This window comes from Jaculus jaculus, chromosome 3 (genome assembly GCF_020740685.1).
Source record: "Jaculus jaculus isolate mJacJac1 chromosome 3, mJacJac1.mat.Y.cur, whole genome shotgun sequence".
Lineage (NCBI taxonomy): Eukaryota > Metazoa > Chordata > Mammalia > Rodentia > Dipodidae > Jaculus > Jaculus jaculus.
This window is the reverse complement of record NC_059104.1, coordinates 85,850,986-85,988,705: the sequence shown is the minus strand read 5'-3', so window position 1 is coordinate 85,988,705 and position 137,720 is coordinate 85,850,986. Positions and strand designations below refer to the sequence as shown.

Here is a 137,720-nt window from a genome sequence, read left to right as displayed (position 1 = left end):
CAGATGTACACGCCCCCTTGTGCATCTGGCTTATGTGGGTCCTGGAGAGTCAAACCTGGATCCTTTGGCTTTGCAGGCAAATGCCTTAACCACTAAGCCATCCCTCCAGCCCTTCTTTTCTTTCTTTAATTAATTTTATTTATTTTTATTGAAGACTGAGAGAGGGGAGGAAGAGAGAGAGAGAGAGGGAGAGAGAGAGAATGGGTGTGCCAAGGACTCTAGCCACTGCCAATGAACTCCAGACACATGTGCCTCCTTGTGCATCTAGCTTATGTAGGACCTGGAGAATTGAACCTGGATCCGTAGGCTTTGCAGGCAAGTGCCTTAACCCCTAAGCCATCTCTTCAACTCTCTTTCTTGCTTAAAAAGTGATGGGAGGGCTGGAGAGATGGCTCTATGGTTAAAGGCACTTGCTTGCAAAGCCTGCAGGCCAGGGTTCAGTTTCTTTGTACCCATGTAGAGCCAGATGCACAAAGTAGCATGTAGACTGGAGTTTATTTACAGTGGCCTAGGCCTTGGTGTGGCCATCCTCACTCTGCTTTTTTTTCTCTGTCTCAAATAAGTAAATAAAAGTAACTGGATCTTGGAAGGGCTATTAACCATTTTCCTCTTTATTGGCAACTTGGTTAAAGTTGGAAGAGATTCAGCTGCGGCCTGGGAAGCTGGCTCAGAAGAGGAAGTACTTGTCCCACAAACACAATTGTGAGAACAGGAGCTTGTAAATGGCTGTGGCAGTCTATCTGTAATCCCTGTATGTGGGAGGTAGAGTCAGGGGGAAGGCTAGCCAGCTAGACTAGCAGCTAAATTGGAGAGCTCTGGGCTCAAGTGAGAGAGTCTGCCTCAATAAATACTGCGAAGAGCAAGTGAGGAAGACAAGTCAACCTCTGGCCTCCCATGCACGTATGCGCGCATGCACCCACACACATATACACATGCATACCACACACGTGCATACTCAAAACAAACATACTTATTTGGGTCTCACAATGCTTATTTATCAAAGATCAAAGTTTTGAGCCTTTTTTTTTTTTTTAAATTTTTATTAACATTTTCCATGATTATAAAATATATCCCATGGTAATTCCCTCCCTCCCCACCCCCACACTTTCCCGTTTGAAATTCCATTCTCAATCATATTACCTCCCCATTACAATCATTGTAATTACATATATACAATATCAACCTATTAAGTATCCTCCTCCCTTCCTTTCTCCACCCTTTATGTCTCCTTTTCAGCTTACTGGCCTCTGCTACTAAGTATTTTCATTCTCACACAGAAGCCCAGTCATCTGTAGCTAGGATCCCCATATGAGGGAGAACATGTGGCGCTTGGCTTTCTGGGCCTGGGTTACCTGACTTAGTATAATACTTTCCAGGTCCATCCATTTTTCTGCAAATTTCATAACTTCATTTTTCTTTACCGCTGAGTAGAACTCCATTGTATAAATGTACCACATCTTCATTATCCACTCATCTGTTGAGGGACATCTAGGCTGGTTCCATTTCCCAGCTATTATAAATTGAGCAGCAATAAACATGGTTGAGCATGTACTTCTAAGGAAATGAGATGAATCCTTTGGATATATGCCTAGGAGTGCTATAGCTGGGTCATATGGTAGATCAATCTCTAGCTGCTTTAGGAACCTCCACACTGTTTTCCACAATGGCTGGACCAGATTGCATTCCCACCAGCAGTGCAGAAGGGTTCCTTTTTTTCCACATCCCCCCCAACATTTATGATCATTTGTTTTCATGATGGTGGCCAATCTGACAGGAGTGAGATGGAATCTCAATGTAGTTTTAATCTGCATTTCCCTGATGACTAGTGAGGTAGAACATTTTTTTAGGTGCTTATATGCCATTCGTATTTCTTCCTTTGAGAACTCTCTATTTAGCTCCTTAGCCCATTTTTTGATTGGCCTGTTTGATTCCTTATTAGTTAACTTTTTGAGTTCTTTGTATATCCTAGATATTAATCCTTTATCCGATATATAGCTGGCGAAGATTTTTTCCCATTCTGTAGGTTGCCTCTTTGCTTTTTTCACTGTGTCCTTTGCGGTGCAAAATCTTTGTAATTTCATTAGGTCCCAGTGGTTAATCTGTGGTTTTATTGCCTGAGCAATTGGGGTTGTATTTAGAAAGTCTTTGCCAAGACCAATATGTTGGAGGGTTTCCCCTACTTTTTCCTCTAGCAGTTTCAAAGTTTCCGGTCTGATGTTAAGGTCTTTAATCCATTTGGACTTAATTCTTGTGCATGGCGAGAGAGAAGAATCTATTTTCATCCTTCTGCAGATATTTATCCAGTTTTCAAAACACCATTTGCTGAAGAGGCTGTCTCTTCTCCAATGAGTATTTTTGGCATTTTTATCGAATATCAGGTGGCTATAGCTACTTGGGCTTACATCTGGGTCCTCTATTCTGTTCCACTGATCTACATGTCTGTTTTTGTGCCAGTACCATGCTGTTTTTGTTACTATGGCTCTGTAGTATAGGTTAAAATCAGGTATGGTGATACCACCAGCCTCTTTTTTGTTGCTCAGTATTATTTTAGATATTCGAGGTTTTTTATGATTCCAAATGAATTTTTGGATTGTTTTTTCTATTTCCATGAAGAAAGCCTTTGGAATTTTGATAGGGATTGCATTAAATGTGTAGATTGCTTTAGGTAAGATTGCCATTTTCACGATATTGATTCTTCCAAGCCAGGAACAAGGGATGTTTCTCCACTTTCTAGTGTCTTCTGCAATTTCTCGCTTGAGTGTCTTAAAGTTCTCATTGTATAGATTCTTTACTTCCTTAGTTAGGTTTATTCCAAGGTATTTTATTTTTTTTGATGCAATTGTGAATGGGAGTGATTCTCTGATTTCATCCTCTGTGTGTTTGTTGTTAGCATATATGAAGGCTACTGATTTCTGTGTATTTATTTTGTATCCTGCTACATTGCTGTAGGTTTTGATTAGCTCTAACAGCTTGCTAGTAGAGTCTTTAGGGTCCTTTATGTATAGAATCATGTCATCTGCAAATAATGATAACTTGATTTCTTCCTTTCCAATTTGTATCCCTTTTATGTGTGTCTCTTGCCTTATTGCTATGGCTAAGACTTCCAAAACTATATTAAATAGAAGTGGAGACAGTGGACACCCTTGTCTTGTTCCTGATTTTAGTGGAAAAGCTTCCAGTTTTTCCCCATTTAGTAATATGTTGGCTGTAGGCTTGTCATAAATAGCCTTTATTATATTGAGATATGTTCCTTCTATTCCCAGTCTCTGTAGGACTTTTATCATGAAGGGATGTTGGATTTTGTCAAATGCTTTCTCTGCATCTAATGAGATGATCATGTGATTTTTGTCCTTCAACCCATTTATGTAATGTATTACATTTATAGATTTGCGTATGTTGAACCATCCCTGCATCTCTGGGATAAAGCCTTCTTGGTCAGGGTGAATGATCTTTTTGATATACTCTTGTATTCTGTTTGCCAATATTTTGTTGAGAATTTTTGCATCTATGTTCATGAGGGAGATAGGTCTGTAATTTTCTTTTTTTGTTCTATCTTTGCCTGGTTTTGGTATCAGGGTGATGCTGGCCTCATAGAAGGAGTTTGGTAGGATTCCTTCTTTTTCTATTTCCTGGAAAAGCTTAAGAAGCAATGGTGTTAGCTCTTCCTTAAAAGTCTGGTAAAATTCAGCAGTGAATCCATCCGGGCCTGGGCTTTTTTTAGTTGGGAGATTATTGATAACTGCTCGGATCTCCATGTTTGTTATAGGTCTATTTAAGTGATTAATCTCATTTTGATTTAATTTAGGTAGGTCATATACATCAAGGAAATCATCCATTTCTTTCAGATTTTCATACTTTGTGGAGTATATGCTTTTATAGTGTGTCCCTATAATTTTTTGAATTTCTCTGGAATCTGTTGTGATGTTACCTTGTTCATCTCTGATTTTATTAATTTGTGTCTCTTCTCTCTTTCTTTTGGTCAGATTTGCTAAGGGTTTATCAATCTTGTTTATCCTTTCAAAGAACCAACTCTTTGTTTCATTAATTCTTTGGATTGTTCTTTTTGTTTCTATTTCATTAATTTCTGCCCTAATCTTTATTATTTCTTCCCGTCTACTACTTTTTGGTTTGCCTTGTTCTTCTTTTTCCAAGGCTTTAAGGCGAAGCATTAGGTCGTTTACTTGCGACCTTTCTAATTTCTTAATATAGGCACTTAAGGCTATAAATTTACCTCTTAGAACTGCCTTCATTGTGTCCCAGAGATTTTGGTATGTTGTGTTCTCATTATCATTTGACTCTATAAATTTTTTGATTTCCTTTTTGATTTCTTCATTGACCCACTCATCATTTAGTAGTGTATTGTTTAGCTTCCATGATTTTGTGTATGCTCTATAGCCTTTCTTGCTACTGATTTGTAGTTTAATTCCATTGTGGTCAGATAGAATGCAAGGAATTATTTCAATTTTCCTGAATTTGTTAAGATTTGCTTTGTGTCCTAATATATGGTCTATTTTAGAGAATGTTCCATGTGCTGCTGAAAAGAATGTATATTCTGCAGCCTTTGGATGAAATGTCCTGTATATATCTGTTAGGTCCATATCTTCTATGACCTCATTTAGTCCAGATGCCTCTCTGTTTATTCTTTCCCTGGATGACCTGTCAATTGATGAGAGTGGGGTGTTAAAGTCACCCACCACCACCGTGTTTGGTGTTATCTGTGACCTTAGTTCTAATAGTGTTTGTTTGACGAATTTGGGAGCCCCCATGTTAGGTGCATATATGTTTAGGATTGTAATGTCCTCCTGTTGGAGTGTGCCCTTAATCAATATAAAGTGACCTTCCTTATCTTTTTTGACTAACTTCGGACTAAAGTCCACCCTGTCTGATATTAGGATAGCAACCCCTGCTTGTTTTCTAGGCCCATTTGCTTGAAACACCGTCTTCCAACCTTTCACCCTAAGATAATGTCTATCCTTTGTAGAAAGGTGAGTTTCTTGAAGACAACAAATTGTAGGATCCTGCTTTTTAACCCAGTCTGCAAATCTATGTCTTTTCGTTGGGGCATTGAGACTGTTGATATTAAGAGATATTATTGAAAGGTGTGTATTTATGTTTGCCATTTTTGTGTGTGTGTGTGTGTGTTACTGGTTCTACCTGTGCTCTCTTCTGTTAACTGGTATTTGAGTATGGCTGGTTTTTTCTAGGTTCCTTATATGTGTGCTTTTCCTTTTGTTCAGCATGGAGGATTCTATCAAGTATTTTCTGTAGAGCTGGTTTTGTCTTCAGATATTCCTTTAACCTGCTTTTGTCATGGAATGTCTTTATTTCTCCATCTATTTGGATGGATAACTTTGCAGGATAAAGTAACCTTGGTTGACAGTTGTTATCTTTCAGAACTTGGAATATATCACTCCAGGCCCTTCTGGCTTTAAAAGTTTGTGTTGAATAATCTGCTGTAATCCTGATGGGCTTGCTTTTGTAGGTAACTTGATTTTTCTCTCTAACTGCTTTCAATATTTTTTCTTTGGTTTGTGTGTTTGGAAGTTTGAGTATAATGTGGCGAGGAGAGTTTCTTTCTGGGTTTTGTCTGGCTGGGGTTCTAAAGGCTTCCTGTATCTGTATTGGCACCTCTTTCCCAATTTGGGGAAAATTTTCCTCTATGATTTTGTTGAAGATGCCTACTATGCCTCTGGAGTAGAATTCTTCTCCTTCTACTATGCCCTGAATTCTTATATTGGATCTTTTCATAGTGTCCCGAATATCTTGAAATTCCCACTCATACTTTTCTATAAGTTTGTCTTTCTCTTTGTTGGACTGCATTAGGTCTGCCACCTGATCTTCTAGCTTAGATATTCTGTCCTCTCCCTCATCCATCCTACTGGTGAGATTTTCTACAGAGTTTTTTATTTCATTAACTGTGTTCTTCATTGCTAGTAATTCTGACTGGTTTTTCTTTATTATTTCTATTTCTCTATTTATGTCTTGTATTGCCTTCTTTATTTCATTAAATTGGTGTCCTGCCTCTTCTTTGATTCCTTTGATTTCCTCTTTGATTTCCTCTTTGATTTCTTCTTTGGTTGTTTTCATGTGTTCTTTGACCTCTTTGAACATATTTATAATTATTCTTTTGAACTCTTTCTCAGGCATTTCCTCTAACTCTTTCTCACTGGAGGACATTTCTGATGCATTAATACTTTTAGGTGGATTTATATCGTCTTGCTTTTTAGTGTTTCTTGTGTTATAATGTATATATTTTTGCATCTTGGATTAAGTTAATGCTTGGATTTTCTAGCTAGCTGTGTATTCTTAGCTGTATCAATTGATTTGGTGTAAAATATTTTCAGGGTAGGACCTTAAGGTATTAGGTGTGGCTCTTAAGACTCTCAGAGTATCTACAAAGATGTTCTTAGGGGTTGAGTTTCCCTGCTATAGGAGTATTCAAGCAGGCTGAGTGGAATAATATACTGATAGATTCTAAAATTTAGCTAAACACTGTACCCATTCCATCAAAAACAGCCCCGAGTATGTATGCAAGAGTAGTTATTATAATGACCAGATCCTCTATCAACAAAGAGGTTTAGATTTCTGGTCTGTTGAGGTATCCAAGTCAGCTTGTGACCAGGTGAGACCCTTCCCTGGTGCAATCCCAGTTATCTTGGGTGATTGTGGTCTCAGTCAAGTTGCTGCCTGGGTCGTCGGGCTGCTGTTCTGATTTCTGGAGCTGGGCACTTGCTTTTCCTATGGGGCAAACTGAGCCTCTGCAGCTGTTGTAGGTGCCACCGCCGGAGCCCCCACCACTGCTGAAGCTGCCGTTGTCGTGTCCACCGCTGCTGCTCACCCCGAAGCCGCTGCTCTCCTGGGTCCGCTGCTGCTGGGGCCACTGGTACCGGTGCTGGAGCCGCTGAAGTTGCTGCCAAATTCTGCTCCTGCTTGGGTCCCGCCGTCAGCCCAAGTTGGCGTGGCCGGGTCCCGGGCTGCTGCTGTGTTCGCTGGAGCTGGGTTCAGGCGGCAGGGGAGGGGAGGGAGCCGCGGCTGTTCTGGTTGTATCGTGTGCTTTTACCTCGCGGTCTGCTCCTCCCTCCGCTGCTCGCTGCCGCTCTCCCCTCACGTTTCCCGAGTTGCGGAGAGCGCGGTGTGAGGGGAAAATCCCGCACCTGGCTTGTCCTGCGGCTCGAGCCGAGAGTCCGGCGGTTTTCTGCCGCTCCGCGGTTGCGGCGGGTAGCTGAGTCGCCCTGGAGCCGCTGTTCCCGCCTGTGCAGGCTCTGGATGCTCTATAACTCTTCCACTTCTCTGCTGCCGCCTCAACTTCCTATACACCTCACTTTTTAGTAAAAGTGTGTATTTTGCTGAGTTTTTTTTTGGTCTTCCCCCCCCAGGCTGTTTTGGCGTGGTACCTACGCCGCCATCTTAACCGGAAGTCTTGAGCCTTTTTAAAAACTATTTTATTTATTTATTTGAGAGTGAGAGAGAAGGGATGTGCCAAGGCCTCCAGCCACTTCAAGCTCCAGATACATGTGTCATCTTGTGCATCTGACTTTACATTGGTCCTGAGGAATTGAACCTGGGTCCTTTGGTTTTGCTGGCAAGCGCCTTAGCTTGCCCTTGAGTAACTTTGAAAATTTTACACAGGGTCTGGAGAGATGGCTTAGCAGTTAAGCTCTTGCCTGTAAAGCCTAAGGACCCCAGTTCTAGGCTCGATTCCCCAGGACCCATGTTAGCCAGATGCACAAGGGGGCGAATTAACCACCGTGGTCTTTCAATTTTCTTTTTTTCTTTTTTCTTTTCTGGAGTTCATTTGCAGTGGCTGGAGGCCTCTGGCGCGCCCATTCTCTTTCTCTCTCTGTCTCTTTCTCTCTCTGTCTGTCGCTGTCAAATAAATAAAACAAAAAAAATTTAAAAAAAACATTGCCTTTTCAAAAAGAATTTTTTTTTAACACAGTTGAGCATAGTGGCATAGTGGCTCATACCCAAAATCTGTTAAAACTGATACTATGGGTGGGGAGATGGGTCAGTGGTTAAAGGTGCTTGCTTGCACAGCCCATTGGCCTGGGTTCAATTCTCCAGTACTCACATAAGCCAGATGCAAAAAATGGTCCATGTATCCGGAGCTAATGTGCAGGTGCTCAATCTCTTTCTCTCAAACAAGTAAATGAAAATAAAATGTTAAAAAGCTATGTTAATAACATACTAATATTTTTTAAATAATATACTAATATTAGCAAATGTTAACAATGATACTAATGTTAACAACTTATTTTAAGCATTCTTCCTAATGCTTGTTTTCCACTAAATAAGCAAAATATTGGGAGATGGGGCAATTTGACCCCCTAATTGAGGGCTACTGGACTCTTCCTTGCTGCCTTGAGCAAAAGAACAGTAAGTCAAACAGCAGCCAGCCAGGTTTCCACGCTAGCACTGAGCACTGTGAATGCTCCAGGGCCACAGTGAAGCAACTACATGACTGCAGCCACTTATCCTGGCAGCTGGAGGCACAGTCACCACCTCAGCTGTTTCTAAGTTTCCAGACTTGGCTATCACAGCCTCAGTGACCTGTACATGACTTGGCTAGAGGAACAATGCTTCTCTTAGTGGACTAGTAGGGGGGCTGCTGTGACTGATGGGGACACAAACCTTCATTTGCATGAGAGGTTTGCTGTGGCTGTTATAGATACCCTTTCTCAGACAAAGCAGGCTGCTTCGGTGACGCCCTCCTGTGCTGCCTCTCCTGGTACAGCAACATTAGGCCTAATAAACAGCTTCTCTCATTTTCATCTATTTACTTGTTCATGTGCATGTGTATGTACAGGTATGCCAGGATCTCTTGCTACTTCAAAAGAACACCAGGGGCAGAGAGATGGCTCAGTGGTTAAGATGCTTGCCTGCAAAGCCTAAGGATCCAGGTTCAGTTCCCCTGTGCCCACATAAAGCCAGATACACAAGGTAGTACATGCATTTGGAGTTCATTTGCAGTGGCTAGAGGCCCTGGTGTGCCCACCCTCTTTCTCTCTCATAAAAATAAATAAAATTAAGACCAGATGCATGTACCCCCCCCCTTTCTTTAAGGTAGGGTCTCACTCTAGCACAGGCTGACCTGGAATTCACTATGTAGTCTCAGGGTGGCCTCGAACTCACAGTGATCCTCCTACCTCTGCCTCCCAAGTGCTGGGATTAAAGGCGTGTATCACTTTTTGTGTCCAGCTTTATGTGGGTGTCTGAGGAATTGAACCTGGGCTGGCCAGGCTTTGCAATCAAGCATCTTTAACCACTGAGGACATCTCCCCAGTCCCAAGGCTTCTTCTGAGTGGTCTTTTCTTGCCTATTTTAGTCAAGCACAAAAGTACTAGTAATGCAGTGGCATCAGAGGGATAGTGACAGTAACAGCAAAGACAGAGCAGTGGTGGCATCAACAGTGGAGCTGTAGGAACAGTGGAACTGTGGAAACCTCACAGCCTGGGGTGGGGGTCGGAGCCCTAGGAATCAGCAGCCTCAGTGGTCAGTCAGTAGACTGGTCTTCAAAAGCAGGAAAGCAGTTTCCTGTATTCATAGATGTCCGAGGCAGAGCTGCAGGACTCCTAAGAGGTGGTAACTGTGACAGTAGCCACAGCAACAAGTGGCAGCTGAACAGCTGGAATGAGCAACCAGCACAGACAGGATCCAGAGGGGCGGCAGTAGAGAAGGCAAGAGCTGAAGGAGGATGGAGGGCTGTAAAAAGACAGAGAAAAGAAGTTGCAGGCACTGGTCTCTGAAGTTTCAGGTAGCTGTCTTTAGGGCCAAGGGTCTCACTCATCTACACTCAGCAGTATTAACACTGGCTGCTGTCAAGTGCTGAGCCATAACACTAGTTGGGGCCGGAATCCCAACATCGTAGGCCTACACAAGAGCTGAAATACATGTAGAACGAAGGCTCTCCCCTGACCCCTACCCCCTCAGTCTGTATGCAAGCTCTGGAACACAAGAGGGCGTGGTGGCTGCTACTCCCAGCTTGCTGCTATCAAACACCTGGTTACAAAAGTTACCGAACTGTTTAGGGTTGCTGGAGGAAGAGTGTGGTGGTTTGATTCAGGTGTCCCCCATAAACTTAGGTTATCTGAATGCTAGGATCTGAGCTGATGGCAATTTCAGAATTAATACCGCCTGGAGGCGATGTATTGTTCAGGGCGGGCTTATGGGTGTTAACAGCCAGCTTCCTCTTGCCAGTGTTTGGTACTCTCCTGTTGGTGTTGGCCATCTGATGTTGGCCAGGAGGTGATGTCCACCCTCTGCTCATGCCATCGTTTTCCCCTGCCATCATGGAGCTTTCTCTTGAGTCTGTAAGCCAAAATAACCCCCCCTTTTCTTTTCCCTACAATCTACTCTTGGTCAGGCGTTTTCTGTCAGCAACGTGAACCTGACTGCAACAAGGAGGCATTTTCTTTAGTGGTGCAGCCATTGGTGAGTAGCCCTGCCCCTCTGCAGTAAATAATCCTCAATCCATGCTCATGAAAGAAACCATTCAGTGGGTCACAGAAAAAGCGGGGAAGGCTGGAGAGATTGCTTAGCAGTTAGGGCACTTGCCTGCAAAGCCAAAGAATGGAGGTTCAATTCCTCAGTACCCACGTAAGCCAGATATTCAAAGTGACACATGCATCTGTGGTTTGGTTGCTGAGGCTAGAGGCCCTGGTGCGCTCATTCCCTCTCTCTCTCTTTCTGCTTCTCTCAAATAAGTAATTAAAACAAATTTTTCTTAAAAGACATGAAGCTCGGGCTGGAGAGATGGCTTAGCGGTTAAGCGCTTGCCTGTGAAGCCTAAGGACCCAGGTTTGAGGCTCGGTTCCCCAGGTCCCACGTTAGCCAGATGCACAAGGGGGCGCACGCATCTGGAGTTTCTTTGCAGAGGCTCGAAGCCCTGGTGCGCCCATTCTCTCTCTCTCTCTCTCCCTTTATCTGTCTTTCTCTCTGTGTCTGTTGCTCTCAAATAAATAAATAAAAAAATTTAAAAAAAAAAAGACATGAAGCTTGGCATGGTGGCACACACCTTTAATCCCAGCACTTGAGAGGCAGGGGTCAGAGGTTCACCATGAGTTTGAGGCCATCCTGAGACTGTAAGTAGATTCCAGGTCAGCCTGGGTTAGAGGGAGACCTTACCTCGAAAAAAAAAGTGGGGGATAAAACTAGCTGGTAAGAAGGGGTTTAACAGGAATGGGAGGGGGATGAGAGGGTAACTGCAGCGAGTAAATATAATTAAAATACATTATATATTGCTGAGCATGGTGGTTCACACTTATAATCTCAATACTCAGGAGGCATTGGTAGGAGGATTGCTGTCAGATCCAGTCAGCCTGGACTAGAATTGAGACTCTGTGTCAAAAACAACCACCACCACAATAAAACCCCAAACAAAATTATATGCATGCTTGAAGTTGTCAAAAACAAAATAAGGGCTGGAGAGATGGTTTAGCAATTAAGATGTTTGCCTGAAAAGCCAAAGGATCCCAGTTCAATACTCCAGGACCCATGTATGCCAGATGCTCAAGGGGGCACATGCATCTGGAGTTCGTTTGCAGTGGCTGAAGGCCCTGCCATGCCCATTTTTTTTCTCTCTCTCAAATAAACAAATAAGATATATTTTTTAAAAAAGAAAATAAAATGATGTAGCTTAAGATAATCTTCAATTTAGTTGCAAAGTCCTTGTCCTTACATCTGTGATAAATACATTAAGTACTACCTATTTAACTGTAGTCCCTTATAAACTACCTAATTCCATTTCTCTTTTTACTCATTCTCCAGAGCTTATATGTACCATTCTGCAAATGTATCCATAAGCAATGAGCTTTTTTGTTGTTGTTGTTTGTTTGTGTTTTTTTTTTTTTTTTTTGGTTTTTAGAGGTAGGGTCTCAGTCTAGCCCAGGCTGACCTGGAATTCAATATGGAGTCTCAGGGTGGCCTTGAACTCATGGCAATCCTCCTACCTCTGCCTCCCGAGTGCTGGAATCAAAGGCATGCACCACCACGCCCGGTCTGTTTTTCATTTTTGCAAACTCTAAGGAAATGCTTCTCTAAATGCTAAAAAAAAAAAAAAAAGAGAGAGAGAGAGACAGAGAGAGAGAGCTGGAGAGATGGCTTAGAAGTTAAGGCACTTGCCTGCAAAGCCAAAAGACCCAGGTTCAATTCCCTAGGGCACACATAAGCCAGATGCACAAGGTCGCACATGTATCTGGAATTTGCTTGTAGAGGCTGGAAGCCCTGGTATGCCCATTCTTATTCTCCCTCTTTCAAATAAATAAATAAAAATAAATTAAATTTTTTTGTTTTATCTTCAAAAATAAAATATTTTTTTAAAAAGAGCTGGGCATAGTAGCACACACCTTTGATCCCAGCACTCAAGAGGTTGAGGTAGAAGGAGCACCTTGCGTTTGAGGCCAGTGTAGGATAGAAAAAAAGAAAAGAAAAATAAAGGGCTGGAGAGATGGCTCAGCAGTTAAGGCACTCCTCTGCCAAGCCTAATGACACAGGTTTGATATCCCAGTACCCATGCAAAGCCAGATACACAAGGTGGCTCATGCATTTGAAGTAGCTAGAGGCCCTGGTGCACCCATTCTCTCTGTGTGTCTCTCTGCCTGCAAATCAACAAATAGCTACAAGTATTTTAAAAGAAACATAAAAAATAAATTAATATTTTATTTATTTATTTATTTTTGCAAGCAAGAGAAAGGTTGAGAAAGGAAAGGCAGACTGACAGAATGGGCATGCCAGGGCCTCTAGCCATTGCAAATGAACTCCAGATGTATGTGCCCCTCTGTGCATCTGGTTTTACATGGGTCCTGTGGAATCAACCACGGGTTGGTAGGTTTTGCAGGTAAGTGCCTTAACTGCTTAACTTAACTCTCCAACCCTAAGAAAAATAAAATTTAACGGCTGGAGAGATGGCTTAGCAGTTAGGTGCTGCCTGTGAAGCCTAAGGACCCTGGTTTGAGATTCGATTCCCCAGGACCCACATAAGCCAGATATACAAGGTGGTGCATGCATCTGGAGTTCGTTTGCAGTGGCTGGAGGTCCTGGCGTGCCCATTCTTTCTCTCTCTCTCTCTCAAATAAATTTTTAAAAAAGGAAAGAAAAGAAAAATAAAATTTAAAAAGATAAAAATAGGGCTGGGCTAGGCATGGTGGCACAGAAGTAGGAGGATTCCCAAGAGTTTGAGGCCACCCTGAGACTACATAGTGAATTTCAGGTCAGCCTGAGACCCTACCTCAAAAAAAAAAAAATAGGGTGGGGAAGATGGCTCAGTGCTTGCAAAGCCTACTGGCCTGGGTTTGATTCCCCAGTGCCTATGTAAAGCCAGATACAGAGGCAAGCAGCTGTGCCAAGATGAAACTGATTATCTCCTTCCCAGCCACTGGCTGTCAGAAACCCATTGAAGTCAGTGAAGTCAGATCTGTTTGGGCTGGAGAGATGGCACTCCCGACTTTCCATGAGAAGTGGATGGCCACCAAGTTGCTGCAGGTAGGTGCTCCAGGTCAAGAGTGGAAGGGTTATGTGTTTTGCATCAGTGGTGGGAATGACAAACAAGGTTTCTCATGAAGCAAGGGGTCTGGGCACATGGCAGAGTGTGTCTGCTGTTGAGTAAGGGCATTCCTGTCACAGATCAAGAACTGGAGAGAGCAAGCCCAAATCTGTTCAGTGTGTGTGTGTGTGTGGGGGGGGGGGGAGATGCATTGTGGACGCCAGTCTGAGTATGCTCTACTTGGTTATTGTAAAGTAAGGAGAGAAGGACATTCCTGGACTAACACATCCTACTGTGCCTCGTCACATGGGACTCAACAGAGCTAGTAGAATCCTCCAACTTTCAATCTTTCTAAAGTTGATGATGTCTGCCAATATGTTATCAGAAAGCCCTTAATAAGGTAAGAAACCCAGGACCAAAGTACCCAAGATTCACAGTCTTGTTACCTCATGTGTTCTGCAACACAAACACTGACCAAGTTATAGCTCTTTAGAAACAGAGCATGAAGAAGAATAAGGAGGAGGCTGCAGAATATGTAAAACTTCAGGCCAAGAGGCTAAAGGAAGCCAAAGAAAAATGCCAGGAACAGACTGGCAAGAGACTCAGGCTGTTCTTGTTAAAAGCTTCCACTTCCAAGTCTGAGTCTAGTCAAAAGTAAGAATCTTGAACAGTAACAAATAAATGATCAGATTTTGAATCTTTTTTTCCTCTTATTTGTTTGTTTATTTTTATTTATTTATTTGAGAGCAACAGACAGAGAGAAAGAGGCAGAGAGGGGCAGAGAGAGAATGGGTGTGCCAGGGCCTCCAGCTACTGCTAACGAACTCCAGACGCATGCGCCCCCTTGTGCATCTGGCTAACGTGGAACTGAGCCTTGAACCAGGGTCCTTAGGCTCCACAGGCAAGCACTTAAACGCTAAGCCATCTCTCCAGTCCAGATTTCGAATCTTTAAAAAAAAAAAAAAAGCTGGGCGTGTCCCAGCACTAGGGAGGCAGAAATAGGAGGATCAGGGGTTCGAGGACACCCTGAGACTACATAGTGAATTCTAGGTCAGCCTGAGCTAGAGTGAGACCCTACCTCGAAAAAACAACAACAAGGGCTGGAGAGATGGCTTAGTGGTTAAGGCGTTTGCCTGCAAAGCCAAAGGACCCAGGTTCAATTCCCAGGACCCACGTAAGCCAGATGCACAAGGGGGCACATGCATCTGGAGTTTGTTTGCAGTGGCTGAAGGCCCTGGCATGCTCATTCTCTCTTACTGTCTTTCTCCGTCTTCTCTCTCTTAAATAAACAAAATAAAATTTAAAAAAAAAAAAAAAAGAAAAAACAACAACAAAAAAGCCAGATACACAAAATGGCACATGCATCTGGAGTTTGTGTGCAGAGGCAAGAGGTCCTGGTGGGCCCATTCTCATTCTCTTTCTGCTTGCAAATACATAAATAAAAATTAAAATAGTAAGAATAAAGAATACCACTTTTTCTCTTCTACATGCCACTAGGCCTTAGAAAGTGGAAATCAATAAATATTTTTTCTGTTAAACACACAAAAACCACATTTGGTGGTAAAACTGCCATATCAATTTTTTTAAAAAATCATTGTTATTTATTTATTTGACAGAGAAAGAGGGAAGGAGGGAGGGAGGGAGGGAGAGACAGAGAGCGAATGAGTGAGCCAGGGCCTCCAACCACTGCAAAGGAACTCCAGATACGTGCGCCCCCTTGTGCATCTGGCTAACGTGGATCTTGGGGAATCGAACCTGGGTCCTTTGGCTTTGCAGGCAAACGTCTTAACTGCTAAGCCATCCCTCCAACCCTGCCGAATCAATTCTTGACAAAATTTAGATCTGTCTGGGCTGGAGAGATGGCACAGTGGATAAGACACTTGCCTGCAAAGACTAAAGACCTGAATTCAGTACCCAGTAAAGCCAGATGCACATGGTGGTGCATGTGTCTGGAGTTCGTTTGCAGATGTCCCTCTTTTCCGCTCTCATGCGCTCAAATAATAAATTAATTAATTAAATTTAAAAAAAATACTAGATCTGTCAACACCAAGGAAAAATGGGCTAGTCAGAAGTACTGGTCACAGAAGAAACAAAACTCAGAAGCTACAAGTTTTATATCCTCCACTTCCCACCCCAAACTTTTATATAATAACACAAATCACATCCCATGGTAGGTACCGCACAAACAAAGGCAAACTGAATCTACAGGAGGAAAGTTCCAGCTGTGGGGTGGGTGGGCGTGATGTGTGTGTGTGTGTGTGTGTGTGTGTGTGTGTGTGTGTGTGTGGTGCGTGTAGCCATCGGCCTTTAAACCGCTCAGCCACGTGTTGTCCAAAGTGGTCTTGGGATGATGGTACTCCCACTTCTAGCCCGCCTCTTTGGGGACTGGTTGCTTTCCTTTCCCTTTCTAGCAGCACTAGTTGCAAAGACCAGAAACAGGAACTAAAAATACCCAAGTGTGTAGGAACCACTCCTCCAGAGGAACGCAAGACTAGGGGAAAGCTTACGACGCGGAGCACGCCGGGAAACGGAGGACCAATCACGCCCGCGCGGAGCACGATGGGAATTGGAGTCCGACCAGCCCCGCGGGCGACCGCCATGGATAGGGGTGGAGGCTCGTGTGCGCAGGCGCACGACTCTTCCCAGGCAGCATGGCGGATGTAGCGCCTCAACCAAAAAGAAAGCGAGAACTGGAGGCAGAGGGGGCAGAAGCCCTCAGTACAAAGGAAAAAGAACCGGGCATTGGAAATGGCACATCTGCCTTTGTTAGCCTACCGTTCTCCGGCTTTAAAGTACAAAAAGTGCTGAGGGAGTCTGCGCGGGACAAAATCATTTTCCTGCATGGGAAGGTACCATTAAGCAGCTCAGGGTGGAGTCCTGGGAGCGGAGTTTTCCCGCTTCCCGGTGGGGAAATACCAGTCACTTCATTCGGGGAAGGTGGAGTGTGCCACTAAGATGCATGGGGCAACCAGCTTACTCTGGAATAATTTTGCCTTTCCAAGTATCTGTCAGATCAAAAACCACTTGTTAAATTCCCCAAGCCATGTGATTGGGTCCTTGTTTTACCCGACTCGGTCCTAAACTGTTAGCCTAGCTCCACATGCCTTGCACGCTCCTGCATGCCAGAGGCTGAGGGCAGGCTGGAGGGGATCCTTACCATTCCTGGTCTTCACGACTGCCGTGTTTGTGGAGCCAGATAAGCTGTCTGTCTGGTTGAAGCGAGTCAAGCCAATCTAAACTAGCCCAGAGGCTTAGCCAAGGGTAGAAATGTGGTTTCTTTAGGGCGAGGTTTCTTAAACTTTTTCCTCTTGTGATCCTTTTCATCTGACAAAAAATTTTTTCGAGGTAGGGTCTCACTCTAGCCCAGACTAACCCTCAGTTCACTGTATAGTCTCAAGCTGGACTTGGACTCACAGCGATTTTCCTACGTCTGCCTCCCTAGTGCTGGGATTAAAGGCGTGTGCTACCATGCCCAGCATGTCTGAAAATTTTTTTATATAGCACTGGGTATATAAATATATAAGATATGTATACATATCAAACATTTACTGGTAATGAGTCATAGAGAAATTTATTTTAAAACAATTCTTTGGTATCCTTATAATTTTACCACTTATTAAAGATGAAAACAAATTTGCATACTGTGAGATGAATGTGCTTATTTATGTTTAAAGAATTAAATTTTAGGGCCTGGAGGGATGGCTTAGTGGTTAAGGCACTTGCCTGCAAAGCCAAAGGACTCATGTTCGATTCCCCAGGACCTAGGTAACCAGATGCACAAGGTGGCACATGCATCTGGAGTTCATTTGTAGCTGTTGGAGATACTGGCACGCCCATATTCTCACTCCTCCGCCCCTGTCCCATCTGCCGCCCCCCCCATTGTCTCTCAAATAAAAAAAAACACACAAAACATTAAATTTTAGCCAGGTGTGGTGACTCATGCCTTTAGTCCTCATACTTGGGAGGCAGAGGTAGGAGGATCACTGTGAGTTCCAGGGCAGGCTGGGACTACGGGCTGAAGGCCAGTCAGCCTGGGCTAGAGTGAGACTCTACCTCAGGAAAAAAAAAAAAAAGGAATTAAATCTTGGCTGCATATTTGATACTTCAGGATGTTGAACATTTTCAGTGTTCCTCAGAGGTGACTGATAGTTTTTATGAAAGTTAGTGTCGAGAATGCTGCTTTGCATGAACAGTACAAAATGGCAAAAGTATGTTTAGGACTATTTTAGAAATGGAAAATTCTGCCCTAATCCCAAACCAAAATTCATTAAATGATTTAAAAAAAAAAAGTTGTAAGTAAGTAGTAACTCAAACAGCATTTATTTATTTATTTTGGTGTTTTGGTCTCCCTCTAGCCCAGGTTGACCTGGAATTTACTATGTAGTTTCAGGCTAGCCTTGAACTCATAGTGATCCTCCTACCTTGACTTCCTGAGTTCTGGGATTAAAGGCATGCAGCATCATTTCTGGCTATTTATTTATTTATATATTTGTGTATGTGGGGAGGGGGAACTTGTGGAGCAGAAGACAACTTCAAGGTGTCAGTGCTCCATCTTGGAGATCTCTTGCCCCTGCAAATGAACTGATAGGCTGCATGTTAACCTCAACTAGCTGGCTCATGAGTTTCAGATTTTTTTTGGATCTGCCTCCATTGTCACAGGTGCTTTGGAATCACAATTGTGTGTGCCACTTTGCATACTGCTTTATGTGGGTGTTGGGGAATTGAACCTGGACTGGTAGGCTCTGCAGGCATGTACTTTTAACTGCTGAGCCATCTATCTCAGCCTCTCAAAAAGCAATTTCTTTTTATATTTTATTATTTATATATTTATTTATTAAAGAGAGAGAAAGGGGCAGATATATATAGAGAAGGAATAGGTGCACCAGGGTCTCCAGCCACTGTAAACAAACTCCAGGTGCATGTGCCACCTTGTCCATCTGGTTTACATGGCTCCTGGGGAATTGAACCTGGATCCTTTGGCTTTGCTGACAAGTGCCTTAACCACTGAGCAATCTTTCCAGCCCTTAAACAGCAACATAATTTGAGGATATACTAATTGAGTACTTATTTACTGAAGAATGGCAGAAATAACATTAAAAGTCCCTGTTGTCTGTAATTGAGCCATTATATCTCTTTATGAGCAGAAAGCTTTGTATGTGCAGTAAAACCACCATGATTCATAACATACAGTAGTCTCAGATAGGGGCCAAGGTGTTTCAGGCAGCATTTGTTGGTATGATAGCATGTGCACTGCAAAGTGTACATATTTTGTGTTGTATCAAAGTCACAGTGAAATTGTATGATGCAACATAGGTGAGCACTGCCAGAAACACCTTGATTCATTATGCATTTGATTTTATTAAGTTACATTATCTAAATTCAGATATCTTCCTATCCCTTTGCATTTGATTTCTTTAAAAAGATATTTTTAAAGCTGGACATGGTGGCACACACCTTTAATCCCAGCACTCAGGAGGCAGAGGTAGGAGGACCACCATGAGTTTGAGGCCATCCTGAGACTACATAGTGAATTCCAGGTCAGCCTGGGCTAGAGTGAGACCCTACCTCAAAAAAACAAAAACAAACTAACAAACTGTGTGTGTGTGTGTGTGTGTGTGTGTATTTATTTGAGAGAGATTGGGAAAGATACAGACAGAAAGTGAGTATGGGCACTCCAGGGCATCTTGCCACTTCAAATGAACTCTAGATGTATGGTTCACTTTGTGCATCTGGCTTTTCTTTTTGTTGATTTTTTTGAGGCCTGAATATAATAACCACTTTATGTCTGAGAGACAACATTCCAAAGCATTCCTCCCTGTCCTTTGGCTTTTATATCCCTTCTGCAGCCTCTTCTGCTATAGTCCCTGAGCCATTAAAGGATGTGATAAAGATGTCTCATTAAGCCGGGAGTGATGGCGCATGCTTTAATCCCAGCACTCCGGAGGCAGAGATGGAGGGATTGCCATGAGTTTGAGGCCACCCTGAGACTACAGAGTGAGTGAATTCTAGGTCAGCCTGGGTTAGAATGAGACCCTACCTCAAAAAAAAAAAAAAAAAAAAAAAAGATGTCTCATTAAGTACTGAACACTCAGCAGCCTTTTCTCACACTCTGATGAGTTTTGGATCTCCCCAGCAGCCACCATCCTTTGAAAAGAGAGACTTCTGTAACCAAAAGTGAAAGCAGCACTAAGATATGTGTGTAAACATAAGTATTTAGAAGGTGATTTGTTGGGCACAATATATCTATGTAGCCAAACAACAGTAGTAATTTCCTCCATAGGGCTTGTGACCCTTCCAGCCATAGGCTTTTTTTTTTTTTTCTCGAGGTAGGGTCTCACTGTAGCCCAGGCTGACCTAGAATTCACTATGTAGTCTCAGGGTGGCCTCAAACTCACTGTGATCCTCCTACTCTGCCTCCCAAATGCTATGATTAAAGGCGTGTGCCACCATGCCCAGCCAGCCATAGGCTTTGACTATGTTTCCAGTCTCAGGCATGAATTCCTTCCCATGGAGCAGGTTTCAAATTGAAATAGAGAGCAATTGGTTACCCCCATAACAGACATGCCACTATTGCACTAGTGGGTGCATCTTGCCTGGGTGGCCAGTTGTATAGCTTGCAGGGACCACTGCTGGTTAAGACCACTGCATAAACCTATTACTGATTCTAAAATTTTCAGTATCCCCACACTAATTATGAAACCTTATATAAGGTTGCAAGCCACAGTTTAAGAAGCTGTACCCTAAGCCGGGTATGGTGGCACACGCCTTTAATCCCAGCACCTGGGGAGGAAGAGGTAGGATCACTGTGAGTTGAAGGCTAGCCTGAAACTACAGAGTAAGTTCCAGGTCAGCCTAGAGTAAGTCCCTGTCTTGAAAACAAAACAAAACAAAAGAAAAAGGTTGTATCCTAGAACTACTAGCAGGAGCTCACATCTTTGGGAAGGTCAGGATACCCACTCTTCCATGCCTCTTTGTGTCTCTTGTCTTTTACCAAGTTCTGGCTGATTTGTTTTGTTTGCTTTTCAAAGTAGGGTCTTGTTCTAGCCCAGGCTGACCTGGCACTTACCCCGTAGTCCCAGGCTGGCCTTGAACTCAGGATGATCCTCCTACCTCTGCCTCCCAAGCTCTGGGATTAAAACCACACCTAGCTGTGGTTGATTTTTAATACACTGTGTCATCAGTGTGCATCAGCTGCTGCTGATGTTATGCATGAGATCCTTCAAGCTAGGAGTCAGTGGGGAGACCCAGATTCTAGTTTCTGTTTAAACACTGACTATTCATCTAGACCTTGGTTTCTTCATCTTTTCTTCTAAACTGGGGAGAGTTTAGCAAGGAGGGGTCTTGTAAGCCTAAAGGAGAAAACAGCTGAGAAGCTTTGCATCTCTTGGAAGAAAGATATGAGAACTTTAACAAGAATTTGGGTTAAGATTTTTTTTTTTCCTGGGAGAGGAAACATGAACACTTTCTCAGAAGGAAGTCTACCAGGTGCTGGGATTTCAGAGGCTTTAGGAGCTTCTGTTTCTGCTCTCCTGGCTTCATCAGTGGCAGTGCTCCTGAACTTACTGATGGTGTCTCTCCCTGCAGGTGAATGAGGACTCTGGGGATGGGCATGGAGAAGATGCCGTTGTCATCTTAGAGAAGACACCATTTCAGTTGGAGCAGGTGGCAGAGCTCCTGACAGGAAGTCCTGAGCTTAAGTTGCAGTTCTCCAATGATGTCTACAGCACCTATCACCTGTTCCCTCCAAGACAACTGAGTGGTAAGCATGTGGTGGCTGAGGTGGTTGTATGTGGGTAGAATAAGTGAGAACCTGAGGACTGTGGTGAACAGGCTCTGTATCAAATCTGCACATTCTCATCCAGTAGCCTTAAGTGAAAGGGAGTACTTTTTCACACAGAGAACAGAGAATGTTGAGCCATCTCTGAAGACAAGTTTGGCTAGCAGAGCTATGTGTGTGCTACTGAGATCTAGTGAGTTGAGGACTAGGTATACTGTGAGAGATTCTACAATGCAGAAGACTGGCAGCTATAATGAAGAGCTGTCAGTAGTGCTAAGGTGGAGAATCCCTCCCTGAGGAAGTACTCTAAATAAATAAACACATTTAAATATTTTACTTTAAAAAAATTATTTGGGCTGGAGAGATGGCTTAGTGGTTAAGCACTTGCCTGTGAAGCCTAAGGACCCCGGTTCGAGGCTTGGTTCCCCAGGTCCCACGTTAGCCAGATACACAAGGGGGCGCACGCGTCTGGAGTTCGTTTGCAGAGGCTGGAAGCCCTGGCGCGCCTATTCTCTCTCTCTCCCTCCATCTGTCTTTCTCTCTATGTCTGTCACTCTCAAATAAATAAATAAAAAATGAACAAAAAAATTATTTATTTGAGAGACAGAGGAAAAGGAAGATGATAAAAAGAGAGGAAGAATGAACATGCCAAGTACTCTAGCCACTGCAAACAAACTCCAGATGCATGGACCACCATATGCATGTGGCTTATGTAGGTACTGGGGAATTAAACATGGATCCTTAGCCTTTTCAAGCAAGTGTCTTAAGTGCTAAGCCTTCTCTCCAGCTCTATAAACACATTTAAAACAACACTGTTGCAAGAGAACTTTACAAGTGAGGAAGCTGAAACTTTCATTTAAACCAAAACTGCTTTTTTAGAAACAGCTTCATGTAGCCCAAGCTGTCCTTCAAATTTGCTATGTAGCTAAGGATGAGCTTGTACTTTTTTGTGTTTGTAAATTTTTTATTGACATTTGTCACACATGTACATAATGTATTTTGTTCATTATCCTCTCTATTACTTTCTTAGTGCCACTCCCCCATATTCCTTTGACTTAACCCCTTCTTTTTTTAAACTTTTTATTAGATTTTCCATGATTATAAAAAAAATCCCATGGTAATCCCCTCCCCCACTTTCCCCTTTGAAATTCCATTCTCCATCATATTACCTCCCCATCTCAATCATTGTACTTACATATATACAATATCAACCTATTAAGTACCCTCCTCCCTTCCTTTCTCTTCCCTTTATGTCTCCTTTTTAACTTACTGTCCTCTGCTACTAAGAACCCCTTCTTTTTAAAAAAAGATATTTTTATTTAATTATTTGAGAGAGAGAGAGAGAGGTTGGGAAATGAAGACAGAGAGTGAATGTAGGCATGCCAGGGCCTCTTGCCTCTGCAAACAAACTCCAGAAGTATGTGATACTTTGTGCATCTGGCTTTATGTCAGTACTGGGGAATTGAAGCAAGGCCATTACACTTTGTAAGCAAGCACCTTTAACCATGGACACATCTCTCCAGCCCTGAACCCTTTCATCTTCCCAGCTAGTCCCTCTTTTTTAAAAGATTAAAAAGCAGTTTTTAACATCTTTTATTGATTTATTTATTTGAGAGCAAGAGAGGAAGAGGGAGGGAGGGAAGGAGAAAGAGAAAGAGGGAGAAAGAGAGTTAGCATGCCAGGGCATCCAGGCACTGCAAATAAACTCCAGATGCATGTACCATCTTGTGCATCTGGCTTATGTGGGTTCTAGGGAATTGAACCAGGGTCCTCTGGTTTTGCAGGCAACTGCTAAGCCATCTCTCCAGCCCTCTTTTTTTTTTGCCTTCACCATCCAAGATGACATGTTGATGGACCCAGTATTGTGCAAATAACAGTAGTCACAGTGAGGTTGTAAATGCAGTGGCTGCTTAGTATCCAGAAGACAGCATTCCAAAGCACTCCTCCCAATCCTTTAGTTCTTACATTCTTTTTTTAAATAAATATTTTCTATTGACAACTTCCATAATTGTAAACAATATCCCATGTTAATTCCCTCTCCCCCCACTTTCCCCTTCACAACTCTACTCTCCATCATATCCCTTCCCTATCTCAATCAGTCTTTCTTTTATTTTGATATCATCATCTTTTCTTCTTATTATGATGGTCTTGTGTAGGTAGTGTCAGGCACAGGAGGTCATGGATATCCAGGCCATTTTGTGTCTAGAGGAGCATGTTGTAAGGAATCCTACCTTTCCTTTGGCTCTTACATTCTCTCTATCACCTGTTCTGCAATGGACCCTGAGCCATGGAAAGTGTGATTGAGCTATTTCAGTGTTGAGCACTCCTCTGTCACTTCTTCTCAGCACCATGGTGCCTTCTGAGTCACCCAAGGTCACTGCCATCTGAAAAGAGAAGGTTCTCTAGCCAAAAGTGAGAGTAGCATTAATATATGGGTATGAACATTAAGAGAAATGCTTACTGGGTAGTTTGGTGAATATAGTATATACTTTTAGCCAGACAGCAGCAGATGTTACACTCCTCGGGCTCATTACTACCCCTGTTGTAGGTTTTCAGTATCAAGGATATATTCCCTCCCATGGAGCAGGCCTCCAGTCAAATTAGAGGGAGGTTGGTTTCCCCCATAACAGATGTACCACTATTGCATCCATTGGCTCATTTGGCCTGGCTGGCCAAATATAAGGCTTGCAGTATCCACTGTTGGGTATCCTTACTAGTGATTTCTTTCTCTCCCATTGGCCCGCATGCAGCATGCCTTTTTCCAGCTTTCTGTCAGCTGGTCTACATGGAGGAGGTTCTCAGCTCAGCTCCAGCAGGGTTTCTCAGTGACCCTACAGCCCAAGTATGTGGAGTCTTCAGCAATAGGGTCTTACCATCTATTCCTGGTGAGAAACAAAGGGCATTGGCAATGGCCTGTAATGTTTTGGGGGCATCAGGGACCTCCCTGGCCAACAACTTCATTATCTACTCATCATTTGAGGGACATCTAGGCTGGTTCCATTTCCTAGCTATTGTGAATAGAGCAGCAATAAACATGGTTGAGCAAGTACCTCTAAGGTAGTGAGATGAGTCCTTAGGATATATGTCTGTGAGTGCTATAGCTGGGTCATATGGTAGATCTATTTTTAGCTGTCTCAGGAACCTCCACACTGATTTTCACAATTGATGAGAGTAGGGTGTTGAAGTCACCCACTACAACTGTGTTTGGTGTTATCTGTGACCTTAGTTCTAATAGCATTTGTTTGATGAAGTTGGGAGCCCCTGTGTTTGGTGCATATATGTTTAGGATTGTAATGTTCTCCTGTTGGAGGGTGCCTTTAATCAATATAAAATGAACTTCCTTATCTTTCCTAACTAATGTTGGACTGAAGTCTACCTTGTCTGGTATTAGGATAGCTACCCCTGCTTGTTTTCTAGGCCCATTTGCTTGAAACACTGTTTTCCAACCTTTCACCCTAAGATAGTGTCCATCCTTTGTAGAAAGGTGAGTTTCTTGAAGGCAGCAAATTGAAGGATCTTACTTTTTAATTCAGTCTACAATCCTATGTCTTTTAGTTGGGGCATTGAGGCTGTTGATGTTAAGAGTTATTATTGAAAAGTGTGTATTTATTTTTGCCGTTTTTCTTGTTTTGTAGTTCTTCTGGTTTTACCTTTGCTTTCTTTTATTAACTAGTATTTGAGTATGGTTTGTTTTTTCCAGGTTCCTCATATGTGTGCTTTTGTTTCTCTTCAGCATGGAGGATTCTTTCAAGTATTTTCCGTAGAACTGGTTTTGTCTTCAAATACTCCTTTAGTCTGCTTTTGTTGTGGAATGTCCATATTTCTCCATCTATTTGAATGGATAGCTTTGCAGGATAAAGTAACCTTGGTTGACAGTTGTTATCTTTCAGAACTTGGAATTCAACATTCCAAGCCCTTCTGTCTTTGAAAGTTGTGTAATCTGCTGTGATCTTGATAGACTTGCCTTTGTATGTGACTTGATTTTTCTGTCTAACTGCTTTCAATATATTTTCTTTGGTTTGTATGTTTGGTAGCTTACTTATAATACGGCAAGGAGAGGTTCTTTCCAGGTTTTGTCTTTTTGGTGTCCTAAAAGCTTCCTGTATATGCACTGGCATCTCTTTCCCAATTTGGGGGAAGTTTTCTTCTGTGATTTTGTTGAAAATGCCTACTATGCCTTTGGAGTGAAATTCTTCTCCTTCTGCTAAACCCTGAATTTTTATGTTGGATCTTTTCATAGTGTCTCAAATGTCTTGAAATTCCCAATCATACTTTCCTATTAGTTTGTCTTTCTCTCTGATGGACTGTATTAGATATGCCACCTGGTCTTCTGATTTAGATATTCTATCCTTTTCTTCATCCATTTTACTGGTCAGATTTTCTACAGAGTTTTATATTTCATTAACTGTGTTCTTCATTGCTAGACATTCTGACCGGTTTTTCTCTATTATTTCATTTTCCTTATTTATGTCTTTTATTGACCTCCTCATTAAATTGGTTTCCTGTGTCATCTTTGATTCCTTTGCTTTCCGCTTTCATTCCTTTGGTATCCTCCCTGATTTTTTGTTTGTTTGTTTGTTTTTTGAGGTAGGGTCTCACTCTAGTCCAGGTTGACCTGAAATCACTCTGCATTCTCAGGGTGGCCTCAAAATCATGGCGATCCTCCTATCTCTGCCTCCCAAGTGCTGGGATTAAAGGCGTGCACCACCACGTCCGGCTCCTACCTGATTTTTTTGAATATATTTATAATCATTCTTTTGAAATCTTTCTAAGGCATTTTCTCTAACTCAGTCTCACTGGAGGTCATTTATGATGCATTAATACTTTTTGTGGGTTTGTATTGTCTTGATTTTTTGTGTTTCTTGTGTTATAGTACATATTTTTGCATCTTGGATTAATTTAATGCTTGCATTTTCCAATTAGCTGTAGTATTATTAGATGTATCAATCAATGTTATATATCTTCTGGGTAGGAGCTTAAGGTGCTAGGTGTGTCTCTTAAGACTCAGAGTAACTACAAAAGTACACCTAGATGTTAGGTGTGCCTGCTATGAAAGTATTCAAGAAGGCTGAGTGGAGCAAAATACAGGCACATTCTAAAATTTACCTAAACATTGTACACATTCAATGAAAACAGCACAGAGTATTTATGCAAAAGTAGGTATTATGACTACCATATCCTCAAACAAAGTCACAGTCCCTTAGGGTGTGTGTTGCACCACACCCTTTATCCTGTCAACTAGGGGGCTAAGATTTCTGGTCTATTGAGGGTTCCAGGTCAGCTTGTGACTATGTGAGACCCTTCCCTGGCGTAATCCCAGTTATGTTTTGGGATGATTTTGGTCTCAATTATGCTGTGCTCCTGCTTGAGTCCTCGCAGTCATCTTCTTCATGAGCTGCTCCTCCATTCTTCCCTGCCATCCTCCCTTTACATTTCTTGAGTTTGTGAGGAGCTCTGGTATGAGTGGAGAGTCTCTTCACCTGACTCCTGTGGCTCAGGCTGAGCCTTATGGCTGGAGCCATGCGGAACTGGTGCCACCGCTGCTGGAGCCGCTTCTGCCTGCTTCTCTGGGCTCTAGACGCTCTGGATCTCTTCTACTTCTCTGCTGCAGTTGGTAATTTCTTATATACCTCACTTTTTAGTAGAAGAGTGTATTTTGCTGGTTTGTTTTGTTTGTTTGTTTTTGGCTTTTCCCCTAGGCTGCTTTGGAGTGGTTCCTAAACCTCCATCTTACACGGAAGCCTCCTACCCTCTTAACATTCTTTCTGCCACCTCTTCTGCAGTGTTCCCTGAGTCTTGGCAGATGTGATAGACATATATCATTTGATGCTGAGCACATAACTCATTTCTTTTCAGTCCTTTGATGAGTCTTAACTCTCATCAGTAGTCACTACCATCTACAAAAAGAAGCTTCCCTGACCAAAAGTTAGAGCAGTTCAAATCTGTGGGCATAAGCATAAATATTTAGAGGGAGTTTAATGAGCACAACATACCTATTTAGCCCAGCAACAGTAGTAGCATCTCCACTAGGATTGTGATCTTTCCAGCCATAGGCTTATGGTTTGGTTTTCAGTCCTAGGTATGAATTCTCCCCTGTGAAGTGGGCCTCAAATCCAATCAGAGAACAGTTGATCACCCCCATAACAATCATACCATTGTTGTACCACTGCTCACATTTTGCTTGGCTAGTCACTTGTGTAACTCATAGAGTCCACTGCTGATTAAGACAGTTGATGACTTTTCTCCCCCAGCAGCCTGTATAGCACTTTCCGGCACTATGACAGCTAGCCAGCAGGGATGAGGCTTCTAGCTTAGTACCAACTAGATTTCTCAAGTGTCCTGAAACCAACCCATGTGCTGTCTTCAGCAATAATGACCTTGAAATTCTGATCCTCCTGCCTTCCCCTCCTAAGTGCTGGGCTTACAGGCATCACCCCTCCCAGCTTATGTGATTATGATAAAGATTGAATTCAGGACTTTGTGCATGCTAGGCAGGTTCTCTGCCAACTGAGCTGTACTTTCAGCCTAAACTGAGGTTTTAAAAGGCTAAATAGGGCTGGAGAGATGGCTTTGTGATTAAGGTGCTTGTCTATGAAACCTAAGGACCCAGGTTCAACTCCCCAGAGCCCACAGAAGCCAGATGCACGAGGTCACACATGCACACAAAGTGGCACACATGTCTGGAGTTCATTTGCAGTTGCTAGAGGCCCTGGTGTACCAATTCTCTCTCATAAAAAAATAAATAAAATATTTTACAAAAAGGCTAAATAACCAGTCCAAAATCAAATAGCAGTAGATAGAAAGAAAATGAAGTCTTTCAGTAGACTGAGATTTTATCCCATTCATACCATGGGTCATGCAGTGTATTGGTGATATTCAGGTAGTCACTTCCCTGAAGGAACAAACCTCCTTCCCTCCATCTCTCCCTCCCTCCCTCTCTCTCTCTCTCTCTCTCTTTCTTTCTTTTCTTCCCTCCCTCCCTCCCTCCTTCCTTCTGCTCCCCTCGCTTTCCCTTCCCTCTTTCTTTCTTTCTTTCTTTCTTTCTTTCTTTCTTTCTTTCTTTCTTTCTTTCTTTCTTTCTTGTGTTTGCTATTTGGCTTTACATTATAAAAATACATAACTTAAATACATATGACACTGTATACAAGACATAGACAACTGGTAGACTTAACATTTTCAGCTATTTCAACAGAAAACAAATATGTAAATACCATGTAAGAACACAGTGTTTGCTGATTAACTCTGCATTCACAGTCAGAGGGGAGAATGCCCAGGGAGCAATCAATGCTGAAAGCTAATCCACAGTGTCCAGCTTTCCAACAAGTCATCCTACTTACGGCCTCTGTTGTTCTGCTTAGTATTGCACTGCTTATTAGACACAGTCTCACTTATCTGCATCACAAGTGGGAGCCTTTGTCATCTCCAGAATGGTTAGTGGAAGAAAAAAAATCGATGTCCAAGGGGTACTGTGTCTTAAAATTGTGCTCAGTACCAAGAGAAGTATGAATTACTCTTTGTTCTGCAAAGCTTGCAATTAAAGTTCAGTTTGTAGCTCTGTCATACAGCTAAATTTATTTTCAAAAGTTAAAAAAAAAAATGCTGGTAGACTTACAGTGAGCTCCATGGGACGCAGGGTAAGTGGCCTCCCCCAGCCTACCAAGCTGAGCTGTAAGAGCAGTGTCACCATAATGGCAATAGGCATGTGCCTCCTCCTAACTAACTTGAGATGGAAATTCTTCCCTCTCCTTTGGTGACTATCACCATTCTGGGAAGAACAAGTCACTTCTTCCTTGATGCTCTGGTGAGCTTTTGGCCATCTAGCTGCCTTACTTATGGATCATTTCCCCAGCCTTTATTTTAATACTTTATTGACAACTTCCAATTATAAACAATAAACCATGGTAATTCCCCAATCCCACTTTCCCCTTTGCAACTCCACTCTCCATCATAGCCCTCCCCCCTCTCAGTCTCTTTTATTTTTATGTCATCAACTTTTCCTCCTATTATGACAGTCTTGTGCAGGTAGTGCCAGGCACTGCGAGGTCATGGATATCCAGGCCATTTTGTGTCTGGAAGAGTACATTATAAGGAGTCCTGCCCTTCTTTTGGCTCTTCCATTCTTTCTGCCACCTCTTCCCCAATGGACCCTGAGCCTTGGAAGATGTGATAAGGGAGGCCAGGTGTGATGGCACACACCTTTAATCCCAGCACTCGGGAGGCAGTGGTAGGGGGATCACCATGAGTTTGAGGCCACTCTGAGACTACATAGTGTATCCCAGGTCAGCCTGGGCTAGAGCAAGACCCTACCTCAAAAAAATTAAAAAACTAAAAAGAAAAAAAAAAAAAAAGAAGGCATAATACAGATGTTTCAGTACTGAGCAATCCTCTGTCACGTCTTCTTAGCACTATGGTGCCTTCTGAGTCATCCCAAAGTCACCACCATCTGAAAAACAAGCTTCTCTAACCAAAAGTGAGAGTAGCATTAATATATAGGTGTGAACATTAAGAGGAGTGCTTACCAGGCAGTTTGGTGAGCATAGTATATACATTTAGCCAAACACCAGCAGATGTAACATCCCTAGGGCTCATGATTTCCCCTGTCATAGGTTTTCAGTATCAGGCATGTATTCCCTCCTGTGAAGTGGGCCTCCAATCCATTTACAGAGCCATTGGTTTCCCCTATAACAGATGTGCCACTATTGCACCTTTTGGCTCATTTGTCCTGGACGACCAAATTTAAGGCTTGCAGTGTCCACTGACGAGTATCTTCACTGGTGGTTCTTCTCTCTTCCATAGAATTGCATGCAGTGTAGCTTTTCCTAGATTTCTGTCAGCTAGTTTACACAGCTAGTTTTCAGCTAAGCTCCAGCAGGATTTCTAGTGACCTTGCAGCCCAAGTATGTTCAGCAATAGGGTCTTACCATCTATTCCTGGTAGGAAACCAAGAGCTTTGGCAATGGCCTGTAATGTTTTGGGTGTATCAGGACCCTCCCTGGCCAAGAACTCACTGGAAGATATCCCATCCCTGACACTGAAAATTTTCTAGTAACAATGTATGGCTTCTGGGTGTGCCATTGTCCAGAAAAGTAGGTTTCCATATGACTTATTCATACCCTCTTAGATTTTGATTAGCCCTTCCTCCACCTTTAACTTACTCAATCTCTTCCCCTGACCTCACTTAGGCCTATCCATCCCAATAATCTGTTCTTCTACAATACCATCCTCTTAAGTCCCCTCTCCTCCTTTCTGTTCCCTTTGTATCTCCTTTCTAGCTTACTGGCCTCTGCTACTGAGTTTTATTCCAACTCACATACAAGTCCAAATATTTGTAGGTAGGATACACATATGAGAGAGATCATGTGGCACTTGGCTTTCTGGGCCTGGTTACCTCACTAAGTATAATCCTGTCCAGATCCGTCCATTTCCCGGCAAATTTCATAATTTCATTTTTCTTTACCACTGAATATAGAACTCCATTGTATAAATGTACCACGTCTTCCTTATCCACTCATCAGTTGAGGGACATCTAGGCTGGTTCCATTTCCTAGCTATTGTGAATACAGCAGCAATAAACATGGTTGAGCAAATATTTCTAAGGTAGTAAGACGAGGATATATGTCTAGGAGTGGTATAGCTGGGTCATATTGTAAATCTGGTTTTAGCTGTTTAAGGAATCTCCACACTGATTTCCACAATGGCTATACCAGATTGCATTCCCAACAATAGTTTAGAAGGAGGAACCCCCTTTCTGGTTGGAGAGAAAAGGCATGATCAAGCAGGATGGGCTTGAAGAAGGCAGAATCTCATGTTTACCATCAGAGATTTGTTTTTGATTGAAAGGAGTTCTTTAGTTATCAAAAGAAGACAACTCCATGCCCAAATTGAAGCATCCATTTTTTTTTTTTTTTTCCAGATGGCAAGATTTTATAGGCAGCTTTGCTGGAAGCATGAGGGTGATGAATTGACCTTAATGATTTCCAACCAGGAAATTCTGGGATCTGTTTTGGAGCACATGACAGTTTTGTCACGTTCTTGTGTGTTCCTATTTGCCCTTCAACATTTAAGAACAGTTTGACTGCTGACATCCTGTCTTTTTGATAGTGTTTTCCATAGCCCATTAAAAAAGGGGGCTATTGTTCTTTGAAACTATATGTGAGCATTTGATGTGAGACAAGCAAATCTTTCAGAACAGAGACAAGAGCCAGTTTCTTTGGTTCAAGTCAACGGAAATGGAAAGCTTTGTTTATTTTCTTAGGCCCTGCTGACATTTAAGCAAATGCATTCCTTGACACAGGGTGTCAGGAGCGTAATAGAAGGCATTGTAGCCAAACAGCTTGGAATGACCCCTAAACTATAGGCTATAGGCCCATTATTTTGCTGCATACCCTTTCTCTCACCCTCCTCAATCCTTCCATTACCTACCCTCAGTGATCTACTGTAGGGATCAACCCTGTGGAATTCTATCAAGTGCTTTTTAACCACTAATTCAACCCTGTGGAATTCATAAAGTTTCCTAATGATTTTATTTTTGTTGTACTTCCATGGTACTGACTACACACAAGTGGTAGAGGTCGTTGTTGCGCTTGCTCTCTCGCTCTCTCTCTCTCTCTCTCTCTTTCTCTCATTTTAGTTTTTCAGGGTAGGGTCTCACCCTGGCCCAGGCTGTCTATATATAGTACATAGTTTCAGGCTGGCCTTGAACTCAGGGCAATCCGTCTACTTCTGCCTCCCAAGTGCCACCATGCCTGTCTGTCTGTCTTCCTTTTTTTTTTTTTTTTGAGTAAGTATCTGGCTGTAGCCCAGGCTGGCCTTGAACTCAGCCTCTGGAGTACTGAGATTACAGGCATTACGGATATGAGCCACCACACCCAGCTGAATGGCCTCTTTCTGTTTATTTTTCTTCTAAGATGAGCACTGGAAGAGGTAGTTGGTCATTGGCTCTTCTCCAGCTAGCTACACATGTCTGTATAACCCTTTCCCAAGACCGCCTGCATCCATCTTGGAGTTTCTGGTGGGAGCTCTTTCTCTGCCTTCTTAGCACACATGCCATGTTTTGTGTGCTTGCCTTCCCTATCCAGATGAGGCCTGTTGATTTGGAAGTCATAACAGTTGGCTTCAGGATATGGTCTGAGTTTCTCCTCTGCTTAGTGATATACCGTGATCCTGGGTGAGTTTGTAGATCAGGGTTGGCAGACTTCTTTATGAAGAACTAGACTTTATGAGGCACAAATGGTCAGGTTTCTTGTCCTTTCTCCTCTTCCTCTAACCCTGTCAACATAAATAGACCCCTCCTAGTTTGCTGGTTGTTCCTCAGGCAGCAGGTCAGGTATGGCCTGCTGATCATGCTTTGTCAGCCTGTAGTCCGGATGTTTGCCTCTGAGAATGTGATCTGTGAGCAGAAGTGTGCATACCACCTAGGAACTTCTCAGAAACAGAATCTCATGTCCACTCCAGAATGCAGAATAAGAGCCTGCATTTTAGCCCAGATTCCCCTGTAAGTCATGTACACATTACACTTCGAAAGACATTGTCCTTTAGAAGACCATATGGAGGTGGCAGGATCACCATGAGTTTGGAGCCAGCCTGGAGCTACAGGGTGAGTTCTAGGTCAGTCTGAGCTAGAGTGAGACCCTGCCTTGAAAAAAAAATAAGCAAACAAATGAACAACAACAAAAAAAGACAATATGTTACTGGTGATGCTTACTTTTCTTTTTAAGTCTCCTTATCCTTTCCAGGAACTGTCAGCTTATATTAAACACTTACTCTACAGTTTCATAGTTCTCACAGGTAAAATCTATAAATCCAGTGTAAAGTGTATTCAGAAATACCGAGCACATACTAAATTAGTAGTAGCTGCTATTATTGTCTGGGGTGCTAGGCCTTGTGCTTAGTACCATAGCTTTAGAGATGGCTAAGATGCTATGTCTGCCTTCAGGCTTGTTTGAAGAGGGCCAGAGATATTTATAAAGAAACAGATATATAGATATATGAGTACTACCCATCAACTGTCTGGAGTCTTTATTTTTTTAATTTTAATTTAATTTATTATTTTTTTTTTTTTGGTTTTTTGAGGTAGGGTCTCACTCTAGCTCAGGCTGACCTGGCATTCACTATGTAGTCTCAGGGTGACCTTGAACACATGGCATTTCTCCTACCTCTGTCTCCCGAGTACTAGGATTAAAGATATGTACCATCATGCTTGGCATGGAGTCCTTTCTACCTAGACAGAAATTATGGTTAGTGTTGCAGTCAGGTTCATGTTGCTGGCAGAAAACACCTGTGCAAGAGCAGCTTGTGGGGGAAAAAAAGTTTTATTTGAAAGCTGGGCGTGGTGGCACACACCTTTAATTCCAGCACTCGGGTGGCAGAGCTAGGAGGATTGACATGAGTTTGAGGTCACCCTGAGACTACATAGTGAATTCCAGGTCAGCCTGAGCTAGAGTGAGACTCTACCCCAAAAAAACAAACAAAAAAAAAATTTAAAAAAATTTGGGCTTATAGACTCAAAGGGAAGTTCCATGATGGCAGGGGAAATGATGACATGAGCAGAGGGTGGACATTACCTCCTGGGCAACACTAGATGGAAAACAGCAACAGGAGAGAGTGCCAAACACTGGTAAGAGGAAGCTGGCTATAACACCCATAAGCCTGTCCCCAATAATACACTGCCTCTAAGAGGTATTAATTCCCAAATCTCCCATCAGCTGGGAACCCAACATTCAGAACACCTAAATTTATGGTGGTCAAGTGCTTGTGTAAGCACAAGGCCCTAGGTTCAATCCCTACTACTACAAAAAGAAAAAGAAATCAAATTGTGGGTGGGCAAGAAGAAACTTTCCAAGTGCTGGTCTCTATATCCCTCAGTATTGAGAGTGGTAGCAGTGGTAGCAGGCATGTAGGTGTATTGTCATCTCTCACACGCTAGCGTTACAGCACTTACGCCGGCCTCAGGTATAGCGTTTAGCTCTTGTGTTGACCCAGGAAGTTGGGATGCCTTGGTTCTGTACAGCAGCCAGTGTTTCAGCTCTTCCATAGACCTAGGAAGTCAGCTCTTAACATCAGCCAGTGTTGCAGCTTTTGGGCTACACTGTGAGATGTTGGTTCTAATGACTTGACAACTCCCTGGAGCTGTTCCAGTGTCCAAGGCTTGCAATTTCTCCTCTCTGGCTCCTTACAGTTTCTTCTTCTCCCCGTCGTCTCTACTTGCACCACCCATCTTCCTGCTCTGGCTGCTCTGAGGTTTTCAGCTGCATCTTCAGCTGTCAGGAGCCAGCTGCCTTGTTGCTTTTGCAGCTTTGCCTGCAGCCTGCTCAGCTGTTGTTCGGCCTCTGCTGCTTTGTTCTGTGTATTGATTGCCAGTTTAGTCCACACTAACGTAGGCAAGTTCAGTGAGTTCGAGGCTATCCTGGGCTACAGAGTGCGGTCCAGGTCAGCCAAGGCTAGAGTGAGACCCAGCCTTAAAAGGCAAAACAAAAAGAAATTGTTATCACTAGCAGCAATTTTAACAGATTTCAACACTTAACATTAATAACTGATCCATCTGTTGATTTTCTTTTTCCCGTGGTCAAGGCCCTCCATAGCCACAAGGTGGCAGCATTACCAAAGTAGTACTGCTGCTGGCTCCTTGCCCTCCAGGGCCTTCTAGGGCCTCTGTTTCCCCATTCCACTTTCAGAGTCACAGCTCAATGCTGCCACCAGAGGTTCCTTAAAGTGCAGTTCTTACAACCTTTGGCCTCTGTGTCCATGCAATTTCCCTTTAGAATTTTTCTGCTTGTCTGGCTCCTTCTCCAGCCTTCTTTTCCAGAATTTTACTTGGCATGGGGAGGGGAATATGGAAGGGAGAGCTATTGCCCCTTATTTCTGGGCTGGCCACTCTCCTGGACTCAGCACAAGTCCTGTGCTTGATTGATTTCTTTTGGTATTTCTCCAGTCACTGGTCAATTTCTTCTCCAAGTCTGAACGATGTTCAGTCTCTTTTATCATTTATTCCCTCCAGATTCTTGGCCAAGCACACAGGCTGCTCCTATGAGCCATTCATGGCTCACCAGCCCCATGGCACAGTGGAGGAATCATGGGCTTTGGGAATTAGACATGTCTAGGTTCTGCCCAAGCTCTAACACTATCCTAATGGTGTTCATTTGACAGCAACCTGCTATTTCCGAGTTTCAGTATAGTGCAGGGTAGAGAGTAAGCCTGGTGGGAGGGGCTAGGGAGATAAAGCTCTTGCCAACATAAGCATGAATACATGAGTTCAGTCTCCCAGCACCCACGTAAATGCCAGATGGGCATGGCAGCCTGCCTATAATCCAAGCATTCAGTAAGTGGAGAAGGTGAGAAGGAGTAAGGGGACCCTGGGGGCAAGTTGGCCAGCTAGAGGAGCTGAAATGGCAAGCCCTGAGTTTACCTGAGATCCCAGGTTTCAGTAAATTAAGTAGAGAGTGATCAAGGATGGTACCTGAAGTCAGCCCTTGGCCTCCACATGTATGTGCATGCACACCTCCACACATGTGCAGCCACATACATACACACATGAATACATACCACACACACACATGCAAAAAAGAGAGTAACCCTCCAGTCATACAGACCTGGCTTAGAGTTCTGGCTCAACCATTTGTCAAAGAGAAGACTTGGGGCATTTCTTTATTCACTTAACAGTGGTGAAGTGCCTGCTCTCCGCCATCAGCTCTAGTGGCTGCTGGCTATATATTTGTGAGTGGAGCAGATACTAGCTCTGTCTTTGGAGTTTTGGAGGGAAGGCAGGTAGCAAAAGAAACAGTCTCAGTGGACATGAGCAAGCAAGGAGTTGCCACACTGGGTGTGCAGTGGGCTGTGCTGCAGAGGTGATGCCCAGGAGAAACTTGAAGGCTGAGAAGGAACAGCTCTGGGGAGGTGTGGAAAAACGTTCTAGGCTGAGAGAATGGCATGTGGACTGGAGAGGAGAGAAGAGCAGAAAGAGTGTCGTCGTGTGCGGAACATTAGTGAGTTCAGTGGCTGAGATGCGGGCTGTAGATGAAGTTGGAGAAGCGACTTTAGTTATGTTCTCTGCTAAGCTGGGTTAGTGACCCACTACATCTCAATATATCTCAGTTACAAAATAGATGAGGAAGTATTTTGCAGCAATTTTTAGTCTCTAGCCTCAGTGAGAAGTACATTTTATGTTGTAATCCAGTGTACATAAATAAATACACAGGAATATAAGTGAAGCTGAAGTTTCACAAAGCAAAATGACTTTATGGTATACTATCCAGGATTTTCTAGTTTTGCTTCCTTTTGGAAATGCTGGTGTTAACCTCCTAAGTTGGTGTCATGAGTTATAACCCACTGAGGTAAAGCTCCTAAAGTGCTTATCACTGGAGCTCGCCTGTGGGACACAGCATAGAGAGGATTGCTGTGTTATCTCTTACTATGCCCGGCCTGGCCATGGTAGGTGTGGTTTCTTCCTTCTGTTGCCAGGTGGCTAATGTGAGGTGCCACTGGCCAGCCTGACAGCATCCGTTGTGTTCAGGGATGTCATCCTGTGTCTTCCAGGCCTAGCAAGCCTGTGCTGGCTTCTGCTGCCCTGGCTTTCAGGCCTGTGGTCTGTTAATGGAGCCCTTTCACTGAGAGCTCTCTGTTCCATCTCACCTGGAGAAGGGGGAGGTAGTTGGGGAGAGGTGTGGCTCTGAAATCCAGACTACCTTCTTAGAAAGGCCAATTGTTTTGCCTGCCTTTAAGCACTGGGTGGAATCTCAAGTTTAAAGGAGACAGAGATCTGTAAGAAAGGCCAACAAGGCAGGGGCAGAGGGATCCTGGACTTGCCTTGTCTTTGTCTTTCTGTGGTCAAGAGCACCTAGTACTTTGGCCACACAGGTTTAGGCTCTGTGCTCTTTACAGAGGCAAAATCCAAAACTCTGGAGGGAGTGGGGAGAACTTGTTTGGGAAAAACATTTTGAAAGACGAATTATTTTCAGAAGAGTTTCCCTGGCAGCTCTGTTCATGATAGGAAAAAAGCAGAAGCAATCAAATAAAGGTAGAAATGATAGTAAGCTGAGGTATACTGCTACAATAGGCTACCTCCCTTGACAGTGAGTATGAACCACAGCTGCATGCATCAGCCGAGAACAAATCTTACCAGGTAAGGCAAGAAAGCAGGACAGGAATGCACACAGTGTGATTCCAGTAATTCAAATGAGCATCTCTAGACACTGTGCTGCTTAGGCATATGTGTGTAGTAAGGCTACAAGGACACAAAGCACATGATTAACCCCCAAGCAGAAATGTGACTTTCCTTGATGGAGTAGGACAGTGAAGTTTTGGTAATGTTGTTTCTTGGAACTGCATTCAGAGTGTGGGTATTAATTTTTTTTTTTTAAGTTTTATGTGCTACATACTATATATGTGTGAGTGTATACATATATGTGTATACACACATGCCCTTGTTTTATATGCATGGTATACTTCCCAACTCATAGTTAAGAAAAACTGTCCAATCCTTAGCTGAATTAAAAAAAATTGCCCACAAATTTGAAGAGTTTTGTCTTCATTCTCAAGTTTGGTTTTTAGCCACTGTTGTTGAAAGTGAAAGTGTTTGGTTTTAGCCTCTTCCTGCATTTTGGGCATTAGCAGATGTCTGTTTTTGTATGACTCCTCCTCTGTGGGACAAGATAATAGCTAGGCCAGACTCTCTTATCCCAAATAGATAAGGGAGACCCATGCTGTGCTGAAAGGTACCCCAAGCTGAAGCTGGCCCTAACAGAGAAGAACAGTGTGGTAGGTCCTGCAGCTGTGTGGAACATAACTGTGTGCACCTCTCTAGCACAGACTGGCACAGGCCTCCCAACCCACCCCCTGTGTTCTTTTCAGCGGCCCTCTCGGTGCATCTGAGCCAAGGGACAAGAGTTTTCTGAACAGTGGCCAGCAGGGAATGTATTGGCAGACAGGTCTCAGCCAGAACATGAAGAGTGCTCTGATCATCTATCTAATGGGAGAGATACTGAAACCTTACTAGTATTGCAGGTAATTCCAGAGAAAGCCTGGGAATTGCCACCCCTCAGTTTGTCAGAATCAGGTAGCTAACTAATTCACCTAAGGAGATTTCTTTTTCATATGAGATCATAAAATGGATGGAGATATAAGAAAATGTCAGGTTTTATAAGTAAATAGCTCTTAACTAAGATTTTTTACATCAGAATTGCTTAATAAGCTTTGTCAAGTACTGGATCTGGTTCTAGTGAATTATAGTCTCTGGGGGACTCTGTCAGGGAATCTGTCAGAGTTCTATCAGCAATTACCTGGTCACATAATCAAACAGCACCAGCTTATAACGGGCAGGAGCAGACTCTCATACTATTCTGCCCCACCCTGGCACTGCTTCCCAGAAGTGGACACCGTTTAAGAATGTTACCGGGTGTGGTGACGCACACTGTTAATCCCAACATTCAGGAGGCAGAGATAGGAGGATTGCTGTGAGTTTGAGACTAGTCTGGGACTACAGAGTGAGTTCCAGGTCAGTTTGGGCTACAGTGAGGCCCTACCTGCAAAAAAAAATTACAAAGTAAGGGGCTTAGAGAGATGGCTTAGCGATTAAGGTGCTTGCCTGCAAAGCATAAGGACCCAGATCCCACATAAACCGTATGCGCAAGGTGGCACATATGTCTGGACTTTGTTTGCCGTGGCTAAAGGCCCTGGCACGCCCATTCTCTCTGTCTAACAAATAATTTTTTAAAAAGAATGTTACTGGGAAGCCAGGTATGGTAGTTCACACCTACACTCCCAGCACTTGGGAGGCAGGAGTATTGCCATGAGGCAGAGGCAGTCTGTGCTACTTAGTGACATAACGAGTTCCAAGCCAGTCAGGGTTAGAGCTGGACCTGCTAAAGAAAAAAACATGATTGAAAGGGGGAAGGGGCATGATGGAGAGTAGAGTTACAAAGGGGAAAGTGTGAGAGGGGGCGAGAGAAGGAATTACCATGGGTTATTGTCTACAATTATGGAAGTTGTCAATAAAAAAAATTTAAAAAAAAAAGAAAACAATCTGCTGGGCGTGGTGGTACATGCCTTTAATCCCCACTCAGGAGACAGAGGTAGAAGGATTCTTGTGAGTTTGAGGCTAGCCAGAAGCTACATAGTGAATTCCAGGTCAGCCTGAGCCAGAGCTAGACCCTACCTCTAAAAACAAAAAGAAAGAAAGAAAACAAAACCGAACAAACATGCTCCTGGTGGTTTCCTCCAAATATTAACTCTAGAATATACTTATACAATTATTTTTATTTTATTTTATTTTTTATTGACAATTTCCATAGTTTTAGACAGTATCACATGGTAATTCCATCCCTCCCCCTACTTGCCCCTTTGAAACTCCACTCTCAATCATATCCCCTCCCCAATTTCAATCAGTCTGTCTTTTATTTTGATGTCATGATCTTTTCCTCCTATTATGATAGTCTTGTGTAGGTAGTGACAGATGCTGTGAGGTCATGAATATCCAGGCCATTTTGTGCCTGGAGGAGCACTTTGTAAGGAGTCCTACCCTTCCTTTGGCTCTTACATTCTTTCTGCCACTTCTTCCACAATGGACCCTGAGTCTTGGAAGATGTGATAGAAGTATTTCAGTGCTGAGCACTCCTCTGTCACTTCTCAGTATTATGGTGCCTTTCCATGGTCATCCCAAGGTCAACCACATTTGAAAAGAGAATCTTCTGTAACCAAAAGTGAGAGTAGCATTAATATATGGGTGTGAACATTAAGAGAAGTGCTTACTGGGCAGTTTGGTGAGCATAGTATATACATTTAGCCAGACAGCGGCAGACGCTACACCTCTAGGGCTCATGACTACCCCTGTTGTAGGTTTTCAGTATAAAGGATGTATTCCCTCTCATGGAGCAGGCCTCCAGTCCAATTAGAGAGTGGTTGGTTTCCCCCATAACAGACATGCATGCCACTTACTTAAGAAAGTATTCTTCCCTTTTCATTATCTCTCCCTTCCCTGCCAAGTGAAAATATGTGTTCCAGCTTTTCTACCACCTCTTCTGTCCTTCATTATCTCCTTACTCCATCACTCCTTTTTTGACACTCACATTCTCCCTTCTCGCTGCAGGCAATGTGGTATTACAGACATCTACTACAGTATCCAGCTTTAATGCTGGTCCCAGGAATCTGAACTCATGCTTGTGTGGCAAGTGCTTTATCCACTGAGCAATATCCCTACCATTTTTGTTGTTGTTGTTATGGCGTTAGGGAATTGAACCAGGCCTGGCAGGCTTTGTAAGCAAGTGCCTATAACTGCTGAGCCATCTCCCTAGCCCTCTACTTTTACTTTCTGCCCTTGAAGTGATTGATTTAGTCACTTTTTTTTTTGATAATTTAGTATGTGATATCTCCTCAAATCTGGACAGCTGATGATGTTAGCACACTATCGAGCTCTCAACCAGAGATTTCATTTCATAGCTATTCTGGTTCAGAAAATGTTTTTCTTTTAGATGCTGTCTTTTTCTTTCTTGTTTTACTCTTTTGATTAACTAATGCTCATTATTATATAGTTTCCTGAAAAGAATATGTGGGAGATAAGTTCTGAATTCTTTATGTTGTTGCCACTTTTGATTGGCAGTTTAACTCAATACTGAATTTTAATTTACCTTCCCTTAGAACATTAAAAGCATTGATTTACTGACTTTAAGCTATCTGTGTCATTGATAAGGCATCTGATGTCTGCTCCGTTCTCATTTCTTTATAGGTAACTTCAGGTGGGTTGTTATTTTTGCTTAGCTTTCTTATTTGGAAGTTCATGATAATTATATTGATCTTTGATTCTGAAATATTTTGTCTGTATCCTGATTGAGGTTTCTTCCTCATCCACTGCACTCAGTAATCTTATACTGTTCAATTTAAAGTCTTAGGGCATTCTGCTCTCTAATTTTTTTTGTTTATTTAATATTATTTTTCCTCCTTCATTTCTTTATGTCTTTTTGCTTGAATTGGTTTTTTCTTTTTTTTTTTTTTTTTCAATACTAGGGATCAAACCCAGGTCTTTGTATATACTAGGAAAGGGTTCTACCACTGAGCCTCCCATTCAGCCTTGAAAGCCTCATTAATTAATAGCCTTCCTAGACTGAGCCTATGTGCATCTCTGCTGTCCCACAGTCTCTGTCTTTTCTTTCTTTTTAACCTGGCTTTTTAAAATTTGGCTTACGGGCTGGAGAGATGGCTTAGCAGTTAAGCGCTTGCCTGTGAAGACTAAGGACCCCGGTTCCAGGCTTGGTTCCCCAGGTCCCACGTTAGCCAGATGCACAAGGGGGTGCACGCGTCTGCAGTTCATTTGCAGAGGCTGGAAGCCCTGGCGCACCCATGCTCTCTCTCTCCCTCTATCTGTCTTTCTCTCTGTGTCTGTCACTCTCAAATAAATAAATAAATAAATAATTTAAAAAAATTATTAAAATTTGGCTTACATGGGACCTGGAGAATGGAACTTGGGTCCTTTGGCTTCACAGGCAGGTGCTTTAATTGCTAAGCCATCTCTTTAGCCCTCTACCACTGTTATCTTTGCCCTTCCAGCCCTTGCCCAGCACCCACAAATCTTACTTTCAAACAGCATTATTAGCCTTGCCAACACAAGGCCTCAAAAAATTAGGTTACATCTCAAAACTGTTTCTCTCCACAGAAACCTTTAGTAAAAGGTGAAAGATTTATTCGATCTGAAGAGAAACCAGGGTATCTCTCTGTCTTTTCTAACTATAGTCAAATTGTCCTCAGATATTCTAGTATCGGCAAATGTGTGTTTTCATATATATATATATATATATATATATATATATATATATGTATATATATATAATATATGTGTGTATGTATTTGCTGTTATTGTTTGTTTTTGAGGTTGGGTCTCACTGTAGCCTAGGCTAACCTGAATTTCATTATGTAGTCTCAAGGTCGCCTCAAACTCATGGTGATCCGCCTACCTCTGCCTCCCAAGTGTGGGGAGTAACGGCGTGTGCCACCACACCTGGCTTTGTTTTTTGTTCTTTGAGGTAGGGGCTCACTGACCTGGAATTTACTATGTGGTCTTAGGGTAGCCTTGAATTTATGGTGATCCTCCTACCTTTGCCTCGCAAGTGCTGGGATTAAAGGTGTGCACCACCATGCCAGGCTGGCAATGATATTTTTAATTGGTTCTCTGATTATTTCATTCTCATAGCATCTTGCTCTTGCTTTTCAGAGACTAAATTAGGTTGGATTTCTCTGACACATTCATTAGAATTAAAAAAAAAAAAATCATCTGCTGCCCTCAAGTTATTTCGTTCACTCTGGAGTCTGGTTCTGGTTGTTTATATTGGTCATTCTCTCAGTCTGCTGGTGTTCCCTCAGTGATTCACAGCAGTTCATTCATGCTTAAAAGGGAAGCGTCAGGCTGATATTCTCCAGAGCTGATGTTTCGCCTGCTAGCACAGTGGTAGATCTCTTTCCACAGAAGGCTTCTGTCCTGAATGGGAAGCTACTGTGGTGCTGTGAGGTTGGCCTCTGGGGCAGGCTTTGCTTGAGGAGTGCTTTGATGGGCATTCTACCTGCCCCACCCCCGAATAAAGACCATGAGCTGGAGACCCTGTATGTCCTTAAAGCCTGAAGCTTTTGCTATCTGGCTCTTTACAGGTGTTTGCCAACTTCTGCTCTAATCCATTGGTTTAGTAATGTTGGAGGCCAGTACTTCTGTTTCCACCGAGCATTAACTGCCTGCCCCTAGGATATGACAGTGGATGGCGCCAATTAGTGTACTTGTTCTTGATCAGATTTCAGCTTTGTTTACCTTCTTGTCCACTGTAGCTGTAATTCAGGTCCTGCTTCCCAACTGGGCTGTCTGGGTAAGGTCCGGCCAACATCTCTGTGTAGCCCACTGATGACCTGGGTAGTGGCTTTCTTCTGTGTAGTCTGCCCATGTATACTCTGTTTTGCTTCTGTGTGGTGAGACATAGGAGGAGAAAGATCCATGTGGACTCTCAAGTGATCCACAGAAGATCCCATTTGTACTTAAAAAGACACCTGTATGTGTGTATGGTCACATATATGTAAACTCATTAAAGGACAGGCTGGGAAGACTAACACCCAATAATTATCAACATTATCTTAATGAAAAGAACTGGGGCTAGATTTGTGAATTCTTGGAGAATATATTCATGTGATGCTTGAATAATTTTTTTTTAAATTTTTTATTTATTTATTTGAGAGCGACAGACACAGAGAGAAAGACAGAGGGAGAGAGAGAATGGGCGCACCAGGGTTTCCAGCCTCTGCAAATGAACTCTAGACACATGCGCTCCCCCTTGTGCATCTGGCTGACATGGGACCTGAGGAACCGAGCCTCGAACCGGGGTCCTTAGGCTTCACAGGCAAGCGCTTAACCACTAAGCCATCTCTCCAGCCCTTGAATAATTTTTAGGATGCTAACTCCTCACCATACGAGAAAAACAAGTGAATTTTAAAAAAGTCTATCTTGGTTCTCCTGTTGCTTCTGTGTAGCATGGCCGAGTGAGTTTAGTCAGATGGAGCCAGTCAGTTCATCACCAAGAACAGCATAGCCCTAAACCACATGGTTCCCAGCCCGGTGATTCACACTGTTCTCTGGGATATCTGTCTTTGAAGTGCTAATTAAGTATGGCAGCTGAACAGCAGGAGCAGGTGAGTTGGAGTATACCGAGGAGACCCGTTCTTTAAAGCAGGTGTGTGGCTTCCAGATGGGTGTCATCAATTGGAGCCTCCTAAAGATGGTAGCATTCCTGGCCCCAGTGAGTCAGGACTCCCTTTGGGCTTGGAGGGACAGTGGAATATAGTAAGTAAAATGATGTCAAGGGGAAAAAGTCCCTGGTACCTGGTACAAATTCTTGATCCCAAATCTTTGTCCTTTTCTTTGGGATGTCTGATTGGCCCATGCCCCTTGCCTACCACCTTGGCTCTGTCAGAGCACCCTTGCCTCAGGTTTCTCCTTCACCAGCCTCTAACAGTAGAGGCCTCTTTTTAGTACTCCCTTCAGACCTTTTAACCATGAGGCCAGGAGGAGCCTTGCATTCAGAGAGCCATTTTAGAAATGAATAGATCTGGGCTACTGTGGTAAAGCTGTCACCACAAGATCCACATTTTTCTCTGTTTTTCTCAGATTAGGCAAGGTCCCAAGGCCGTGACAGTTTTAAAACTTGAGGCTGCAAGAAAGTGAACTTACTTAGAACCATCAGGTAAAAGCTGGTTCCACCATGCCACTTGGCACTGCCTGTGATGGCAGCTTGGTTTTGTTGTCAACTCCTGGACCCTACCACTCAGTGGGTAACAACCTGGAATTCCGAGCTCCCCTCATAGGGATGTATCATCTGCCTTTGGCCTTCTATCCTACCACTCATTGTACAGCAGTGTCCAAGTATGCTGGGTTGAGATTTGGAGGGTCCATATTTTGGAGTATTCAGCTCTTGAGGTCTGGTGGTCTTAAGCCCCACAGTTGTTTCTTCCTGCATATGAGGAAGCAGGATGCTCAGAGCCTGTCATTTATGAGAGAAAACAGGAGGCTCCCAGGCTGTCATTCAGTTCCATCATCTCATTATGGATCTGCTCTCAACTGGTCTTTCCATTCAAGTGGAACTTTGCAGAGAGCTATAAACCCACTGCCACTCTGTTCTCATTCCCAGGGGACCACCATCCTGGGTCCTCAATCACAGCTGCTGCCCAATTTGCTTGGGGCCAGGAAACCCTGGGATTTTGTCATCAGATCCTGTCACCTGTTCGCTGCTCCCTTCTGGGTTTGAGAGGACCGGAAGGGAAGGGAAGATGCTGAGGACTTGTATGGGAGCCGGTGAGCTCTAGGATCTTGCTAAAGTCAGCGTCTGCCTCTCTTCTGTCTCCACTAGCACCCCTGCACTTTCCTACAGACAGGTCATTAGTGGTTCAAACTTTCAGCCGGATCCAGACCCACCCTCAGCCAAGTTGATCTCAGTGGAGGTCTCTTCAGGCCTCTGCGGAGTACTTCCAGCAGCCCAAAGGGCAGGACAGTAATACCCCACCCAAGCCTGTGACCAGAGGACGTCTTAAGGTCCCAGAATCCAACCTCCTTTCCACCTTCTGGCCTGTGGCCCAGCCAGGGGAGATCTGCAGAGGAGGAAAGCACATGCAGACTGGCGGAGGCTCTCTCAGCAGACTTTCCTGCAGGCGTTCTCTCTAGTAGCCCTTTGACCCAGTGCCTTCCCTCACTTGTCCAGGTCCTCACCTAGCTGGCTCTGCGTGGCTCTTGGGGAGGGTGTTGCTCTCAGAGTATATTTTGCTCTCGCTTCTTCCTGACTCTCTCAGGGCCTGCACATCTGGGTCAAATAAGTGGAAACTGGCTCATCATAGTGAAGGGAGAGCAAAAGCCACAGACAGAGCCATTGAAATGACCTCATCCTGTCGACGTCCTGGGCTCTAGCTGGAAAGCAGTCCTGTTTGCACATGTGTTTGGGAAGGAGAACAGACTGTCTGTGGTTTGCATTTACATGTTCATGTACTGCAGCATTTTCCTGAGGATTTGGCTAAGCTAGCTTGGCAGTGGATAGCCAGGCAGCTGCTCTTAACTTTCTTCTGGGTAGCCTGTGGGTTCTGTGACCAGCTCGAGAATGATAGGTGACTTTATTTATTTGGTGAAGGTCTCACAGGAGATCTTAGGGTCTTGGTAGTCAAGACAGCCATTTTATTTATTTATTTATTTATTTTGGTTTTTCGAGGTAGGGTCTCACTCTGGTCCAGGCTGACCTGGAATTCACTATGTAGTCTCAGGGTGGCCTTGAACTCATGGAGATCCTCCTACCTCTGCCTCCCGAGTGCTGGGATTAAAGGTGTGCGCCACCATGCCCGGCAAGACAGCCATTTTAACCAGAGCCTCACCAGCCTGTTCATTGGAACTTGAGAGAGAAGGAATATGTGTGCAGGGCAGCTCTTCAGCTGGGGTGCATCAGTATAACAATTCCCACTGCTAGGGCATTCTTGTGTATATAAAGCTGCCATACAAGCTCTGCAGGGCCTGGAAACACCACCCCTAGTCTTCTCTTTGAACTTCTCCCCTTTGCCTCTATCCTCATGGTCTCATACTATTGGACATCGTGGGGGTAGGGGAGGGGTTGGTATGACAAATAAGTCCCTGGTGTGAGCAGTCAGCTGGGAACAGGAGTTCCACCATGCATACCCTAGGGCCTGTTCTCCTGCTATAGCTGGTTACAGTCAGTGTACCCCAGCAAGGTGTCCTCACACAGCCTTGCAGAGCCGAGGAGTTGGGTTCAGATACTCTGCACTTCCCAGAAGGCAATGTAGAGAGACAGGCATATGGCTGTTCTCTCTGCATACTCTGACCTACTTCCACAAACCCCATCTGGCAGCCCCAGTAGCTCTGGTACCTCGTTATCCCCTCTGGTTTTATGATAGCTGTTTATGTGTCTGGAAGAGGGTTAGAACTGTCCATGCTTCTCCTATCTGATGGGGCTGTTTATGGGAAACATGGCCACAGTACAGAAGGGCATGGCTCCATGGGATAGGGAAGAGAGTATTACATAAAGGAGTCAGATAGTTTGGGTTTTGATCCAGCTCCACTACTTGTGACCCTGGGAAAATTCGTTAACTTCCCTGGCACCATTCTAGGCTGGCTTTGAACTTACAATTATAGGGCTCTTTTAAGGGATAGGTTATTTTATTTCTTTAAAGTTTTTTTTATTTTTATTTGAGAGACAGAGAGAAAGAGAGAATGGGTGCATTAGGGCCTTCAGCCATTGTAAACAAACTCCAGATGCTTGTGCCACCATGTGCATCTGGCTTATATGGGTCCTGGGGAATTGAACCTAGGCCCTTTGGCTTCACAGGCAAACACCTTAATGCTAAGCCATCTCTCCAGCCTGGGATAGGTTATTTTCATCATGGCAGGGAGAGCATACAGACCCATGCCAGTTAACTTTCTCCTTAAAATTTAAAAAAAAAAAAAAACTTATTTGAGAAAGTTAGAGAGATAGAGACAGCACAAGCAAGAAAGAAAATGGGCTCACCAGGGCCTCTAGCCATTGCAAACTCCAGATGCATGCACCACCTTGTGCATCTGGCTTACATGGGTCTTGGGGAATCAATCCTGGGTCCTTTGGCTTTGCAGGCAGGCACCTTAACTGCTAAGCCATCTCTCCAGCCCGCTCTCTCCTTTTTATACACCCCAGGAACCCAGCCTGTAGAATGGTGCCACCCATAGCTAGCATGGGTCCTTCCATCTTAATTCATCTAATACAGAAAACCCCTAATGGTCTGGGGAAATGGCTCAGCATTTGGGTTGCTTCCTTGCAAAATAGCTGCCTTTGGTTGTCCCAGGTTCAGTTCTCCAGGACCCACATGGAGTCAGGTGCACAAAGAGGTACATGTATCTTGAGTTTGTTTGCAGCTATGAGAGGCCCTGGTGTGCCTATTCATTCTCTCTTCTCTCTCTCTCTCTCTTTCTCTGTTTGCAAATAAATAAATATAAGGAACGGAAAGAGATTTCTTTCCTAACAACTAGAGATGTCATCACACCTTGAGTGTGATTCCCTTTGTCCCACCTGTTGTGCCTCTTCATCTAGAATGCAGTGAGCTAGGCTTATACCTCTGGATACAAACTGGAAGAGATGTCTGTGGAATATGACTGGCCTAAGAGAAGACCTAAGGTCTTGAGGATGCCGTCGTGTGAGGAGGTAACCTTGGGGTTCTAGGTAACCCTATCCGTGTCCACACACAGAGCTGCCAATCAGCTGTGGAGGGTTTTACTCTTAAATATGAGTAAATGTATAGGCAAGCATGACCAGATTTCTGAGTAATAGAGTATTAACTCTATAGGAAGAATAAAATCCCCAAAGCTATTAGTTATTGTAGAAATATGATATGTCAAGTATATAAGCACAATGCTCAGCACTTGGGAGGCAGAGATAGGAGAATCACCATGAGTTCGAGGCCACCCTGAGACTGCATAGTGAATTCCAGGTCAGCCTGAGCTACATTGAAACCCTACCTTGAAAAACAAAAACAAACAAACAAAAAAAAGAATGATGCTATCAATAAAGAATTTGGGGGGATCTTTATTTTCTGATTAAAATACACATATTAAAAGGGGGAAGGGATAAGGAAGGAAAAGAAATTACACTGTGCTTATACAAAGACCTGAAATTCTACTCAGAGTTAAGATCAATTTTAAAGGGTCAACTGATGCTTAAAGGAAGTAGCCACAGAAAGACTGATTGAGGCCTAGAAGAGTTGAATCACATTAGCCTCAAAAAATATATGAGAACAATTTTCAGCAAAATTGACATACACAGTTGTCAGGTGTGCTATCAGGCTGGGTGGATTAGTGTGGAGAGGTGGGTTCTCTCTATGCCAGATGTGATGGAGAGCAGCATCCATTGGCAAGTGGCATCTGTAGCTCTCAGCTGTATAGCTAGGTTTAGCCCTGGAATCGCAGGGAGAACTTAGGAGACATTGGCACAGTCAGAGGCAGTTTGCTTCCACTGCCTGGTATTTGCATATCTGATTTGCCCTCTGTACCAGTTCTTTGTGGAGCTTGGCCATCTCCTCCTTAACCTGTTCTCTTCCCATCACCGGACTTTCTTCAGATGCTGAATCTTCCAAGGTTTCCATTTTAGCCATTGTCCTTTCCAGCTGTTGGCGCTCCTTGGCTGTCTTTTCAGTGGTAAGCTGAAAAGGTTCCTGAACTAGAGAACCTGAAAGGCGTCTTGGCAGCTGATATTTTCTTTCCTTGAGAACAAAGGGCTCCTGGAAGACGACAGTGTTTGTATGAGTCTTGAAGCAGGTTGTTTCTTTCTGCTGTTTCAATTCTTCTTCCAGCTGGTGTTTCCACATCTCTGCCTTCTGAGCCCCTCTTTTGTCTGTCTCCAAGCACAAAGGCTCAGCCTGGTCACATTCTTCACCTTTTTCCTCTGGCAGGTTTATGTTGTCAAAATGAGGCACCTCCCCCTGCTGCATTTCTTTTCTTTCTTTTTTTTTTTCTGCCATTCCTTGTCTGGAGAGTCTAAGGAGAAAAGGCATATTCCACATTTCTTGCCTCAGGGATTTGGAGTTTACAAGTCATCACATAATGTGGCACAGGTTGAGCTTGTATCCCTGCTGGTTCTTCTTCCTCATCTCTCTGGCAGCTGCTTGGATTCTGTTCTTCAGTGCAAAAGCAGGTGACTTAGGGATGGTGGTGGGAAGTACCTTCTTTACAGGAATACCCACAGCATCTTCCAAGATGGGCAAGATCTGGAATGAAATCCAAAGTGTCCATCTCTGATTTCTTCTTTGAGTCTTATTAAAGCCAGTAGCCTGAGTAGGTGGTTTCTTGGGCAAGATGGGCCCACCTTCAAGGATTCTGGGGATGAGTACCTGCATTTAAAATTTGTGTTCTTGCACTTACTCAAGCCCCTCAGCCTCCAGCTCCACTGTGCCCTTGCAGGTCACAGGCCTTGGTCTGCAGCACAGGCATCTGTGGGGCTCTGGAGACCTTGGTGGCAGAAGATTTAGATAGTGATAGGCTAATATCTTCCTTCTTACTCCTCAGATAATGTCTACTAGGGGTTTGCTGGTGGAAGTCTTTGATCTGCTGTGCAAGAGATGCATATGTAGAAGCTTCTTCATTGAAGGTTCTTTTCTCTCTTTGAGGCAGGCTGAAAGGTTTGATAATGGTGCACCCCTTACTCATTCCAGCAGCAGGTGGAGGAGGATTTCGCAGTTCAGATGTGCAGTTCACTTCCTTCTACTCCTGTTTCTTAGGAAGTTGTTTGATTTGCTCATCTGTGTAGAAGTGAAAGTCAAGTGTTTTGGTGACCTGGCTGACTGATTTCATCACAGGTTGCCCTGCTTCTGTTTGAGCAAGTTTCTTGAATTCTTCATATTTTTTCCTCACCTCCACCACCTCCTTCTGCATCTTTATTCTCTTCTCCAACTCTTGCTCCCCAGTAACCTTTAGAACATTTTTCCTTGCAGATGTACATCAGGCACACCATGCCTGCCCTTGGCTTTCTCTAGGATTTTTCTAGAATTACTTTAGAAGTATCTTGAGCACTGACTTCTTCCTTTTCCTCTGGCTCCTTTTTGTTACAAGAAACTTTCATTTTCTTAGAGGGTAGGATTTCACTGATGATTACAGGAGTGGCACATCTCTTCGCTTTCATATGGACATGGTGTTTTTCTATCTGTGCCAAAGTCTTCTGAGAAGAAAGTCTAATAGACCTTCTCTAAGGCTGGACTACAAGAGAATTTTTCAATACTCCTCCCTCAGTGTCCAGGGAAGAACAAGCATTTAATGAAGTGGAATGCTCCTTCAGACTTTATAAATTTTTTTTTTTTAGTTTTTATTAAAATTTTCCATGATTATAAAATATATCCCATGGTAATTCCCTCCCTCCCCACCCCCACTCTTTCCCGTTTGAAATTCCATTCTCCATCATATTACCTCCCCATTACAATCATTGTAATTACATATATACAATATCAACCTATTAAGTATCCTCCTCCCTTCCTTTCTCCACCCTTTATGTCTCCTTTTCAACTTACTGGCCTCTGCTACTAAGTACTTTCATTCTCACGCAGAAGCCCAGTCATCTGTAGCTAGGATCCACATATGAGAGAGAACATGTGGCACTTGGCTTTCTGGGCCTGGGTTACCTGACTTAGTATAATACTTTCCAGGTCCATCCATTTTTCTGCAAATTTCATAACTTCATTTTTCTTTACCGCTGAGTAGAACTCCATTGTATAAATGTACCACATCTTGATTATCCACTCATCTGTTGAGGGACATCTAGGCTGGTTCCATTTCCCAGCTATTATAAATTGAGCAGCAATAAACATGGTTGAGCATGTACTTCTAAGGAAATGAGATGAGTCCTTTGGATATATGCCTAGGAGTGCTATAGCTGGGTCATATGGTGGATCAATCTCTAGCTGTTTTAGGAACCTCCACACTGTTTTCCACAATGGCTGGACCAGATTGCATTCCCACCAGCAGTGCAGAAGGGTTCCTTTTTTTTCCACATCCCCGCCAACATTTATGATCATTTGTTTTCATGATGGTGGCCAATCTGACAGGAGTGAGATGGAATCTCAATGTAGTTTTAATCTGCATTTCCCTGATGACTAGTGACGTAGAACATTTTTTGAGATGCTTATATGCCATTCGTATTTCTTCCTTTGAGAACTCTCTATTTAGCTCCATAGCCCATTTTTTTTTAATTTTTATTAACATTTTCCATGATTATAAAATATATCCCATGGTAATTCCCTCCCTCCCCACCCCCACACTTTCCCGTTTGAAATTCCATTCTCAATCATATTACCTCCCCATTACAAACATTGTAATTACATATATACAATATCAACCTATTAAGTATCCTCCTCCCTTCCTTTCTCCACCCTTTATGTCTCCTTTTCAACTTACTGGCCTCTGCTACTAAGTATTTTCATTCTCACGCAGAAGCCCAGTCATCTGTAGCTAGGATCCCCATATGAGAGAGAACATGTGGCGCTTGGCTTTCTGGGCCTGGGTTACCTGACTTAGTATAATACTTTCCAGGTCCATCCATTTTTCTGCAAATTTCATAACTTCATTTTTCTTTACCGCTGAGTAGAACTCCATTGTATAAATGTACCACATCTTGATTATCCACTCATCTGTTGAGGGACATCTAGGCTGGTTCCATTTCCCAGCTATTATAAATTGAGCAGCAATAAACATGGTTGAGCATGTACTTCTAAGGAAATGAGATGAGTCCTTTGGATATATGCCTAGGAGTGCTATAGCTGGGTCATATGGTAGATCAATCTCTAGCTGCTTTAGGAACCTCCACACTGTTTTCCACAATGGCTGGACCAGATTGCATTCCCACCAGCAGTGCAGAAGGGTTCCTTTTTTTCCACATCCCCGCCAACATTTATGATCATTTGTTTTCATGATGGTGGCCAATCTGACAGGAGTGAGATGGAATCTCAATGTAGTTTTAATCTGCATTTCCCTGATGACTAGTGACGTAGAACATTTTTTTAGGTGCTTATATGCCATTCGTATTTCTTCCTTTGAGAACTCTCTATTTAGCTCCTTAGCCCATTTTTTGATTGGCTTGTTTGATTCCTTATTAGTTAACTTTTTGAGTTCTTTGTATATCCTAGATATTAATCCTCTATCAGATATATAGCTGGCGAAGATTTTTTCCCATTCTGTAGGTTGCCTCTTTGCTTTTTTCACTGTGTCCTTTGTGGTGCAAAATCTTTATAATTTCATTAGGTCCCAGTGGTTAATCTGTGGTTTTATTGCCTGAGCAATTGGGGTTGTATTCAGAAAGTCTTTGCCAAGACCAATATGTTGAAGGGTTTCCCCTACTTTTTCCTCTAGCAGTTTCAAAGTTTCCGGTCTGATGTTAAGGTCTTTAATCCATTTGGACTTAATTCTTGTGCATGGCGAGAGAGAAGAATCTATTTTCATCCTTCTGCAGATATTTATCCAGTTTTCAAAACACCATTTGCTGAAGAGGCTGTCTCTTCTCCAATGAGTATTTTTGGCATTTTTATCGAATATCAGGTGGCTATAGCTACTTGGGCTTACATCTGGGTCCTCTATTCTGTTCCACTGATCTACATGTCTGTTTTTGTGCCAGTACCATGCTGTTTTTGTTACTATGGCTCTGTAGTATAGGTTAAAATCAGGTATGGTGATACCACCAGCCTCTTTTTTGTTGCTCAGTATTATTTTAGATATTCGAGGTTTTTTATGATTCCAAATGAATTTTTGGATTGTTTTTTCTATTTCCATGAAGAAAGCCTTTGGAATTTTGATAGGGATTGCATTAAATGTGTAGATTGCTTTAGGTAAGATTGCCATTTTCACGATATTGATTCTTCCAAGCCAGGAACAAGGGATGTTTCTCCACTTTCTAGTGTCTTCTGCAATTTCTCGCTTGAGTGTCTTAAAGTTCTCCTTGTATAGATTCTTTACTTCCTTAGTTAGGTTTATTCCAAGGTATTTTATTTTTTTTGATGCAATTGTGAATGGGAGTGATTCTCTGATTTCATCCTCTGTGTATTTGTTGTTAGCATATATGAAGGCTACTGATTTCTGTGTATTTATTTTGTATCCTGCTACATTGCTGTAGGTTTTGATCAGCTCTAACAGCTTGCTAGTAGAGTCTTTAGGGTCCTTTATGTATAGAATCATGTCATCTGCAAATAATGATAACTTGATTTCTTCCTTTCCAATTTGTATCCCTTTTATGTGTGTCTCTTGCCTTATTGCTATGGCTAAGACTTCCAAAACTATATTAAATAGAAGTGGAGACAGTGGACACCCTTGTCTTGTTCCTGATTTTAGTGGAAAAGCTTCCAGTTTTTCCCCATTTAGTAATTTGTTGGCTGTAGGCTTGTCATAAATAGCCTTTATTATATTGAGATATGTTCCTTCTATTCCCAGTCTCTGTAGGACTTTTATCATGAAGGGATGTTGGATTTTGTCAAATGCTTTCTCTGCATCTAATGAGATGATCATGTGATTTTTGTCCTTCAACCCATTTATGTAATGTATTACATTTATAGATTTGCGTATGTTGAACCATCCCTGCATCTCTGGGATAAAGCCTACTTGGTCAGGGTGAATGATCTTTTTGATATACTCTTGTATTCTGTTTGCCAATATTTTGTTGAGAATTTTTGCATCTATGTTCATGAGGGAGATAGGTCTGTAATTTTCTTTTTTTGTTCTATCTTTGCCTGGTTTTGGTATCAGGGTGATGCTGGCCTCATAGAAGGAGTTTGGTAGGATTCCTTCTTTTTCTATTTCCTGGAAAAGCTTAAGAAGCAATGGTGTTAGCTCTTCCTTAAAAGTCTGGTAAAATTCAGCAGTGAATCCATCCGGGCCTGGGCTTTTTTTAGTTGGGAGATTATTGATAACTGCTCGGATCTCCATGTTTGTTATAGGTCTATTTAAGTGATTAATCTCATTTTGATTTAATTTAGGTAGGTCATATAGATCAAGGAAATCATCCATTTCTTTCAGATTTTCATACTTTGTGGAGTATATGCTTTTATAGTATGTCCCTATAATTTTTTGAATTTCTCTGGAATCTGTTGTGATGTTACCTTGTTCATCTCTGATTTTATTAATTTGTGTCTCTTCTCTCTTTCTTTTGGTCAGATTTGCTAAGGGTTTATCAATCTTGTTTATCCTTTCAAAGAACAACTCTTTGTTTCATTAATTCTTTGGATTGTTCTTTTTGTTTCTATTTCATTAATTTCTGCCCTAATCTTTATTATTTCTTCCCGTCTACTACTTTTTGGTTTGCCTTGTTCTTCTTTTTCCAAGGCTTTAAGGCGAAGCATTAGGTCGTTTACTTGCGACCTTTCTAATTTCTTAATATAGGCACTTAAGGCTATAAATTTACCTCTTAGAACTGCCTTCATTGTGTCCCAGAGATTTTGGTATGTTGTGTTCTCATTATCATTTGACTCTATAAATTTTTTGATTTCCTTTTTGATTTCTTCATTTACCCACTCATCATTTAGTAGTGTATTGTTTAGTTTCCATGATTTTGTGTATGCTCTATAGCCTTTCTTGCTACTGATTTGTAGTTTAATTCCATTGTGGTCAGATAGAATGCAAGGAATTATTTCAATTTTCCTGAATTTGTTAAGATTTGCTTTGTGTCCTAATATATGGTCTATTTTAGAGAATGTTCCATGTGCTGCTGAAAAGAATGTATATTCTGCAGCCTTTGGATGAAATGTCCTGTATATATCTGTTAGGTCCATTCCTTCTATGACCTCATTTAGTCCAGATGCCTCTCTGTTTATTCTTTCCCTGGATGACCTGTCAATTGATGAGAGTGGGGTGTTAAAGTCCCCCACCACCACTGTGTTTGGTGTTATCTGTGACCTTAGTTCTAATAGTGTTTGTTTGACGAATTTGGGAGCCCTCATGTTAGGTGCATATATGTTTAGGATTGTAATGTCGTCCTGTTGGAGTGTGCCCTTAATCAATATAAAGTGACCTTCCTTATCCTTCTTGACTAATGTCGGACTAAAGTCTACCCTGTCTGATATTAGGATAGCAACCCCTGCTTGTTTTCTAGGCCCATTTGCTTGAAACACCGTCTTCCAACCTTTCACCCTAAGATAATGTCTATCCTTTGTAGAAAGGTGAGTTTCTTGGAGACAACAAATTGTAGGATCCTGCTTTTTAACCCAGTCTGCAAATCTATGTCTTTTCGTTGGGGCATTGAGACCGTTGATATTAAGAGATATTATTTAAGGTGTGTATTTATGTTTGCCATTTTTGTGTGTGTGTGTGTGTTACTGGTTCTACCTGTGCTCTCTTCTGTTAACTGGTATTTGAGTATAGCTTGTTTTTTCTAGGTTCCTTATATGTGTGCTTTTCCTTTTGTTCAGCATGGAGGATTCTATCAAGTATTTTCTGTAGAGGTGATTTTGTCTTCAAATATTCCTTTAACCTGCTTTTGTCATGGAATGTCTTTATTTCTCCATCTATTTGAATGGATAACTTTGCAGGATAAAGTAACCTTGGTTGACAGTTGTTATCTTTCAGAACTTGGAATATATCACTCCAAGCCCTTCTGGCTTTAAAAGTTTGTGTTGAATAATCTGCTGTAATCCTGATGGGCTTGCTTTTGTAGGTAACTTGATTTTTCTCTCTAACTGCTTTCAATATTTTTTCTTTGGTGTGTGTGTTTGGAAGTTTGATTACAATATGGCGCGGAGAGGTTCTTTCTGGGTTTTGTCTGGCTGGGGTTCTAAAGGCTTCCTGTATCTGTATTGGCACCTCTTTCCCAATTTGGGGGAAATTTTCCTCTATGATTTTGTTGAAGATGCCTACTATGCCTCTGTAGTGGAGTTCTTCTCCTTCTACTATGCCCTGAATTCTTATATTGGATCTTTTCATAGTGTCCCGAATATCTTGAAATTCCCACTCATACTTTTCTATAAGTTTGTCTTTTCTGTTGGACTGCATTAGGTCTGCCACCTGGTCTTCTAGCTTAGATATTCTGTCCTCTCCCTCATCCATCCTACTGGTGAGATTTTCTACAGAGTTTTTTATTTCATTAACTGTGTTCTTCATTGCTAGTAATTCTGACTGGTTTTTCTTTATTATTTCTATTTCCCTATTTATGTCTTGTATTGCCTTCTTTATTTCATTAAATTGGTGTCCTGCCTCTTCTTTGATTCCTTTGATTTCCTCTTTGATTTCTTCTTTGATTGTTTTCATGTGTTCTTTGACCTCTTTGAACATATTTATAATTATTCTTTTGAACTCTTTCTCAGGCATTTCCTCTAACTCTTTCTCACTGGAGGACATTTCTGATGCATTAATACTTTTAGGTGGATTTATATCGTCTTGCTTTTTAGTGTTTCTTGTGTTATAATGTATATATTTTTGCATCTTGGATTAAGTTAATGCTTGGATTTTCTAGCTAGCTGTGTATTCTTAGCTGTATCAATTGATTTGATGTAATATATTTTCAGGGTAGGACCTTAAGGTGTTAGGTGTGGCTCTTAAGACTCTCAGAGTATCTACAAAGATGTTCTTAGGGGTTGAGTTTCCCTGCTATAGGAGTATTCAAGCAGGCTGAGTGGAATAAAATACAGGTAGATTCTAAAATTTAACTAAACACTGTACACATTCAATCAAAAACAGCCCCGAGTATGTATGCAAGAGTAGTTATTATAATGACCAGATCCTCTATCAACAAAGAGGTTTAGATTTCTGGTCTGTTGAGGGATCCAAGTCAGCTTGTGACCAAGTGAGACCCTTCCCTGGTGCAATCCCAGTTACCTTGGGTGATTTTGGTCTCAGTCAAGTTGCTGCCTGGGTCGTTGGGCTGCTGTTCTGATTTCTGGAGCTGGACACTTGCTTTTCCTACGGGGCAAGCCGAGCCGCTGCTGCTGCCTCTGCTGCTGCCGTAGCTGCCACCGCTGGAGCCACCACCGCTGCTGAAGCTGCCGCTGCTGTGTCCACTGCCGCTGCTCCCCCCGGAAGCCGCTGCTGCGGGATCTGCCGCCGCTGCCGCTCCTGGGTCCGCTGCTGCTGGGGCCGCTGGTACCGGTGCTGGAGCCGCTGATGTTGCTGCCAAACTCTGCTCCTGCTTGGGTCCCGCTGTCAGCCCAAGTTGGCGTGGCCGGGTCCCGGGCCGCTGCTCTGTTCGCTGGAGCTGGGCTCAGGTGGTGGGGGAGGGGAGGGAGCTGCGGCTGCTCTGGTTGTCTCGCTGTTCCACGTGTTCTTGTACCTCGCGGTCTGCTCCTCCGTTGCTCGCTGCCGCTCTCCCCTCACGTTTCCCAAGTTGCGGAGAGCGCGGTGTGAGGGGAAAATCCCGCACCTGGCTTTTCCTGCGGCTCGAGCCGAGAGTCTGGCGGCTTTCTGCTGTGCCGCGGCTGCGGTGGTTGGCCGAGCTGCCGGAGCCGCTTTTCCCGCCTGTGCAGGCTCTGGATGCTCTATAACTCTTTACTTCTCCGCTGCCGCCTCAATTTCCTATACACCTCACTTTTTAGTAAAAGTGTGTATTTTGCTGAGTTTTTTTGGTCTTTTTCCCCCGTAGGCTGCTTTGGTGTGGTACCTATGCCGCCATCTTAACCGGAAGTCCCAGATTTTATAAATATTATTAACTGGTTTCAAAGGTATGGCACTGTCTTGCTGGAGTTTAGCTTTTTTCAAAGAAGATTTGCCCTGAAAAAGCTCTCTTGTCCCATTTTTTCCAGGAAACGTATTCTCCAAATTGCCCTTCTCATCAAACCATGCATCTACCTTTCCAATATCTTCCTCAGCATCCTAAGATGAAAAATTGTTGAAGTCAGTGGGGGCATCAAATGAATAAGGAGTTGTAACATGTGACATTGCCAACTTTTGTGCGGGGGAACAACTTTTCTTAGTTGTTATCACTTTTTTTCAGCAGGTCACCTGTGGTTTAATCAATCTATCCAGCCCACCTCCTATAGCCTGCACTCAAAACTGCAATATACTCTTTCAAATCTCTCCTGAAGTCTTCAGGTTTGGAATAGTTTTCATTAGACCTTGCCTCGTCTTGCCTGTGCTCTGACAACCCATGGCTGCAAGTCTGCTGTGGAACGCAATTGGTACATTTGAAAAATCAATAAGAACTTTTAAAAAGTTGTTAGAGGGCTGGAGAGATGGCTTAATGGCTAAGGTGCTTGCCTCCAAAGCCTAAGTATCCAGGTTCTATCCTCCAGGTCCTGTGTAAGCCAGATGTACAGTGACGCATATGTCTGGAGTTTGTTTGCGTTGGCTACAGGCCCTGGTGTGCCCATTCTCTCTCTCTCCCTGTCTCTTTCTTTCTCTCAAATAAAAATAAATAAATAAGCAAATACTTGTTGGGGGGGGGGCTGGGGAGATGGCTTAGTGGTTAAGGTGTTTGCCTGTGAAGCCTAAGGGCCCATGTTCTAATCTCTAGATCCCCTGTTAGCCAGATGCACATGTCCACAAGGTGGTGGAAGCATCTGGAGTTCAATTTCAGTGGCTGAGGCCCTGGTGTACCAACTCTCTCTCTCTCTCTCTCTCCTCTCTTTCTGTCTCTGTCTGTATTAGAGCTTTAGCAGACAACAGAGGGGCTGGGGAGAAGGCCCAGCATGAGGACCTGAGTTTGGATCCACTACACCCAGTACCCATGTGAAATGTTGGATGTGGGTTGTGTGCCCGTCATCCCAGCACTAGGGAGGCAGAGACAGGCAGATCTCCCAGGCTTGCTGGCTAGCTTATCTTGTGAGCTCTGGGTTCAGTGAGAGACCTTATCTCAAAAAGTAGATGACTGAGCTTAAGCCCGAATTAAAGCTCCTTTCACATTCCATTTTCTAATTCCCCCTCTGATATGACACTGACTAGTGAAGAACAGTGTCTAGGGTGTTGTCATCTAAGGGGGTGTATTGTGTCCACAATACCATGAGCTTAAAAGAATTTTTTCTTTTCTTTATATATCTACGTAAGGCCTAGGAGCAGTAGTATCAGGGAGCCAGCAATAGAAGAGACAAGGAAAATTAGCCATGGAGACCAACTAAACATAGACTGAAAGCAATTGCTAGTGTCTTGTCTTTGAAGTTCTCTTTCTTTGAGATTTTCTCTAACTAAAGCCAGTGTATTTTGGATTGTTCCCAACTGATTGGCATAAAAGCAGCAAGTTTTACCTAAAGCCATATCTATGCCCCCTTGTTACATAAAATGTAAGTGTAGCTGGGCGTGGTGCATGCCTTTAATCCCAGCACTCGGGAAGCAGAGGTAGGAGGATCTCCATGAGTTCAAGGACACCCTGAGACTACATACTGAATTCCAGGTCAGCCTGGGCTAGAGCAAGACCCTACCTCAAAAAACCAAAACCAAAACAAAAACAAAAACAAAAACAAACCAGTAGTAAGTCTAATTCTCTTCTATTTTGTGCCCTCCACTTTCATGGCTGTTTGAGTGGTTAAGATGACTTGGTGGGACCCTTCCAATGTCCTAGTTCGGTGTCTCTTGATCTGAACTCTGTCTCTGAGCCAATAAAAGGAGGAGGCCGGCAGTCCTAGGCAAAAGTTCCCCATCAATGGCTTTCTACCAACTCCAAAACCAGGAACATGCAGACAGATGGAGATATGGTTCTCAGGCTGAGATTAGGGGTCCTTCTCTGATTTGATCACCCCAGAGTTGGGAAGAAAGGTCTTGAAGTGTGGATCCAGGGCGAGCCCCCAAGATGTTATGGCATCCATTGTCACACAAGTAAGACCATCAACTCACAGAAAGTGAGGCAAAGTTTCATTGGGTAAAAAAAGAAAGAAAAAGAAGAAAGCTGGTGTACCATGTCTGCATCCTAGAGGTCGGGATCTCAGGATGCAGCTGCATGATGAGTTTTAACATATCTGAAGATTTATATAAATTGGAAAGTAGGTTTTGGGATAAATTGGTGATGAATTTATAGAAAATTAACCAAGCCAAAAAATAAGGGGCTTTATCCTGCTTCTGACCCTCTTAGGAGCAGGAGCTCTCTGCACTCTCTCCTTCCTACTGTTAAGTTCTGGGCTTCTCAAACCCCCCTTTGCCTCCTTATATAAGAGCTCTGCATCTCTTTTTTTCTCCTAAGTTCTGGGTTTCCCCATTTCCAGAAACCCCATTCATGACCCCTCTTGGGTATGAGCTCTGTCATCCTTCCTTCTTTTTTAAGCTCTATCTATGATCTAATAAAATTTGTAAACTCAAAAAAGGGGGAGGGCTGGCAACATGGCTTAGGTACTTGCCTGTGAAGCCTAAGGGTCCAGATTCAGTTCTCCAGGTCCCACATAAGCCAGATGCTCAAGGTAGTGCATGCATCTGGAGCTTATTTGCAGTGGCTAGAGGCCCATTCTCCCCCCCCTCTCTCTTTCCCCCTCCCCCTCTTCCTTTCTGTCTCAAATAAGAAGTTTTTTAAAGAGTAGTTAAAAAAAGAAAGACTACTTCTGTGCATCAACAATTACTCTGAAAAGGAAGAAGTAGAGATAGTATGCCATTCAGTAGTAAATAACCTTTATGCCATCATGATAGTGTCAGCCTTGAATACTCTTTATTTATCCAAAAATGTGATGTCTGGGATAGAAGTATGTGGATGTGCATATTCACTGGTGCATAGCATGTTAGAGAGCCAGTAAAAAGGAGATAAGCCTTGTCTTCCAGAAAGAGCAGGCAGAACAGTAATAGCAAGACTGAAAAGCAGAATTTAGAGCTGTAGAAGAGCATAGTCAAAGCAGGAGCTGGAGGAGTTCAGAGTGGCGCCTTTTCTGGGATGGAGAATGGAGGAACCGGCAGGAAACTGGTAAAGCAGACTTCACTCTACTTGCTACTTCACCCTCTGAACAAATGTAACTCAAGTTCAATAAAAAAATCAGGTTTTAGCCAGGTGTGGTGGCGCACACCTTTAATCCCAGCACTCAGGAGGCAGAGGTAGGAGGATCACTGTGAGTTCAAGGCCACCTTGAGACTACAGAGTTAATTCCAGGTCAGCCTGGACCACAGTGAGATCCTATCTCAAAAAACAAAAACAAACAAACAAACAAAAATCAGGTTTTAAAAACTTGATGGCAGGGCTGGAGATATGGCTTAGTGGTTAAGGCACTTGCCCGCAAAGCCAAGAGATCCCAGTTCAATTCCTCAGGACCCACGTAAACCAAATGCACAAGGTGGTACATGTGTCTGGAGTTCTTTTCCAGTGGCTGGAGGCCCTGGTGCGCCCATTCTCTCTTTCTCTTTCTCTCTGTCTGCTTCTTTCTCATTCTCTTAAATAAATAAATACAAAATAAAAATTAAAAACAAACAAACAAAAAACTTGATAGCAGCCGGGCATGGTGGCGCATGCCTTTAATCCCGTAGGCAGAAGTAAGTGGATCACCATGAGTTCGAGGTCACTCTGAGACTACATAATGAAGTTTAGGTCAGCCTGGGCTAGAGCAAGACCCTACCTTGAAAAACAACAACAACAAAAAGTTTAAGAAAAACTTGATGGCAGGGGCCATGGAGAGGTGGCTCAACAGTTTAAGGCTCTTACTTGCAAAGACAGATACACAAAATGGTGTATGCATCTGGAGTTAGCTTGCCATGGTAGGAGGCCCTGGTGTGCCTCATAATTGATTCCTTCTCTCCCTCCCTCTCCCTCTCTCTCTTCCTCCCTCCAAAGTAAATACATAAATATTTTAAAACCATGGCAGGTGTTATAAGAAGTGTCAGGGAATTCTCTTAATATATTGTGAACATTTTCAAAGGATGGGTTTTTTGAGGGGTTTAGGATTGTCCTGAGATGATTTTTCTAAAAGGATGCAAATAGCATGGTGCGATTGGGGAGTTCCTTGTTGCTTCTTAGGGTAAAGATTTGGGGCAGAGGAATTGTCAGGTGTTCGTCATGTCCAGTGAATAGCTAACTTGCTGGATGACAGGTGGCAGGGTGAGAACCTAAGTAGGTTGGCAAGTCTCATCTGGTGGCCAGACAGTGTACCTCAGGACTACTTGGGGCTCTGTGCTGTTTCTTCTTGTGTAAAACAAGATCACCAGTCACTGTTTGTGAACACATGAGCTCATACACATGCTGGGCTTAATGCCTGGGTCTTCTATTAGCTAAAATTTTAAGGGTGGCAAAACTTAATGTAGCTTTTATTTTGGAAAAAAAAAAAAACAGGAAACTTGAGAGTAGTACAATACAAAGAACTCATTTATAAAAACCTCTTTTCCTGTGGTTAACATTTTGCATGTTTGCTCTCTCTCTACTTACATATAATGATGGGATATGCATGCGAAATGGAATAAACTTGTCAATGTCAGGAAATCTGACTTGATTTCTTAACATATTTTTATTTATTTATTTGAATGAGGGAGAGGGAGAATGGGCATAACAGGGCCTCTTACTGCAAACAAACTCTTGATGCATACACCACTTACTGGCTTTACTTGAGTACTGGGGAATTCAACCTATGCTGTGTTGCAGTCAACTTTGTGTTGCTGGCAGAAAATACCTGGCCAAGAGCAGCTCCTGGGAGGAAAGGGTTTATTTTGGTTCCATGATGGCAGGGGAAACAATGGCATAAGCAGAAGGTGGACATCACCTCCTGGCCAACATCAGGTAGACAACAGCAGCAGGAGAGTGTGCCAAACACTGGTAAGGGGAAAGCTACCAGCTGGGGACCTAGCATTCAGAACACATAATTTTATGGAGGACACCTGAATCAAACCATCACAGTTATCAGGTAAGCTCCTTTAACCACTGAGCCATCTCCCCAGCCCCTCACTGGTTTTTTTTTTTTTTTTTTTTTATGCAGGGTCTCACTGTACCCCAGACTGACCTAGAACTCACTCTGTAGCCCAGGCTGTCCTGGAACTCCTACCAATTGCTAGGGCATGAGCCATCATGCCCAGCTTAAGTCTCACATTTATTCAGAACTATTGCATGTTGTAAAGTCTGTTATTAATTGTGCTTATTTCAGTGCCTTGTGTAAGTCAGACCTTCTTGTCTCCATCCAGGATTTAATCCAATCTCATTAGTCACATTAAAAATTTTTTTTTTTTTCAGGCTAGAGAGATGGCTTAGCAGTTAAGCACTTGCCTGTGAAGCTTAAGGACCCCAATTCGAAGTTCCATTCCCCAGGACCTACATTAGCCAGATGCACAAGAGGGCACACACATCTGCAGTTAGTTTGCAGTGGCTGGAGGCCCTGGCGCACCCATTCTCTCTCTCTATCTGCCTCTTTCTCTCTCTGTCGCACTCAAATAAATAAGTAAAAATAAACAGCAATAATAAAAAATTTAAAAAAATTTTTTTCATACCTATTCCTTTTTCTTTTTTCCCCCCCTTTTATTGACAGCTTCCATACTTACAATAAACCATGATAATTCCCTCCCCTTCCCCACTTTCCCCTTCACAAATCTACTCTCTGTTATATCTTCTCCCTCTTTCTGTTTGTCTGTATTTTATTTTGATGTCATCATCTTTTGCTCCTATTGTGAGGGTCTTGTGAATGTATTGCTAGGCACTGCAAGGTCATAGATATCAAGGCCAATTTCTGTCTGGTCGATTGCATTGTAAGCAGTTCTACCCTTCCTTCAGCTCTTACAGTCTTTCTGCCACCTCTTCCCCAATGGACCCTGAGGCTTGGAGGTTGATAGAGATGTTTCAGCGCTGAACATTCCTCTATCGTGTCTTCTCAGCACTATGGTGCCTTTTGGATCATCCCATTGGTCACTGCCATGTGAAAAGAGAAACTTCTCTAACCAAAAGTGAGAGTAGTATTAATATATGAACATGAACATTAAGTAAAGTGCTTACAGGGCAGTTTGATGAGTGTAATATGTGCGTTTAGTCAGACAAGAACAGACATTACACTCCTTATGCTCATGACTCCTATGCTGCCACCTTACCCGGAAGTCCCCTAGTCACATGTATTTAATCTCTTCATTTGGAGCCATTCCTCAGCCTTTCTCTTGTTTTTCCTAGCTTTAACATTCTAGATTGTGTTTGGCCACCCAGAACTTCTGGGCTCAGATGATCTTCCTGCCTCAGCCTCTCAAGTACTGAGACTGTAGGCACTCACCATGGTCCACTCATTTTGTCCAGTGACCCTGGATTTTGGTTTGATGGCATTCTTCATGATTGGATTCAGGGTCTATATTGGGAGTGATGCTTAGGAAGGTGATGGTGTTTTCCTTTGTAATTCTTAAGTAATCTGTGAAGAGATGTTTTTGAGATTGCTCATACATATCAGTATATAATAGTATATTTTAAAAATATTTATTATTTATTTATTTGAGAGAGAGAGAGAAAGAGAGAGAGAGAGAAAGAATGGGTGTATGAAGACCTCTAGCCACTGCAAACAAACTCCAGACACATGCACCATCTTGTGCACCTAGCATAACATGGGTATTGGAAAATTGAACCTGGGATCTTGGGCTTTGTAGGCAAGCACCTTAACCACTAAGCAATCTCTCCACCCCCCCACCCCCACCCCCACTGAGTATTTAAAAAAATATTTATGAGAGAGAGAAAGCAAGCATGGATGTACCAAGGCTAAGAGCCTTTTGCCCCTACATATGAACGCCAGATATATGTGCTACTTTGTACATCTGGCTTTACATGGGCACTGGGGAATTAAACCCAGGCCATTAGACTTTGCAAGCAAGCACCTTTAACCACTGAGAAATCGCCTCAGTCTCTCCCCCTGGTGTATTCTTTTTTTGTTTTTTGTTTTTGGATTTTTCGAGGTGGGATCTCACTCTAGCTCAGGCTGACCTGGAATTCACTATGTAGCCTCAGGGTGGCCTCAAACTCATGGCAATCCTTCTATCTCTGCCTTCCAAGTGCTGGGATTAAAGGCGTGTGCCACCACACCTGGCTCTAGTGTATTAAAAATATATATATATTCGAGGTAGAGTTTCACTCTAGCCCAGGTTGACCTGGAATTCACTATGTAGTTTCAGAGTGGCCTCCAACTAACAGTGATCCTCCTACCTCTGCCTCCCAAGTGCTGTGAGCAAAGGTGGGCTACCACACCTGGCTTAAAAAATATTTTATTTACTTATTTGAGAGAGAGAAAAACAGGCAGGTATGTATGTATGTGTGTGTGTGTGTGTGTGTGTGTGTGTATATATATATATATATATATATATATATATATATATATATATGTACATATATATATAGAGAGAGAGAGTGAGAGAGAAATATATATACACAGAGAGAGAGAGAGAGAGAGAGAGAGAGAGAGAGAGAGAGAGAGAGAGAATGAGAGCACCAGGCCTCTAGCCACTGCAAACGAACTTCAGACACATGCGCCACCTTGTGCATCTAGCTTAAATGGGTACTGGGGAATTGAACCTGGGTCTTTAGGCTTCACAGGCAAGTGCTTTAGCCATTAAACCATCTCTCCATGCTCCCCAGTGTATTTTTAATGGACAGTTTATTAATTATTGACTCTTGACCAAACTGCTGCTGAAGTTCAGATGCGGGTAAAATCTTGACTGGCACTTAGGTAAACAGTGGAGGTGGTTTTGAACTGCCAGTGAGAAACACACATTGATTTTGATCAAAGAGGATTTATTCTATTGGGACACAAATGTTCTTCCAGGGTTTAAAGTCTGAAAAGGCCAGATTCATTTATTCATTTGTGCAATGTTTTTATAGAGTGCTTTCTGTAGATCAGGTGCCAGGGATACACAGTAAAAGAAATTTTGAAAGAAGAAAAGAAAAGAAAACTAAATCCCTTTCTTCCTGGAAGATGTGTTCTTATGGGGAGTGAAACAGTGGTTTAGCAGAGAAAAGGCAATGTGGCTCATGGAAGTCAGGGCTGTCTGAGACCAGAATGAGGGTGAGGGTCCCTGGCTAGGGGAAATGTGCCTGGTGTTGGGAGCTGCACACAAGAGAGGGGCACCTGCTGTTTGCCAGGTGGTGATGATATAGGAATTTGGGGGTTCTTTACACACCAATGCACCAGATGAATTTGATGAATGAAATCTACAGACTAGTGGATTTTATTACAGTTTAAAGTTTTAGGAGGGAGAGCTTTAAGAGAAGGGGAGCTTAAACCCAGAATGTAGGAGATGGAAGTAAGGCAGCGTTCTTGCCAGGGAGATAGGAGGGGTGTGGAAGTCCCGTAGGAGCCAGGGCAGAGCTCAAGAGGAGGTTTGAGAAGCCTACCTTGAGACTTAGTGGAGGAGAGGAATGGGGAGTGACCTAAGTGAGGAAGATCAGGTTTACAGGTCTCTGTGACATGACAAAGACCAGATTTCACAGGTTTCTGTAAAATGGGCCAATAGGTACTAATTAGTAGGGTCTCTGTCATCTAGGAAGGGTGTAAGCTTCATCTAGAAAGCTTTCCTGGAGGGTAACTTTCCAGGGAAGAAAGAGATAAGAAAAACCTTCAGGTTCTCTCTGCAGGCTTAATGACAGTGGCGGCAGCAGAGGCAGCAAGGAGAGGGTGACTGAAGTGCTGGGGCCTTGTAGCCATGAAAGGGCCCCTCCCTTGACACCACAAGCAGGTGATCTGTACTAGTCTGAGAGTGCGGACAGTGGGGAGGTGCCACCTCAAAAAGTGAGCTGCTCAGAAATGGGGCTGTGGATTCTCTCCTTGCTGCGGCAGGTGGAGGGCAGGTGAAGGCTGGCTTGATGAGATTCCTGTTTCCTGGCACCCTGGGTGGCTGAGGCTGTCCCTTGACAAGTCTGGGCAGACAAGAGCTTGCTCTCAGGCCCCGGGAACAGCCAGGAGCTCCAGGCTGTGAGCCCAGGGCTATGGGCTCCTACCAGCAGAGCCAGGCTGTTTTCCAGCAACAATTAGCCTTTGTTCCAGGATCCACCCCCCCCACAACACACACACTTTCAGGGAGCTCCTCTGCCAAGGCTCGTCTCTGTCTAACCTGGCAACCAAAGGAACAACACAGACGGTGAGGGTAGACACCAGTGTGGGCACAGTGATTTTCTCTGTGAAAGAAGCTTTTTAAATACCTTCCACCCCCTAACTTGTTTAGTTCCCACAGCAGCCCTGTCAGGCAGGTGTTCTTGTCACCTTCAGGTTACATAGGTGAGAATAGGGCAAAGGGGAGGGATGGCCAGGTGCTCTCCAGCACACAGCTATTGAGTGGGGCCAGAATTTGCGCTAAGGCCACTTGCCTCCAAGACCTCTGTCCTGGTTGGTGCTGCACCATAGACACAGTGATGTTTTCTCTGAGGCCACTCAGGTTCCAGTGCACTGTCTGTTTCAGGCAGTCTGTTGTCTCTTGAAATCTCTGTTTGGCCACTAATAACAGTGGGTTATTATAAATCCATGAAAAGTGAAAAGTCAGGTTTTGCTGCTGCCCATAGGGAAATGAGGACATTGTACCTCATTTTCGGGGTTGGGTCCAAGGATTCCCAGGTGCTGGGCTACATGTTACATTTATTTTATGTCTATGGTGACCTAGATGATGTTTTATTAAAGGCTAACAATGAACGTGAAGCAGCTTTTGTGAACATTAAAAAAAAACTTTTTGAAGTAACAACTTCCACTAATATAAATATAACATGATCATAATCCCCTCCCACCACCCTTCCTCTTCCCCCTCCCAATCTCCCCTCCAGCGAATTCCTTCTTTTTTCCAACTAGTTTCTCTCCTCTTTTGATGTTATCATTTTTTCTCACCTATTGGGGTCTTGTATAGATAGCAGTCAGCCATTGGGTAGTCACATGAATATCTAGGCCATTTTGTGTGGAAGACAGCATTGTAAGCACTCCTCCCCCTCTTTTGGCTCTTACATTCTTTTTGCCACCTCTTATGCAATGGTCCCCCATTTAGTGCTGAATTCTCCTCTGTCACTTCTCAGCACTTTGGTGAGTTTTTTGTTTTATCATCTTTTTTTTTTTCTTTTCTTTTCTTTTTTTTTTTTTTTTTTTTTTTTTTGAGGTAGGCCCTTACTCTAGCCTAGGCTGACTTGGAATTCACTATGGAGTCTCAAACTGGCTTTGAACACACAGTAATTCTCCTACCTCTGCCTCCCAATTGCTGGGATTAAAGGCATGCGCCACCACACCTGATGACCACCTACTTTTAAATTTTATTTTCATTTATTTATTAGAGAGAGAGAATGGGTGCTTCAGGGCGTCTAGCCACTGCAAATGAACTCCAGACACATGTGCCACCATGTGTGTCTGGCTTACTTGGTTACTAGAGAGTTCAACCTGGGTCCTTAGGCTTTGCAGGCAAGTATCTTAACCACTAAGCCATCTCTCTAGCCTGACCATCTTTTATGAAGAATCTGAGCCTTTAGGGTCACTCAGCAATAAGGGAGAACTGTCTGGCTGCTCTGATCCAAAGCCTGGGTCTCCTCAGCATGCTGCCCTGCCTCCAGAGCTGATGGTCCCAGGGTATTTGTTGCTCACCACAAGTTGTGTGCTTGGTGTCACCTGTGTATGTCCCACTGGGCTTTAGAAGAATTGGACCACTAGGAAGGCTGCTTTTTTTTTTAATTAAAAATTTTTATTAACATTTTCCATGATTATAAAATATATTCCATGGTAATTCCCTCCCTCCCCACCCCCACACTTTCCCATTTGAAATTCCATTCTCCATCATATTACCTCCCCATTACAATCATTGTAATTACATATATACAATATCAACCTATTAAGAAGGCTGCTGTTTTGAAAGGGCACTGGCTTTAGGGAAAGGTGGCTTGTTTCCGGTTTTGCCTCTGCCTTGTTTCCAGCATAACAATGGATGGATTTTTAAAAATATATTTTGTTTATTTATTGGAGAGAGAGAAAGAATGGGCATGCCAGGGCCTCCAGCAGCTGCAAACTCCAGACACATGCGTCCCCTTGTGCATCTGGCTTATATGGGTCCTGGGGAATCGAACTTGGGTCCTTTGGCTTTGCAGGCAAGTGCCTTAACCACTAAGCCATCTCTCCAGCCCCAGTGGATGGATTTTAATCCCCTGCCAATTCTCCCTCACCTGCCAGAGTAGAATCAAACTACATGCATCCTCAGACCGAGTCTTAAAGTACAGGCTGTGGTTCTCATCTGTATCTTGGGGTGTAGAAGAAGCAGAATTCCCTGGAAAAGCATGTCTGAATCTCAGGGAGGAAGTCGGAGCATGTCGGTCTGGAGCAAAACATCCTAACTGATTTTGTAATAACAGACCACCCTCCTCTCTGCCTGGAGGTCTTTGTTGAGGTACTATGAATAAATGCCAGAGTAGTGATGGCGGCTCTATGCCAGATGTTACTGAAAATAGCAGGAAGGGGCTGGAGAGATGGCTCAGCAGTTAAAGGCCCTTGTTTGCAAAACCTTTCAGCCCAGGTTGATTCCCCAGTACCCATGCATAGCCAGATGGCCAGATGAACAAAGCAGTGCATGTTCCTGGAGTCGGCTTGTAGTAGCAGGAGAACCTACTGTGCCCATGCACACACACACACACACAATATCTCTCTCTCTCAAATAAATAAAAGGAAAAAAAAAAAAAGAACGAAATAGCTGCACATGGTAGCACACACCTTTAATCCCAGCACTCAGAAGGAAGAGGTAGGAGGATCACTGTGAGTTTGAGGTCACCTGAGAGTACATACTGAATTCCAGGTCAGCCTTGGCTAGAGGGAGCCCCTACCTTGGGGAGGGGGGGACAAGAAGAAGAAAGAAAAGAAGGAAGGAAGCAAGAAACAGAAAATAAATGATGGAAGGATTTCACCACAGCTAAGTGCAGCTGGACCAGCACCTTCGCCTAGAATCTCTTCAGGAAAACTGTGTGGTTTCCTAGTGATGAAATCTACTGTTCTTTGCCATAATCCTTGCAGGAAGTAGAGACATAATCATTGCAAGATCAAGACCAGCCAGAACTACATAGTGAGGTTCTGTATCAGACCAACAACCACTTTTCTTGGCCAGATATGGTGGTGCATACCTGTAATCCCGGAACTTTGGAGTCAGAGATAGAATTGCCGTAAGTTTGAGCCTGGTCTGTGCCACATAGTAAGATCCTGTCTCAAAACAACAACAAACCAAAAGGCAAGGGACAGTTTTGCCCCCCTCCCAGGAGACATTTTGGCTAATACAAGGATGGGGTGTCTCTGTGGCCACACAGCGGCTGGGACTGTGCTGCCCTGTATAGGGCAGCCCCACAACACAGGTGTCTAGGCCAAAGTATTGATGGTGCTCACTGAGAAACCTGGATTATACACCCAGCACTTCTGCAGTGTTTACTTGTGTCCAACATTGTTCCAAGTGCTTCACAAGTAATTAACTCGCTTAATCTTCCAGTGTTATGACACAGGAATTGTTCGGTCCTCATCTGGCAAATGAGGCAGTTGGGACACATAGAGATTTAATAACTGTCCCAAATTCCCAGCCGGGACCACAGTCCCACTTGGGTTGAGTGAGGAGCAGGCAGAGGCGGGCCTTGAGCTCAGACAGTCTGGCTCCAGAGCCCACACTGAGCCATGCTATGCTGCCTCGCTCTAATTAGAGGGCTACTGGGCTTTAAGCCACATTTTCAGCTTTGGGTCCAGAAAGCCACATACCTAGACATTTGCGTGTAAGAAGTTAGAAACCTTTGGTTCCTGTGCCTGGAACATGGAGAGGGCTGTGGTTCATTTCATGTGGGGTCCAGGGAGCCCTCAGTGAAAACCTTGTCCTGGTTGGCGTGTGGCTCAGCTCATGAATTTAATGGGTTTTACTTTGCCCTGTCATTGCAGACATAAAGGCCACTGTGGTCTACCCTGCCACAGAAAGACACCTGCAGAAGTACCTGCGCCAGGACCTCCACCTGCTCCGGGAGACAGGAGAGGACCACAAGAACATCACCTTACCCCACCTGGAATCCCAGAGCCTCAGCATCCAGGTGACTAGCTGCTGAGTTTCCACCACAGAGTTGACCATCCTGTAGCTGGTTTCTCTTCCTGCAAGCATCAGTTGGGCGCTTTCCTAAGGGCCAAGCAGTGTGTGTACACAAAGGATACAGCAGAGTATGATGGACTATGTCCCTGCCCTGTAGAGCTCATGTCCTGTGCAGAGGCAGCCCACAGGTATCTGAGGGCCTAGACAATGTGCGTGATTATGAGTGAAAGAAAGAAGTGATTCAGTGGGGTAGGGCCTCTTGGGATGGCCAGTTGCTGTGTATATAGGATAGTCAGAGTAGGTGCCATGATCCCCTGTGAGGTTCTGGACATGCCACTGAGGAGCAGTCCAGCCCATTGAGAGAATTTGCTTCTGCTTTTCAGTAACCCTGTATAATCCCAGGGTGACTGTACCCTTACTAAAGATTCAGGAATGAGTAAAAGTCTGCTGTTGGGTTATGCTGCCCTGGTCCAGCCTCTTATCCCTGGTCTTGCTTACAGCAAGCCAGCCTACAGGAGACAAATCTTAGAGAAAAACCTTCCTTGTCATCTGCTCCTCCTTTGCATTCATTCCACAGCAGACTGCACCTTGTTGTCCTTGCTGTGTGCTTGTATGGGCCTCTATGTGCAGGGTGAAAGAGTGTTCTGGCTGGGCCAGATACAAGGCTGCTTAGCTCAGAGATCCTGGCAATTACTAGGGTATAGGCCTGGTGCCAACCAGAGCCTCTGCCTACAATCGGCCCCATGTGGATACTCACAGTTAAATATGATTAATGCATATCGATGAGTCATTTTTTTGCCCACTCACTGGCTCTCATTGGCTCCTTCCCACTATTGCTCACTTTTGTTCTCTTTGAGCCTCTCTCAGTATTCTTCCCATACTCACAGCATGTGGTAGGGCGCATTCTAATGTGGGAAGCTCACAATCATTCCTCACTGACTTAGAAGAAGGGTGGGCAGTGGTTGTGAAGGTGTGGTGCTGTCAGTTGTACTTGGGAGAAGTAAGGAGAGGGAGACTGGCAGTGGTGGAAAGCTGCCCCCTAGGAAGGGCTGTGTGTGGTCACTTTCTTCCCAGTATAGGACTCAGCTCAGGCATTAACCATGTCCTCCTTGGGCAGCATTTGTACATGGTTCCTCTGGCTCAAGCTCTCTTGATTTCTCTCTCTTTCTTCCCTTTTTCCACCACTTGTTATATGTTCTGAGTAGAAAGAAAGTGTGTCTGCATGCTAAGATAGCTTTGGATATCATCCTGCAGGGACCCCAGAATATGTGTTCTGTGGGGCTGGTTGTTTGTATCTTGGAGTGGAGAGAGGAAACTCTCATTAGCTGACGCGAGTCATGTGAGTTACCTGATGGTGCACCATTACACAGTTCTACTTGGAAAATAATACAGCAGAACTCCTCTACTCTTCCAAATCCGGACTGACACAAGCATGCATTTCTTCTTGGCTGTTTGTAGCAAGTGCACAAGTGCATGGCATAGCTGGCAGCGGCTGTGTTCTTCAACAGCTGCTGTGTAGCAGACCTGTGTGCAGCTCTGAAGAGACTTAGCCTTTGATACTGCTCCATAGTCTAGTAGTAGATAGACATACGGGTGCAGTGGTGATAATGACATAAACTCACTGGAGGGCTGCATGAACACTGTGGTGATGCAGAGTAAGGGAGATGAGTGAGAGATGAATAGAAGGTAACCAGGCAGACAAGGCAAAGGAAGAACATGCTGGTCCAGAGGCTCAGAGAGCTGGAATCAGCTGATGCATTTGGAGAATTTCAAAGTGTTTGGTTTGACTGGATACAGGGGTATCATGGGTGATAGCCTTGAGTGCCCAGGGGGAGGGAAAGTCTATAGACTCTGTCCAGGAGACTAGGAGTTACCAGGCTCTAGGGGAGACTTAAAAATTCCATGTGAGGTTGGAGAAATGGCTTAGTGGTTAAAGCACTTGACTGAGAAGCCTAAGGACCTAGGTTTGACTCCCTAGAACCCACATAGATCAGATGCACAAGGTGGCACATGGATCTGGAGTTTGCAGTGACTGGAGGCCCTGGTATGTCCATTCTTCCTCTCTCTCTCTCTCATAAATAAAATAATGTAAAATGAAATAAAATAAAGTGGTATGGGCAGGAGAGGATTTATCCAGCTGTGGTGGGGCACACCTTTAATCCTGACACTTGGCAGGCAGAAGCAGAAGGATTGCCATGAGTTAGAGGCCACTCTGAGACTACATAGTGAATTCCCAGGTCAGCCTGGCCTAGAGACCCTATCTCAAAACAAACAACAACATTTCATGTTCTGTATGTCTTGTCTGACTCTTCAAGGACTGGAGTCAGGACATGGGTATTTAAACAATCTGTTCTTTTTTTTTTAATTTTTATTAACATTTTCCATGATTATAAAATATATCCCATGGTAATTCCGTCCCTCCCCACCCCCACACTTTCCCATTTGAAATTCCATTCTCCATCATATTACCTCCCCATTACAATCATTGTAATTACATATATACAGTATCAACCTATTAAGTATCCTCCTCCCTTCCTTTCTCCACCCTTTATGTCTCCTTTTCAACTTACTGGCCTCTGCTACTAAGTATTTTCATTCTCACGCAGAAGCCCAGTCATCTGTAGCTAGGATCCACATATGAGAGAGAACATGTGGCGCTTGGCTTTCTGGGCCTGGGTTACCTGACTTAGTATAATACTTTCCAGGTCCATCCATTTTTCTGCAAATTTCATAACTTCATTTTTCTTTACCGCTGAGTAGAACTCCATTGTATTGTATAAATGTGCCACATCTTGATTATCCACTCATCTGTTGAGGGACATCTAGGCTGGTTCCATTTCCCAGATATTATAAATTGAGCAGCAATAAACATGGTTGAGCATGTACTTCTAAGGAAATGAGATGAGTCCTTCGGATATATGCCTAGGAGTGCTATAGCTGGGTCATATGGTAGATCAATCTTTAGCTGTTTTAGGAACCTCCACACTGTTTTCCACAATGGCTGGACCAGATTGCATTCCCACCAGCAGTGCAGAAGGGTTCCTTTTTTTTCCACATCCCCGCCAACATTTATGATCATTTGTTTTCATGATGGTGGCCAATCTGACAGGAGTGAGATGGAATCTCAATGTAGTTTTAATCTGCATTTCCCTGATGACTAGTGACGTAGAACATTTTTTGAGATGCTTATATGCCATTCGTATTTCTTCCTTTGAGAACTCTCTATTTAGTTCCATAGCCCATTTTTTGATTAGCTTGTTTGATTCCTTATTATTTAACTTTTTGAGTTGTTTGTATATCCTAGATATTAATCCTCTGTCAGATATATAGCTGGCGAAGATTTTTTCCCATTCTGTAGGTTGCCTCTTTGCTTTTTTCACTGTGTCCTTTGCGGTGCAAAATCTTTGTAATTTCATTAGGTCCCAGTGGTTAATCTGTGGGTTTATTGCCTGAGCAATTGGGGTTGTATTCAGAAAATCTTTGCCAAGACCAATATGTTGAAGGGTTTCCCCTACTTTTTCCTTTAGCAGTTTCAAAGTTTCTGGTCTGATGTTAAGGTCTTTAATCCATTTGGACTTAATTCTTGTGCAAAGCGAGAGAGAAGAATCTATTTTCATCCTTCTGCAGATATATATCCAGTTTTCAAAACATCATTTGCTGAAGAGGCTATCTCTTCTCCAATGAGTATTTTTGGCATTTTTATCGAATATCAGGTGGCTATAGCTATTTGGGCTTACATCTGGGTCCTCTATTCTGTTCTACATGTCTGTTTTTGTGCCAGTACCATGCTGTTTTTGTTACTATGGCTCTGTAGTATAGGTTAAAATCAGGTATGGTGATACCACCAGCCTCTTTTTCGTTGCTCAGTATTATTTTAGATATTCGAGGTTTTTTGTGATTCCAAAGGAATTTTTGGATTGTTTTTTCTATTTCCATGAAGAAAGCCTTTGGAATTTGGATAGGGATTGCATTAAATGTGTAGATTGCTTTAGGTAAGATTGCCATTTTCACGATATTGATTCTTCCAATCCAGGAACAAGGGATGTTTCTCCACTTTCTAGTGTCTTCTGCAATTTCTCGCTTGAGTGTTTTAAAGTTCTCATTGTATAGATTCTTTACTTCCTTGGTTAGGTTTATTCCAAGGTATTTTATTTTTTTTGATGCAATTGTGAATGGGAGTGATTCTCTGATTTCATCCTCTGTGTGTTTGTTGTTAGCATATATGAAGGCTACTGATTTCTGTGTATTTATTTTGTATCCTGCTGCATGGCTGTAGGTTTTGATCAGCTCTAAGAGCTTGCTAGTAGAGTCTTTAGGGTCCTTTATGTATAGAATCATGTCATCTGCAAATAATGATAACTTGATTTCTTCCTTTCCAATTTGTGTCCCTTTTATGTGTGTCTCTTGCCTTATTGCTATGGCTAAGACTTCCAAAACTATATTAAATAAAAGTGGGGACAGTGGACACCCTTGTTTTGTTCCTGATTTTAGTGGAAAAGCTTCCAGTTTTTCCCCATTTAGTAATATGTTGGCTGTAGGCTTGTTATAAATACCCTTTATTATATTGAGATATGTTCCTTCTATTCCCAGTCTCTGTAGGACTTTTATCATGAAGGGATGTTGGATTTTGTCAAATGCTTTCTCTGCGTCTAATGAGATGATCATGTGATTTTTGTCCTTCAACCCGTTTATGTAATGTATTACATTTATAGATTTGCGTATGTTGAACCATCATCCCTGCATCTCTGGGATAAAGCCTACTTGGTCAGGGTGAATGATCTTTTTGATATACTCTTGTATTCTGTTTGCCAATATTTTGTTGAGAATTTTTGCATCTATGTTCATGAGGGAGATGGGTCTGTAATTTTCTTTTTTTGTTCTATCTTTGCCTGGTTTTGGTATCAGAGTGATGCTGGCCTCATAGAAGGAGTTTGGTAGAATTCCTTCTTTTTCTATTTCCTGGAAAAGCTTAAGAAGCAATGGTGTTAGCTCTTCCTTAAAAGTCTGGTAAAATTCAGCAGTGAATCCATCCGGGCCTGGGCTTTTTTTAGTTGGGAGATTATTGATAACTGTTCGGATCTCCATGTTTGTTATAGGTCTATTTAAGTGATTAATCTCATTTTGATTTAATTTAGGTAGGTCGTATAGATGAAGGAAATCATCCATTTCTTTCAGATTTTCATACTTTGTGGAGTATATGCTTTTATAGTATGTCCGTATGATTTTTTGAATTTCTCTGGAATCTGTTGTGATGTTACCTATTTCATCTCTGATTTTATTAATTTGTGTCTCTTCTCTCTTTATTTTGGTCAGATTTGCTAAGGGTTTAGCAATCTTGTTTATCCTTTCAAAGAACCAACTCTTTGTTTCATTAATTCTTTGGATTGTTCTTTTTGTTTGTATTTCATTAATTTCTGCCCTAATCTTTATTATTTCTTCCCGTCTACTGATTTTTGGTTTGCCTTGTTCTTCTTTTTCCAAGGCTTTAAGGCGAAGCATTAGGTCGTTTACTTGCGACCTTTCTAATTTCTTAATATAGGCACTTAAGACTATAAATTTACCTCTTAGAACTGCCTTCATTGTGTCCCAGAGATTTTGGTATGTTGTGTTCTCATTATCATTTGACTCTATAAATTTTTTGATTTCCTTTTTGATTTCTTCATTGACCCACTCATCATTTAGTAGTGTATTGTTTAGTTTCCATGATTTTGTGTATGCTCTATAGCCTTTCTTGCTACTGATTTGTAGTTTAATTCCATTGTGGTCAGATAGAATGCAAGGAATTATTTCAATTTTCCTGAATTTGTTAAGATTTGCTTTGTGTCCTAATATATGGTCTATTTTAGAGAATGTTCCATGTGCTGCTGAAAAGAATGTATATTCTGCAGCCTTTGGATGAAATGTCCTGTATATATCTGTTAGGTCCATTCCTTCTATGACTTCATTTAGTCCAGATGCCTCTCTGTTTATTCTTTCCCTGGATGACCTGTCAATTGATGAGAGTGGGGTGTTAAAGTCACCCACCACCATTGTGTTTGGTGTTATCTGTGACCTTAGTTCTAATAGTGTTTGTTTGACGAATTTGGGAGCCCCCATGTTAGGTGCATATATGTTTAGGATTGTAATGTCCTCCTGTTGGAGTGTGCCCTTAATCAATATAAAGTGACCTTCCTTATGTTTCTTGACTAACGTCGAACTAAAGTCTACCCTGTCTGATATTAGGATAGCAACCCCTGCTTGTTTTCTAGGCCCATTTGCTTGAAACACTGTCTTCCAACCTTTCACCCTAAGATAATGTCTATCCTTTGTAGAAAGGTGAGTTTTTTGGAGACAACAAATTGTAGGATCCTGCTTTTTAACCCAGTCTGCAAATCTATGTCTTTTCGTTGGGGCATTGAGACCGTTGATATTAAGAGATATTATTGAAAGGTCTGTATTTATGTTTGCCATTTTTTTGTTTGTGTGTGTTTCTGGTTCTACCTGTGCTGTCTTCTGTTAACTGGTATTTGAGTATAGCTTGTTTTTTCTAGGTTCCTTATATGTGTGCTTTTCCTTTTGTTCAGCATGGAGGATTCTATCAAGTATTTTCTGTAGAGCTGGTTTTGTCTTCAAATACTCCTTTAACCTGCTTTAGTCATGGAATGTCTTTATTTCTCCATCTATTTGAATGGATAACTTTGCAGGATAAAGTAACCTTGGTTGACAGTTGTTATCTTTCAGAACTTGGAATATATCACTCCAAGCCCTTCTGGCTTTAAAAGTTTGTGTTGAATAATCTGCTGTAATCCTGATGGGCTTGCTTTTGTAGGTAACTTGATTTTTCTCTCTAACTGCTTTCAATATTTTTTCTTTGGTGTGTGTGTTGGAAGTTTGATTACAATATGGCGAGGAGAGGTTCTTTCTGGGTTTTGTCTGGCTGGGGTTCTAAAGGCTTCCTGTATCTGTATTGGCACCTCTTTCCCAATTTGGGGGAAATTTTCCTCTATGATTTTGTTGAAGATGCCTACTATGCCTCTGGAGTGGAGTTCTTCTCCTTCTACTATGCCCTGAATTCTTATATTGGATCTTTTCATAGTGTCCCAAATATCTTGAAATTCCCACTCATACTTTTCTATAAGTTTGTCTTTTCTGTTGGACTGCATTAGGTCTGCCACCTGGTCTTCTAGCTTAGATATTCTGTCCTCTCCCTCATCCATCCTACTGGTGAGATTTTCTACAGAGTTTTTTATTTCATTAACTGTGTTCTTCATTGCTAGTAATTCTGACTGGTTTTTCTTTATTATTTCTATTTCCCTATTTATGTCTTGTATTGCCTTCTTTATTTCATTAAATTGGTGTCCTGCCTCTTCTTTGATTCCTTTGATTTCCTCTTTGATTTCTTCTTTGATTGTTTTCATGTGTTCTTTGACCTCTTTGAACATATTTATAATTATTCTTTTGAACTCTTTCTCAGGCATTTCCTCTAACTCTTTCTCACTGGAGGACATTTCTGATGCATTAATACTTTTAGGTGGATTTATATCGTCTTGCTTTTTAGTGTTTCTTGTGTTATAATGTATATATTTTTGCATCTTGGATTAAGTTAATGCTTGGATTTTCTAGCTAGCTGTGTATTCTTAGCTGTATCAATTGATTTGATGTAACATATTTTCAGGGTAGGACCTTAAGGTGTTAGGTGTGGCTCTTAAGACTCTCAGAGTATCTACAAAGATGTTCTTAGGGGTTGAGTTTCCCTGCTATAGGAGTATTCAAGCAGGCTGAGTGGAATAAAATACAGGTAGATTCTAAAATTTAACTAAACACTGTACCCATTCAGTCAAAAACAGCCCCGAGTATGTTTGCAAGAGTAGTTATTATAATGACCAGATCCTCTATCAACAAAGAGGTTTAGATTTCTGGCTGTTGAGGGATCCAAGTCAGCTTGTGACCAAGTAAGACCCTTCCCTGGTGCAATCCCAGTTACCTTGGGTGATTTTGGTCTCAGTCAAGTTGCTGCCTGGGTCGTCGGGCTGCTGTTCTGATTTCTGGAGCTGGGCACTTGCTTTCCCTATGGGGCAAACTGAGCCGCTGCTGCTGCCTGTGCTGCTGCCGTAGCTGCCACTGCTGGAGCCACCACTGCTGCTGAAGCTGCTGCTGCCGTGTCCACTGCCGCTGCTCCCCCTGAAGCTGCTGCTGCCGAGTCTGCCGCTGCTGCCACTCCTGTGTCTGCTGCTGTTATCGGTGCTGGGGCCGCTGTTATCGGTGCTGGAGCCGCTGATGTTGCTGCCGAACTCTGCTCCTGCTTGAGTCCCGCTGTCAGCCCAAGTTGGCGTGGCCGGGTCCCGGGCCGCTGCTCTGTTCGCCAGAGCTGGGCTCAGGTGGTGGGGGAAGGGAGGGAGCCACGGCTGCTCTGGTTGTCTCGCTGCTCCACGTGTTCTTCTACCTCACGGTCTGCTCCTCCGTTGCTCACTGCCGCTCTCCCCTCACGTTTCCCGAGTTGCGGAGAGCGCGGTGTGAGGGGAATATCCCGCACCTGGCTTTTCCTGCAGCTCGAGCTGAGTCTGGCGGCTTTCTGCTGCTCGCGGCCGTGGCGGTTGGCCGAGCTGCTGGAGCCGCTTTTCCCGCCTGTGCAGGCTCTGGATGCTCTATAACTCTTCTACTTCTCCGCTGCCGCCTCAATTTCCTATACACCTCACTTTTTAGTAAAAGTGTGTATTTTGCTGAGTTTTTTTGGTCTTTTTCCCCCCTAGGCTGCTTTGGTGTGGTACCTACACCGCCATCTTCTGTTCTTTCTTTTTTTAAAAAAAATTTATTTGTGTATGAGAGAGGAATGGTTGCACCAAGGCCTCGAGCCACTGCAAACTGCAGACACATGCACCACCTTGTGCATCTGGCTTATGTGGATCTAGGGGAATTGAACCTGGGTCCTTTGACTTTGCAGGCAAACACCTTTACTGCTTCCTTTCTTTTTTAAATCGTGTGTGTGTGTGTGTGTGTGTTTGTGTGTGTGTGTGTGTGTGTGTAGGCACAAGTGCCACAGCACATGTGTGAAGGTTAGAGGAGATATCAGTTACTTTCTTATTGTTGAGATAGTATACTGACTGGAAGCAGCTTAGGGAAGGAAAAGATTTATTCTCAGCTTATAATTTTGAGAGCAAGTCTATAAAAGCAGAGGAAGTTTGGCAGGACCAGAAAGCTGATGTCATATTATCACATCAGCAGGGAAAAAGTAGAGAGAAATGATTGCTGAATGCTCAGCTAACTTTCTTCTTTTTCTTTTTAAAGTTTTACGTTTATTTATTTACTTGAGAGAGAGAGAGAAAGAGGAGAGGCAGATAAAGAAAAAGAGGGAATGGGCTGGCCAGGGCCTCCAGCCACTGCAAACAAACTCCAGACACATGCGCCACCTTGTGCATCTGGCTTTATGAGGATCCTGGGGAGTCGAACATGGATTCTTTGGCTTTTCTGGCAAGTGCCTTAATGGCTGAGCCATCTCTCCATCTTTCTTCTTTTGATATAGTTGAGGAACCCAGACCATGGGATGGTGCTGCCCATAGTAAAGGGGGTTTTTCAGCCACAGTCTAATCTGGAAAGTTCCTCACAGACTTGAAAGATTTGGGGTTTTAAAAATATTTTTATTTATTTATTTGCAAACAGAGAGAGAAGAGAGACAGAGAATGGGCATGCCAGGGCCTCTTGCAGCTGCAAATAAACTCCAGATGCATGCACTACCATGTGCATCTGGCTTTTCTGTGGGTACTGGGGAAATTAAGCCTGGGTCCTTGGGCTTCACAGGCAAGTGCCTTAACTGCTAAGCCATTTCTCCAGCCCCAGAGTGGGTTTTGACAGCAAGTTCAGTTTGGGGTTTAGTGAGCAATACTAGGTGCCAGTAGGCACTTTATATACATCATCTCAATTAATCTTCACAACTGGCTTTTTAGAGGAAAGTCTCATAGCTAGCCCATCTAACCTAGCCAGAGACTGTTTCCATTCCTCAGATTTGAGGTACCCATGACTTCCCAGTAGAAATGCTCACTTAAAAAAGTGCAGAGGTGTGTAGACATAAAGCCTTTTAAAACATCTGGCTCAACATATCCTTTTGTGAGCTGACCCTGCCAACGTCAGCCTCAGCTGGCATGTGGGTTCTCATTCTGTTAGCCAAGAGCAGTGGGCATGGTCCTTAACACCTGACCCAGGTTTCCTTGTGTGGAGAATGTGACTCATAGATCCTCCCGGTTAGCACTATGGAAACTGAGGTATGGGGGTGGGGGGGGGTCCCATCACCATGTGCCTGCTGCTGTTGCCAGTGCAGGAAAGGCCCCAGAATGGGGCTACTGTTATCCACCCACGGTAGAACAGAGGGAAAGGCGTGGACAGCAAAGCATGCCAGAAGAAAGGGGCAGGGCGGGTGAGCAGAGTGGCGGACCGGAGAATGAGGCAGTGGCAGATGCCCCTTGGAAGGCTCAAGGAGGAAAGAAGGCTTACAAGTTGTTGCCAATGTCACTAATGGCACAGGACATGTAGCCTAATGGATTCTAAAAAGCATCACTCACAAGCCTGCTGGACTTTCAAAAGGTGTGGTCTCTTTGTTAGCATTGCTCCCTTCTTCCCCTTTCTTCTCGGGGCTGCTGACCATGGGACTTCCTATGGATGCAGGTTTCTGCCCCTGGCCCAGCCTTTCCCAGGAGGCCGGGTGTGCTGTGTCCAGACTCCTAGGCATAGAATTGTGTGAACTTCCTTGCACTTGTGCTTTCCTCACCTGCGTACTAGGGTTACCCGTGGCCCTTAAGCCCACACAAACACCTCTGCACCATTGCTGCTCCTTCGGTGCCTCCTTCAGCAGACTCCAGGCTGAGTGCTTCCCTGTGCACATCTGGCTAAAATCTTCCCTACAAGCTTCACATGCAGATCCCATTAGCCAGTGTATGCAGGATGTAGTCACTTGCCAAAGGCAAAACAGGTCAGCCAGTGATGGAGCTGGAAGGTGAAACCAAATGTCGTCATGCTCCAAAGCCCATGCACTGTGATGCTCTCCGGTGAGAGGTGGTGCGTCTCCTATGGACAAGGTATGGCCTGGAAGTCCAGCCATGGGTGCACCAGGTCCATGTGAAAGTCGTCCTCTTCCTTCTCCCCACTCATCAGGGAGGCTTAAAGTCAGCTTTGCTCAGCCCTGTTCCTCTGGCAGCACATTCCCACACAGGCTTCCCCTGGCACAGGAAATGCCTCTGGAAGCATCTTGGCCCCTCTGGGCTCTGTGTGGCTCACCCATGGGTATTCTGTGAGGAAACCACTGGCAGATGTCCTCCAGATCCCTCCCAGGAAGTGGCTCATCCAGGCTGTTCCTGGGAAAGCCCTCTGACCACATCAGGCTGGCCTGCAGATACTGTTGTGGGATCTTTAGGCTTTGAGCTGTCATGTCTCCTGGAGATAATTGCAAGAGTCCCAGAATCCCAGGTATCTCTTGCAGATGTCTTCTGTTCCCTGTGTCCAGCCCAGCTTTGCCCCAAGGGTGAGGGTATGCACTTCTCCCTCTAGGTTTAGGGCATACTGTATGTACACCCTAAGCCAGCTCCTGCTTGGCCTTCAGGCATGCTGCTTGTGCCACCACTTTTGGGAATGGGAAGAGGAGCGTGGTTTGGCATTGGGCTCCCCTCCTCCATCCATGGACTTGGAGGTTCTTACTATAAGGAAGAAGGGGCAGGAATACAGATAGCCCCAGACACCTCACTCCCCAGTTGGCTAGCTGCATTGTCTTTTGGACGCAGGGCACTGCACTCCTGCTGCAAACGTCTCTTGCAGCTAGGAGGGAGTCTGGGATTGAGCTCTGAGCTCAGGAGTGTTTCTTCCTAACCTTCTTCAGTCTGGCTTCCTCACAAAAACCCAGCAGACATAACTAAGGGGATATCCTTGGGATCCACACAAGGCCAGGGAAGGATCCTCTAAAGACTGACGGCAGCTGAAGGTAGAGAGAGAGCCAGAAACTTGGGTTGCTGAACAGTCATTTAGGTCCCTGTATCTGTGTAGTCTTCGGTTCTACTTTGTCCTGTGGGTGGGGGGGTGTCTCTGACTGGGGCCTGCTTGATACATGGCATCTGCGGTAGTTCCAGGTGGCACAGGTGCCAAATCCACTACTTGGAATTCCCCCTGGGATGGGCATTCTCTCACATTCATTGACCAGTAGAACCAAAGTCTTTCACTGAGCTAGTGGGTAGCTGGCTTCTTTTACAGAAGGGAACTTCCATGCCTCTAGGCTCCATCAAGGGTCTCTGGTGATAATTTTTTCCCTCCCTTGTGTGGACCATGGAGGAGTCAATAGAGGGGGATGAGGGTAACATGCCGACCAGGAGAAACTTAAAGAGCCTAGACCCATTCAATTGCAAAGGCCCTGTGATGACAGAGATGGCCAAAACCTACCTGTAGTAGGAGGGGATATTCTTCTGGCCAGTGCTTGGGACAGCCACTTACATGTCCATCCTGAGCATGGGCTTTGAGAACTGGACCATTTTTTTTCTGGAAGGGTCCAGTGGGGTGAGTAGGTTCATGAACACTCTTCTTTTCTCTCCAGTGGGTGTATAATATTCTCGACAAGAAGGCTGAAGCTGACCGCATTGTTTTTGAGAACCCAGATCCTTCTGATGGCTTTGTCCTCATCCCTGACCTCAAGTGGAACCAACAACAGGTAAAGACCATGTGTCCAAGTGTTCTGGCCTCTGCCCACCTGCTGCCATACTGCTGGCCTGCCTCTGGCTGCCCTTCTCTCTCACATTGGCCTATTCTCTCAGAGTAGATTCCCACTGCCTGAGAGCTGTCCCTGGTGACAGTGTATATCTGTCATGTACAACCACATTGGCTTTCATGGGTCAACACAGAACCTTTTCTGTCTCTGTTCTTCTCCAAAAGACTAATGTTTGCCTCTATGGCTATAGGCCACTGCTGCCCCAGCCAGGTGGCTTGGGCTGTCTGCTTCACTTCCACCAGCACCTAGAGCCCAAAGTGGAATGTGCACCTTCTCTCTGTCCCCATTGACATAAGTCCAGGCAGGCCCATGTTCTAAAGCACTGGCAGGCTGGAACCATGAGGACCAGATGAGAAGTCCTCTCCAGCTAGACCTAAGGAATAGCTTTCTAGTAGCTTCCATCTCAGTCCACACTATCTCTTAGATCCCCATTTGTAGGTTTGTAAGCCTGTCTGCTTTTACGAGCCTTCCAAGGAGCGATTTAAAAGCACCAACTCTAGCTGGGTGTGGTGGCACATGCCTTTAATCCCAACACTCAGGAGGCAGAGGAAGGAGGATGGCTGTGAGTTTGAGGCCACCCTCAGACTAATAATGAATTCCAAGTGAGCATGAGCTAGAGTGAAAACCCACCTGGGGGCCAGGGAGCACTGACGCTACTCACAGGGATCTCCCAGGACTGCCTCTTTTCTCTCTCTGCTATTCTCCTGTGCCATCCCACCATAGTCATAGCTTGCTGTGAACAGTCTAATGGCTTAAGAGTATTAGAAATAGACAGCGCCACTGTGATGTGCCAATCACAGGCTGAAGAGGGACGAGGAAGGCTGACTCAGGAGGGTCTAGAATAGATGACAGCCTTGGTGTAACCCAGGTTTGGATCTACATTCTGCTGTAGGTGGACCCTCCCTGCTCATGAGACTCCTACAGGGATATCTAAAGCCCAGGCTCCAGCCTTCGTTTTTACTTTCTCAGTTGTTGCCTGCCCTTTGGACAGGGTTTAAACTATAGCTAGATCACCTGGAGTTTGCCTAATTTTTTTTTTTTTTAAAGGTTTTTTGGTTTTGTTTATTTTTTAATATTTTCTTGGTCATTTTTTATTTATTTATTTGAGAGCGACAGACAGAGAGAAAGACAGAGGAAGAGGGAGAGAATGGGCGCGCCAGGGCTTCCAGCCCCTGCAAACGAACTCCAGACACGTGCGCCCCCTTGTGCATCTGGCTAACGTGGGACCTGGGGAACCGAGCCTCGAACCGGGGTCCTTAGGCTTCACAGGCAAGCGCTTAACCGCTAAGCCATCTCTCCAGCCCGAGTTTGCCTAATTTTGATGTGGTGATTTCTAGAACTGTTACACTGCTTTTATACCGTCCTCTACATAGGACCTATGGACTTGTGATTGGGATAGGATTTTTTTTTTTTTGGCTTTTTTTTTATTGACGGCTTCCATACCTACAGACAATAAACCATGATAATTCCCTTCCCTCCCCGACTTTCCCCTTCACAAATCCACTCTCCATCATATCCCCTCCCTCTCTCCGTTATTCTGTCTTTGATTTTGATGTCATCATCTTTTCCTTCTATTATAAAGGTATTGTGAAGGTAGGGCTAGGCACTGCGAGGTCATGAATATCAAGGCCAGTTTCTGCCTCGATGATTGCACTGTAAGCAGTCCTATCCTTCCTTTGGCTCTTATATATATATTTTTTTAATTATTAATTAGTTTTGTACTCAGGCTCTTATATTCTTTTTTTAAAATTTTTTGTTCATTTTTTATTTATTTATTTGAGAGCGACAGACATAGAGAGAAAGACAGATAGGGGGAGAGAGAGAGAATGGGCGCATCAGGGCTTCCAGCCACTGCAAACGAACTCCAGACGCATACGCCCCCTTGTGCATCTGGCTAACGTGGGACCTGGGGAACCAAGCCTCGAACCGGGGTCCTTAGGCTTCACAGGCAAGCGCTTAACCGCTAAGCCATCTCTCCAGCCCAGGCTCTTATATTCTTTCTGCTACCTCTTCCACAATGGACCCTGAGCTTTGGAGGGCATATGGATATTTCAGGTGCATTTTTGGTCATCCCAGTGGTTAGCACCATCTGAAAAGAGAAGCTTCTGTAACCAAAAGTGAGGGTAGCATTAATATATGGGTATGAATGTTAGGTAAAGTGCTTATAGGGCAGTTTGGTGAGCATAATATATGCATTTAGCCAGACAAGAGCAGACATTACATTCCTAATGCTCATAACCTCTCCTACCATATGCTTTAGAATAGGTTTTCAGTACTAGGCATGTATTCCCTCCCATAGAGCAGGCCTCCAGCCCGATTACAAAACAGTTGGTTTCTCCCATAACAGACATGCCACTGTTGCACTCGGTGGCTCATTTGACCTGGCTGGCCAAACTTGAGTCTTGTAGTGTCCACTGTTTTCACCATTCATGGCTTCTGTCTCCTATAAGGCTGCATGCAGTGTAGCTTTTTCCAGCTTTCTATCAGCTGATCTACAGGGAGGAGGTTTTCAGCTCAGCCCCAGCTTGATTTCTCAGTGATCTTATAGCCCAGGCATGTGGAGTTTTTAACAATAGGATCTTACCATCTATTTGGGAAACCAAGAGCCTTGGTATGTTTTTGGACATCAGGGATCTCCCTGGCCAACAACTCACTGGAAGGTATCTCATCCCTGGCACTGAAATTTTTCTAGTAACAGTCTAAGACTTCTGGGCATGCCATTATGGTATAGGATTTTGATTCAGAGTCACACTGGCCAGTGAGTATCATTTATCTCCTGACAAAATCTCATGGAGCTGGGCGTGGTTCCACACACCTTTAATCCCAGCACTCTGGGAGGCAGAAGTAGGAGGAGTGCCGTGAGTTCAAGGCCACCCTGAGACTACTTAGTGAATTCCAGGTCAGCCTGAGCTAGAGTGAGACCCTACCTTGAAAAACCAAAACACACACACACACACACACACACAAACTTTGTAATAGGAGGGGATATTCTATTATGAGCCAAACATGGCTCATAATAGCAAACTGAAAAGTTTCCAGAAGTTGCATCATTGATTGATGAGTTACTAGAATCAAGAAGATTGAAAGAAGATGGGTGGCTAGGGAGATGGTTCAGTGGTTAAAGGTACTTGCTTGTAAAGCCTGATGTCCCATGTTCAGTTCCCCTGTGCATACGTAAATGCAGATGCATAGTGTGATCATGTGTCTGGAATTCATTTGTAGCAGCAAGAGGCCCTGGCATGCCCATTCTGCCTCTCTTTCTCCCTCTCTCTGCCTCCCTCTTACTCTCTTTGTACCTCTTTTACAAATAGACAAAATTTTAAAAATTAAGTAATAAAGAAGATGGCTCAGTTTATATGAGGCATTGTAGTGAGAAAGGATAGGGCATACCTGCATTCACTCTCTTCTTGCCCTGCAATTTTCTTTGCCTGGGCCACCTTCAGGCTTCAAAGGAGGGAACTAGAACTGGATGGGATGAGACTGTGGAATCATGGCCCATGTGGTGGCTCTGCCCTAGAAATTCTGGGTTAAAGCCTGGTCATGGGAGGTGGGTGTGTGCAGGAAGAACTGCCTTAGAAGACTCTTGAAGACTAAAGAGCTTGTAATTATAAGGAGACTACAGCCTAGGGACCAGGAGAGACATTAACGATGGATGTGTATACTTGTGTTCCAGAAGCCATAGCCTGTGGCTCTCAGAACAGAACTCATCAGCTTTCTGGCCCAAGGCTGGCAGGCACCTACTGCTTTCCAGGGCAGCAGCCCCACTCTCTGTCCTCTTCAAGACAGGAAAGTCTTTGGGAACTACACCAGGACCCAGCCACACGGCTGGAGCTCCTTGCTCTCAGGGATTGTCAAGAGCCAGCTTTCTTGACAGTAGTTGAAGAGTGACCCTTCCTAACTTACTATTTCGTGTGTGTGTTGTATGTGGTGTGTGAAATGTATGCACATGTGTATAAAACTGCACATACCTCATGTGTATGCATGCAGAATTCAGAAGAGAAAAACAGGTGTCCTTATGTAAAGTATCATATTTTAATGCTCATCTATGTTTTTCCTTGAGACTGGGTCTCTCCCTCAACCCAGAGCTGCTGTCCATCAGCAAGCCTTAGTGATTTTCCAGTCATCCCTCCACCTTTACTGGGATTACAGACATGTGTGGCCATACCCAGCTTATTTATTTATTTGAGGTAGGGTCTTACTGTAACCCAGGCTGACCTGGAGTTCTGTCTGTAGTCCCAGGCTGGCCTTGAAATTACAGTGATCCTCCTACCTTCTAAGTGCTGTGATTACAGACGTATGTGTACCACCATGCCAAGCAGCTTTTCTTTTCTTTTAACATGGGTTCTGGGGAGTTGAACTTGATGGCTTCCAGCCTGAGAGGCCTTCATGCTTAAGCAAGTACTCTTAACCTCCAGCCTACTTTCTTGTCTTTTAGTAATGCCATATTTCACCCATGCCTCAGGTCTATGACTTGTGATAGCACTGAGTTCAATTGCTTCGTTAAAAGTTGGCAACTAGGGCTGGAAAGTGGCTTAGAGGTTAAGGCGTTTGCCTGCAAAGCCAAAGAATTCCAGTTTGACTCTGCAGGACCCGCGTAAACCAGATAAGGGGGTTCATGCATCTGGAGTTTGTTTGCAGCGGCTGGAGGCCCTGGCATGCCTATTCTCCCTCCCTCCCTCTCCCTCTCTCCCTTCCCCCCCGCCTCTCTATTCCCCCCCCTTTCTTTCTCACAAATAAATAAATGTGTTTTTTTTTAAAGTTGGCAACTGGCTGGGTATGGTGTTACATGCCTTTAATCCCAGCACTCAGGAAGCTGAGGTTGGGGGGATCATCACTATGAGTTTGAGGCCAGTCAGAGTCTAATTCCAGGTCAGTCTGGGCTATAGCAAGACCCTACCTTGAAAAAATAAAAGTTGGCAACCTAGCCAGGCATGGTGGCTCACACCTATAACTCTAGCATTCTGGAGGCTGAAGTAGTAGTATCATGAGTCCAAGGCCAGGGCTGGAGCTATAGAATAAGTTCCAGGTCAGCCTGGGCTAGGATGAGAGGATGAGACCCTTGTTTCCAGTAAATAAATAAATAAGGTAGGGGATGGGAAGATAACTCAGTGGTTAAAGGTGCTTCTAAAGCCTGCAGGATCAGGTTCAGTTCCTCAGTATGCATTTAAAGTCAGATACACAAGGTGATACATACACCTGGAGTTCATTGGTGGTAACAAAAGACCCTGGCATGCTTCTACTTTCTCTTTCTCATGAATGTACACAAACAAATAATTTTTTTTTAAGTTGGCAACCTATCCAACAGGATAATAGGCCGTATTGGGTCTTTTATTCTTTGTACTGGTGGCGAGGGTCAAGGGAAGGGTTGAGGAGGCAGAGGCACTTCAGCATTGGCTTTGAGGAGCCTTCCTGGCACCCTTGAGTCTCCTCTAGTCACTTCTGGAAATAATCTCTTCTCCTTTCCCTTCCTTCTCCCTTCCTTCCATTCTCCCCTCTTCACTCCCCCCTCCCTCCCTTTCTGCTAGGGATCAAACCCAGGACCTTAAGCTTACTAGGCAAATGCTCTAGCCCTAAGCTATATCCCCAGTCCTGGAAGTATCCACTTATTGTCCCCAACTAGTGTCCCAGTATCCATTTGTTCTTTCATACACTCAAGAAGGATGTATCAAGTATCCTGTGTTGCTAGAGATTATACCTTATGACAGAGGTTAGTAACTCTCTTCCCCAGTGCTTACACACCCTCCTCCCAGCCCCCGGTTTGTTGAAATAGGGTTGGCCTGGAACTTGTCACCCTCCTGCATCAGCCACCTGGAGGCAGGTGCTGTCACACCTGACTTCTTTCCTCAGTTCTCTTAAGAGCTCACCTACTGTTCTTCTGTTTTTCAAGGTAGGGTCTCACTCTAGCCTAGGGTAGCCTGGAATTCACTATATAGACTCAGGGTGGCCTCAAACTCAAGGTCATCCTCCTACCTCTGTCTCCCAAATGCTAGAATTAAAGGCGTGTGCCACCACCACGCACAGCTCTCCTATTGCTCTTTTAAATTCATTTTGTTAATGCGTGTCCATGGTCAGACACAACACAAAGGGTCTGTAGGAAGAGCAAGTTCCCTCATTCCACATTTCTTAATTTCTCCAGAAACAGCACTTTCTTTCTTTTCTGAAACAGTTATTTCTTTGTCTCTTCTTCCAGAGGTAATCTTTCTATATTATAAATGTAAACGTACATGCATGGACACGAATACATTTTCAGTTCATACAGTTCAAGTTCATACAATTCTGAGATCAGGGATCACTAGGGGTTGAGAGATGGCTTTTTTGACTCTGTAGCCATTCTTGGTCTTACCCCTGGTCTGGAAACTTATTTTGAATTTTCTGTCTTGCCTTATAAAACAAGACCAATGGTATTTGTCTCCCTACAGTGACAATAAGCCACCCTCTGTGGTGTCAGTCTCAGACCCTCCCCTGCCTTTGTCCAGTTTTTTTTTTTTTTAGTTCATTTCTCTGCCAGGAAGCTCTTTGATTTCCTGCAGAAAATCTTTAGCCATGTCTGACATTAAAGAATGCTTTCTTCTCCCTCCCTCACCTAGCCTGTGAGCTGACACCTAGCACCAGGCTCCATGCTTCATTCCACACCAGTGGAGCAGAGAGATACGATTCAACATCACACTTGGGATTTGTCCACAGACATCATCTAAAACAAATGCTGCTATTATTTGAGTATCCCATGACAGTAATACATCATGCAGTACATTAAAACCAAGCACTTTTGTTTTTTTGTTTCCCTTTGGACTCCTTGCTCATTTCCTGGGCACAGGCAATGATGAGAGAGTCCAGAAGGGACTTGTGGCAAAACAGGTGTTTGATGGGTGCAGCTCAGCTATGCACTGGGAGCTTCTCATGAGCATGTGTATGGTAGCTCTGGAAAGTGCCTGGATTCTTGCAACTGGCAAGAAGAGTGACTATGCCACAAAGAGTGTGTGACACACTTGGACATCAGGCAGTCATATGGGATGATCTCATCTCTTTCTCTGTTCTTAAGTTGGGGCCCCTGGATATTTGGTTAGGTGACTCCTGGCCCCCAAATGATCTCCACGAGGAATCCAGCAGGCCAGGCCATAGGGCTGGGCACTGCTGGAGTCTCCTGGGTCTTGGCTCTCCAGTCTTGGCTTTCCTGGCACACAGATGTGATAACCAGGCAAGGGAACGGGGGATGGGAGGGATTTCCGGGCAGGAGGAAGAGTTCATTTGGTTTTTGGCACAAGATCTTGTTGGCGCTGGCTCTTTGCACTGTTTTGACCTACAGGTTTTCATCCAGGCACTGTATGCAGGAAGGACTGCAGGAAGGGCCCGTTGTGACTGCTGAGATAGGGAAAGAGAGAAATAGCTGATCACTGTGTTGGTGCTGGTTGCTGAGCAGACCCTGGACTCACTTCCCTCCTTTGAATCTTCAGACCTCTGCATGTACCTTTGGGTTTTCATAAATTGAAATGTTATCCTCTCAGTTCTATGCCCTAGCCAGTCATTCTCCGAGCTGACACTGTCACTAGTCCCTCTCTCTGAATGTCAACTCTGTAGACCCAGTTCCCTTGCTGGGGACTTCTTGGCTCACTCAGCTAGCTAAAGGCTTTCTTCCTCTTGTGTGTTGGCCACTTTATGTCTTGGGGAATAGTAGCTCAGTGGTAGAACACGTGCCAAGACCCTGGATTCCCTCCCCAGCACCACAAAAAGGAAAGTGTATTGTACTTTTTTTCCCTTGCAATAGAGTGACTTATATAAACTCTTGAGGAGAAAAATCTGTTGGTTCTTTTGGAACCTCTTCACAACATTTCCCATTAGCTCTGTGGAGTGTGTAGATGTCCCCATTGGGTATGATTTTGGGGGTAGTTTTATTCCCTCCCCTTTGATTTCTCCTTTTCATTTTTCTGGGAGGGGTTCTACTTTTTAAAATTTTGTATGTGCATGTGTGTGGGTATGGGTGTATATGTGTGCTAGGCACAGTGTGAGTGTGGAGGTCAGAGGACAACTTCCAGGTGCCTGTACTCCACCTTTTTTTTTTTTTTTTGTCCATTTATTTATTTGAAAGCGACAGAGAGAGGAAGAGGCAGATAAATAGAGAGAGAATGGGCGCGCCAGGGCTTCCAGCCACTGTAAACGAACTCCAGATGTGTGTGCCCTCTTGTGCATCTGGCTAACGTGGGTCCTGGGGAATCGAGCCTCGAACTGCAGTCCTTAGGCTTCACAGGCAAGTGCTTAACTGCTAAACCATCTCCCCAGCCCTCCATTCCTTTTTAAAAGAAAAAAAAAAACTTATTGACAACTTCCATAAATATAAACAATATGCCATGATTTTAATCCCTTCCCACTACCCTCTCTTTTCCCCTTCTAAATACCTCCTCCAATGAATCTCTTCTTTCCGACTAGTCTTGTACTTTGATGTCATCATTTTTTCGCTTCCTATTTTGCAGGTCTTGTATAGACCATCTGCCACTGTGGGGTCATAAAATTTGAGGGTACTTGATGTCTGGAAGACAGTATTGTTAGCACTCCTCCCCTTTCTTTGGCTTTTACAACCTTCTGCCACCTCTTCCACAATGGTCCAAGTCTTGGAGGATGAGATAGAGATGTATCATTTAGTATTGAATCCTCCATTGAACTTCTCAGCACTTTGATGAATTTTGAGTCACCCCCAGTGGTTACCACCATCTGGAAAGAGAAGCTTCCCTAACCAAAAGTTAGAGTAGCATTATTCCATAGGCATAAGCATAAGCATTTAGAAGGCAGTGTGGTGGGCATAGTATATCCATTTAGCCAGACCACTGACATGGTTCCCCACTAGGGCTTATGACCTCCCAAGCCATAGACTTTTGAGTAGGTTTTCAGTACCAGGTAGGAATTCCCTCTCATGGAGTGGGCCTCAAGTCTAATCAGAGAACAGTTGATTCCCTCTTCCCCTCAACTGACATGCCACTATGGCACCAGTTGGTACAATTGGCCTGACTGGCCAGCCATAGACCTTGTAGGGTCCACTGCTGGTTAACACTGTTGGTGACCTACCTTCCTTTCTTTCTTTCTTTCTCTCTCTCTTTTGAATATTTTACTAATGTATTTGTAAGCAGAGTGAGATAGAAGAGAGACAGAGAGAATGGGTGTGCCAGGGCTTTTAGCTACTGCAAACTAACTCCAGATGCATGTGCCACTTTGTGCATCTGGCTTTACATGGGTACTGGGGAATTGAACAGGGGTTATTTGGCTTTGCAGGTAGGCACCTTAACTACTGAGCCCTCTCTCCAGTTCTGTTGAAGACTTTTCTCCCCAACAGTCTACATAGGTTTTTCTAGCATCCTTACAGCTAGTGAACAGGGAGGAGGCTTCCAGCTCAGCTCCAGCTTGACAAAACTCCTATTCCTCAGATAGTTCTATTTATCATGGGCACACAGACATGTACAGTTCCTGGGGATTGGTCTCACTGTAGCGTTACTTGGATTGGCTATGGGTATGCTTCAGGCCTTAGGGGTAAGAGTTCCAGAGCTGACAGCTTCTCTACTAAGCCTGACATTGCCCTGTTTGCCCCTTGGTCTTCACACAGCTCGATGACCTGTATTTGATTGCCATCTGTCACCGCCGGGGCATCAGATCAATCCGGGACCTGACTACAGAGCACCTGCCACTGCTGAGGAACATCCTCCACCAAGGGCAAGTGAGTTGCTTCACCAAACAGTGACGAAGTCCAGGTTTATGCTCAGACTCCACTGTGCTTCCCCAGCCTCTTCCCTCCTTTCCCACAGTCTCTGTAGATAATAGTCTTAGACCCTGCCGGGGTTCATTAGCTTGATTCACAAGGCCCTTTTAGCCCTTGTCCTGTCCAACATTCCAGCTTTACTTTCCACCACATTTCCTGGCCCCAAACTTATTTTCCCTTGCTTTTCTTTGCAGATCTGATGTTCTTCTACCTCACAGACTTATTCCTCCCACTGAGGCTGCTGTCTGTATGCCATTCCCCTGCCCTGCGTTCTGATCTTCCCCCTTCTCCCTGCCCCGTGGCTTATGGTGCTTCTCTCTAGCTATTTACTCAGGGTCACTTGTCTTGACCATGACAGGTACCTTGTACCAGATGAGTTTCTTGTATTTATGGTGCATGGTAGCATCTACCTTGTGCCTCTTCCTCTGCTGGACTGAAGGCGGGCTGCATTCGCCAGTGTCTGGTGTTCTGGGGTGCTTTCTATCTCGGACATAGGTTAAGTTGAACAAAATTAGGGATAGTAAAAGGAGCCTTGGAGTCGGGGGAGGATAGGAGAAGAGTGATGAGAGTCTTGGGTTGTAGTCCTGGCCTGACATTTGGGTCCTAACTAGCCCAGGAGCTTGGAGCAGGCCACTTCACCTCTGTGGAAAGATCTGCTCAGGATCCCTTGTAAATCCACTCTAAGTCTAAGCTTTCTCTGAAATGTGTGGAGATACTGTCCTACCAGGGGCTGAAAGTCATATTGATGCCCAACCAAAGAGAGCTCTGCCACTTTCAAGTTAGTACTGGGCTGCAGCCTAACACGTTCCCCCTGCCTCTGTGCTCTGAGAAGCTCTTCTCCCTCCACCCATTGCACTCTTCTCTTGCTGCCTTTACTGTTTTGCAGCCACTAATCTCTCTCAGGATACTACTCATGGCACAAACAGGTGCCTCTCAGGCAGCCCTGCCCTGGTCGTGAGCTCTGCTTATCTCAGGAGCCCTTTAGATGCCTCGGCCTTGGCATCACCTTACTATGGTGGCCCCTAGCAGGATTTCCAAAGGCAAAGTATGATTCTGTGCTGTATCCTGGGCCCGCTGAGACCTAAGTCTTTTTCTCTTGACCTTTGATACCTCTAAGGGGGGATGGCCTTGGTAGAGGACCTCCTCCTGAGCAAAGAAGAGGTAGGCAAAGGGAGCCAAGGCCAAGGTAACTACTTACTTCTCTGCAAAGAGCCCTTCTGAGGGCCGAGACAGCCCTCCCCAAGGTTCCTTTCTGTGACCTTTTCCTCTCATCAGGTTCTTAGCAGCCCCCTCCGTTATGTCCAAGCCTTCTTTCAAGAAAGAGGGAGGCTCTCTCTGTCCCCTCCTTCAGGTCTGATCAAGTGCTGTAGGTTATCCGGGGAAGGATTGGTCTCAGTCTTGGGACTCTGGGCTTGACTTGAGCAGCCAGTACTCCTAGATTGCCACACTTTATCCAGGTTGGTGTAGGGATGCTGTTGAGGCTACAGCCCCCTTCCCACGGCATGTCTTTGCTACATTTACTGACTTCTTAGACTCAGACCAAGGGGTCTGGGCAGACAGTGCAGTGAGCTGGCTGCAGTTTGGCAAGCTGTCCCAGGCCAGCTTGTTAAGGTGGGAGGAGGGTCCGCATGGGGAGGTGGGTGGGTGTGGCGCTGACTTGCTGATGACAAGGTGACCATTTTGCTGTTCTTCTTCATCAGGAAGCCATCCTGCAGCGCTACCAGGTGGCGGGAGACCGGCTGCGGATATACCTGCATTACCTGCCCTCCTACTACCACTTGCACGTGCATTTCACAGCCCTGGGTTTCGAGGCGCCTGGCTCAGGTGTGGAGCGGGCCCACCTGCTGGCTGAGGTGATCGAGAACCTGGAGTGTGACCCCAACTACTACCAGCGGCGTACTCTCACTTTTGCCCTCAGGACTGACGATCCCCTGCTCCGACTCCTGCAGCAGGCCCGGCAGCCCTGAGCGGATGAGTGCCTGAGAAGGCACAGGTGGGCAGAGGCAGGGCCAGCATCAGGTTTTTATCTCTAAGGGAATTTTGCAGTGTGTTTTGTAGGCTTTTGGCCTTTTGGCTAAGATCAGGTTTTTGTACTGGCTTATCCCTCAAGTGAGAATAAAGTACTGTCCCATCAACGAGGGCTGACTTTGTGGCCTGGGGAATGAGTGCTCAGGAAGGTGGGTGGGCAGAGCTGATGGGGAGGCCAAGGGAAGGGTGGGAAGCTTCAGGGTATCACCCCAGGGCGTCAAGGACTTATCCTCCTCCCTGTGCTCTCCATGCTGGTTCCTCCCACTGCTCCCGCCAGCACGCCTTCCTTTTCTGCTGCCAGGTTCTCCTCCTCCCAGCTCTCCTTTTGAAGAGGTCCCCCACCCCAAAACCAGATTGGAAACCTTTCCAGAAATTTTCTGTGGAGGTTTTAGATGCCACTTCCTCTTTCCCTTGTGCCGAGGTTACACCCTGCATGCGTGTCAAGGATGTTGATAAACTTGTGTGTTTGGGGGGGGTGGCAGTTGGTGCCTGGAATTGGGAGGGTTTTAATTAGAATCAGATGATGCAGTCCCATTATTTGGTCAGCAAGTCCCTAGCCTTGAATGAGTTATCTAAGCAGGAAGACAAAACAGACTTGTGAGCAGCCACACTATCCCGTGCAAAACAGTGTTATCAGCAAGGGCAAGATGATCGAATTTCAGCTGAGAGCTGGGGGTCAGAGTGTGACCAGAGCCTAGGTTCATAGACTCTTGAGACCAGGAAGGGGCCTTGAGATATCAGAGCCTGGTGATACGCCGCCATGAAGCTGGTAGGGGCCTGCCTAGAAAGGGTGAGATCTGCCACTGCTCCAGCAGAGCAGGGTCACAGCATGTACATGAGGATGTTCTCCAGCACAGAGGTCAAGTTCATCTCAGTCAGAGCAGGGCTTGGGTTTACTGTTGGTGAGGGAGTGCTAAGCTTCATGTGCCCTGCTTGGGAAGCTGTCTCCCAGGAGGCAGATGTTGGACTCTAAAGTGACAGTATGAGGAACACATGAAGCAGAAGGGTGGGTGTCACCCTGGCCTGGGAACCAGAAGACTTGATTCCGTGCCTTATAAATAAGGCCACCCCAGCCTTCCCTACAGTTCTCAAGTGCCAGGAATTCCCATGGCAGGAGGTTTAGCAAAGCAGTTCCTTAGGTGATGCCAAAGGCAAGTGGGTCTACTACAGATTAGATGGCCAGGTCCCTTTATGTCTGCCACACCTCAAACTGCAGGTTTCTGTACAGAAAACAGATACTTTTGTGCACAGAGCTGTGGGCTAAGAGTCAGGAGGCTGACCTTTCTTTTGGGGTCATTACCAGCTTGCCGGACTGCCCTGTGGATTTCAGTTGTCAGGAGAAAAGTGACACCCCCCCCCTTTTTTTTTTTTTTTGGTTTTTCGAGGTAGGGTCTCACTCTGGCCCAGGCTGACCTGGAATTAACTCTGTTATCTCAGGGTGGCCTTGAACTCATGGCATTCCTCCTACCTCTGCCTCCCAAGTGCTGGGATTAAAGGCGTGTGCCACCACGCTGGGCTTGACCCCCCCCCCTTTTTTTAAAGCAGATTGTGCTGATAAGCAAATGCCATCTCAACTCCAGCACTGTAGAGGTGGCAAGTGGGGCCTCCTTCTCTCCAGAACACACATACTCCATCACATCACATGCTTCCTGTTCCCCCTCCTCAACTTTGCTGTCTGTAGTCCAGGCTCCCAGCCCTGGTTGACCCTGGCTTGTGGGGATGGCTAGATGCAGGGGGACAGCAGAGGCGGCCCCACTCAGAGGGACCAGGCTAGGCAGTCACAGTAGCGAGGGTGGCAGTCAGGTCTGGAGAGGCAGAGTATTCCTTTCCAGGCCCACAGAGCCATGCCCTGGTCAACTTCCTGGTCACTCTTCTCACTGGCCAGCCCTGTCTTTCTTTTGTCTCATTCTGTAAGGAGGGGCCTCCCTGGGTTAGTGTCCCCTCTGTCTGAGGCTCTTTAAGAGCCAGCCAGTGTTCTGCATGCCACCTCTCCGAAGATGATGACAGTTCTCTTCATAGACCCCAGCCACCTGTGGTCTTACCACCTCCCAACGCCTCATCCTGCTGGCTGTGATCTGGTAGTGTTGAGATCCCAGCAGCACTTCATGTCCTTATGGGGTAACCCTCTTGTCAGACTCTCCTGCATCACTTGCCTTGCCTGGTAGATTCACCCGTATGCCTTCTTTTCATCCCTGCTCTGAGTATTGGCTTGGTGCTTCCCCTGCTGGACTGAGAGGCCTTAAGAGTAGGTGCTTCTAATCATCTTGTTCCCTAATTCTTAGGTACTGGCTGGCTGGGAAAAATAAAGTTTATGTCAAATCATTGCAACAATTAAATTTGTATAGTAAATCATATCATGGATCTCATCCTCTTCCGTTTACAGGTAAAGATATAGGCTCAGGATGCCTTGTCCAATGTGATGGGTTGAATATCAGCTCCCGTGGCTAAGACTTCTGCCCTGGAGTCTATAATAGATATTCAGTTAGCATATCATGAATAGAACAAAGGCCTGAATGAGGCCTCCTGGTTCCCTGGCCATAGATGACAGCCAGGGTGCCACTCACCCCTCTGCCTCATGCTTTCCTTTTACTGTCACTTTTAGACCTCAGCATCTGCCTCCTGGGAGAGCCTCCCAAGCAGGGCACATGAAGCTTAGTGCTCAGTAAAACTCCAGCCCCGCTCTGACTGAAGGTACACTTGACCTCTGCGCTGGAGAATGTCCTCAGTGTCCATGCTGTGACCCTGCATTGCTGGAGCAATGGCAGATGTCACCCTTTCCAGATAAAACAAGGATGCCTAAGCAAGTGTTTTTTTTAAATTAATTAATTTATTTTCACAATTTTTATTAACATTTTCCATAATTATAAAAAATATCCCATGGTAATACCTCCCCCCGCCACACCTGAAATTCCATTCTTCATCATATTACCTCCCCATTACAATCATTGTACTTACATATATACAATACCAACCTATTAAGTACCCTCCTCCCTTCCTTTCTCTTCCCTTTATATCTCCTTTTTAACTTACTGGCCTCTGCTAGTAAATATTTTTCTTCTCATGCAGGAGCCCAATCATCTGTAGCTAGGATCCACATATGAGAGAGAACATGTGGCAGTTGGCTTTCTGGGCCTGGGTTACCTCACTTAGTATATTCCTTTCCAGATCCATCCATTTTTCTGCAAATTTCATAACTTCATTTTTCTTTACTGCTGAGTAGAACTCCATTATATAAATGTACCACATCTTCAATATCCACTCATCAGTTGAGGGACATCTAGGCTGGTTCCATTTCCCAGATATTATAAATTGAGCAGCAATAAACATGGTAAAACACGTACTTCTAAGGAAATGAGATGAGTCCTTCGGATATATGCCTAGGAGTGCTATAGCTGGGTCATATGGAAGATCAATCTTTAGCTGTTTTAGGAACCTCCACATTGATTTCCACAATGGCTGGACCAGATTGCATTCCCACCAGCAGTGAAGAAGGGTTCCTCTTTTTCCACATCCCCACCAGCATTTATGATCATTTGATTTCATGATGGTGGCCAATCTGACAGGAGTGAGATGGAATCTCAATGTAGTTTTAATCTGCATTTCCCTGATGACTAGTGACATAGAACATTTTTTTAGATGCTTATACGCCATCCGTATTTCTTCCTTTGAGAACTCTCTACTTAGCTCCACAGCCCATTTTTTAATTGGCTTGTGTGATTTATTATTTTACTTTTTGAGTTCTTTGTATATCCTAGATACTAATCCTCTATCAGATATATAGCTGGCGAATATTTTTTCCCATTCTGTAGGTTGCCTCTTTGCTTTTTTCACTGTGTCCTTTGCAGTGCAAAATCTTTGTATTTTCATGAGGTCCCAGTGATTAATCTGTGGTTTTGTTGCCTGAGCAATTGGGGTTGTATTCAGAAACTCTTTGCCAAGACCAATATGTTGAAGGGTTTCCCCTACTTTTTCCTCTAGCAGTTTCAAAGTTTCAGGTCTGATGTTAAGGTCTTTAATCCATGTGGACTTAATTCTTGTACATAGCAAGAGAGAAGGAATCTATTTTCATCCTTCTGCAGATATATATCCAGTTTTCCCAACACCATTTGCTGAAGAGGCTGTCTTTTCTCCAATGAGTATTTTTGGCACTTTTATTGAATATCAGGTGGCTCTAGCTACTTGGGCTTACATCTGGGTCCTCTATTCTGTTCCACTGATCTACATGTCTGTTTTTGTGCCAGTTCCATGCTGTTTTTGTTACTATGGCTCTGTAGTATAGGTTAAAATCAGGTATGGTGATACCACCAGCCTTACTTTTGTTGCTCAGTATTGTTTTGGATATTCTAGGTTTTTTTTGTGATTCCAAATGAATTTTTAGATTGTTTTTCTATTTACATGAAGAATGCCTTTGAAATTTTGATAGAGATTGCATTAAATGTGTAGATTGCTTTTGGTAAGATTGCCATTTTCACAATATTGATTCTTCCAATCCAGGAACAGGGGATGTTTCTCCACTTTCTAGTTTCTTCTGCAATTTCTTGCTTGAATGTTTTAAAGTTCTCATTGTAGAGATTCTTTACTTCCTTGGTTAGGTTTATTCCAAGGTACTTTATTTTTTTTTAATGCAATCGTGAATGGAGCGATTCTCTGATTTCATCCTCTGTGTATTTGTTGTTAGCATATATGAAAGCTACTGATTTCTGTGTATTTATTTTGTATCCTGCTACATTGCTGTAGGTTTTGATCAGCTCTAACAGCTTGCTAGTAGAGTCTTTAGGGTCCTTTATGTATAGAATCATGTCATCTGCAAATAATGATAACTTGATTTCTTCCTTTCCAATTTGTGTCCCTTTTATGTGTGTCTCTTGCCTTATTGCTATGGCTAAGACTTCCAAAACTATATTAAATAAAAGTGGGGACAGTGGACACCCTTGTTTTGTTCCTGATTTTAGTGGAAAAGCTTCCAGTTTTTCCCCATTTAGTAATATGTTGGCTGTAGGCTTGTCAAAAATAGCCTTTATTATATTGAGATATGTTCCTTCTATTCCCAGTCTCTGTAGGACTTTTATCATGAAGGGATGTTGGATTTTGTCAAATGCTTTCTCTGCGTCTAATGAGATGATCATGTGATTTTTGTCCTTCAACCCGTTTATGTAATGTATTACATTTATAGATTTGCGTATGTTGAACCATCATCCCTGCATCTCTGGGATAAAGCCTACTTGGTCAGGGTGAATGATTTTTTTGATATACTCTTGTATTCTGTTTGCCAATATTTTGTTGAGAATTTTTGCATCTATGTTCATGAGGGAGATGGGTCTGTAATTTTCTTTTTTTGTTCTATCTTTGCCTGGTTTTGGTATCAGAGTGATGCTGGCCTCATAGAAGGAGTTTGGTAGAATTCCTTCTTTTTCTATTTCCTGGAAAAGCTTAAGAAGCAATGGTGTTAGCTCTTCCTTAAAAGTCTGGTAAAATTCAGCAGTGAATCCATCCGGGCCTGGGCTTTTTTTTAGTTGGGAGATTATTGATAACTGTTCGGATCTCCATGTTTGTTATAGGTCTATTTAAGTGATTAATCTCATTTTGATTTAATTTAGGTAGGTCATATAGATCAAGGAAATCATCCATTTCTTTCAGATTTTCATACTTTGTGGAGTATATGCTTTTACAGTATGTCTGTATGATTTTTTGAATTTCTCTGGAATCTGTTGTGATGTTACCTATTTCATCTCTGATTTTATTAATTTGTGTCTCTTCTCTCTTTCTTTTGGTCAGATTTGCTAAGGGTTTAGCAATCTTGTTTATCCTTTCAAAGAACCAACTCTTTGTTTCATTAATTCTTTGGATTGTTTTTTTTTTGTTTGTTTGTTTCTATTTCATTAATTTCTGCCCTAATCTTTATTATTTCTTCCCATCCACTGATTTTTGGTTTGCCCTGTTCTTCTTTTTCCAAAGCTTTAAGGTGAAGCATTAGGTCGTTTACTTGTGACCTTTCTAATTTCTTAATGTAGGCCCTTAAGGCTATATATTTACCTCTTAGAACTGCCTTCATTGTGTCCCAGAGATTTTGATATGTTATGTTCTCATTATCGTTTGACTCAATAAATTTTTTGATTTCCTTCTTGATTTCTTTATTGACCCATTCATCATTTAGTAGTGTATTGTTTAGTTTCCATGATTTCGTGTATGCTCTATAGCCTTTCTTGCTATTGATTTGTAGTTTAATTCCATTGTGGTCAGATAGAATGCAAGGAATTATTTCAGTTTTTCTGAATTTGTTAAGATTTGCTTTGTGTCCTAATATATGGTCTATTTTAGAGAGTGTTCCATGTGCTGCTGAAAAGAATGATATTCTGCAGCCTTTGGATGAAATGTCCTGTATATATCTGTTAGGTCCATTTCTTCTGTGACCTCATTTAGTCCAGATGCCTTTCTGTTTATTTTTTCCCGGGATGACCTGTCAATTGATGAGAGTGGGGTGTTAAAGTCACCCACCACCACTGTGTTTGGTGTTATCTGTGACCTTAGTTCTAATAGTGTTTGTTTGACGAATTTGGGAGCCCTCATGTTATGTGCATAGATGTTTAGGATTGTAATGTCGTCCTGTTGGAGTGTGCCCTTAATCAATATAAAGTGACCTTACTTATCTTTCTTGACCAACGTTGGACTGTAGTCTACCTTGTCAGATATTAGGATAGCAATCCCTGCTTGTTTTCTAGGCCCATTTGCTTAAAACACCGTTTTCCAACCTTTTACCCTAAGATAATGTCTATCCTTTGTAGGAAGGTGAGTTTCTTGGAGACAACAAATTGTAGGATCCTGCTTTTTTTTTTTTTTTTTTAAATTTTTTATTTATTTGAGAGTGACAGAGAGAAAGACAGAGGGAGAGAGAGAGAATGGGCGAGCCAGGGCTTCCAGCCACTGCAAACGAACTCCAGACGCATGCGCCCCCTTGTGCATCTGGCTAACGTGGGACTTGGGGAACTGAGCCTCAAACTGGGATCCTTAGGCTTCACAGGCAAGCGCTTAACCGCTAAGCCATCTCTCCAGCCCAGGATCCTGCTTTTTAACCCAGTCTGCAAACCTATGCCTTTTTGTTGGGACATTGAGGCCGTTGATATTAAGAGATATTATTGAAAGGTGTGTATTTATGTTTGCCTTTTTTTTTTTTTTTTTTTTTTTTGTGGTTCTGGTTCTACCTGTGGTCTCTTGTGTTAACTAGTATTTGAGTATTGCTTGTTTTTCCTAGGTTCCTTCTATGTGTGCTTTTCCTTTTCTTCAGCATGGAGGATTCTATCAAGTATTTTCTGTAGAACTGGTTTTGTCTTCAAATACTCCTTTAACCTGCTTTTGTCATGGAATGTACCTATTTCTCCGTCTATTGGAATGGATAGCTTTGCAGGATAAAGTAACCTTGGTTGATAGTTGTTATCTTTCAGAACTTGGAATATATCACTCCAAGCCCTTCTGGCTTTTAAAGTTTCTGTTGAATAATCTGCTGTTATCCTGATTGGCTTGCCTTTGTAGATAACTTGATTTTTCTCTCTAATTGCTTTCAATATTTTTCCTTTGGTTTGTGTGTTTGGAAGTTTGATTATAATATGGCTAGGAGAGGTTCTTTCCAGGTTTTGTCTGGCTGGGGTTTTAATGGCTTCCTGTATCTGCATTGGCACCTCTTTCCCCATTTGGGGGAAATTTTTTTCTATGATTATGTTGAAGATGCCTACTATGCCTTTAGAGTGGAATTCTTCTCCTTCTACTATGCCCTGAATTCTTATATTGGATCTTTTCATAGTGTCCCGAATATCTTGAAATTCCCACTCACACTTTTCTATAAGTTTGTCTTTCTCTTTGTGGGACTGTATTTGATCTGCTACCTGGTCTTCTAGCTTAGATATTCTGTCCTCTCCTTCATCCATTCTACTGGTGAGATTTTCTACAGAGTTTTTATTTCATTAACTGTGTTCTTCATTGCTAGTAATTCTGACTGGTTTTTCTTCATTATTTCTATTTCCTTATTTATGTCTTATATTGCCTTCTTTATTTCATGAAATTGGTGTCCTGTGTCCTCTTTGATTCCTTTGATTTCCTCTTTGAGTTCCTGTTTGACTCCTTTGATTTGTTCTCTGACTTCTTTGAACATATTTACAATCATTCTTTTGAAATCTTTCTCAGGCATTTCCTCTAACTCTTTCTCACTGGAGGTCATTTCTGATGCATTAATACTTTTAGGTGCATTTATATTGTGTTGCTTTTTAGTGTTTCTTGTGTTATAATGTATATATTTTTGCATCTTGGATTAAGTTAATGCTTGGATTTTCTAGCTAGCTGGGTATTCTTAGCTGTTTCAATTGATTTGATGTTATATATTTTCAGGGTAGGAGCTTAAGGTGTTAGGTGTGGCTCTTAAGACTCTCAGAGTATCTACAAAGGTGCTCCTAGGGGTTGAATTTCCCTGCTATGCGAGTATTCAAGTAGGCTGAGTGGAATAAAATACAGGTAGATTCTAAAAGTTAACTAAACACTGTACACATTCAATCAAAAACAGCCCCATGTATGTATGCAACAGTAGTTATTATATCAACCAGATCCTCTGTCAACATAGCGGTTAAGATTTCTGGTCAGTTGAGGGATCTAAGTCAGCATGTGACCAAGTGAGACCCTTCCCTGGTGCAATCCCAGTTACCTTTGATGATTTTGGTCTCAGTCAAGTTGCTGCCTGGGTCGTCGGACTGCTGTTCTGATTTCTGGAGTGGGGCACTGGCTTTTCCTGCGGGGCAAATCGAGCCTGGCAACTGTGACCCTGTAGATCAGCAGCCCACTGCTGGAACTGATGCTGCTAAAGCTGCTGCTGCTGGGTCCACCGCTGCTGCTGTAGCTGCCACTGCTGTAGCCACCGCTGCTGCCGAAGCTGCTGCTACTGGGTCCACTGCCCCTGATGCCACTGAAGCTGCTGCTGCTGCTGGGACCGCTGTTACTGGTCCCGCTGATGTTGCTACGGGACTCTGCTCCTGCTTGGGTCCTGCTGTCAGCCCAAGCTGGCGTTGCCGGGTTGCAGGACCGCTGCTCTGTTCACTGGAGCTGGGCTCAGGCGGTGGGGGAGGGGAGGGAGCCGCAGCTGCTCTGGTTCTCTCGCTGTTCCACGTGTTCAGTACATACATATTTTTCACATATACTTTTAACAGTTTTTTTTTTTAAGTACTAGTGATTGAACCATGCTTTTACCACTGAGCTACACATTCCAGCCTTTTTTCCAATATTTTTAGTGCAAGGTGTGTAAAATCTGAAGACTTGGAACCCATGCCTACTATATATCTATTTGAAGGGCTGCTAGCTCTTTCTACCCAGAAAGGACTGTTCTTACACCAAACATGTGTAATGTTAAAATAGTCTTCCTTTTATGAAGTGGTAATAATTAACATAATTTTGGTTTTGGTTGTTTGCTTTTGCAGTAAGGTCTTACTCTCACCAGGCTGATCTGGCACTCTGTAGCACCTGGCTGGCCTCTAACTCATGGTGATCCTCCTACTTCTGCTTCCTGAGTGCTTGGATTAAAGGTATGTGCCACCATACCCAGATTGTTTGTTTGTTTTTGTGTAATGTAACTCAGATTTGCCTTGAACTCACTATATATCCTAGGATGACCTTGAACTTTGATTTTCTCAAGTGCTGAGATTACAGGATTATAGGTTTGCAGTACTATATGCAGTTTACACAGTGCTAGGGATCTAACCCAGGGCCTTGTGAATGCTGGGTAACTGAGCTGTATTCCCAGCCCAACATAGGTTTTGTTGTTTTCTTTTCTTTTTTCTTTTTTTTTGAGGTAGGGTCTCACTCTAGCCCAGGCTGACCTGGAATTCACTATGGAGTCTCAGGGTGGCCTCTAACTCATGGCAATCCTCTTACCTCTGCCTCCCGAGTGCTGGGATTAAAGGCGTGCACCTCCATGCCCGACATTTGTTTTTTGTTTTGTTTTGTTTTCATGTATGCTCATAAAATAAAGTTTAGCAACCTAAATTATTATTATTTTTTAATTAAATTAAACTTACTGCCGATGTGGTTGGCACAAGCCTTCCAGCACTTGGAAGGCAATGGTAGGAGGATTGCCATGAGTTTGAGGTCACCTTGAGACTATGGACGTGAATTCCAGGTCAGTCTGGGCTAGAGTGAGACCCGACCTTGAGAAAAAAATTAGATTAATTTATTTATTGACAATTTCATACTCATCATAATGTTTTGATCTCTTACCCTCTCCTAAACCCCTTCTTCTCAACTAATGCTTTTCCTCCTTACATTGTTTTTTTTTTCCCTGACTCACTGAATTAAGTTAGGGTTGTGTGCATGAGCACTGGGATGGGTGGTCATTTACTAGAGTATGTATAATTTATCAGTGGCTTCATCGCTCAAGAACATTTGAGACTGGGTCTCCTGGCTAGTCTGGAACTCATATATATGGAGACCAGGTTGTATTCCTGCCTTTGCTTCCTGAATGCTAATATTACAAGCATAAATCACCATGCAAGGCATAGCAATTCTAAATTCTAATATTAATGAAATTATATTGGATTCTAAGCGCTATATCACATTGAAGTTACAAAGGAAACTCTGTTAATCAGGGACTGAACCTGGTTTCAAGTATTCTATTTTCAATTCAGTGTAGTTTTGAGTGACCGACCTTCCCTCCCTCCTTTCTTTTTTTCCTTCCTTCACTCCCCTCTTTCTTTCCTTTTCTTCCTTCCTTCCTTCCTTCCTTTTCTTCCTTCCTCCCTCCCTTCCTCCCCCCTCTCTCTCATTCACTCTCTTTTCCTAAGAACTTGGAGTCAGGTAGGGCTCATATAGAGCTTATAATTTCAAGACGCACCTAGGCATCAATTACAAAACAATGACAATAATGATGAGTAATGAGTGCCTTGAAAGAGTGAAGTCTGTGGGAACTTAAGCCAGAGAGGAGCTATGTCTGCATTGTTGTAGCTGATTTATTTTGATCAATAAAAGTCATTCATATTTAAGGTATAAATCTGTTCATATATGTATATATGCTATAGAATAGATAAATCACACTAACATGTATCGTTTAACATCATATATCCTTTTTATTTATTTATTTTTTTCGAGGTAGGGTCTTGCTGTAGCTCAGGATGACCTGGAATTCACTATGTAGTCTTAGGGTGGCCTCATGCATCTTTTCATAGTGAAAATATTTTAAAGTCTCCTGAGCAATTTTCAGGTGTAGGATTCATTGTTATTAGCTGTAGTCACTATGTTGTACTACGTGGCTCCTGACCCAACCTCCTGCCCAGCGGAAAGTTTGTGTCCTTTCATCACCTCTCCAGTCTGCTCACCTGCTGACGACCATTCCATTCTGCTTCTGAGAGCTCTACTTTCTTAGATACCACATGTGTCTTTTTGTACTCTCGCCCCAAATTTGCTCACAAGCCAAATGGCAAGCAGAAGCAAAGTACTGGCTTAGTGAAGCTGAGACTCAGCTAAGTTTCCAACATGGGTACACTCAGTAACACTGCTGGTTTTCCTTCAAAACTGTGCTGTAGAAATGATAGGCTACAGGTGTAGCTCAGTGGTGGAGGGCTTGCATAGCATATGTCTGGGTTCAAGCCCAGGTACATCAGGACAGCTTGCTTTTGGAAATAGGGTCTCACTGTAGCTTAGGCTGACCTGGAATTCACTAGTCTCAGGGTGGCCTCATGTATCTTTTCATAGGGAAATATTTTAAAGACTGAGCAATTTTCAAGCACATGGTCTGATGTCTCGGCATAGTCTGCACCATAACCAAATTTGATCTTGAGCAACTTACATATTCTCATAAAACAGTGCTAAATACTCCAGAGGGATTTTGTGAACATAGTGGTGTTGTTACTGAGTAAATGTTAGCTTTTTCTTTTCTCTCATGAGAATGATAAGAAAGGACAAAATCAGAGTTATCTGGGGCTGGACACTTTCTATGGCCTAAATACTTGTATGCCACTAAGGTGTATACATTAATATCTTAACATCACAGGTAATAGTATTAAAAGTGGGGCCATGACATCAGAGCCCTCAGTGAGATTGGTGCTATATAAAAGACTTCCCAGAAAACCAGGAGGTGTCTTGGAAGCCTGAACCAAGAGGATTGTGAGTTTGAGATCAGCTTGAAGATAGTGAGACTTTCCCCAAAACATAAGAACAGTGGGAAAAAACAACAGTGGGGCATTTATATTGATTATCAACATGATAGAAGCTAGAATCACCTGTGAGGGATGATGTAGATTAGGTTAGCCTCTGTGTTTGTCTGTGAGGGATGGTCTTGATTAGATTGAGGTGGGAAGACCCACCTTAACTGTGGGCAGCACTGATCCATGGGCTGGAGCTCTGGGTTTAATAGAAAGGAGAGTGCTAGCTTGATGAACAACATTTATCACTCTGCTTCCTCACCGTGGACTGAATGTGACCAGCTGCCTTGTATAAGCTCCTGCCACCATGCCTTCCCTGACACGTTGAATTGTAACTTGGAAATGTCAGCTGAAATAAACCCTTTTCTACCTTAAAGTGAATTTTTTGTCAGGTATTTTGTCTCAGCAATGAGAAGGTAACTAATACACACAGAGATATTGATGCCTACAAGACTCTTGCCCACTCTGCCAGTGAGATGACAGCAGTCCGGGCTGGGGAGCAGGCCCTCACCAGATACCACATCAGCTAGGCCCTTGGTTTTGAACTTCTTAGACTCCAACGCTGTGAGAAGTAAAACTCTGTTATTTATGAACCATCCAGTTTGCAGTGCTTTTTTTTTGCAGCCAAAATGGACTAAGATAATATTAAAAATAACTTTCTGGGCTGGGCACATGGCACAGTGGGTAAGAGTGCTTGCTGTGGAGCATGAGGACCTGAACCCGATCCCCAGCACCCATGTAGGAAGCTGGGCATGGCTGGCCCCAGGGCAGAGGGGGGCAGGGGCAGAAGGAGCACTGTCTCTCTAGTGCACAAGCTCCAGGTTCAGAGAAAGACTCTTTCAGGGAAATGAGGTGAAAAGAGTGATAGAGGAGAACACCTGATGTACATGCACACAGGATGTACACATCTGTACACACACACACACACACACACACACACACACACACACACACACACACACAGTAATTTCCTGGGCTGGGGCAATGGCTCAGTGGGTAACTGTGTCTTGCAAGCATAAGGAACTGAGTTCAGGTCCCCTGCACCCATGTTGAAATTCTGGGCATGGTAGCACATTGTGGACCTATAATCCCAGTAGTGGGAAGGTGGACAGGAGAATCCCTGGGGCTTGTTGGCTAGCTAGTCTAAACAAATTGGGAAGCTGTAGTTCAGTTGAGACTCTATCTCAAAAAATAAGGTGGAACCAGGCATGGTTGTGCACGCCTTTAATCCCAGCACTCAGGAGGCTGAGGTAGGAGGATTGCTGTGAGTTTGAGGCCACCCTGAGACTACATAGTGAATTCTAGGTCAGCCTGGGCTACAGTGAGATCCTTCCTCAAAAAACCAAAAGAAAAGAAAAATAAAAAAAATTAACGTGGACCTTGGCACACCCATACTCTCTCAAATAAACACGTATAAATATAAAAGACTTCTTTTGGGCTGGGAAGATGGTTCAGCAGTTGAAGGGTACTTGCTTTCAAAGCATGCTGCCCTAGGTTCAATTCCCCACTACCCATGTAAAGCTAGCTGCACAAAGTGGCCCACGTGTCTGGGAGTTTGCAGTGGCAAGAGGCCCTAGCACACACATTTTCCCAAACAAACAATAGTATTAAAAAAAAAAAAAACAAGGTGGAGGGCTAGAGAGATGGATCAGTGGTTAAGTTCCTTGCCCATAAAGCCTAACAACCTGAGTTTGACTCTCTAGTACCCATGTTAAGCCAGATGTACAGAGTGGCGCCTGTGTCTGCAGGTCCTTTGCAGCAGCTAGAGGTCCTGGTGTGCCCATTCTCTCTCTCCCCCACTCCTGTCTCTCCTGGGCATAGTGGTGCATATCTTTAATCCAAGCACTCAGGAGGCTGAGGTAGGAGGACTGCTATGAGTTTGAGGCCAGCTTGAGACTACATATTGAATTCCAGGTCATCCTGGCCTAGGAGGAGACTCTACCTTCCCTGCTCCACAAAAAAATACCATAAACCAACATCATCATAATAATAATGATAATAGCCGGGTGTGGTGGTGCACGGCTTTAATCCTGGCACTTGGGAGGCAGAGGTAGGAGGATTGCTGTGAGTTCGAGGCCACCCTAAGATTCCATAGTGAATTCCAGGTCAGGCTGGGCTAGAGTGAGACCCTACCTTGAAAAACAACAACAACATAATAATAATGATGCTGATGATGATGATGATGATAAGGTGGAGAGTGACTGGAGAAGATACTTGTCAGTGTTGGCCTCTGGCATCAATATACATAACGTGCATGTGTACCACACACATACACATATGCAATAATCAACTTCTTCAGCAGAAAACCTATAAAGTTTAGACTATGCAGTGGTATAGCAATCTAGAGTTTTGTTTAGACAGGGTCTTACTGTAGCTCAGGCTGGCCTGAAACTCATGGCAATCTTGCTGCTTCAGCCTTATGGGTTCTGCACTTACATGCTTGGCTAACAGATTTTAAGAGAAAAAAGGAGAACATAAACTTTCAGTGGCTGGTCGTGGCCTTAAAGAGAGGCAAGGGCTGTGTACAATGACTTCTTGATCTCTTCCAGGCTAAAGGTGCCTGGAACACATTTTAGCCTTGGCCTACTAACAGGTTTCTAACACTACAATAGTGATGTCCCCTGCTATTAAGATCTCTGGGAACAGTTCAGCTCCATAGTCCAGCCATATAAATCTGATAAAAATAGGAGCTGAAATACCATCCTGGAGTTGCTATTTTTAAAAGCATTTGAGATGCAGGATTGGGTTTATTTCTTCCTCAAATGGCTTCTTGCTGCTCTCTTCTCGGGGTGTGTGTGGGGGGGGGCAGGATGTTAATGTGCACATATGAGGCACAGAAGCCAGAAGTCTGGGAGGCATATTTACCAGGCAGCTCCTGGTATACCCACTGCCTGTCAGGGAGGCCCTGCAAGGTCAGGGTTTCCCAGGGCCATATGCACCCCCCACCCCGTGCCCCTTTCTCCTCTGTCTTCTCTCTCCACTCCTGAAGCTTCTTGAGTTGTCCCAGCAGACAGGTGTCCTGCTGCATGCACCAGAAGATAAACACACTAGAGAGGCTAAAAGGGAGTTAGGGAACAGGAATGAAGGTGGCACTGCTTGCAAGCAGACTAGAACCCAGACTCACTGTTCTTCAGACTGTATTGGCCTACCCATGGCACAGCTAACCTCTGAGAGGAACTTTCCCCCTCTAGCCAAATCCTGCTTACTGTCACACTGTCTACCTCCTTGGTAAACAGCTTGTAGTGTCCTGTGGATAGGCCAGAGGTGTGCAGTGGACTTGGGAGGGGCTCCAGGAGTCAGTACCTGGAATAATAATGCCAGAATGGCTGCCTTCTGTCCTATGGAGGTTACAGTTTCCAGTTCACCAGCTCAACTTGTGGCTGCATTGTTAAGAAACTGGAGGGGAAGAAACTGGAACTCAGTTGATCATGAGTTTAAGGGGCTAGAAACTTGAGACCAGCTGAGCTACTTAGAATAAGAGGAGGAGATAATAGCCGGAGGGGGGATGTTATAAACACATAGTGGCCTAAGGGGGAAATAATCAGAATTGGTTTTTGTACATCTAGTAACCAGACCTGGAGCAGGCTGGTAGGGAGAGTACCTGAACACCATTTATAAGTGAAAAGAAGTATTCCACCTGCTCAGTAGTAACAGTTATATGTAGCATGTCATGATTTCAGAACAAGTTTACATCCCTTGTGTAGCAGACAGCTTCAGGTTCACTGAGATGAACTTCCAGACCTGGCACAGTTATGGAGGAAGAGATATTTATTGAAGCTTACAGATCCAGGGGAAGTTCCATAATGGCAAAGAAGCTGGCCAGCCTTCACAGGCCCAAGCAGAGAGAGAGAAGTACAAGCCTAAAGGTCAAAAGCCACAGAACACTTCAGGAACTCCAGCTAGGCACCATATCTTTAGATTGAAATCTAAAACCCACCACCACACCTTAAGATCCACCCAATGACATTGTCTCCAGCCAGGTGGCTGCAAATGCAAACTACAAACAAATAAACAACTGAATATATTGGGGGCCATCTATTCTATTCAAACCATCACACCTTGCCTCATTTAATACTAACAATACTTTTTGAATAAGCTCAGTTATTTACATTTATCTTTTCTCAAGTCAAAAAGTGAAAGGTATTTAGTGGCAGCAGCAAAATTGGAACTCAGATCTCCCTGAGCAAAAAGCTGGTTCTTGGGGTCTGTTTTCTGAGACGGGGACTTTACATGGTTCTCAAGAAAGGCAAAGTAGTCTTTAGACCTAGTTCATCTGGCCAGGTTTGGCTTGGCTGAGCTGCTTCTTGGATAAGCTTGACAAACACATCAAGTCAGTTAAGACAGTTGCCTTTTCTTTCTGGGCCAGTTTTCTTCTATAAAACAAAAACAGGGCTCTTCCTTCTTCCTTCTGACCTGCCCAAGGCAGGCACTTAGTCATTGTGCTTTCCAGACTACAATATAATATATAATAAATATTTGTTGAATGAATATGTGACTGACAAGGTCAAAGGCACCACTCAAAATTAAGTCAGACACTGGTGAGATGCCATACAGCCTCTGCCCATGTGAGGTGTGATTTAGGATGAAGCAGTCACCTGTGGAAGAAGGTGGGGGTTGTCTCTCCGTTCTTACAGAGCAGAGCTTGCGGAGTTGAGGGTTCCCAACAGGGGAACCTCCCAGCTTCCGCTAAGATGGTTGTAAGCTGCCACTTCACTGGAACCCCTTTCACTTACTGTCAGTTATTCTTATCTCGCCCTTAGTCACATCCTGTGCTGCCTTATTCTCGAAGGGAGTTCACTGCAAGCCTTCTCTCTTCAGCTGGATGGTAAGCTTCCTGGGGACAGGGACCTTCTGACACTTTCCTTCTGAGTCCTTAGAGAAGCGACTCAGCTTTGGGCTTTCCTGCTAGGAACAAACATTGTGCTGGTCTGTGGCAGAGTGCTTTCTGCACTTGTTCAGTCTGGGAGGTTCCAGGACACAAAGAACCAGGGTCAAGGGCTTGATGGGGTTCCCCATGGAGACAGGATGCCTGGCGCCTTCAGTAAGAACGGAAACTGAGAAGTTATCAGAGGCCAAGACGGAGTATGCAAAGGAGGCGTGCAGAGGGCGCAGTTTGGGGCGACACGTCTAGCCTGGGGCAAAGGAAGGGTCCACGTGCGGATTCAGGGTACCTGGCTACACTGAGGCCGTGTGGCACAGGTAGGAAGGACGGGCCTCCCGAAACAAAGCCCTGCTTCCTCTGTGCCTCAGTTTCTTCTGTTAATCAAGGACACTGTACACTACGAAGGACAGCAAAAAACCCTTTCTTGGGTCTCATTGTTCCCGGGAGGGTGTGGAGACGTCGCGCTGGGCATACCCATCCTGGCGCCACTCACCAGGGAGCGCCTGCCCAGGCCCTGTCCTCACCCCATCCGGCCCGCTCTTCCGCGCCGCGGCTCCTCCGGCACGCAGACGCCCCCCGGCCTGCCGGGGCTTTCACACCATCCTCGGCCCGCGGCTGCCGAGCGGGGGCCCCGCCCGCGCGCGCATCGCCCCCGCCCTTCCTCCTCCTCCACCCCGCCCTCCGCCGCGCGGCTCCCGGGAGTCGGCTCCCCGGCCGTGTGCGCAAGCGTGTCCGGCCCCTTCCCCGCCCCCCGCCCGGGCCTGGGCCCCCGCCTCCCCTGCAGGCGGACTTGTCGGCTCCCCGGCCGGCCCCGCTCCCGGGACTGGGACTGGGACCGGGCCGAGCGGAGCCTTTGCGCCAGCTCTGCGCCGCCGCGAGTCCGGGCGCCTAGCGGATCGGAGCTGTGCGCGGAACTGCCTCGCCCCGCCCCGCTCCACCCGCGAGGGTGAGTACGCCGCGGGCGGGCTCGGGGGCCCACGGCGGAGGGCGGGCAGCGCCGGGGTTCCGGGCTGCCGAGCGCCAGCCTTGCGCCGGAGGCTTGGGGAGGTGGTCGGGCCGGCACGTGGGCGCAGCGCTACTCGGAGGTTGGGGTGGGGCGGCCACCACCCTGAAGAGCTGCTTCCCTGCGTCCCTGTCCCTGGACCAGATTTTCGCGGGAAGCCTGATTGGTCTCGCTCTCTTGGAGTGAGCGAACCGGACCGACTTCTTCGGAAAGTTTCTCCTACCCACCCCCCTCGCTCGCCCTTGCGCCTGGGCTGAGGTGGTGTCCCCACCTCCAGCATCCTTTGGGCAGTGGTTTCTCCACATTCGTGCCCATCAAGTCCAGGACATGTGGGCTGGCTTTGCTGGAGGTGACAAGCTGTGCCGAAGTTGCAAGTTAGCCTTATCAGAACCCAGACGTGGTGTTGCCAGCTGGAGGCTGTCACGTCCTGAGCATCAGGGGTGTGTTGTGTGTGAAGGGGGTCTTTGTGTCTAGGCCACTGTACCTTGAAGTTGCCCTGGTGGTGAGCAGTGGGAAGAAAGGGGCTGGGAAGGTTAGGCTAAAGCTGAGGGCAGATACTCTATCACTGCCTGCTCCAGGTGCTTCTCTGGGGCCCCTGCTGGCAGGGACCTTAGGCCAACCCAGAACTGCCAACGTGTCTGCCAGCACTATCCCCTCCATTCCCAGTGAGAAGGACAGACTCCACCGGGCTGTTAGGCCTGATCTGCTGCTTCCTCTCTTCCCCAGTCTGGATCCCCGGGCCTGGATTAGAAGACTGCTGCTTGCAGGCTGGGGTGTAGGCAGAGTTCAGGTGCCCAGCTGTGGCCCATCTGACCTCACAGCCACAGGATGGTTTGTCACAAGGGCCACAAACCCATGCCTTTGTACAGGACCATTCCTACAGACCTCACATTCTGGCTGGCCCCTCTATTCATAGAATTTTATTTTTTTGACTTGTTTTAAATTATTTGTTCATTTATCTTTTTGCACATGTGGGTGGGTACCCAGGGTCTGTTGCTGCTACAATCAAATGCCTGTTTTGTTTCCTGTGGTGGGCTGGGGAATGGAACCCTGGGTGGGTAGGCTTTGCAAGCAAACACATGTAACCACTGAGCCATCTCCCCAGACCCCTCAAGATTTTAAATGATTTGGTCTCCATTAAGTATTCAAAAGTGCCTGCCCGGAGGAAGACCTATGTGTTTACTGTTGGAAATACTAATATACACTACCCAAAGCTACCTTATCATTAGAGGAATCCTTAGGAGGTTTCAGTTGTTTAGCCCTAGAAAAACAATTGGAACTATTTTGGTTTTTGGGAAGAGATGGCTGCAAATACCTTCCGAGTAAGTGGCGGTGTCTCGGGTTCCTCTGACCTGTTTCCTGCTCTTCTGCTGTCCCCCTCTCAGAGCCTGTCACATTGCATGGTGTGGGACATCTTAAGCTGTTCAGTGGGCCCTGGGCTCTACAAGTCTAGGGAGAGCCAGGAGGTAGAGCCAGCCCCTGTAGGTTCCAAGGTGACAAAGAGGGATATAGGTAGAATTATAAAAGTAAATTAGAAGTTAGAGGTGTAGCCCCATGCACTTGCCTGCAATCTTAATGCTGCATAAGAGAGAGGGAAGGAGTGTGTGTGTGAGAAGGGGGGGGGGATTGCTGGAGAGATGGCTTAGTAGTTAAGTCACTTGTCTGAGAAGCCTAAGGACCCAGGTTCTATTCCCCAGTACCCACATAGTGGTGCATGCATCTGGAATTCATTGTAATGGCTAGAGGCCCTGATGTGCCCATTCTCTTTCTTTCTCTCTCTCTCAAATAAATACATAAATAAAATAATATTTAAGAGAAAGCGAGAGAGAGAAAGTATCAGGCTGTAGATGTAGTTCTGTTGGTACCTAGTACTAACCTAGCACTTCATAAGCTGGGGTGGTGGTGCATGCCTGTAATTGGAGCACCCAGGAGGTAGAGGCAGAAGGGTCAAAAGTTCAAGGCCAGCCTGAGCTACCTGAGAGCCTGTCTCAACACCCCCCCCCCCAAAAAAGTCACCTGTTTGGCCTTTTGGGTTGAGAGGGCATCTTTAGCTTGGGAGTGGATTGTTGTCAGAAAATAAGGTCTCATTCCCTTGATAGTGGAGGGCCTAGGCCAAGGAAGCCCCTGGCACCTTCTGAGCTGTCTTCCCTTCCCTTCTTTGCACTTTTCCCTGAAACAGTGACTCACCCCTCCCCCCATTCCTCTGAAGCAGAGTGTCTTGGCCCCTCTACCTTCCCAGCTATTTTAGACTCCTAGAATTTTGTTTTCCAGGTAGAACCAAGAATCTGCCCCTTTCTGGAATTTTCAGAAATCCTGGGAAAGACCTCCTTTTTCCCCTGGGCCGGGTGGAGCAGAGGCCAGTCCCTTTACACCATTTTGAGTCATGGCCATCCTGCAGTTACCCTACTGGGTTGACACCTGCCCTTGCTTTACAGGCCTCCTCAGGCCTCTAGTTCTTCCTCTGAGTAGCTGCTTTAAGCTTGCCCACTGGAGTTGGGAACTCCTCCTGTCATAGTGGCTTGAGGTTTACACCATTCATTGGAGAGAGACCACTCTCCCTCATACCCTAACAAGCTGTTGCAAGTTGCTGGGTGCCAAGTTTCATACCCCAGAAGGGAGGCCATTTGAAGGAGGGGGAGCCTGAGGATACTGATAAGGAACCAAGGCTAAGCCTGTAGATTTCAATCCAGATAGAGCTGTATGTCCCTGAGACAGACTTCACACATCAGAGCACAGGCTAAGTGGTGAAGACTAGGACCCCGAGCTCACAGCACCTGCTCTACTCTTGACTGCTTATCCCAGGGCCCATGTGTTATCCACTTCCTTGCAATGACCAGATGCAATAAGTGGATTGACTCCTGGTTGTCATTCCCCTGGCTTTCAGAATCCTTCTTCTTAAAGACCCAGGTCTTAGGCAGAAACTTCTAGTCTCTACAAGGAAATGGCTAAGACAGGCTTCTTTGGTGGCTGTGGTCATTATCTTACCATCTCTTCCTTACCTTGCTTCTGTGAGAAGCACACTTCGGTGAGAGTGTTCTAGGCCCCTGGGTGGGGATGAATCTTCCTTGACCCTTCCCCACTTCTGAAGGATGCATGTGTGATGCAGATGGAGGAAGTGGTCACATGTGGCCTTAAGTGGGAGCACAGCAGGGGGTCTGAGCTCCACCAAGGGGTTATGTTAGTTTGTTGCTTTCAGGATGAGGAGGTGTGGGCATGGAGTGGTGCTGATTTTCTTTAACCCTGGCTGTGACTCTGTCACCTGAGGCCAGGAGATGATAGTGGGCTACAGATCCATCTCTGCCCCCAGAGCTGCAGTGCAGTAGGCTGATGTGATTGTCTAGACTCCGAGGCCCAGGCTTCTGCTGTAGGCTCAGTGGGGAGACTTCAGGGAGGCAGGAGTGTAGCTAGACTCTGTTTTCCACCTGGGCGTTGAGTATGAGGAAGCCCAGAGGTAAGCAGAGTTCAAGGATAGTCCTTTGCTGTTGCCTGCAAGCTCCTTTGGGCCTGTGTCGGTGTCTGGGACTCAGGACCTGGCTCTTTGAGGGAAGGCAGCTTGAAGCGTCTGGGCCAACACATGTACTATTTCTGCTTTTGGTCACAACCCTCCTCCAGATGTGAGTTGCAGCAATGCCACTAGTGCCCACAGTCTGCCCTGTGTCCTCTGTCCATTGCAGCATAATAAAAATTATAATGAATAAAGGACTTGGGGCAAGACTAATGGTGGCATACATGGCTATAATCCCAGCCCTAGAGAGGTGGAGGCTGAAGGATCAGGAATTCAAGGCCATTCTCTGTTGTATCCTGGGCTATATGAGACTATCTCACAACAGGAGGATTGCCCTGTTCAAGACCACTCTGAGACTACATAGTGAATTCCAGGTCAGCTTAGGCTAGAGCAAGACTTTGAAAAAACAAAAACCAAAGAGTCACATGGTTTGAGAGTACAAGGCCAGCCTGAGCTATATATTGAGTTCTACATAGCAAGAATCTATTCCAAAACAACAAAAATGTAAAAATTATTCTAAGCCCAGCATGATGGTGCACACCTTTTATCCCAGTACTTGGGAGGCTGACATCAAAGGAGCACTATGAGTTCAAGACCATCCTGGACTACAGGGTGAGTTCCAGATCAGCCTGAGCTAGAGTAAGATCCTGATTCAAAAAAAAAAAAAAAGAATGATTCTAAGCTCACTGGCCAGATGAAGACAGAATATATTCCACATTTGACCCATGAGTCACTGTTTGCCAACATCTGATAGAGTGGGCTGTGAACATTGCCCTCTAGGATTGGACACCCAGCAGCCTGAATTCTGTCTTTATCATTGCAAGAATGAGACATCATAGGTCAGTATCTACTCCAGTGCCTGGCCATGGGTTGGCAGAGGTCCACAGGTTTTCATAGCTTTCCACCTTATAGGGTCATACACATTTAAGAAAACTGCACAATACGTTCTCCTTAGAGGGTCACAATAAAAATCAGTATTTTAAATGAGTCAGTCATTCCTACTTAAACTGTCATGGAATTGAAAAGATGGAAAGATTTCCCATTCTTCTTACCAAAATTGGATTTTTTTAAAAAGCATATTTGCATGCATTGAGATGATTATGTGATTTCTGTCCTTGAGTCTATGTGATGTATTATGTTTATTGGTTTCCATATGTTGAACCATCCCTATATCCCTGGAATAAATCCTACTTGACCAAGGTGAAGACAAAAATAATAATAATAAAAAAAAGATGGAGGGGTCGAGTAAAGGGATGGCTGGAGCTGGAGCTCACTTGGTAGAGTTCTTGCTAACATGCACAGAGCCTGGGGCTCCAGTCCTCAGCACTTCATAAAATGGGCATTATATTGCACACTTGTATCCTGCTCCTCAGGAGGTAGAGGCAGGAAGATCAGGTAAAAGTCATCCTGACTACACAGTAAGTTTGAGGCTGGCCTGGGCTACATGAAACCCTGCTTCAAAGAGAAAGGAGGAGGGTACACTCAAGAAGAGAGAAGGAGGGCCTGGAGAGATGGCTCAGCGGTTGAGGTACTTGCCTGCAAAACCTAAGAACCAAAGATTATTTTTTTTAAGAACCTAAGTTTTAATCCCAGTACCCATGTAAATCCAGGTACACAAGGTGGCCCATGCATTGGGAGTTCTTTGCAGTGGCTAGAGGTCCTAGTGTACCTATTCTTTCTCTCTTATCTGCCTTTCTCTGTCTCTCACACATGCACATAAGTAAATAAATAAAATAAATTTAATAAAAAAGAAGAGGGGAGGAGCATTTTACCAAATGACAAAAATGTTACCATATGCCTGTCCAGCATTTATTCAAAGCCTGGCCCTTGAACTGGGAGCTTTTGTGGCACACTCCTATAATCTTAAAACTTGGGAGGTGGACACTAGCCTGGGCTACATAAGACTTTGTCTTAAAAAAGTAAATGGGCATGGTGGCGCACACTTTTAATCCCAGCCCTCAGGAGGCAGAGGTAGGAGAATCGCTATAAGTTCGAGGCTACCTTGAGACTACATAGTGCATTTCAGGTCAGTCTGTACTAGAGCAAGATACTACCTCAAGAAACCAAAAAGAATAAATTTTTTTTTAAAGGCGGTGGTGGGGGGGGCTGCTGGAAAGATGGCTTAGCAGTTAAGTGCTTGCCAGTGAAGCTTAAGGACCTGGGTTCAAGGCTCAATTCCCAGGAACCACGTTAGCCAGATGCACAAGGGGGCGCATGCGTCTGGAGTTCGTTTACAGTGGCTGAAGGTCCTGGTGCACCTATTCTCTCTCTCTGCCTCTTTCTCTGTCACTTTCAAATAAATAAATAAAAGTTTTTAAAAAAAGGAATACAAATGCTTGGCATGATGGCCTACACTTATTTCAACACTTGGGAAACTGAGGTATAAGGATCTACTGGAGTTGGAAGCCAGCCTGGGCTAGAGAGTGAGTTCCTGGGGTCTGCTTAGGCTGAGATGCTGCCTTAAAAATAAGTAAAGCCGGGCATGGTAGTGCACACCTTTAATTCCAGCTCAGGCAGAGATGGGAGGATCGCCATGAGTTCAAGGCCACCCTGAGATTACATAGTGAATTCCAGGTCTGGGCTAGAGTGAAACCCTATCTCGGGAAAAGAAAAAAGAAAAAATAATAAGTAAATAAGTAACATGATTTGTAAAAAAGACATTTGCTGTCTGTGGTGGCGCACACCTTTAACCCCAGCACTTGGGAGGGTGAGGTAGGAGAATTGCCATGTGAGTTCGAGGCCACCCTGAAGCTAGAGTGGATTCCAGGTCACCCTGGGCCAGAGTGAGCTTCTACCTTGGAAAAACAAACAAACAAACAAACAAAAAAGTGCAAGTTGATTATTTATTTTGGTCACTCCATTGAGCCTCATACTTTTCCCAAGACTATTTGTAAGTGAAGAAACAGGCTGGGAAAATTCAAGTACTCAGTCAAGGTGCACCTGAGCAGCAGTGCCGGGACGGAGACCAGGCCTGTTTCCAAAGACTGTACTTTCCAGCCCTGTTCTTTCTGTGCTTCCAATCTGGAGCTCATCTTACCCAGTTCATCTCGGTTTGCTCAAAGCTATACTATCCTAGGGTCAAAGGTGGAATACCAAACCAGGCCTCCCTATGCTGCCCTGAGTCTGCAGTCTAGGAAATTGAGTCTGTCATCCCTTTCTGTGGGGCCGGCCTGGGCTCTCCCTCCTTCCCTGCCAGCCCATTCCTCCCAGCCTACACCTCCCCACTTTCCCGCTGGTAATTACTTCCATCTGCCCCGCCTGCCTGCCACTCCTATTCTTTGGAAATGCTGCTCCCTGGCCCGCACACAAGGCTACGAGGTCTCCTCAGGCAGCCACTGGGACCTGTGGAAAAGTGGGAGGTGGGGAAGCTATTGGGGTCTGTGCTTCCCCAACAAGCCCTTTGGTGCTTCCTGATGTTCTGGACCGCCCCGGGGGACAGAGGGGTCCTCAAACACACCATCTCGTGCAATGAGAGCTGCTATAGACTGGCTCCGGTGGAAACTGCCGGAAATGAAAGAGGTAGGGATCAGTGGGAGGTCTTTGGGAAGTCAGCCATCCTGGAGCTGTTAATGGCAGAGGCTGAGGAATCCTGGAAGCCCTGGGCATGTGAGAATGGAACTTACTTGTTACCTTAACCCCAAGCCATTGTCAGAACCAGAGAGATAAGATCTGCACCTGTGAAGAGTACTTTGGCACTTGTTGGCTCCAAGATTATAGAGGCCAGGTTGAGGGAGGGACTAGGTGAGCTTTCTGCTAGAGATGCTGCCCCCCAGGCCGGGGAGATAATACCAGAGGATCCTCTCCTCTGTTACAATCTTTTTGTTTTTCTTCTGAGGTAGGGTCTCACTCTAGCCCAGGCTGACCTGGAATTGTAGTCTCAGGGTAGACTTGAACTCATGGTGATCCTCCTATCATGCCCAGCCTCTGTAATGATCTTTGAAGGCCATTGAGACTTACCAGTGACATTGAGAGAAACAAGGAGCACACAAAGACAGGCAGACTTCAGGTGAGGCATGTTTGTGGTGTGAAGTGGATCTGGACACTGTGCACATTTATGTATACATGTCCGCACGTGTGTGTGTGTGCACACATGTGAACGCCAGCAGACAGCCTTGATGTTCTTCAGGAACACGCCCTCTTTTTTTTAATTTTTGGTTTATTTTTATTTACTTATTTGAGAGCAACAGACAAAGAGGCAGAGAGAGAGAAAGAGAGAGAATGGGCGTGCCAGGGCCTCCAGCCTCTGCAAATGAACTCCAGACGTGTGTGCCCCCTTGTGCATCTGGCTAACTTGGGTCCTGGGGAATCGAGGCTCGAACCTGGGTCCTTAGGCTTCACAGGCAAGCGCTTAACCGCTAAGCCATCTCTACGCCCTCCTTTATTTGAGTCAGGGTTTCTCATTAATGGGCCTGGAACTCACTGATTAGCTTGACTAATGCGCCTTCGATCTGTATAGGCCATTGCTGGTGTCCTCTTCCTCAGTGCTGGGATTAAAGGTCTATACCACCATGCCCAGCATTTTTATGTGTGTATTGACATTCTAACTCAGATCCTCATGTTTGTGAGGCTAATACTTTACTGACTGAGCTATATGCCCAACCTTCTCCAGATTTGAGTGCTTTCATGTAAGCTTCAGGAACTTGTCTGTCTTGCTCACTACTATATTTCCTTTTTAAAATTTTATTTATTTATTTTTGTGTTTTTGGGTTGCTTGTTTGCTTGTTTGTATTTTGTTTATTCTTTCTTTCTTTTTTTTTTTTTTTTTTTTTTTGGTTTTACGAGGTAGGGTCTCACTTTGGCTCAGGCTGACCTGGAATTCTCTATGTAGTCTCAGGGTGGCCTTGAACTCACAGTAATCCTCCTACCTCTGCCTCCCAAGTGCTGGGATTAAAGGCGTGCGCCACCAAGCCCGGCTTTGTATTTTGTTTTTTCGAGGTAGGTTCTCACTCTAGCTCAGACTGACCTGGAATTCACTATGGAGTCTCAGGGTGGACTCGAACTCATGGCAATCCTCCTACCTCTGCCTCCCAAATGCTGGGATTAGAGGCGTGCGCCACCATGCCTGGTTTATTTTTGTTTTTTTGAGGTAGGGTCTTGCTCTAGCCCAAGCTGACCTGGCATTCTCAGTAGTCTCAGGGTGGCCTCAAACTTCACAGTGATTCTCCTACCTCTGCCTCCCAAGGGTAGGAGTAAAGGCATGTGCCATCATACCTGGCTTAATTTTTATTTATTTATTTACCAGTGAGAGAGACAGAGTGAGAATGGGTGCACCAGGGCCTCTAGCCACTACAAACGAACTCCAGATGCATGGGCCACCATGTGCATCTGGCTTATGTGGGATCTGGGGAATCGAACTTGGGTCTTTAGGCTTCACAGACAAGTGTCTTAACTGCTAAGCCATCTCTCCAGCCTTGTTCTTTCCTTTCCTTCTTTTCTTTTTTAAATTATTTGGACACCAAGAGAGCATGAATGGGTGTTCCAGGGCTTCTTGCTGCTGCAAATGAATTCCAGATACATGTGCCACTTTGTGCATCAGGCTTTATGTGGACTGGGGATTAAACCTGGGACAGCAGACTTTTGCAAGCCAGAGCCTTTACTGCTGAGCCATCTCCCCAACTCTATTCTTTCTTTCTTTCTAAAATATTTGTTTGCACAAATGTACATGTTAGGGTCTCTAGTTGTTGCAAACAAACACCAGACACATGTGCCTCTTTTTTTTATGTCTGGCTTTATGTAGGTACTGGGGACTTGCACTCAGGACAGCAGGCTTTTTGCATGCAAGTGCCCTTAACCATGGAGCCATCATCTCCCCAGCCCTCACTGGTATATGCTATATAATTAATGCCTTTAATGATGACTAGCAAATAATAAATGCTTTGAGGAATGACTGTCAAATGTAGTTCAGGTTTTCTAACTTTGTCTGTACACCTCCTGGTCCTGCTTTCTCCTTACCCGAGAGCAAAGGAATAAGAACATCCCTTTTGCTAGGAGAGCCATTTGTCAGCCGGGTCTCAGAATGTGCCACCACATGGGGGCACTAGGTGCTATGTTCATGCATGCCAGAGGCCAGCAGGAGGCCAGGCATGATGCTGTCCTTGAGCTGCCCCACCTTAAGTTTAGCCCAGTCACACTTCTTTACCTGCTACCGTTTTTTAGTAACTTTCAGATCCCTGCACAGAATTTCCTGTTTTTATGTCAAGTTCATGTTATTTGAAACCCAAGAAAGGTACTCTTAAAGTGGTGCCCTCTCAGTGGAGTAAGGGCCTCACCCTTGTTGCTACATACTGGGTTTCTACTTAAACGCTACTGGAACTAGAATTGAGGATTTCTTGGGGTTTAAGTCCGCCCCCCCCCCCAGTCCTTATGTAGCTCTAATAAGAGTGTGCTCCTTTTCCCAGTACCATACTATACATATTCTCATCTCCTGACCCACCCCACACACATGGCTAGGATATCTTTGGTAATAACCTTCCTAAGTTGTCAGTGTCCTTTACGTCACCTTGAGCCTCTGTTCTGTCAAGGCTTCCTGACTCTCTGTATTTTCCCCTCTGCACACATTGTGATCGGGAGGAGATTTGAGCTTGAGCTCAGAGCAGACCTCAGTGCAGGTTGAATCAAAGGCAGGTGGCCCAAGGTTAGGGCATCTGGAGGACAGATGTGGAGCCAGGAAGTGGTGTCACTGGAGACAAGTTGTGCTCTCAGCACTTCCCTTTTCTGACTTCAGAAGAGCATGCAGCCTGTCTTTGTGGGCTTTGTTTACATCTCTATGAAATTAACACTTCTTAATGAGATAGTCTCAGATAGCATTCATTGTTTGAAAACTTGGACTCTATAAATGCTGAGCAGCCTACAATTATTCTAGAGTGGCAGTGACTTCTGGAGACTGGCTGCTCTTTGATCCAGGGGGTGACCGGGAGGAAGCTGGGCATGTCTTCTGTCCAGCCATGTAAGCACAGGCAAGTCTTGGTCTAAATTGATCCTAAATCAGCACCTCTGTTTATTCAGGTACAATTAATCATGTCAGCCCCACCAAAGGGATTGTGATGCACAAGTGAGGTAAATGGGAAACCTCATGAGTATTCATCATTGTCAAATTGCTAGATGGTAGAACTGGACCATTGACATTGTTATCATTGTCTCCCAGCACTTAGCACCTAGCTGGTACCCAGGAACTTGCTCTATAAGCATTTCTTTTAGTAAATGATAGAATGTGGGCTCAGAAGTCACTTGTAGGTCACAGAGCATCTCTCTCCCTGGGCAGGGAAGGACTAGACAGAGTACTGCCTGGTTGGGTTAAGCCTCAGGAGTAACCCTGGTACTCTCACTCCTGAGCTACTTCATGCCTTTCTTACTCATCTTATCTGATTTATAGACCCTTAGTTGTTAAAGCTAACCTTACTTGGGTCTCTAGGACTGAGTGGACTGGAAATACTGAATGCCCTGGATTAGATTGGACTGGCTGTGTCCAGCTGAGAGTAAGGGCTGAGAGGGTGTGTTGCTGAAGTGGGGGAACTGTCCTGTTATGAATCTGGGCCCTTCTCTCTACATTTATTGCCCCTTCTTCTGGACTCCCCTTTGGCTCTATGATCTCTCGCTTAAAAAAAATTTTTTTTTTATTGACAACTTCCATAATTATAGATGATAACCTATGGTAATTCCCTCTCTTCCCCCACTTTCCCCTTTGAGTCTCCACCATATCCCTTTCCCCTCTCAATCAGTCTGTCTCTTATTTTGATGTCATGATCTTTCTTCCTGTTATGATGATCTTGTGTAGGTTGTGTCAGGCACTGCAAGGTCATGGATATCCAGGCCATTTTGTGTCTGGAGGAGCATGTTGTAAGGAGTCCTACCCCTCCTTTGGCTCATACATTCTTTCCACCACCTCTTTGGCAATGGACCCTGAGCCTTGGAAGGTGTGATAGAGATATTACAGGGCTGAGCACTCCTCTGTCACTTCTTCTCAGCACCATGGTACCTTCTGAGTCACTGGTCACTGCCATCTGAAAAGAGAAGCTTCTCTAACCAAAATGAGAGTAGCATTAATATGAATGTCAACATTAATAGAAGTGCTTATTGGGCAGTTTGGTGAACATAGTATATACATTTAGTCAGACAGTATCAGACATTACACCCCTAGGGCTCACAACTACTCCTGTCATAGTCTTTCAGTATCAGGCAGGTATTCCCTCCTGTGAAGCAGACCTGTAGTCCAATTAGAGAGTGGTTGGTTTCTTCCATAACAGACATGCTGCTTTTGCACCTGTTGGCTCATTTGTCCTGGCTGGCCAAATTTAAGGCTTGCAATGTCCACTGTTGACTATTTCCATTGGTGATTTTTCTCTTCCATTGAACTGCATACAGTTCCAGCTTTTTCCAGCTTTCTGTCAGCTGGTCTACACAGAGGAAGTTTTCAGCTCCCCTCCAGCAGGATTTCCCAGTGACCTTGCAACCCAAGTATGTGGAGTCTTCAGCAAAAGGGTCTTACCATCTATTCCTGGTAGGAAATCAAGAGTCTCAGCAATGGCCTGCAATGTGATAGGGGCATCAGGGACCTCCCTGGCCAACAACTCACTGGAAGGTATCCCATCCCTGGCACTGAAAATTTTCTATTAACAATCTGTGGCTTCTGGGTGTGCCATTGTCCAAAAAAGTAGGCTTTCATGTGACTTATTAATGCGCTCTTAGATTTTGATTAGCCCTTTCCCCACCTTTCCTTTACTTAATCTCTTCTCCTGACCTCACTTAGGCCTTTCTACCTCCATTAATCTCTCTCTTTTTTTATTTTGGTTTTTCAAGATAGAGTCTTGCTCTAGCCCAGGCTGTCCTGGAAGTTACTGTGTAGTCCCAGGCTGGCCTCTGCCTCCCAAGTGCTGGGATTAAAAGTGTGCACCCCCATACCAGGCTTTATCTTCTCTCTCTCTCTTTTGAGGTAGGGTCTTGCTCTAGCCCAAGCTCACCTGTAATTCACTATGTAGTCTCAGGGTGAATTTAGGGCGATTCTCCTACCTCTGCCTTCCAAGTGGGATTAAAGGTGTGCACCACTACCACGGGCTATCTTTTCTTTTTATTTATTTGAAAGAAAGAAAGAGAATGGATGTAACAGGGCCTTTAGCCACTGCAAACGAACTCCAGGTGCATGCGCCACCTTGTGCATCTGGCTAGCATGAGTCCTGGGGAATCAAACTTGTGTTCTTTGGCTTTGCAAGCAAACACCTTAACTGCTAAGCCGTCCCTGCAGCCCTATCATCTCTGTTTTTAAAATCCTTTTTACCTTCCTTCCCTGCCTCTTGAGATATCTCTGCCTTCTCGCTCATCCCTTGTTCTGCCTGTTCTTATTCTTCTTCCTTTGTCCCTTTGCTCTCACTCCCAGCATTCAGGAGTCCTCAGGGATCCTCAGGAGAGCCTTCATTGTGAACCAGTGAGAGACCCAGATGCCAGCAGCTCCCATATTTTAGAGTGAAAATGACCCTTCCCACAGTTGGATGGATAATAGATAATGACTGTCCACAGTATGTAGCCCTTTGATCATCAGTGCCATCTCCTGGGCCTTCACCCATCTCCTTGGACATCTTGGGCAGGTAGGTGAGACTTGTTCTTCTATAGCCAATGGTCTCCAAAGAGGAGCTGGTAAACAGTTTTCCTGGCCTCTACCCTCAGCTCTCTAGAGCTCTCACTCTTTCTCAGGGGGCATTTTCTAGTCTAGTAGTGGCTGGCTGGAGCAGAGAGCAAATTTCTGCCTAGCTCCTGCCAGGGATCACACCTATTATACTGGGGTTGGTGCATGTTTTTGTGTGTATATGTGTGCTTGTAAACTTGTGGATGGGTGTATTCATGGGTTACTGTATACAAGAGAGAGTTTATAGGTATGCATGTGTGTGGGGGCAGAACACAGGGTGGACTTGGGAAGGTCTACACCTTTTTCCCTTGGGGCCTGGCACTATGTTGCCTGCTCCTGACCCAGAGGTTGCCTCTCTGTGGTCTTTTGTGACCCTGACTTTGCTCTGTGGCTTTGTTCTCTGTAAGGGGCCAGCTGGTTCTTTGCTGTGGTCCCATGCGGTAGTGAATGATCCCTGGCCACCCATTCAGCTGCCCCGGGCCCTGGGACCAGTGTTTGTCCCCGGTCTTCCTAAATGGAGGCGTGTAGGGGCTTCCTGCCCAGAGTCTCAACCCTGCCAAGGCGGAGGGAATGGGGAACAGCTGCGTTGGCCGCTTCCAGCTCCGTATGGATTTGGTTTGACAACAAAGCTCCCTCTGTGTGTTCTCAGGTCCCTTATGTAATGGGGTGGGGGCTGGGGAGAACAAGAGGAGGTGGAGATGGAGACCAGGTCACACCAGAATAGGGCTGGGGGAGCAGGAGCTGTTGAGAGACCACTGAGAGGAAGAGGGGGGAAAGAGGGTTGGTTTTGACTCCACTGTTCTCTTCCTGCCTCCTGGGGTGGGAAGGGGATGGGTTATAGGTCCAGAGCCCTGCCTGTCCATGCTGCCAGCCTGCATCAGCTAAAGAGAGGGCTGTGGGACCTGTCTAGGAGTGAAGCCAGGTAGGGTTTGGGGCTGGTATCAAGAAAGGCTGGCCCTTGGCCCTACCTTTAACTGAACAGATTCTAGTGAAAAGGGAGTAACTTTTTCCTTTGTCCTTGAGCTTCTGTTCTCTTGTCCTAAGCCAGCCCTGTATCTGGAACCCTCTGGCTACTTCCTTTTGCAATGCTTAAGTGGCAACTCTTTCCTGTACCCCAAGGCCACTTCCTACCTCAGTCAGCTGGCCTGCAGGTCTGTTCCCTGTATTCCTGCCCCAATGTTCTCGACCCTATTCCCACAGCTTTCTAAATTGAGTTGGAACAAGATGCCTTCTTTCAGGAACAGCTGCGCTGACATCACAGCAAGGCCAGTTGAGCTGGCCAGGGTTGGGTATGTCTTGGGGTAAGGTCTGATCACTTTACCCCCTCCTGCAGGAGGAAGCAGATGCCCACAAGAAGCCATGTGTGTTGGTGGGATCACTGGCCTCTTCAGCTTCCAAGGGAGCTGGGGTCCCTGTGCGGGACTCATTCTCAGGGTCTGCTCTTTGTCTGCTTCTTTGATTTATTTTGTGGTGCCAAACGTCGTTTTCTCTAGGACAGCTATTACAGTGGGTGGATGGGCCATCCTGTGCCAGCTTGTAGATAAGCATGGTTTCTAAATAAAAAAATTATTTTTTTATTTATTATTTGAGAGAGGGAGGGGAGAATGAGCCCACCAGGACCTCTAGCCACTGCAAATGAACTCCAGACGCATGTTCCACCTTGAGCATCTGGCTTACGTGGGTCCTGGGGAATAGAACTAAGGCCGTTTGGCTTTGTGGGCAAGCACCTTAACCTCTAAGTCATCTCTCCAGCCCCAAGCATGGTTTCTAAAGGGCTGGGAGGAGAGCTGTGGCCTAGGTGCCAGGTTATCTTGGGTATGGGTATGGATACCTATCCTGACTTATGACACCACCACAGTTAATTTAGGGGTCTTTGCCCAGAAGTATTCTGTAGGACCCTGGGCCTCCGGTTTTGTGGAAGGGAGTGTGGAGCCTAGCCCAAACCTGCTGAACCACCCTGAACTCTGGAATTTGCAGTCCCCAGGCTCAGACTAGCTGGAATGTTGCACTTGTACTGCCTTCCCCAGGTCTGGGTGCTAGGATGATCGTGAAACTGCTGAAGCCTTGGGCTTGTGCCCACAGGGCTGTGAAGTGAGGTGAGGTGAGGGGCATCTGGGGAGGACTTAGGAGTTTCTGTATCTGATGCTCAGGGGCCTGGAGGGATGGACCATGGGCGGCCGACCAGGGAGAGCCCTCCACTGAGTAGCAGGCTTGGCTGTGTGGGGGCGCTGTGGCCACCAGCTGCCCCGGAATCCTCCTGGGGGTTATCAGTGTGGCTGGAGAGCCTTTCTGGGGCCTTTGCCCTGAACTCTGTACTGTTCTCCCTGTTGCACTCCTGTGGCCCCTCCCCTCCCAGTGCTTTTGGGGTGGCAGGAGGTCATCTTTCCCCCTGTAAGCTGCCTTATGGAGGCCAGGGGACTCAGGGCTTCCCTGTACTGAATTTTCAGAAGTCCCCAGAGGGCAGGCTTAGCCACTCCCTCTTGAAGCACTGAGCTCCTGGCTGATAGCTCCAGGGACCTGCAACCAAGCAAACAACCAGCAGGAGCCAAGCTAAAGTTGAAGGAGTCAGCGGGCTGCACACCACCACCACCACTGAAGCATGGGCGATGACAGCACCCTTGTTGAGGGTGCCCAGCAGGCCCCAGAAGCTGTATGTTGTGGGAGTAAGGGTGGCAGGGAAGGGAGAGGAAATGAGAGATGTGTGTGTGGACACAAGGATGTGTGTCAGGGGCCACTGTGCTCCTGTGCATTCAGAGTAGTGAACAATGTGCATGGAGAAGTATGTGCGGGCTGTCGCTGTGGCTGGCCTGAGCAATGGGTGTTACTGGGACACAGCAGGTTTGGCTGTGGAAGGGATTACCTGTACCCCTTGGCTTGGGGGTTTGATAGAACTGTGGGTGCTTAGAGTGATCTCTGTCTCCTCCAACGGGCGAAGTAGGCAAGAGACAGCCCTGGTTTATCTCTGTTAACCTGAGTGAGTGTGAGCCTGCTTATCCACTCAGAAGGTCTGTTGCTCTGAGATTGTAGGTTCTTTTCCAGAAGTTCCTAGAACACTAGCTGCCCTTCCCCTGCCCTCAATGTCTGCTGTCACTGCACTGTGTTGTACGTGCGTGCATACCTGTGCACAGCTGGCTTCCGTATGTGTCTTACTGCTATGAGACTATCTGGAGAGGAGCTCTTCCCATTTCTTCCCTTCCCTTGGGACTAGCTGATGCAGGAAGGGAGGGGCTGGCCCCCACGGGCACCCCACTCCTCTTCAGCCCAGCTTTGCACGCTTCCACATAGTCAGCTCCTTTTTAACTCTGTTGGGCTCTTCCTAGGAATTCAGGAGCTGACCCTTCTCTTTTTACATCCAGAAATGCCCTTGTTCCCGAATTGCTAGCATGAACCATTTGTCCTTTTAGAGCTGAGCTGACTGGATATTCTGTGGAGTCCTGTAGAAGTGACCAGGAGTAAGGGAGGAGGTTTCTGACAAAAAAAAAAAAAAAAACAAAAAACCCAAAAACCTGATCTTGAGCCAGGCATGGTGGTACATTACCTTTAATCCCAGCACTCTACTCTGGAGGCTGAGGTAGGAGGATGCTGTGAGTTTGAGGCCAGCCTGGAGCTTCAGAGTGTATTCTAGTGCAGCCTGGGCTAGAGCGATACCCTACCTTGAAACTCCCACCCCCCAAAAAAGTGCTCCTACTAATCCTCAAATAGAGTTGACAGCCGGCAGTGAGCATGAATTTTCACCATGACACAAACTAGAACTCTAATCACCTCTGTGTGGATCTCAGGACTGAATATTTCCCCACCCTGTCCCTGTTTTGGGACATTTGGAGTACAGATAGTCCCCAGTTTACGATGGTTTGATTTAGGATTTTTTAAAACTTTCCAGATCACATAAGAACAATACACAATCTCTAGAAACTAACTTGGAATTTTGAATGTTCCCTTTAGCAGGCTAGCAATATACAGGATGACCATCTTGAGATGCTGGGTAGAAATAGGGAACTGCAGCCTGTTAGCCATGCCATACCTATCTAACAACAGACTGGGGTACAAAGCTAGAATAGGAAGTTTAGGTGTAGGTTGGGGTTTTTAGTTTATTTTAGAATTTGTGATGATTTTGACTCATGAGGCTTTTGAAGGACATAGTCTTATTATAGTCAGGTGTGCATGTCTGGACTGGAAAGGGCCATCTCATGTTGCAGAAGAAGCATTGGAGAGCTCATGCTGTGATAGAGAGGGGAACATTTCCAGCCTGGCTGAGAGGCCTGGCCAAGACAGCTGACCAGTTAGATCAAGTGGGACCAGCTTGGAGGTCTGGGCATTGACTCTCAACTCTTGAAGTGCTGCCCTTGGAACAATTTCCTCAGTGCCACCCTTGCCTTCTCTCCCACCAAACAGGATGTGTAAGTTGGCCAGGCTTAACTGAGTTCTTGGGTATGTGTGTATACACTCTTATGAGGTCCTGATCCCAGGCAGGAGGAAACCTACACTCTTCATCTGTAAATAAAAATAAAAGAGTAAGACCACATAAAGTGGTTTAAAAATTAAATGAGATTATGCACAGTAGCTGTAGAACTGCCCCAGGAATCTTTTAAAAATTAATCTAGTGCAGCCAGGAGTAGTGTTGCATGCCTTTATCTCCCCCCTCCTGCACTCTGGAGGCAGGAGGATTGCCATGAGTTCAAGGCCACCCGGAGACTATATAGTGAATTCCAGGTCAGCTTGGGCTAGAATGAGAAAAAAATCCAATGGTGTCACTTCTCTACTAACACCCTCAAGTGATTTTTCTGTTATGAGTTCTGGAATAGTTCATGCTTCTTGGGGTGGCCTTTAGCATCCTATACCACCCATTGCTCAAGGAGTCCTTAATAGAATGCTGGGTCTTTGCTGACCATCTATAAACACATTGGCCTTGTTTCTGTTCCTAACATCTGACAAGCAAAGGGTCTTTGTGTTTCTTTTAGTCTGGAATCTTCTGTAGCTCTCAGGTCAAAGCTAGATCATCAGAGAGTTGGTTATTACTTTATTGCAAAAGAGCTGCCCAGTCACTCTCTGCCCCATTGACCTGGGTCAGTGGCTTCACAGTGTGTCACTGTTACGGTACCTTCATTATTGAAGTGTTTGTCATGTGTCTGTCCCCACCTAGGAATGAACTCCACGAGTGTGGACCTGTCTTCCTGTTTCCTGCTCCTGGTGGCATCTAAGTCAGTGCCATGCAGATAGCGAGCCCATATACTGAGCTGGCTTCTGTTTCTTTCTGCTCTATGCCCAGTCTCAGTGTGTCCCTAGAGCCTCAGGATCCACTGTCTGCATTGGGATAGGATTGTTATTCTGGACCAGCCTGTTTGAGAAGCAGAGATCCACCTTGGTGATTTCAATGAGAGCTTTTGCCATCTGCCCTAGAATCAGAGTTAGCAGAGCTGTAAACAGGCAGCAGGAGTTTGTTCATTGGAGACATCCCTGCTGAAGAAAGGGTTGTCCTTGTGAACATGGTGAAGTGACCCAGAATGATAAACAGATGGGTGACCCTACTAGCTGCTGTAGAGGAACTCTGGCAAACTCCTGGCCAGTTGCACACCCAGGTCTTTGCAGAGGACACTGCAGCCACTGTTGTTGCTAACCCATACAGATCTTTCATATACATTAGAACTGACTCCTCCATCTGGACACAGCTCTGTACCAGGTCATATGGCTTGTCCACCAGAGAGAGGGCTGGACTTCTGCCTTACTTGTCATCCTTACCAGACTGAGTGTGCCCAACATGTATTCTGTGACCTGGTCTTTGGTGGAGGACACAAAGGGGAAACAAGCATGGAACTTCTGTGAGAAAGGCAAGAACTACATGCATGCTCTTTGGTCTAAGATCAGCTGCTTCCACCTCAACAGTGATTTTTTTTGTTTTTTTTTAATTGAAAACTTCCATAATTATAGACAGTAGCCCATGGTAATTCCCTCCCTTTCTCCACTTTCCTCTTTGTAACTCCACTCTCCATCATATGCCCCCTCCTCAGTCTCTTTTATTTTGATGTCATGATCTTTTCCTCCTACTATGATGGTCTTATGTAGGTAGTGTCAGGCACTGTGAGGTCATGGATATCCAGGCCATTTTGTGTCTGGAGGAGCATGTTGTAAGGAGTCCTACCCTTCTTTTGGCTCTTAACAATCTTTTCGCCACCTTTTCTGCAATGGATCCTGAGCCTTGGAAGGTGTGATAGAGATATTTCAGTGCTGAGCACTCCTCTGTGATGCTTTCTGAGTCATCCCAAGGTCATTGCCATCTGAAAAGAGAAGCTTCTCTAACCAAAAGTGAGAGTAGCATTACTATATGGGTATGAAGGCTGGAGGGATAGCTTAGCGGTTAAGGCATTTGCCTGCAAAGCCAAAGGACCCAGGTTCAATTCCCCAGGACCCACGTTAGCCAGATGCGCAAGGGGGCACATGCATCTGGAGTTTGTTTGCAGGGGCTAGCGGCCCTGGCATGCCCATTCTGTCTTTCTCTCTCTTTCTCTGTCAAATAAATAAAAATAAGAAAATATATATGGGTATGACCATTAAGAGAAGTGCTTACTAGGCGGTTTGGTGAGCATAGTATATACATTTAGCCAGACACCAGCATATGTTACACCCCTAGGGCTCATGACTAACCCTCTTTTAAGTTTTCAGTATCAGGGATGTATTCCCTCCCTTGGAGTGGGCCTCCAGTCCAATTAGAGAACAGTTGGCTTCCCCCATAACAGACATACAACTATTGCAGCCATTGGCTCATTTGGCCTGGCTGGCCAAATTTAAGGCTTGCAGTGTCCACTTCAACAGTGATTTTTACAGCCTCTGTTCTTTGTCACATCCAACCACCTGAGCAGATAGAGCTGTGTTTTTATTCTCGTTCAGCCAGCAGAAAACCCAAGTCTTGGAGGTAGCCTGGCCACATTCAATAGCTGATGAAAGATGAAACTCAGGTCTAAGTGTGGTACTTCAATACTTATTCTCCAAATTGTTTTTCTTTTCTAACAAGTTTTTTTTTTTTTTTTTTTTTTTTTAAGTTAAAGTTTCACTGTAGTCCAAGCTGACCTGGAATTCACTATGTAGTCTCAGGGTGGCCTTGAACTGAAGACAATCCTCCTACTTCTGCCTCCAAAGTGCTGGGATTAAAGGTGTGCGCCAGCACGCCTGGCTATGTACTCAATAGTTTTAAAAAGTTAACAAGCCGGGCATGGTGGCTTATGCCTTTAATCCCAACACTTAGGAGGCAGATGTAGGAGGAGCACTGTGAGTTTGAGGCCACCCTGAAAATAGAGTGAATTCCAGGTTAGCCTGGGCTAAAGTGAGACCCTACCTCAAAAAACAAACAAAAAAAAGTTGAATAGCCAAAAGGATATATGAGAGTTAGGCATGTTAGCACATATTAATAATCTCAGTACTTAGGAGTTAGAGGCTCTACCCAGCTGTTTACTGAGTTTGAGGACAGCTTGGGATACATGAGACCCTGAACAACACACACACACACACACACACACACACACACACACACACACACACAATAAAATCTCTGCTGGACATGGTGCCTTAAGCCTATAGTCCAAAATATGTAAACATAAATCCTAAAAATACCTCTATCATTCCAAACTCTGAGTCAGCATCTTCATTTTTCCTGCTTCCTTCTGAGTAAATTATCCATATACATAAAATGGATGCATGCATATAATGTTTTATTAAAAATGCTTTTGGAGATACACAGAACATTGTTCCCCACCTGCTTCTTAGAATTGAATACTGGGCTTCATGGATCACTTAAAAGAAATCTAATTCTGTGCATTAGAGTTAGACCTTTTTCTCTCTGCATAGTGGTTTATATTAGGGCCTGTTATGCATTTAAACTGTTCTTCCTGTGGATGATCACATTGTTTCCACCTTTTGCTATTACAAGAAGTACTGCGATGTCCTTGCTATGGCATGTACTTATAGTCCCAGTCACTGGGAAGAATGAGGAAGAGGGGTGGTTAGCAGAGGAATTTGAGGCCAGTATGGGCAATGTAGTGAGACCTTGTCTCTATAAACATAGGTGCTTTGTCGAGAATCTTGATCGACAAGTCCCTGTGAAAACATTGACGTCTCCATAGGTAAACATAGGGTAAACTGGCAATGGATTCCCAGAGGTATGGGCTGTTGACAGATACTGTTCAATCCCCACCCACAAAGCTGACTTCCACCATGTATCTGTGAGGGGCTCTTATCCCCCATACCCTCTAACATTGCACATTTCAGACCTCCTGTGTTTGCTGTTAGGATCAGTGAAAGGCCAGTGTCCCAACCACCTGGAATGTTGCTTTCCCCAATGCTGGGGCTTTAACTCTTAACAGGCGTTCTGTAACCCTGAGCTTCACCCCCAGTCCCAGGGTGGGATTTTTTTTTTTTTTTTTTTTACATGTGGATGAGCATCCTTTCATATGTTTCATTTATATTTCTGTTTTTCTTTTTGTTTTGCTTTTTGAGGTAGGGTTTCACTCTAGTTCAGTATGACCTGGAATTCACTCTGTAGTCTCAGGGTGGCCTTCGATTCAATGATGATCCTCCTACCTCTGCCTCCCAAATGCTGCGATTAAAGGTGTGTGCTACCACTCCTGGCTTCATTTATATTTCTTTATAGTAAACTATATATTCTTGTCACTTTTCTACATTTGTGCATGTGTGTGCGGGGGGGATGGTGGTGGTGTGTGTTGAGTGGAAGTTGAAGTCAGATGTTTCCTCCAAGTGTTGTCCACCTTATTTTGTTTTAGATAAAGCCTCTGAGTTTACTCATTCTGCTAGACTAGCTAGCCAGTAAGCACTAGGAATCCTCCTGTCTCCACCGCCCCAGCACCAGGATTACAGCCATGTACCACTCCTGTCAGTGTTTACATGGATGCTGGGGATCTGACCTCTGGTCCTCATGCTTGTGTGGCAAGCACTTTATCACTTGCACCCACTTCTCAGAATTGAATACTGGGCTTCATGGACCACTTAAAAGAAGTCTAATTCTTTTTTTAAAAATTGTTTATTTGGGCTGGAGAGATGGCTTAGCGGTTAAGTGCTTGCCTGTGAGGCCTAAGGACCCCGGTTCGAGGCTCCGTTCCCCAGGTCCCATGTTAGCCAGATGCACAAGGGGGCGCACGCGTCTGGAGTTCGTTTGCAGAGGCTGGAAGCCCTGGCACGCCCATTCTCTCTCTCTCTCTCCCTCTATCTGTCTTTCTCTCTGTGTCTGTCACTCTCAAATAAATAAATAAATAAATAAATTAATTAATTAAAAAGTGTTGTTTGACAGAGAAAGAAGGAGACACACACACACACACACAGAGAGAGAGAGAATGGGCACACCAGGTATTCCAGCCACTGCAAATGAACTCCAGACGTGTGCGCCCCCTTATGCATCTGGCTAATGTGGGTCCTGGGGAATCGGATCTGGGTCCTTTGGCTTTGCAGGCAAACGTTTTAACTGCCTAGCCATCCCTCCAGCCCAAAGAAGTCTAATTCCATTCATTAAAGTTAGATCTCTTTCTCTCAGCTGCATAGTGTCTCATTGTGATTGTTACGCATTTAAGCAGGTCTTCCTGTGGATAGATTGTTTCCACCTTTTGCTGTTACAAGAAGTTCTGGGATGTCCTTGCTTTCCCTCTGGCTGGCACCCTCACACTTCATTGTTCTACTTTTGAATTTGCTTTTTTCCTTTTTTTTTTTTTTTTTTGGTTTTTCGAGCGAGGTAAGGTCTCACTCTGGTCCAGGCTGACCTGGAATTAACTATGTAGTCTCAGGGTGGCCTTGAACTCATGGTGATCCTTCTACCTCTGCCTCCCGAGTGCTGGGATTAAAGGTGTGCAACACCACGCCCAGCTTTTTTTTTTTTCTTTTTAAGTTACATGAAGTAGAGTGTTTGCCTCCTATATACAAAGCCATGGGTTCAAACCTCAGTACCAAATAATACTAGATGTGGTGGTACATGTTTAATGCCAGCAGTTGGGAGGTTGAGAACAACATGGAGTACATGACTTCCTATTTCAAGAAAAGAAGGAAGGGAGGGAAGAACAGAGGGATAGAGGAAGAAGAAAAGTGTGGGGTGTAGTTCAGTGGTAGAGTGCTTGAGTACTTCCCTACTAACGTGCATACATATCCTGGGTTTGATGCCCAGGACTGGACAAAATAAAAGGGAAGGAGGAAGACTTTACAAGCATGAAGCTAAAGATTCATTCCAACAATCAATTCCCATATTTCTAGAATATAATTTTCACTGAAAGTTGGATATACTTCTATGTTTTATTTTATTTTATTTTTTTGTGGTTTTTTGAAGTAGGGTCTCACTCTAGCCCAGGCACCTGGAGTTCACTATGTAGTCTCAGGGTGGCCTCAAACTCACTGTGATCCTCCTACCTGTGCCTCCCTAGTGCTGGGATTAAAGGCGTGTGCCACCATGCTGGTTCTACTTAAATATGTAGCTCAGGCTGACCTCAAACTCCTGATTCTTCTGCCTCTGCCTCTTCAACAATTTCCTAATGGCATGCATAACCACAACCAGCTTATTCTTTTATTACACATACAGTTCACATAATATACATGTAATGGTGTTTTTAATTCATATTTTATCTTTATTTATGAGAGACAGAGAATGAACCTGCCAGGATCTCTAGCCACTGCAAGTGAACTCTAGATGCATGCACCACCTTGTGCATTTGGATTATGTGAGATCTGGAGAATTGAATCTGGGTCCTTAGGCTTCACAGGCAAGTAACTCTTAAATATTTAACATCAGAGGATGGGGAGATGGTTTAGCAGTTAAGGCATTTACTTGCAAAGCTGACAGCCTGAGTTCAACTCCCTAGTTACCATGTAAAGCTAGATGTACAAAGTGGTACATGTGTCTGGAGTTCATTTGCAGTGGCAGGAGGCCCTGGTATGCCCTTTCTCCCTCCTGCCTTCTGTTCCTCTCTCCCTCTCCTTCCTTGCAAATAAATAAAAATATTAAAAAAT

The 137,720-nt window shown here is 44.5% G+C and overlaps 2 protein-coding genes, 1 non-coding gene and 2 pseudogenes across 8 annotated transcripts in view; 3 read left to right on the top strand and 2 right to left on the bottom strand.

Annotated features, from left to right (window-relative positions):
* Window positions 1–13,344: 13,344 nt before the first annotated feature.
* On the top strand, window positions 13,345–14,138 carry LOC101600563 (annotated as a pseudogene).
* A 1,960-nt stretch (window positions 14,139–16,098) lies between these two features.
* Dcps (decapping enzyme, scavenger) lies at window positions 16,099–95,665 on the top strand. The gene is made up of 6 exons (XM_004665470.2): window positions 16,099–16,329; window positions 21,065–21,239; window positions 70,935–71,080; window positions 83,621–83,734; window positions 93,378–93,488; window positions 95,231–95,665. Exons 1-6 carry the CDS (start codon window positions 16,132–16,134, stop codon window positions 95,495–95,497), a joined length of 1,011 nt encoding a protein of 336 aa, XP_004665527.1. The 5' UTR covers window positions 16,099–16,131; the 3' UTR covers window positions 95,498–95,665.
* On the bottom strand, window positions 41,834–41,949 carry LOC123459608. Its single transcript, XR_006636367.1, has one exon. It is a non-coding gene; the product is annotated as a U5 spliceosomal RNA (small nuclear RNA).
* LOC123459308 lies at window positions 48,679–58,119 on the bottom strand (annotated as a pseudogene).
* A 17,752-nt stretch (window positions 95,666–113,417) lies between the features above and the next one.
* St3gal4 (ST3 beta-galactoside alpha-2,3-sialyltransferase 4) overlaps window positions 113,418–137,720 on the top strand; it is a 55,085-nt gene continuing 30,782 nt past the window's right edge. For 2 of the 6 annotated variants that reach the window (XM_045146304.1, XM_045146305.1), the window contains exons 1-2: window positions 113,418–113,553; window positions 126,486–126,693. The gene's annotated coding sequence lies outside the window, so the exon portion shown is untranslated. The remainder of the gene's footprint in view (window positions 113,554–126,485; window positions 126,694–137,720) is intronic. The other 4 variants (XM_045146307.1, XM_045146308.1, XM_045146306.1 and 1 more) reach the window with 3 other exon arrangements.

Coding starts and splice junctions, on each gene's coding strand:
- Dcps (XM_004665470.2), top strand. CDS start 16,132: ATGGCGGATGTAGCGCCTCAACCAAAAAGAAAGCGAGAACTGGAGGCA. Junction 16,330..21,064: donor TCATTTTCCTGCATGGGAAG/GTACCATTAAGC, acceptor CTCTCCCTGCAG/GTGAATGAGGACTCTGGGGA. Junction 71,081..83,620: donor CCCAGAGCCTCAGCATCCAG/GTGACTAGCTGC, acceptor TTTTCTCTCCAG/TGGGTGTATAATATTCTCGA.